General features: G+C 48.5%; 4 protein-coding genes across 5 annotated transcripts in view; all 4 read right to left on the minus strand.

Moving 5' to 3' along the window:
* Positions 1-1,107: 1,107 nt before the first annotated feature.
* LOC107195103 (steroid receptor seven-up, isoforms B/C) lies at positions 1,108-56,761 on the minus strand. Its single transcript, XM_015584879.1, has 4 exons — positions 56,512-56,761; positions 47,587-47,736; positions 33,596-34,147; positions 1,108-1,382 (listed from the first exon to the last, which is right to left on the minus strand). Exons 1-4 carry the CDS (start codon positions 56,741-56,743, stop codon positions 1,108-1,110), a joined length of 1,209 nt encoding a protein of 402 aa, XP_015440365.1. The 5' UTR covers positions 56,744-56,761.
* Positions 56,762-132,067: 75,306 nt separating this feature from the next.
* Positions 132,068-136,018, minus strand: LOC107195102 (sorbitol dehydrogenase-like). Of its 2 annotated transcripts, none has more exons than XM_015584877.1 (8): positions 135,820-136,018; positions 134,716-134,749; positions 134,344-134,504; positions 133,877-134,040; positions 133,547-133,731; positions 133,273-133,451; positions 133,064-133,185; positions 132,068-132,863 (listed from the first exon to the last, which is right to left on the minus strand). In XM_015584877.1, the coding sequence occupies exons 1-8, from the start codon at positions 135,871-135,873 to the stop codon at positions 132,710-132,712; spliced, it is 1,053 nt and encodes a 350-aa protein (XP_015440363.1). In that variant the 5' UTR covers positions 135,874-136,018; the 3' UTR covers positions 132,068-132,709. The 2 variants fall into 2 exon arrangements, with proteins under 2 accessions (XP_015440363.1, XP_015440364.1); XM_015584878.1 differs by lacking the exon at positions 135,820-136,018 and adding an exon at positions 135,001-135,136.
* A 1,111-nt stretch (positions 136,019-137,129) lies between these two features.
* On the minus strand, positions 137,130-139,518 carry LOC107195099 (serine/threonine-protein kinase RIO2). Its single transcript, XM_015584875.1, has 6 exons — positions 139,399-139,518; positions 138,948-139,089; positions 138,570-138,587; positions 138,300-138,537; positions 137,934-138,218; positions 137,130-137,873 (listed from the first exon to the last, which is right to left on the minus strand). The coding sequence occupies exons 1-6, from the start codon at positions 139,462-139,464 to the stop codon at positions 137,192-137,194; spliced, it is 1,431 nt and encodes a 476-aa protein (XP_015440361.1). The 5' UTR covers positions 139,465-139,518; the 3' UTR covers positions 137,130-137,191.
* A 3,274-nt stretch (positions 139,519-142,792) lies between these two features.
* LOC107195101 overlaps positions 142,793-144,179 on the minus strand; it is a 4,706-nt gene continuing 3,319 nt past the window's right edge. Inside the window, exon 3 of the mRNA XM_015584876.1 lies at positions 142,793-144,179. This exon is cut by the window's right edge and continues 547 nt beyond it. Coding sequence (XP_015440362.1) covers positions 142,795-144,179 — 1,385 coding nt within the window. The 3' untranslated portion in view covers positions 142,793-142,794.

Here is a 144,179-nt window from a genome sequence, read left to right on the forward strand (position 1 = left end):
AAGAGGCATCGAGAATAGTTTGCGCGATTCGAAGACTCTCGGCTCACGGAAAGGGAGTCGCGGGGAGGAGGAAAGAAATTCTTGGGAACGCGGGCACGTACGCGGCGGAGAACCAGACGTCGAAACGAATGACTAAGAGTTTCGGCATGACTCGACCAACGGCAATTACTCGATCCGGAGATCGATGCGAGATTACCGACGGAAGATCTACCAGATCCACCGCTGTCGATTACAAATGCTAATTTATGATTTCTTCGCGCCGGGCCTTCCAGTGCCACACCGCGTCCCCCCCTCTCTCTCTCTCCTCCTTTCTCCACTCGTCCTTTCTTTTGCTACCGCCTCGTCGTTCGATCGCGTATCACGCGAGAAAACGCGACGCGCTTAAAGCCCCGAGTACGCATAGATACCAGATACGTAGTGCGTATACGAAAGCATTCGCGGACCGAACTGTACAGACGGTCGTCGTTCCTTCGGGGGTGGTTGGTTCGCGGAACTATGGGACTGTCGGAACGAGGTCGGCGGGAGGCCACGAAATTTTGGACCTTCTGTTCGAAAAGCCGATCGTTGGCGCCTCGGTTAGAGGTATTTGGTCCGAGCGAGCAACGTCTTTATCGCGCATCTTTCGTTCACCCCGCCCTTCTTTTCTCTCGGGCCTGTTCCTCCGTCACGCGTAACGTCTCCTCCGCCCACTTTTCTCTCGGACCCCTTTATACACACTTTAGCTCGTCGTTAATGGCCGCGCTCGATTCCCATCGACCCCTGCCCTGGCCACGTTCAGGCACTCGCTTCGAAATCAGAAAATAGTTGCCGTGAGTTCTTGTCCCGGATTTGACGATTGATTCGCGGGATCGTCGATGATTACGATCATCGGCCGCGACGCATCGCGGAGCGATCTCGACCGGCGAATGATATTTCCGCGTGGTCGGGCGACCGATACCGATACCACCAAGTGGAAGAGTGCAACGTACTGCCGCTCGATTTCGGTTCCGAACGAACGCCTCGAACGTTTTCGCTCGACGATCGAAGCTATCCGTAACTCGGTTGGACCACGGAACGAGACGGGAAGCGACAGTATTACGCGGAAGCTAGCTGTCGCCAAATAGAATGTCACATCGTGGACATGTACGGCCAGTTGAAGCTGCTGCCGCTCAATAACATGTCCCTGATCAGCGTCTCGATCGGCGTTTTCCCGACCAATCGGACAAAGAACAGCTGCTCGATCACTTGCGACGACACCGTCCTCAGCGACGGTAACCGAAGAAGCAGCTTCCCGAACCTCGTCGGTTGATTCGGGTATTGTGTCCTGCAGTACTCCTCCAAAGCGCACTGCGACTTCTCCTGAAGGGACTCGATATGCGCCACGTCCGACAAGCCACACGCATCTGAAACAAAAATTGTAAAGTTTGTTACTCGGCTCGATAGTTCTCCCTTTAGCCGTACGGCCGAAAGGAACGTACGGATATTGGGACGAGAAAATAAACGCGATACTGAAACACGCCGATGTCTCTCCGAGTCGTTCCGGCAACCTGAAAGGTGTTGAAAAACGTTTCGTACACGTAACACGATTTATAGATCACCCATTTAGACGTCCCCGTGTTCCGGATGGACGGTTTTGATTCGTAATCAAGGTTCGCGAAAAGGTTCGCGAAAAGGCCGGATCATTTTAAGGGACGGACGGGGTGGTTGCTGCGAGAATCGCCCTCGGGCGGGCAGACACGCAGTCGAATGAAACTCGACTCGCCTCCACTCGCCTCCACTCTCCGCTCTCTTCTGCTCGGGGAGCCATTGGAATGCGTGCCAACTAGAGAGACGCTGCCCGTGCAAATGTCGGACTAATCACGCGGGATGTCCCTCGATTTCACCCTTCCGCGCGAAACCTTCCGCCTTCCTTCGTTTTGCTCCTCGTCATTGTTTTGCCATCCCCGTCGAGGATAATGCGCCATCACCCCGCTTCCTCGTCGGCAACGCGCCCGAGACGTTACCCGCTACGCGCGAAATAACCACCGAGATACTATCCCAGCATCTCCCTGCGAGAGACGTATCGTTCGTTCAATCTTCCTATCATTTTCTCGTGTAATTATCTTGTCAAAGGTTTCAAATTCGCGGCTATTCTGCTCCCGATTCCGTGGTTCGTTCATACTCGAAAAATAATAATGTCCTCTAGACGATCGACGAAACTTCCTCTCCAGACCCGTCCACCCCGCGTGGACAGCTCGACGTCCCTTCTAGGAATGCAAATCGCATTATTTCCACGCGTACGCGTAATGGCCCATTACGCGCACGTGGCGGCCGCAAAGGAATTCGACGATAGCTTCTATCGCGTCGGCTCCGACGCAACTAAATAGATAGATGCCGTCTGCGTCCTCGTCTCGATGGCTGTCGACGCGAGGATTTTTCATTGGCCGGTTCGATCGTTCGGAGAAGAGAGCATGCATTAGTTTCGTTTACCATCGACTCAGGGGTTCAATTAAAGCAAACCGCAAGGAATCCGCCAACGCGCGACCAATAAACAAACCGTCGGATTGGCTCTCCGATGTCGTCAGCGCCAATTCACCGCATCAATTCGAATAATGCCGTTGAGTGGCGTTTCTACTCCTCGACCCCCTTTCGTCTCTCCTCTTTCCCCTTCGCCACTCGATCGATCACGATTTCTCCTACCCTGTTCCGTCGTTACGTCCCGTTTCGTCCCGTTCCGCGCGCGTTAACCGGCTAAATACCCTGGCGCCTCGCTGACCAGCGTGTCATCGTAGAGTGACCGATTTTAAAATTCAAAGTCTCGGCGAAGCGGAAACGATTCCCGATCGCGCGATCCCTCATCGAACTCCTCGATCGAGGTCTCCCAGTTTTCGTATCCCATGGTGTGGTAACCAGTCGTAGGTAGATACTTACACACTTAGCATAATACTGATATTATGCGCTCACTTAATATCACTACCTTAGAACATAGAAGGATTGTCCTTGACCTAACCTATTTTCATAAAATACTCAACGGGCAAATATACTGTCCGAATATACTTGCGATTATTAACATCAATGCTCCGATGAGAACGATTAGACACCCTCCAACATTCACACCGTTACTATATACCTCTAGATTTGATCATACCGACGTTATCACCAGATTATCAAACTTGGCTAATAAATTCTCCAACACCATAAATTTCTTTGGCAACTCTACTTCATTTTTCAAATCAAATGTACAGAAAGCTCTCCGAGGCGGTTTAGACATTTAAGCAACTTGTAAGGTTAATTATATATACTGCGACATGTGACCTATGTAAACAACTTATAGAAACAATGGGGCCAACCCGTTTATAAATAAATAAATAAATAAATAAATAATACGTTCTAGGAAATCACGTTCGAAACGAGACCAGCTTGCGTATACTATCTCGAATAGTTGTGTACCTACAACTATATCTATATATCGCGATGTATTCGTGTATGAACAATTTCAACGTACAGTTCCCTAAACCTGCATTACTCGTTCTCGACCGAATACGAGAGTACGTCGTTCGATCCGATAAAAGTCACAACGCGACTGGGCCCATGCAGGGAGAAACGAACGTAAGATAGTCCGGCGATGCGAGACAAGAGAGACAAGAAAGGAATGGGGGTGATGCGGTATGGCCTGGCGTGAAGGAGCAGAGGAGCGAGAGAAAGAAAGAAAGAAAGAACGAACGAACGAACGAAGAGAGGAGAAAGACGGTGGCGGGGATTCTTTCATGCCCTTCGGAAACGTCATATAGCTGTCGGGTGCCGCGGAGGCAATATTTCACGCCGGTAGGTCTCTGCCCGTCCTCTTGCCCCTCCGGCCTCTTCCTCCTTCCTTCCTTCCAACACTTTTCAAGGAGTTTTTACGGAGTCTCTCGATCTTTAATCACAGCTCGACCTTCCATTGTCGGTGACGTCACCTCCGACTTCGAAAGGGTGTTCGGGGGATGCTTTGTGTCGAGCAGCGCCGATCCCTCTCCGCGTCGTTTGTCTCCTCCGGCCGCCTTCCACGAATGTACGTACGTATGTATGGATGTACGCGCGTGTAACCGAAACGCGACGCGACGGGTCGACGAATCGTCGTACAGTTTCACGAGTCGTCTCGTGCTCGGGGCCAGAATCGTTTTATCGATTCGCGAAACCCTCGGATTATCGCGAGAGGACGCAACCTAAGCCGCGCGTAATACGGAACGGTTGATCTCGTCTCGAGACAAGTTTTCGTCGTCGAAGCACACGAATCCGATATCCACGCTGCGACGAAAATTTTCGACGAGCCAGCAATAAGGGACAGACTCGCGATTCGAGGGCAAGGGTAAGTGTACGCGTTCGAGGAGTGACTGGCGTATCGAAGGAAATTCCAAACGAACGAACGAACGCGATACGTCCGATAGAGCGACGATAAAACTCGCGTTGTTCGATCGGAGTTTTCTTCCCGACACGGCGGGACGCTTAATTACCGAACTTGGATCGCTCGAGTATTCCTCGACGTTTCTCGAAATGGTAATTACGTGTTTGATGTACGCGTTGGCGCCTCCGACTTCCTCCTGAACGACGGACGAGACAACGATCCGGACAACGCCGAACAATCGTGTTTCCCGTAGATGCGTGATGTAAAAACGAGGATCGTTTCAACCCGATCGGTTAAAGAATTCTGTTTCTCGCGAGTTAAAGACCGAAAAGACCCGAGAGATAAGCGATTATGGAATACAAAGCGGAAAGCGAAGAACGGAAGCAGACGGTTTCTCGATGAATAATGGGGGCGAGAGACCATACGGCGATACGGCGATGAGGCGCCAGTATATACATACAGAGAGATGGGGCGCGAGCAAAGATTATCATAACAAGGCTCGTATTTGGAGACGCGACGCCACGTCCCTATCGCCGGTACGCATCGAGACAACGCGACACGCATTTAATCGACGTGCGTGCCCCCGTAGTTGCTACCTACAGCAACACCTATAAGCGGACCGTTTAGGATCTATATTGTCATGTTAACGACAACGATGCCAATCCCATTAGGGTATTCGGTTTAGGCGTCGAACCTTCGGACCCGACAACATCGACCCGGACAACCGGCCAACCATCGGGGCCCGAACCCTTTCTTTCACCTTTCCCTTTCTTTGTCTCGTTTGTTTTCCCCTCTGTGGGCGTTCGATCGCGCCTTCCAATCCCTTCTCTAGTTTTCTCACCTCGGTCGTCGTTTCCACGGAAACAAAGATTTATCATCGATTCGAGTACCGATCGATTTTCGGCCGAAAAACAACCCGAGACACGGACTATAGCCCGGAAAAACGTTCCGAGGACTCTCGACGAAAGCGCGCTCTACTCGTTCACCGGAAGAGAATCCTAGGGAAGAGAAGCCGCGAGAACCCTCTCGGACGGATTATGACACGCGGAAAGTTCACGACCTTTTGTCTGGCGTTACCCTCGATGGGCAGAGACCGGGGGTAATCCTCTAACCGGGCCGTTACGCCGTTGTTGACATTTAGCCCCCGCGGCTGCTCTGGAAACCGGTCCACGGTGTTACGCGCGGTGCGACCACCGGAGAGAAGGATCGACCGGATTCTCGAGAAGGAAAGAGACGACTCGAAACGAGTCGACCCACCATCGTCTCTACTATTCTTCCATATCGCGGGAACGGTCACGGACGGATAAAGAGATGGAACGGGAGGGGGGCATAGAAAGAGAGAGAGAGAGAGAGAGAGAGGAGCAGAGGAAGAGGAACTGGAATAGGAACAGGAAGAGGAGGAGGGGCGCCACGGGAGAAAAAAAAACTTGACCTTCGCGGTACCTGCCCAGATCTACCTGCGAACACGGCAGCGACCGAAACGCGAGAGGGGAGACCGGTCGGATAGGCGTTGATGTTCGAACGAGTCCGACGAAAGTAATAACGGAGACTGTCGAAGCGAACGAGGGAAGCATGATCAGACGCGGAATATCTTGCGAGCTAGTTTTCCAGAGACACAGTCTATCGATACGATACGGTGTGCGCGACGCGCAAACTTTTCTCAGTTTCATCTATCGTTCCTATGCTCTACGTACACCTGGCCTTTTCACCCTCGGAACTTTTTCTCGCTTCGACGCGTCGATGATCTCCCCTAAACTTTTGACCTTTCCTGGGTGTTCGTCCCTCCGATTCGTCGGTCGCGCGTGGACTCTCGTTGCCGCGGCACGTGGAAACCGCGTGTGATGAACGTACACCTGGTAATCCGTGCGCTTGCGGTATATGTATTCTTTGGTGCAGAATTACTCGATGTTTGGAGCGTTGCGTATGCTTTCTCGCTTGGACGCGAAACGAAAGCGCGGCGAAACGACGAACCAAGAGCTGAGGACGGTTGAGTTCCGACCCACGAGAGCTCGGCGCAGACTCTGCTCTCCGCACCGGATTAATGGCATTTCGTTGTCGACGTTCTCGTTGAACCGCTATCGACGCTTTCGATCGAAATGTCCGAAAACCTTCGTCGTTTACGAAAAACGTCGAGTCCTATCACCTTCCCGTCCGGACTATTCGCGAAAATATCGAAAAGACCGAACGAAACCGTCGAGGTGGCTTTAAAATTTTTAAAAACCAAGAAGGTCGAATTCGTTGCGGCACGCCGTTGCACCTGTTACCGCGAGACTATGAGGGAACGCAGACTGATTCAGTGAATTCGAGAAGTAATTCTGGCGCGCGCCACCGTGTCGCTTCGTTTCAACGGCGAATCCTCAATAAATTCTCTGATTACCGTAAACAATGCGACAACAATGCCCCGGCCATTAATCGATCGAGCGCGTGCGATTTTGCGCCGCAATTAATTGCTGTGATGCGCCACGGCAGGGCTTTACGAGTTTTCGATCGGTCCTTGGGTCCTTCGAGCTGGATCACGGTTGTGTTTCCGTCGTATCGTATCGTATCGTATCGAACAACGGTGCATGATCGTCCCGTTGAGGAGAGTCTTCTCTCGAAGCAGGATTTCGGAGAGCGGAGAAAGAGAGAGGGAGAGAGAATGCGCGAGAATGAGAGGAGAGGGGAAGGGAGGTAGACGATAGACGACACGGTGCGCGGTGGATCGCGTGGGCGCGTAATATATTCTTGGGATAGACAATGTGCCGAGCACGTGGGCTATAGAAGCCAAGTCGACCGGACCCGGGGCCCCATAATGAAGCGTTGACGCGAGCATAAAACGAGCGCCGCTCGAGACAATGGAGTGATTGAGCGCGGGTAACGCCAAAGGGTTGCCCGCCGTCAACCCCGGGGTGAAAATGTCAGTAACCAAATGTCAGGCCTCGCCTCCGGCGCGCTCTACAACCATTCTCGTTCCCGCGCGACCTCTTCCTCCCCCTCCTCTTTTGCTCGCCTCTTTTCTCGCTTCTCCGTCGTGCTACCCTCGTTTTCTTCCGGGTCTGTTCGTTTCGAGTCGCGTCGAATCACGTCGCCTCACCTCGCATCCTTTTTGTCCGTTTCATATCGTCTTTTCGTCTCTTTCCAATTCGGAGGATCGTTGTTCGAGCTTCGCGAATCTAATCGTTTCGAGAGTTCGCGTTTCTTTATCGCGAAACAAGACAACGCGGTCTTGATGATCTGGTCGTCCGGTGAAATCGAGTTTGTCGCCTCGCGGCGCAGACTCCAATTTTAAAGACTCCTTCGCCACTTCCGGTAGTCGTCAAAGCGAGAGGGAGGGTGTTCCAAGGGAGCTGGGGGATGGATGCAACGAAAACGTAAACGTCGCGGAGATACTTTGCCGCGACAAAGGGTTGTCCACCCTCACCCTCGGTTCCGGCCTCGTTCTCGAGAAAAGATGACTCGCGGGAAAATAAGGCGACACCGAAACGGCCGCGACGTCCTCCCGAAATACATACTTTATAGCCAGGAAGCATCTCTTCGTCGCGTCGCGAATCAGAAATTGCTTTCGTCGCGAGAGTAATGGCATTTTCGGCACAACGGATCGACGGAAACGAGAACATTCCCGAGCGGTTCTTTGACGCGTCGCGGAACGGGTTAAGTGGGTTTCGCTCGCGCGGCCCGGCGTGGTGTTTCGTGTCTGCTTCTTCGCTTCCTCCACACTCTCTTTCTCCTCTATCCATCAACGATAGTTCACGCGTTCCACGAACAACGATCCGTGCAGAATTTTCACGACTATACCGAGTGGACGAACGAATCGTATCCGAACTTTCCTTTCGCAGTATCGAAAAACCTTTTTCCAAGAACGGTTCTGGGTGTGTTAAATGTATCGTAGAGAGAACAAGTATCGTTAGTCCGTTCCACGTTACCGATCTACTCGTCTAGTCTTTACGAGCTGTTTTCCGGTTTGCCGCCGATCTATCGCGGTCTCGACAAAAAGAAAGGAAAATTAAAACGAATAGAAGGGCTAATTCGTTGCTTTCATTCCGTTTCCACGATCGTTCGAAAGAATTAATAGAACCCCGTGTAGGTACGTGTATCGGGAGTAATTCGCGATTCGTGTGTAGCCGAGCGTGCAAAGAGCTCGGCGCTCGCAACGAAACGCGACGGGTAGTCACGAGTAATGACTAGAAAACCAGTTCCGTCCCGGCGAGATGTTGCACGATTCTGTTCGGTCTGCCGTGTATAGGTAATACTCGACGCGGCGCGGCAGTGTGCGAGCGGTGAATCGTAACCTACCGTAACCCACCGCGGGACCACCACTCCCGATGCAATGCCGCGCGCCATGGCGGCGCGATCGCCCGATCGTTCTCGAATTAACCTAACCGGACTCGTTCGTAAAACGGTCGATTTCTTCGTCTCGGCCGACGAGGAGCATCGAATCCCCAAAACTTTTCTTCTCGCGAATTTGCGATCGACTCGTCCCACACTGTTGCTCGACGAACAAGAGACCAGTGGTAAATGTGCAATCGGTTGGGATTTGCGAGGTATCGATCGGAATTCTGGGACGGAGACTCGAGTCTGTGGCGATAATAGGCTTCCGGGGACGATTAGAGAACGATGACGAAATCAACGCGACGAGAACCTGTCGCGGAGACTCGAGTTACGATAAACTACCGGTGGGTATACAACGTATACGTATCTATAGGTAGCGTACGTCATGTACGGTCGTAGTAGTGTGGAATACCACACCAAAGAACCTCGAACACTCTGTGTGAGTCGGGTGGCAAATCGAACGGGAATGAGAAGAATCTTTACATATCTATGTAGGAGCGTTGGAAAAATGAGAGAGGGTCCAAAAGCGGGATTCGAACTCACGACCCCCGGCGCCGAAAGCAGAGATTCTACGCACTGCTCCACGGAACTCTCCTATTTTCGAAAAATGTTATTTGCTCCTTTGTTGGGTATGGAGTTCCCGATCCCAGATCTATCTACAAGTGAATCCCAGGAAATAATTTTCGATCGTTGCGAAAGAAAAGTTTCGTTTGCTTTTTTAACGGAGAAGGTTGTTCGGTAACCGATCTTGTAGACGCGATGATCCCAGTCGGTACTACCGCACGTCAAACTCGAAGAATGGACAAGCAACGGAAAAGACGGAAAGAAAGGGGCGCGACGAGTGTAGGTGACGCGCGAGTTTCGCCGGAAAAGATTAAAGGTGGAAGAATCTCTCCGTGTTTGCACCGCGATAAATCGAACCGGGCGTCGCTTCGAGAGACGGGTTTCCTTCCAACCTCTACGGTGTCTCTCCATGTCGGTTCCGCCCATCGGTGATTTATAGAGGCGAAAGATATATCGGCCGCGCGAGCACCCAGCACACGCACCACCTACTACCAAGGACATCCGAAACGCGTAAGGAGAGACAGAGGGGTTGGAAAGAGGGTCGATCGAGCGGAGATACCCAAGGTAAAATTCGCGCGACCCATTAACGCAACGCCTATCCTTCCTGCTACTCGACACTCCGCGCACATCGACCAAAGCAACGGAAAGAGAACGTTTCGAACGCGACAACGAGAACACGGCCGAGAGAAGATGCGCCTCGAATTCCATGGATAAAGCCTGGAAGCAGCTGGCTTTCGGTAGAAGCCTGAGTCCGTATTCGAGAAACGGTTCGCGCGACCCGTCGACCGTTTACCCAAAAGAATGAAAGACGTTCGTTTCTCCAGTTTGCTGGGATAAACTTTTGGGAAGACAGCGAACAAGGGATTGAGAGATCGAGGGACGATGGGAAGGGGCGGGCTCGTACAAGTTTCCATGGACGCCCGGTAACGCGATAGATTGGACGTAATTAGGGACTTAATAAAATTCGCTGGCAATCTAAGAGGAAGCACGCCGCCCCGGGGAGGATTCGTTCCGCGGAGAGCGGAGAGAACGGAGAGCAGCGGGCCTGGTTACTCGTAACAAACCGCAGACACCCTGACCGCCCTCGAGCGAAGCGTGTGCGCGCGTCATTCACGCAGACCGCGATATAACCTAATAGAATTATTTTCCAAGTACGAGGGGTCGTGGCTCCCCCAGGAAGCGACAGCAGCCGCAACAGCAGGGGTCGCAACCTAGCGGCATAAGGGATGTCGCTCCGTGCTCCGATATACCCTCTGCTCCCTCGCCACTTTGCTCGTTCCGTGGTTTTACGGGTTGGGATGATAACGACCACCGAGCGCATAAATAATGTCGAATCCAGGAGTTTTCCGCGAATTTTCGTTCGTTTTTCTCGCGAAGAACCGCTGGCGCGACGCGGCACTGACAGTCGACCACACTCGGCTCGGGTACGAAGAACGCTACGAGCTACGAGTACTCGATCGCGAGCGTTAACGGTCGTTACGACCATCGTAACGGCGCACCGCACCGCGCCGCGCCGCGATTTCCTCGGGGCGACTAGTTACCGCGAATGATCGTGCACCTTTTACTTCTCGGTCACCATCTGTTCCGCGTCACCTGCGATATCGCGTGGTTTTTTCGATGTGCGTCTTTTTTTTCGACGCGATAACGCGAACTGGTAGCTGCGATTCTCATGGAATTTCGTGCGAGACATATTTTAATAATGCAAACAAAACACTAGGTTCTTCTTTCCGTCACAGTAAGGGTTTCACAAGTCCTATTACTTTTGAAACACTTTATAATTCTCTAGTCTTATCATGTCTTGAATATGCAAGTATTAATTAGTTAATAAGTTAATAGAACGCGAACGTAGTACAAATTTCTTAGATTTGTATTTCGTTTACTTGGATACCTAATGCGATTACTTCCGAAGTGATATGAAGTTTACAGACCCCTTGGACCCGAATATGTAATTGTGTAAATATGCGCCAACAATATGTGTAATGTTAATTGCGATTAAGTCTAATTCTATTATAACATGTTCTTTCTATCATTTGAACGTATCATTGGACGAATGTGCGTCCACCTCAATAAACTATTGTTATTTTAACGATGTATCGTAATTTGCGTTGCTGGTTGATCCTAAACGCTCCGAAATTTGTCGTTCGATGCATCGGTCTCGCTCGTCTTCCTCCCCTGGCGCGGCACACCGTAAACGACAGATCGGAGCCGCGATGTCGTATAATCGTCGAGTTAAGCGTTTCACCTTCCAACGGGCAGCTTTTGCGGCCGGTGTTCAACGCCGCCGATTACGCGTGCTTCGTGGCTTTTTTTACGAGCGATTCATTTCGTCCCCGGACGAAACTGCGCCGATACCGAAATACCACGACTACTTCGCGAGAAGGCGTCGACTCTGCGATACCGCGGAGCCTATTAAGGTTTTTTCTCTTTCTGCCGGTGGTCTACGATCGGAACGAAACGGCCGAAACGCCGCTCTTCAACCAGGGAACGCACAAGATCGAGAAGGACGAGACACTCTCTCTCTCTCTCTCTCTCTCTCTCTCTGCGTCTGTCTCGCGTACGCAGGCTAGCTCGCATCGAAGACGAGGTGAATAAGTATCGCGAGAGGGAAATCGTTGGAGCGTTCTTCGCCGATCGGCTTAAGCAACGGCGAGGGTCATCGACGCGGTGCTATTCCGCGTTCTACACGGTAATGGTAACGGTATTGGCAATAGGCAGCGCTCCTTCTTTATGCCGTTCTTCCCCCACTTCCCCCTCGTTCTATCTCTCTCTTTCTCTCTTGTTCCTCATTGCGCGTCTTTTCCCGCTCGAGGAACTTCGAAAGTAATCTCGATTATCGCGCGGCGTACTTACACGTTTCGTGCGAGAGGCAAGGGGAGTTAATCTCGCCGGACACGGCGAGCCAGTGCGAAACGATACCGACTATCGGCAAGCTTTTTACACGAAAATCCGAGTGCACGGAAATCTTTTTACTCCGCCCATCGCTTCTTCGAGGCGTTACGACCGCGGCGAAATTTCGTGTTCACCAGCGCAAAATCTTCGGACGAACGCGTACGAGTTTCTGTCGCGAGCGATCCGCGTACGAACAGGGATGACTCGTTTGAAAGAGCAGGAAGAGCAAGAGCTGAAGCGAGAGCGTGCGCTTGCTCCTATCGAGCCGGCCCGGTCGTAATTACGCGTCAATTTTTCCGATGGCTCGCGCGCTCCTCGTATCTCGTTTTTCTTTCTACTCGTTCCAGCCACTCGTTCGCGTTTATCTCTGTTTCTATCCCGTTCCTCCGGTCTACTTATCCTTCTCTAACTATTATTAGCGGTAATGCATGCCATTAGCGTCAAGGTTCGTGCGCGAGAACGAGGAGTCTCTCTCTCGACATACTCGAGAGAATCCGTGGTTTTATAAGTTGCGCGTGCATCGGCCTGTCTACTCGACTGCTCGAACCCAGGTCGGCTTGCCGACCGTTCGGTCGATCTTTCACCGACGATCGTTTGTTCGAGCCGAGCCGAGGCTGCTCCACCTGGGCCCGCCCGCACACCCGCGAGAATTCTCTTCGTCGACCTCTGCTACTAACAGACGACGAGAGAAGAGAACGCAAACATTTTTTTCCTCGTCTTTCTTCTTCTCTTTCGTTCGCGCGAGGCTAGTGTACGCGTAGCGAACCCTGTCTGTGTTCCAGTCTGCAAATACCATCGAACGAACCCGCGTTACGATCGTACGCCTCGACTGTCAAATATCACCGTCATCGACCATTTACCGCGATTCAGAATCCTCGACCAAAGATCCCCTGTAACGGATATAAAGGTGCGCGTGGTAGCCTGCTCGAATTCTCGAGGGGCCGCGCGCATAAGGAAAAGAAGCATCTTTCCCTCGTGGCGGAAACACGTGGAACTCTCGCTGGTAATGATAGTTCGCTCGTCGAAGGAACCAACGCGCAAACCGGGGAATCACGATCGCGAATATTTATCGCGACGAGTTAACCCCATGGCCGGACGCGTGCTCGAAAAAAAGTCAGAAAGATGCCTCTGCGACGGGACGCGTCGCGAAGCAGCCGGCTGGAGCGGAAGGGAAACAGGGGAGACTAACTCTGAGCCATATTCCGTGGTCGCGTCGTTAAGCAGCAAAAAATAATAAATCACCAGGATTTTTAGTCTGGCCGGAGAAGATAAATTTAATGACTTAACTACCGTGGATCGTTCCACGGGAGGATGGAAACTGCGACGAACGGCGAGTTGGCCATTATTATTTCGGGGGTGGTTGCAGAAAAGAGTTACGAGAAAGCGAGAACGGCGAAAAAAGATATCACTTTTTTCGCGAGACGATGAATCGAGAGGGCAAGATGGTGGAGAAGCTAGAACGTTACGGTACACACGAACGCATATCACGCTACGCGAGAAGAGCATCTCAAGGTCGAAAACTAGCCGTTTCCTCGTATGTCCCGATTCCGAGGCGATCGGTCGAAAGTTCAGACACGCGAGTCCGCTGTAATACAACAGCCTCTTAGTCGTCCGGTTCGCGCATCATGCGCATTAGTTCGAGACGTATCGTGGTGCATTCGAAATACACGCGACAGACTAGTTAAAAAATCGAAGAAGAAGCCGGAAAAAATATCGAGTGCCATATCTCGTTCCCTGTTGGCCCAGCGAAAGGCTTGCTTTGCGAGGAGGTAAAGTGTTCGGCGGCGAACGATCCTACTCTTCTTCCTCTTCTTCCTCTTCTTACTTTTCCTCCTTTTCTGCCTCTTCTGGCTCTCCGGCTGAGATACGACCTCGATTCCATATGGCTCGTGAATCGCGCAGGAAAGAGGAACAGCCTGTTTGCCGCGTCTCCTTTCTCCTCGGTCGGGTGGCTGGAGGACGGGGGAGGGACACCTAAATCGACGGGTAAACGCGGCGGCCCTGTATTCGCGGCGATATTCACGACGGCATCGTGGTCGGGGCTACTTACCGGCCGTGAAATATGAAATTAAATTCATTAGACTTCTCGCGGTTATAATAAATCGAACGATTGTACGGGGATGGAAGACGTACCGGGATTATAACTCAGACGGTCTGAATGGAAAATGATGAGAAATGTCTCTCATTGAACGCTGGGGGGTCCAGGACCCAGTCCTCTTGCTCTCTCTCTCTCTCTCTCTCTCTCTCTCTCTACTTGCCTCATACTATCTTTTTCTTTCTCTTTCGCTACATCCCTTCATCTTTCCTTCTCGTACATTGCCTTTTGGTCGGCTCGCGAGAACCAGCTATCGCGCGCGTCCGAAACGATTCTCGGACAGACCGACTCCTCGTCGAACGACACCGAACGGGTAACGATCCAACGGGAATGGGAGAAGAATGAGAGAAGAAAAAGAAGGTGGAGCGATCGATTCTTGGACCCAAAAGCTCTCTCCGGTCGCTTCGAACTGTCGCGCTCTCTATCGCGATTCATTGTGTTTTCCAACGTTTTTTTCACAGTTTTCGAGCGCTGCAAGTGAGAAAGAGAAGACCGACGACAGAGGACGGAGGTGAAAAGATAGGGGTGGAAAGAGCTAGGGCCGAGTGGCGCGCGTCGAGATTTCCAGAATAACGCGACAACCGACACGATTCGCGCGAACACCGCGAGTCGTGCGCCTTCGTGCAGTCGGCAACGTCCTCTCTTCTCCCCTCTTACTAATTTATCCGACAGCCGCGTCACCGTGTAAATTGCTCGACGGAAAGGCCGAGTCGTCGGCTGATTTATGTATATCGGCGCATTTAAATGGGGAACAAAGTAACCGGTCTTCGAGAAAGAGACGAAACATGCTTCGACTCGATCGTGTCGTGGAACGTAATTTTCAGCTGTCCAGAACTCCTGGAAGACCCTATTCGATTGCTCGCACAGAGTATGTAATTCGAAATTGAAACAAATCTTGAATTAAGTTCGAGAACAAACCGGATCTCCTTGTAGATCGCGTCATTATTCCAGGATGTAAAACTACGATCGCGAATCGGTTCGATCGCCGAAAGATTTATCTTCATTCCGTCCGCGATAAATTATATCGATACATTGGTCATCGGAACGACAACCAGGAAGCGTTTATCGTTAGTTGCTGTTAGCACGGCGATTAAACCAACGAGTTTCCAGCTCAACGACCGTCCGAACCTACATTTCCATTCCGTTGCATTCCTCCTTACGTTAGTTAAACATTCTAAATTTCCTTCTGATTGCGTTCGTTTGTAACATCCCGAGCCATCCCGTAGTTTTCGTTCTACGCCACGACCCAGGCAAAATAATATAACGTATTATCCTTTACGCCTCTCCGTCAGCCGTGTTTCAGTTTAAATCGTATCGTATCGTTCGCATTATTGTACGAACCAATCTTCGATGCGCATCCATACAGTTTCATACGATTACGATCCGTACGAGTACCATTAAACGGAGTTTCATCGATCGCAGAGGGAAAAACGTAATTCAATTTCCATCGAGTCGAAATTAATTTCGCGTAGTTGCCACTCGCCGTGTTCATTATCTCCCCGATATACATAGATATGTACATACCTATCGTGCGAATGGAAATCGCTGCCCTGAGACGGATAGAACGCGCAGGACTTCAATTTTTTTTATTATTAATAACTTGGAAACGAAGCCTCCAGTATAATTTCGTAATTTTTGATTTTCATGTTATTTTAACACGTAGAATTACGCGTTAAACCTTAAATTATCTGACACCAGTGGATCGAATGGTCGACTCTGCGTTTTCCAACGACATGGATGTTCGTCGAGAAAGCGGCGACGATCGCGGTCGGTTCGAGGGGCGAACGAGAGAGGTATCCGCGTGAAAATTTATGGCCTAGTCCATGTCCGAGCGTCGTTAAACGAGCGCAGCTTTGAATGGAGTAAATGGGCTGTGATTTGTACATTGACAGGCACGTAATGCCACAACATCGGAGGCATCGGCATTTTTCGTTCGAGGAGAAGTCTTTGAGCGTGAGGCGAAGAATGCCTCGTGTTTTGGTCGAATCGTTCGCTTTCCGTCCGCACTCTGAAAGAGATAACGACCTCTCGAGTGTTCGGCCAAATATCCATTCTACGCTGTTTTCCTCTTTAAAGCGGAGTTCCCGTAGGCGTGTCGATTTCTGCCAGCTGCGGGCCACGTCCCGTTCCCGAAATCGTTCGAGCGAGCTGCCAGGTTTTTTCTTTATACTCGCTTCTTCTAAACTTCTAAACAGACAGAATTCCCGTAGCCGTAATGGAAATAGGCCAAACAGACGAAACAGATGATAAAAACGAAAATTTTCAACGACCCGCGTACCTACAATTAAATTAATAATTCTTGGTCTTTGCTATCCAATCGTCGACGACGAACTCGTCGAACGGCATTTCGTTGTTTTATTTCGTTGTCCCCCTTTCGTCGGTGTATCGAATATCGAATCGACATCGAAAACCACGAAGACTGTACATACCGAGAAGAGAATAGATATCAATGCAAACATCCGGTGAACGATATCGCGATAAACTATGGATCTAACCGGTGCAGTGGATCAAGAGACGCGCGACTGTTGTTTGTCTCGTGGGGGTGCAGGCATACGATTTTCCATCGACTTTTTCAGTTGACCAGAACGAGGGATCGAGAGGTCCTCGAAAGGTGACGTATCGAATCGACTGGATTTTAAACGATCTCGAATTTCCATCGAATTTCGTAGATCGAATAGCGCGATTCGCAACGGCGTATCTCTCGACTGGGACAGCTGGTCGTTCTTTTCTAGCCCAGACCGGCTGGATCGGAGTGTCTGGTCTCGTCTCGCGAAGCTTCTTACCCCGGATAAAGATCGTTCTCGAGTCGGTCGAGTCGATTCTGTTGCGTATGTCTAGCATACCGTGATCCGGTGAGGTCCGGTAAAGTCCGACAAGGTCCGGTGAGGTCCGACTCGGCAGGGGAATATATCTATACACGGTTTGTTGTCGATTGTGTGTACACTAGTCGGTTAATTGGGCACATTGTGGCCGATTCGGGCGTGCACTTAGCCGGGTGCGACTCGTGCCGTCGCGCCGGCCAAGGACGAGTTTTTCGCTCGGCTCCGTTTCCGATCCGTCGAAGAGCGAAGGACTGTCGGTGCTCACGGATCGCGACGGGGTAGGTACCGGCTGTCGAGATGGACGTCTACCCTCTTCTATTCCACGAGAAACCTATTCGGTCTCTCTTTCTTCCTCTAGCCTCCCCCTCACCCCAACATCCCTTCCCTTTCCTTTCTTTCCTTTGCCCTTTTCTTCTGAAAGCGACCCGAACGAACCTCGAAAAGTGCTCTCGCAGGCTCCATTGTCGCGCGAACGCGTCTTCGAGAGAAGAGCAAACACGCTTAACCCCCCGACCTATTGTCGCGACGGATTATCCGATTTGCCGTGCGCGCACGCCGGAATGCCCGTTACGAGCACAGGTTACTCCGCTCGCTTTTGCTTCGCGAACGTACCCCTCCGATAGATCGACGCGACGTTCCGTAATCCCACGTGTTTATCGGTGATCGCGCGTACGAGCAGCATATTCGTAACGACGGACAATATCGAGACACCGTCTCCTTTCGTTTACCTTAATACCTTGTTATTACGAAACGCCTCGTCGTACTCGTGGACAGGTCGAACTTTCCATAACCGGTTGTCGTTCACCGATATCGTAATTCGCCACGTCATTTCGAGCTGACGCGTTTTTCGCGGACACAATTTCCGTCGACTAAACCGTTTAAATTTCGAGCGGCTCTATTGGCTCTCGCATCCAAAGGCACGCAAAGTCTCGGGACCGTCGAACATTTCTCCAATAGAAGTGTCCAGTCATCCTGGGAATCGTAAACTTTTTCGACCGTTGCGCGTCGGTGAAAGCGAGGGAGGCTTTCCCGGGAGTTCTGATTCGGAAAAATGCAGAGCTGCGACGCGACGGAGCTACCGAACTGCCGTGGCGAGGGGAGGGCGATCGAGGGCTAGAAGTTATTGGATTACGCGTTCGCATTGTCCCCGGGACGGGCAGCTGTTCGTCCCGAAGGCAACGCAAGATGCACGCCGAATATGAAAATAATATTTCCTTTTGGCATCGGTATGATCGATATTTATTCAAGCGTCCGGCTAGCATTGTACCGTGGCCCCGAGATCTCGTTCGCATCGCATTGTACCCCGAAAGATGCTCTTCTCTCTCTCGAGATTTGCGAGCTCCGACAATACGCCGTGCCGCTCGAAATCGGTACGATCGATCGGAGTGCCCGTTCTTCTGTTCGGCTCTCCTTCCTGAACAGTCGCAAGCTTCTCGCGTGTACCCGACATCGAATAATGCTCCGTTTTATCGCGATCCCTCGACTTCCGAGTCGTTCCAGCGAGCCAAGCAGAAAAATCTTTCAAACGAAATTAAAATCGATGCAAAACATGTATACATATACGGGGTGTTTCGTGGAAACGATAACATCGTGTCGAGGATAATCGGTATCGCGACGCTTTCGTCGATGAACTTTGAACCGGCTGTGTTGTGTCGTGAAACGCGCGAATTGCGCAACCAGCGCTCCGACTTGAAACTATGTTGTACGTACGTACTATCAGACTTTCAGACTTTTGTTCGACGAGTCACTCGCGAACACCGATCCTCCGTTCCAACGAAGTCATATTCGAGTTTCGTTCGATTCTTCGACGGTCACGAAAACGTGGATGCGGATTCCCTTTCCCTATCCACTCACCCCTATCTTTCTCTATCTATTTCTCTCTCTCTCTCTCTCTCTCTCTCTCTGTCTCTCTACCTCAGTTATACATACAAACGAAACTTCAATCCCGCGGAATTTGATTCGAGACGCCGTGCCGGCCGCCACGCCGGTGAGTTTTAAACTTCGTTTCGAGTCGAACAAACGTCGGCCGAGCGCACCGGTGCGGCGGTTGCTCCATAACTTTGAGATTCTTTGGCTTCGAAAAGGGTTCCCCGGTGCTCGGCTAAGTGAGAAGTTTTACCGCGGTCTCCTTGTTTCCGTCTCCAGCATCCTCCCCGTCGTTCTCCCCGTCCCCGACCGAGCTCGAGGCAAACGAGAAACCATCGTCGCGTTATCCGCCGAAAAATTACGTTTCGCGTGAGTCGAGTGACACGGGTGGGGGGGAGGGGGGGAATAATCATTCTTCGTGGAAGAGTTCGAGTACCGTCATTTATTCGAGCAGGCTTCGATTCGAATTACCCGCGAATCGCCGTGCTGGGGATCGCTTTGAACTCGGGTTTCGACCGAATTATCGGTCGGTAGGATGTATATGTGTAGCGCAACGTTATCGTAATCATCTAAACTACGACTCACGTTAGTTTACGATAACCGGAAGATACGCGAGAGTCGTCGGCTTACCTGCAACAAACAAAAATCAATTAATTACTTTATACGTTTCTACGAATCGAAAATACCGAAATGACGTCACTGTTCGCTTCGTTTCGTTCTTTTGGTCATACGATCGTGGAAATATATATATATATATATATGTACCTACTTGAAGCGTCGCGTCGCGTAACATAAACGCCAAGTGAAATCCACGCGTATAAAAACACCGCGAAAAAAGGACGACTTCATTTTTGAAATATAATTTTTCGTTTCAATTTATTATCTAGGCGCATCTACGGTAATATTGTAGCGTCATTAACCGTGGAAGAAACTGGCTCGCACCGATCGAGCAACGAGTAAACGGACTCGCATCGCGAACGGGTACAAATGTCGCGGCCTGTGTACGGTAACCTTTAGCTTCTCGTACGATCGAGGAACTCGGATCACACCCAGTCAGGATGCCGCGAGCAGATAACGACGTCGTGCTCGATCCTTCTTCGATATCGACCGATTAATTTCCTCCTTCTCCCTAACGTTTTTTTCTCCGCTGCTATACGTTCGTTTTCCCGCGTCTTCTCTTCGCTGCCGAGTCGCTTTTGGTTCCGGCACGCACTCCAGGGTTACGTTTTTTTGTTTTTTTTCGGAGGTCGAGCAACACGGAAATGATAGGCTGTACGAGTAAATTAATATCTAAATGCCGGAGCGTTAATCGAAATTACAAATAGTTTGCGTGTATAGGCGGTCGACTCGCTCGTTTGCTCGTTATCGATTCGAGTCGACTCGATTCGCGAACTCCGTTCCTATCTGCTAGAGAAGGGCCGCTCGCGAGCAGAACAATCACGCGTATAAGGGTGTTTCATTTAACTGGAAACGGTGGAATATCTTACGAAGGATTAAAGTTATCAAAAAAGTGTTCGTACAAAAGTTGTTTGGTAATAAAGGGGACATTACGTGGTATGAATAATTTTTCTATAAGTGTAGTAGTGGGGGAGATATCAAAGTCAAGTTAATTTTTTTATATGGAACTGTGTATTTTTTTATTTATATTATGGTAGTGTTTGTTGGGACGAATACAATGAACTGCCACATGATATCATTCCCTGTAGCAGGAAGTTATAAATTAGTAAGATTTTAAGACGATTTACGAAACAGGATTATGGTCGCATGCGAAAGAATAACGGACAAGATGTTGAAAAGTGTCGAAAGAGAATTTTTAAACAGAATAGAAACGTGTATTTGTAACGATGGTGGGCCTGTTGAAGGATGAATGCCGTAAAAAATTATTAATTAATTCTTGATACAAGTTAGATAGTGGTAAGTGAAATTTAAAATCCATTATTTATGCTTAACTCCTCATATTTTCTACAATATTGGTGTTGTTTCCATACCAGTAATATTTTATTAAAAACGGAACAATCGGTCTGGTACGAGTAGATGGCACAGTCATCCGTGTTGATCTGACTACTTTGTATTTAATTCATGATATTTTACAACTCGGAATGATATCATGTGGCAGTTCGTTGTATTCGTCTTAACAAACACTATCATAATATGAATAAAAGAATACAGGGTCCCATTTAAAAAATTAACTTGACTTTGATATCTCCCCCACTACTACACTTACAGAAAAATTATTTATACCACGTAATGTCTCCCTTTGTACCAAACAACTTTTGTATGAACATTTTTTTGATAACTTTAATCGTTCAACGAAACACCCTGTATGTATACCTGCACGCTTGTTCGTCGTTCGTCTACGATACGACTGGTTCGACGTAGAGTTTCAGACGGGAGAACCGATCTCGACGTCTTTTTCTTTCGATCTATCTCTGTCCCCAGATCCCCTCTTCTATTTGGACCGTTCGATTACGCGGTTCGGTACGGTTCAGTTCTCTTCGCGCTTCCTCTAACCGTCTATCTTTCTCTCTCCTATCCGTCCCCCCCCTTTTCGCTCGTCTCGACGTTCAGTTCCGTCTCGTCCGTTCCAACGGCCGATAGATAATTGGCGTTGCGTGCTTCGAGATAAACGGCCGTGATTGGCGAAAATAACGATTAATAATTATCCACTCGCGGGTTCCGAGGCGGTCTGCCCTCTCATCTCGGATCTCCTGAGAGATCCGAACGAACGAACAGAGAGAGGAGGCGTGAGAAAGAGAGAGAGAAAGAGAGAGAAGTCGCTATATTCGATGGTAGGCCGGGCCGGGACCTCCTGTCCGTCTTCCGCGCTCTCTCTCCCTTGCTCTTGCCCTCTCACCCCTCTTCTCGTTGGCCGCAGCCAGCAAATTTTTTTTGCCAAAGCGGTGGTTTACTCTTACGGGTCCGCTGAAGCTTCCATCGCTCGCAAGATTTCGCCTAACTCCCGAACCGCTTCGCAATCGTTCGGAATAATGTTTTTTCGGGGACGTACATCTCGATCGCAAAAAAAGAAAATATCGTGTCACGTCGAACGTTGCAACCGCAGAGAATCGAGTGAACGGAAAGGAATATCGAAACGCACGCGCACTCGAGAGGAGAACGACGAGCAATCCTTGGCCCCCGGTTTGTCGGTATTGTAGAACTCGATGAACGAACAGCCGGCGAATGGCGACTGGCGAGTGGCGCGTGCCACGCGTTGCGATTAACTGTCATTCGCGCTTTGCCTTTGACTCTCGCGCTTCCATTCAGACCCACCCACGTACTCACGCATTCGTGCGCCTCTCTTTTTCTCCCACCCTTTTTTCTCCCTTCTTCGCAGTCGCTACGATTTCGCAAGCTCGATCGACGATTGCGATTACTATCGTCGCAGATTTCGATATCTTAATACAGCTGTTCCTTTCTGGAAAATCGCGAGCATCGAAAATGTTAATAATTCCATCGGAAACGTACGGTAACAGCACGCGTCCTTGGTGCGATTTAAATAATATGCTCTCAATACGCTTATCGTATCAAACCATGTAGTCGCGATCGCGATTCACGATTCGAGTAGTCGGTGGCATCGTTTCGTTATGTAAAAGAGGGGGAGAATCAGTGGATAGGAAAAAGCGCATCCCCGACCGATAAATTGAAGCATGCGGTGCGGCGCTGGTTGCGGCGGCTGTGGCGACTGCGGTTGCGATGGCAATGACGTCGGCTCCGTGACGCGATACGATTTGATAAGTTGTGTCAACTGCTCGTTAGTTAATTGTCGGTGCGCGACACTCTCTTCGGCTCTCGCTCGTATACGCAGTCGCAATGGACCTCCCCCTCAGCCAACTTTGTCACCCTTTTCGGCACCCTCCAGCACCGACTCGGACCTCGCCACCGCCAATGTACTGGCCACCGTCCAATGAATGCCCTTCATTTCCATACTTCGTTCGACGGTCAGTGAGACCAGCTAATCAGATTATTTAACCCTCGTTCGACCTGCCTCTTCTCTCCGATCTCCTACCGTCCTGTCGCGTTTTCCGCTCTCTGATCTCTATATCACCCTCTCCGTTTCTCTCCGTTTCTTTCCATTCCATATTTTCATGGCTGTTGAATACTATCATTTCTTTAACACGGTTAGACCGCCATACTAAACGTATTTCCCTTCTGTCGATTGTAAGTATTTATTGGCAGTCCTGGTTTTCAAGTAATCTCGTAATCGTGCCGAAATACCAAACGTGCCAGTCACAACGAACGCGGTGGTCCACGGTTTCGTTCTCGTTCTTGCAAATTAGTCGAAATTACCGTACATTAATTCCGAGACGCGGTAAAAACAGGCACCTACACGTCACTTTTCGCGCGGCGTATCACTTCAGCCGAGAAAAGCTCTCGTGTCTGGAAATTACCACGCGAGCGACCGTTCCTTAATTAACGGTACAGAGCGGTCGCTCGTTCTCGAGCTCGTGCTCGCGCACGCGCCGCCAGGAAGCGTATTTTCCGGTTGTTGAACGAAACCCGGCGTTACCCAGACATCCACGTGATGCTTCGTGAACGAACGAAATAAGATTTTCGTCGCGAAACAGAAAAGCGACTGCCATTCGCGTGCCACCAGCCACCACCGCAAAACAGACTTTTCGATAGGGAGACGACGAGAAACCTCGAAAGCCACGAACAAACGAGCTAGAAAGGGAGACAAGCCAGAGAAAGGGGGAATAAGGGATGGGAGGTGGTGGGTGGTAGAAGGGAATATGAGAAAGTGAAAAAGAAAGATCGAGCCTCTGGTGCAAAGAAGATAAAGAGAGACGGAGGGAGGAGACCGTGTCGACAAGGGGTTATAACGTAATTGTATTAGTCGGGTAGGGTCCGTGAAGAGCAACGGGGTCCTGCCGTAAAATTAATGCCTTTGGCTTATCAGTGGCCTGACACTTCAGCGCCAAAAGTCCCGCGTTCCATGGACCGACGCGGAACTCGGGGGACATCCCGAATGAACGCGATCACCGCGTGATTCCGAGACCGACAAACCACTAACCAGAAACCAACTGGAAACGCTACCGACTAATTGCCGACGCTCGTGACATGCAGTTCACGGTGCAGCCACGATCGGTTACCCCAGCCGTTGTTTCGTTTCGAACCGCGCGCCGTTACGTTTCCAATTATCGTACGATCCTGCTGCTGCTGGTGGTGTTGTGGTTCCTGCTGCTTCTGCCAATTACACGCGCTTTTCACATTCTAATTCTTCGACTCGTTATTTATTCGTAGGTTAAATCTCGTAAGGGACTCTCTCAGCAACGAACCGTCCTCTTTTCGGGCGAAACACGCGTGTAACTCTCGGTAGCGTCGACATTTTCGGTCGGCTATTTCTCTCCTAATGAATGCCCCATTAGGTAGTAACGGAAGGTATGCACCACTCGCGGGTTCTGTCACGGGTGTAGAGAGCCGCTTCTGCTCGATGTAAATCGGATTAATTAGAGAGGACGATCTAGAGAACGGGTGAGGGGTAGAGAGGAGTGTTTTTATTCGGTGAGAAAGAGGAAGAGGAGGAGGAAGAAGAAGAAGAAGAAGAATAAGAAGAAGAGACCGCGAACTATCGTTCGTCGTGAATTGTCGAAATAAAATTTAAACTTTCGATCGAGAAAACCGGAAAACGTGTCGCGTCGCGATGCGTCCATTCGATGAGAACGTGTAATTGGAGCTCGTCGATCTGTTATTTCTTAAACAGAGGTTAATCTGTGGGCAAAGCGGAACGGAAATCCAGTTCCATCGTAGATTCGACCTAAATCGAATAGGCCAGCGTATGGTCCGCGAACAATTACGAAAACTTGTCGAGTCGGAAAGGCGAAACGTTTGAGCGGAATAACCGGGTTCGGCTCGACAGACTCTGGGCGACGTAAAACTCGAGACGCGTCGAGCGTGACGAATCTCGTTGGCAAACCTAATACCGGAATCGAGATGTTCCTGATTGAGAAGTTGAACGCAAAAGAGGAACGAGGAGGAGATAAAGGAGCAGTAAATGGAGAAAGAGAAGGAGAAGGCGAAGGAAAAGGCGAACGCTAGTGCGCCTGTTCTGTGCCTGTCCTCTGTGTGCGTGCGCGCGTCGCGTTGGCGTATCGAAGCGTGGAGGAAAAAATTGGATCGGTCACGGACACGTGCTACTATACCGCAGGATCTCGTTCGGCCCCGATTCAAACCGAAAAAGAACCCCGATATGCTTCGCCTCGGGAATCTCCATCCCTCGGCTCTTTCGCTTTTCCTACGCTTCGTCACCGAAATCCCTCCCTACTTTTTTCCTTCTCCATCTCTACCCCGCCCGCCGCCGCTCGTACGCCACCGTCCTTCTCCGGTCGTTTTTCGTTCCCGGATAGTTTCGCGGTGTGTATATATATATATATCGCGAGGGTAGCCTCCCTCCCTCGTTCCTGCTTTCCCATCCTTTTCTCTCTCGCGTTCTCTTTCTCGCCGAGGTTTTCTTCGACGCCCCTTAGACACCCGCGATCGTACCCTAAGCCACAGAGAGCAGCAGTCGCGGTTAGGGGATGCTGAGTCATACGGACCAGACCGGTCGGCGTACCGCATAGCGGATACATGGCGTGTCACCCCGAATATTATTCGAGTGCCTGACAGCGCAATCTGTGAATGCGCGATATTGTCTGGTGGTGGCGGCGGTGCGTTCCGTCGTACGGCAGGCATGTGGGACTAGGAATGCCACGCGTGCAACACCCAAACCAACCCCCGCCCCCTCCAGCATCCCTACGCACGCCGCCATGCAGCCCTCTGTATATGTAACGTGTGCATGTATACGTTGCAACTCGGCAGATTCATCGATACTTTCACGGCCTCGCAATTATGTACTTATTAGACGCCTTCTTCTTCTCCTTGTTTTTTTCTTCGACTTTTGTTTTACTTACGAACGATGGGTTTCCGAGTTCGGTTCGCAGGAGCAGATACGAAGAGTGGCCGCGAGTCGCGACAAATTCAACGCGAACGATTTCGCGTACGCACCCCGGCACGCACCAACGTTTTTTTTCGTCTCGTTCTTCCTTTCTCGGATGGAATTTCTTCGCGACGCCAAAGGGGGAACAACAACTTCGGGGAATTCTAGAGTCTTACGGTTGCTTCGTCGATCGAGCAAATAAATAAGGATGTAAAGTGGCGCGAGCACGCGATAAATTCAGACCGCGTTCGTTCTTAATTTAGGATTCGAACGACAGTAACGACCGAGGTCTACGGTGACATCGAAGTCGTGACGAGGGGAGCTTTTCGTTTGCGAAAAGAGATACAAAGGACGCTACAACGAATACGCTGCTAAGAAATCATCGAAAATTTATACTGTTTCTCGTTTCTCGTGATAGAACCGATCTATGGATACGAAACCACATCCATCGAATGGAATCGGGAATGGTGACGTTATTGTCGCGAGGCAGCTTGAAAAGAACGCCAGAGTCAATTGTGTTCGCGTTCGTGAGCATAGAATCCTGCTGCCGCAGTTACAGACTCGCACGGGTTGACGCGTATTTAGCGGCGTACCCGCGTCGAATGCGGCCATAAAACACGCTTGCGCCTAAATAAAGCACCGTTCTTTTGACGGCTGCTCGACGTAAAGCTAGGCAACGCGGTCCGTCCGTCACGGGTATCCAATTTTTTTCGCTCCCCCGCGTCCTTATCCCCACTCGCCTTTTCACTATTTTGGAATTGCCGCCGCAACGAGCAACGATTCGGAATAGTTGGTGGTTGCCGTTTTTATCGGTGGACACGGACAAACGCATCCGTTCTAAATAATACGGTTTGAAGAACCATACTACACGACTTCAGGATTTAATAACCCGGAACGAATTAAGGCACTCGCCGAACACTGATTCGAGAAGAATACGAAAATATCGAAACGCGCACTGCTAGACGCCACTGAACGAAGTCATTGAATATCTATCGTTTGGTCTTCTTCTTTTCGCGCAAACTCACAACACTGAGACTAGACTTGTAAACCTAGTCGACGGAAGACGTAAATGTCCGCTATGAATTTATTCGACACTGATCGTACGCGAGCTTTTAATACGAATTAACGTAATAAGGATAGGTGTTTAATACGAATCACAATAACGGAAATAACGACAACAAAATAACAACTGACACAATGATTAAATATGGATAAGGCGATGAAGTACGCTACGTTCTACAGGCGACACGGTTACGTACTCCGGAGTCTTTGTAAATGCACACAGAGCACAAGTTGGTACTGACTACTTCGCTCTAGCTGGTAAACTGACTTTCGGACAAAATTAAGAAGTCATGAAAATATGCGTTTTGTGTGATTGGCTAGAGCTAAGGTGTAGCGAATTGATTGGTTGTTCCCTGAAGGAAGGGGAATCCGTTGGTTGTTCCAGGATGCTATTGTGGAGGAAACCTCTCCTTCAGGTAATAAAGCTGGTCTGGGTTTGTCTTATATAACCGCGCTGATTTCGTGACCGAACTCGAAGAGGACTATACAGGTTTATGACCTTTTTTTGTTTCGGGTTTCGGTATTACCGCGCGGACGACACCGGCTGTCGACCAAATGTTGGACTCTTTGGCCATTGTCTACAAGAGTATCGAGAAGATTGAAAAAGGAAATATATGGAATGCATACAGGTTGCTCGGTTTAAATGATACGAGCCGAGGACGAGGAACACCAATGGACATTGGATCGAGGGGCAAATGGAACGAGAAATATTTCGGCGTAGCGTCGCAACCTCGTTTTCGACGGTATTTCCGTGGAAAGGGTGAAAAGGATGGGGCTTTGTTTCGCGAACGGCGTCGGTGCCGCGATATCGCGGTCCACCGAATTTTCGGGACAGTGGACGAGCAGAAATGTGGACGAGAGAGCGGGCAGAGGGCAGCGGAAAACTCGTGGGTAATACGAACCCGGAGGTTAAGCGACGACGGACGATTTTGATACAGGCGGCTGGCCGCGAAGGAGTCGGGGGCTGGATCCACGATCCACCGAGGCGCTCTGCAAAGAGAGAGAAAGAGAAGGATAGTGAAAGAGGTAGATAGAGAGAGAGAGAGAGAGAGAGAGAGAGGCCGAGGGTTCGTTTCCGCCGAGGACGTCGATAAGCGTTTCGCATTGTCCGACGGTCACGTGGCCAACCCTAGCTGTCCTCGTCGGCCTCGAAACGACGCCGTAGACCCGAGTACCGTCGTTTATATTAAACTCCGAGGTTAATACCGCGGCTTACTCTAATACCGGGCCAACCCTTTGCCCTGCGATACGCCGATAAGGGTTACGGTCCCGCGCGTCCGCGAATACCGGAGAATCCTCCGGCAACTACGACACCGATTTACCCTCCGCCGGTTCCCCTCATTTCCGTCTTTACGTATCGCGAAAAACTTAACGGGTTCCCCTTCCCGTAGCTTCGATTTTTCGTCGCCGAGTCATTCATGTACGATGTCGCCTACGACCGGAAATCTGAACGTTCTTTTCTTACTTAACCGTCACCAAATTTACCGTGAATAGCAATAGCAAAATAATATACGTACCGCCACGCCGCACCGACCTATCGAGCTCGTTGACAAGCAAGCGTTCGAAGAAATGTTTTCCTCGAACGAAGTTGTTCGTAACGAGATAGCGGGGAATCATTGAGTAGGGAAACAGGATAGAAATGTGTACTGCGTTCGATTGAGAGTTTAACAGCTGTTTACGAGAATTAATATCTCGTAAACTCGCGTGACGTCGTTGGTGGTTCGGGGGGGGGGGGCGGAAAAAGGCGGGCAATTTTTGGTCACCCTCGTTTCGAGCGCCGATAGCGAAACACAGTGTCGGGCGTGCAACGTGTACGCGAACGGAAGAGGGCAGATAATAAAACGAAAATGGGTAACGCTCAAAGTCAAGGGTTGGGGGATGCGACCCCGACTCAACGCCAAGTAACAATGCGAGAGATAGAGAGCCGGTAGCGAGGATCGTGGTCCCGGTTTCGCAGATAACGTGTTCTCCCCTTCTCCGGAGAGCTTCATCCCTTCGTAACTCCCGCTCTCGTTCGTTCGTTCGTTCGTCCGTTCGTTGGTTTCGCTCACTCGTTCTGTTTTCCCTTTGTCTTGTGATACGTATGCACGCGTCACGCGTGTGGCCATTCGTTCGACATCCCCTCGATTCTGCATCACGGATAGATTGCCGTCTCGGTCCCGGTCTCGGTCACGGCCTCGGTCGGACGGGGGACAATTTCGTTTAGTCGTTCGAAGGCGTGCTGTTTTTCTCTTATTCTCCACTTGTTACCACTGTCCATGGACGTTACTACAAAAAGTGGTATTGATTAACGTTCGCGACGCCAGCGTCCGGTGGTACACCCCATTAACATTGTTTTCCTCGTTCTTTATTCTTAGCCGTCTAGACGTCCTCGAAGAATACCGTCTCGTTGCTATTCCTGGTAGATTTCGATGGTTGTGTCGTGGAATCGTCGAGGATTCTGGACGATGGTCTATAACGGGCGATAGACGTTATAATCGATTTAAACACCACGCAAATATCGCGCCCCTTCAATTATCCGTTATATCACCTTCTCGCTCGGTTGTCTCTACCGGTTCTCGTTTCTCTGCCCATCTCCGGTCGACGTTTCGAGAGCACGAACGTTTCGCAGTGTCGATAAATTATCCGAGGTTAACAGGTGAGCGCGAACGACAGACGGCGATAATAACGACAACGATAAACGCGTCAATAATACGCCACTCGGATCGGGGACACGACTACGTGTAGGCAATATTAACGATCGGTGTGATTTGGTCGACCGTTCTCGCGTTATTCTCGCTTTCGTGCAGGTTACCAATCGAATCGGGCATTTTTTCCGGTTCGAGATCCGAGTAATCGTGAAATTTAATGCGTTGCATATGTACAGGTTGTCGTTGACCGGTCAAGAGACAGAAAGAATCTGTCCAAGAATCCACTTATGTCGCAGCTCCTGTTAATGCACCGATCGAAATTACATTAAAATTACACGCGCCGGTGTAATAATGAATCTGCATATACGAATTCCGTAGTCTATATTCAAAGCTGACATCACAATACGAAAATACAGTTTACGTAATAATCGCGACAGAGTATACACATGTGTAGCTGCGTAAGTGTTCTCTTTAATCCTGTCAGTTTGAATTTTCATGGGGTATAACCGCCGAGATCGTCGCTCAAAATTGTTCTCCTCGAACGATCATCCGTACCGTTTAGACCATCGAAACAGAAGTTGTCGGTATCGAAATCCGGTTGTCCGTACGAGAACGTATCGGTTCGTCTAGCTAGAACGAACAACGATCGCGGTTACTTTCTCCTCCCGTCTCCGCGATGCCCCCGTTTGCGCGTCCGTTTCAATGCGCTGTAGCCGTCTCGCGATTGGACACGATGCACGGAACCATCGCGTCGTTAGATGATTGCGCGGAAAAATCAGCGACGAGATATCCCCTCTCGGTATACCGGGCTCGTATCGGCCAAGCACGTCGCTTCAACGAGAACGCCAGCTCCTGTGCCGGGAGTAGACGAGAGGAACGTTTAGATATCGCTGTAATCCTTTCCTTTTTCCTTTTCTCTTTCATCATCATCATTATCACCATCTTCTTCTTCATCTTCCTCTTCGTCTTCTTCTTCTTTTTCGATTTCAACGTAATTTTTCCGCGGTATCGACCAGGAAAATTCCAACGTCGCCCGTCTCGGTAGTGATCAACGGCGCGCGCCATTTACGATTCGAAGCTCGTTACCGATATCCCCGGGATTAAACGCGTTTCCACGCGTATACTGGTCCGACGACGAGGACCGTGAATTAATCCTTCGGAGGAACGTCGTTGAGGAGACCGGTATCCTATAAACGCGGCGGCGAGACATCGACGCGCGGACGTTCCACGAGCGGATTCCCCGTAATCAAGCGAAACGGTCTTCGTGTACGGGTTATATTCTTAATTACACCGTTAATACGGAGAAGGCTATGCAGAGACCGCTAAGAAACGGAAAGCGCATGGTAGCGAATACGTGGGTCGATGGTTGCTCGCCGGTTAGCCAAGGTAAAGGGAATTGCATCGCATGCCACATAATCGTGGGAGTGTTTCCCATCAAGATACACGTAGGTACCGCACTCGCCGTAATACCCCTCTCGCATAAATATATCTGCGTCGTGGTTTCGCATGCATCTACGGGGTGGGCTCGAACGAGGAAACCACGGAAACTTTGAAAATTCTCGTTGAAACGCGTCGTTTTTGTTTTTACGATTCCCACGATTCCATCGAGTATCGAATTCGTAGTCGCGTGCCTACACTTTCGGTCGACGACTCTCAATTTCGAATCCGGCGTGTATCCCACGCGGGATATTTATCCGTCGCTCGGTATAGATCTCGTGCTCGCAGGAGAAAGCCGATCCGCAGCGCCGGAGCGGTCGGTCCTGCTGGCTAAACGTGCTTTATGCACCGTGCCCTCGTTCCACCGTTTTATCCAAACAATTAGACGCGCGATCCGCGTTTACGAGACGTTTGAAGAAACGTCATTAGTCCTTCGTGACGGAAATCAAAATCCGTGGTTCTATTGAAAATTGCAAAAATAATTTTTCATTCGTGGAGATTCTCCGAGGAGGAAGTGTGTATTACCTACGTCAGTTGGACAAAATAAATGAATTCGGAAAGCGGCTGGTCGAAGAATCGTTTCGTTTGAAATTGACCCGTCTCCCGTAAACGCTCGTGTATGGACAAAAACGTCGAGAGGGATATGATCGAGCTTACGAAACTTGGGCGCTCGACGCGAAATCGTCGAAAGCAACGACACAACGAGGCGAGGCGGAGTAAGAAAGAGGTAAGGGCGAGGCGAAACAGCCAAGGGCCGGGGTATCGCGTAGCGCGAGGGGATCCACGCAGTTCGTCCGAGCGAAACGTGAACAAAAAAGAACGTAGGAAAAACAAAACGACGAGGAAGGAGGTGAAGCGGGTCCTTCGTGGCGAAGGAAAGGAAGAAAAAGAGGGTAGCCGAGCGCAGGGCTGAAGGGAGAAAGCCCGAGAATCGGGACATTAGCATAAGCTAAGCCAAGCTAAGCGCGCCCATATAGCACGAAAATAAATAGCCGCTTGTCTCGTATCTACACCGAGATGGTTTACCATGGGCCAACCTCGTAGTCGTCCTGCTTGTGGTCCCCCTTGAAACGAACCGAACCGAACCGAACCGAACCGAACCGAACCGAATCGAACCGAGCGCGCGTGCATTTGTTCGCGAACTGCCGTGTATCGTGGCTTGCCCACCCACCGAAAAGATACGACTAGCTCGACCAGATCGAAGATCATATTGGAATGAAAAGGGGCCTTAATGTTCCACGTGAATGCGATCGGTGTACGCGAGGGTGAAGACATCGCGACAAACAAGAACAGGTAGCGAGCAGGAACGAGCGACGACGATTTTCGACGGCATGGAACGGCGATGCTCTTGGACGATCGTATCCGCGATCATGCGGTGCGGTATTGGGAGGGATGGTCGGTGGCGATGGAGCTCGTGATTCCTCGAGGGACAGCAAAGGAACGGGAGTAGATGGGCCGGCAGATAATTACCGCGAGACTTCGTTGTCGTCGAATACGAACATACGAAACGAGAGAATTAAACGAGGACCGAACGAGGGACGGAGATGCGTACAGTGGAACGCTTAACGGTAACGTTCCTTTTAAAGCGTTTCAAATATTCTTCGTACGACAGCAAAAACGACGTGAAACGTGCTTGGGAATATTGTTCGCGACGCGCCAGACGTTTGTAAGTAAATAATATTCCATCAACGTTTTACGTATCCCGAAACACGTTATCGTAATTATCGCCGAACGATATGGCGCAAGCGCGCGAAGCACAAAACGGATGCATACGTACATAGGTATGTACGTCGGCGCGATGGCTAGCGAATGGCTCGAGGAGGACCTAAAACACGTAAACGGTGAGGAACGGTTTGAGGAAGGGAATGGAAGGGGAACGGGGAAATGGAAGGGCCGGCCGTTGCGATGGAGGGAGAACGAGAGAGATACACACGAAGGGCAGCAGAATCGCGCGCGAGTATTGTCCCCGCAACTCGATGACGATCGGCGGTGCAACATCGACGAGCGAACGTTCGTCGCATTGTTCCGCCGGTGAATCTCGGCTCAGGCACCAACGGGGATCGCGTTCCGGATGACAGTCACGGCGATGTCCGATAACATCTTCCGCGTCGATTAGACGAAGCTGGACGAAGGAACGCAGACAGTCGACCAGGCTGGCTGGCAGGCACGATCAACGGACGGGCCGCGAACGAGAGCCGCGCGTCAAGAGGCTTTGGCCGTCGCGATCGGAGTTCTTCCGGCGGAGCTGCCATCGCTCGCGGAACCCGCCTTCCGTGGGAACAATTGTCCCTTTCTAAGCTTCTCTAAGCTCGGCCAGGATCGACGAACCGCGTGACAACAACGACCGTCTTCGAGATAACATCGTTCCACGACGGTTACGGAAAGGACGGCTGCCTGCCACCATACGATCGCCGGTGAGATAATCTCGCCTCGTCGACTCGACCTATCCGCATGGACCGTCCGCTCGCGCGCGAAAATAGGTACATATGTATCTACTTGATATGTCTCACGAAAGAAATCGAGAAACAAATCCGTGTAATCGTTTACGCGAATTTCCTTCTTGGTTGGCGTGAAGCGACAATAAAGACAAAAGGATAAAAAAAAAAAAAAAAAAACGTGGAAACAAAGAATGAAGTAAAAAGTTAAAACGGCCACGCGAGCAATTACCTGTAGTGAAGAGGACGATGGCTTTGAGGCAACTGTATTCGGCGGAATCGACGTGCAGCGCCTTCAGCTTTTCCACCTGTTCCTGAAAGATTCTGATGTGGTCCATAAAGGCGACCACGCGATCCGCCGCCATGGGCGACGCGTGAAGACCGGCCGCGGCCAACAGTGGCGCCACGTGGAGAGGCATCGAGCATTGGCTCGCGTTCAGAACGAACAGTTCGCTCCAAACTAGCCTGAGCAGCGCGACCTGGTCCGTCACCTGCAGGTCCGGGAAGAACGGTATGTTTCTGGCCCACTCGACGGCCGAGAACAGCAATCTCGCCGCGAGCTCGCAGATGTTGTCGATTCCCATGATGTTGTTCGGTTGCATGCACTGACCGTATCTCGAGGTCGGATACGGCTCCGCCCTCAGGAGCAAACTTATATACGAGGAGAGGTAAGAGTGGCCGTTCAGGCTGGCGCACGCGACCGCGTCGCCGTTCGTTAGGGCGAACTGTCCGGGTAAACCTGGCAGAGACGGCTGCGAAGGTGGCACTCGACCTCTTTGCACGGCTGCAACAAACAAACGGACAAACCTAAAGTCGTTGCACTAATTTTTCCTTCGATGGTCGCGTCTTTGGCGGGAAGACCCGTTCGATCGTTTCGGCTTCGAATCAACCGTTAACTGCCTCGAGAAATTCCCGATTGTTCCTCGCGGACGTCGAGTAACCGAGGGCCAATTCGCGCGAGTTCACCGACATAGCTCCGTAGCGAACCTCGCGAGTCCCCCGTGGAAATTCCAGCGAACCTGCTTCGCGATCACCCATCGCGCCCCGATTGCCTCGATCGCCCCGATCCCCGGCACGGTCGCGCATCGTCGGTTTCACGCGCGCGTTGGCATTTCCTTCCCTCCGCCCCCTTGCCCAGAAGTGTCCCTCTGCCTATCGAATACCGATGGGTCTCGGTCGTATAGCCGAGGGTAATACCGCGATAAATATCGCGGGCAACGTCAACCGTTCGTTAGTTCACTTAGCTGACCTTACCCGTGGAATTTGACCATCGGAACTCGAACTTCCACGAATTTACACGGTTTTTCCAAGCGACTCGACGATTTTCAGGCTCGATCGATCGGAGGACGACGGCGAAGCAACTGTTCAAGACCCAGTGTTTCTCTTTGCAAGAGTGTCGTTGAACGCGTACGACGTCTGAGAATGAAACACGCGAATTCGATTTACGAAAGCTAGCCTAAAGTTAGCCAAAAATTCTGAATAAATGGTGTTTGCCAAGACTGATCCGTCTCGTGAAAAAATCACGGTGGAACCGTGCGTTTTCCTTTAATCGCGACACCGTTGATCTTCGATAATAATCGAACGCCCTCGCGACTGCATGTAATACAGAGTTAACTGTACTTCGTGTAAGAGAAGCGCGGTTTAGCAAGCGGTCGCTTAGTCTGACCGTCGAACGAACCGCGACCGCCGGGGAAAGGTTGAAGGAGAAGCGCAGAGGTAAAGAAAGTCAGGGGCAGGAAGAGAATCTACCGAGTATGTATAGCAGTGTATGTATGTACGATACATATATGTATACGAGAGCCATCTCTTCGTTGCTCTTTCTTTCTCTATCCGTCGTGTCGGCCGCGTCTTCCTTTTTCTCCCGGGTCTCGAGGAGAAACGGTAGGCACCCTGCTGCGTACCGCTTGAATTCCAACCTCCGCCCCGCTGCTAACGAACACCGTCTCTTCTATCTTTCCATCCACCCCTCGCTCCTCCACCCAGCCCGTCCGAACCCCCAATCGTTTCTTCTCGTTTTTCTTTACCATACACGTTCGTTCTCGTAAAATGCCGACTAGCCCCAGACACACCGTTCACGTCGTAGATACACATGTACATATGTACGTTCATTTCGGTCACGGTACACCGATTGGTCGCGATCCCTGTTCAAAGTTACGTCTCGTTTGTTTCGCTCAAAGACAATTGTTCGAGCACGGTATCGATGCTCGCGTTCGGTCGAATCTCTGGAAGACGAGAAAAGACACGAGTAGAAAATCAGATGTTTCTATGGAATTTTTAAAACGCTTCATCCCTCTCAATGTCGACCGTATCGTCACACTGCAGGCGCAGACGCAACACGGCGTGAAGGAACGATCTCTGGCGTACCGAACGTTACGATGGGATGCAAGATACAAGGTTTGCCCGATGCTGTGTAGCGTATGTATTCATGTTCAGTAGGTACCGTTAGCGGACGGCCCAAACGCGGATACTCGTTCGCGCGGCTCGCTCGAGCGGAAAAGAATCCGTGGAGAATCGAAATGCAACGTCGCATCCGCGAAATCGCGATCGGAATAAGAGAAACGACGCAACTGCAAGCCGGAGGCGCTGCGGATTGGTCCCCCGACGACTACGCAGTTGCGGCTGCTTCTTCTTACGAATAGGACGTTCGTGGCAAGATTACGCGTTATCTGACGCGTACCACGGTTTTTTCCTGGCGCTAGATACCGAAGGGAACGGAGCGGAACGATACGTCGCGCCTAAAATCTTCGATACGCGACGTCGACTAATAATTTCTCGCGTCGGGTCAGGGATCGTGCGATTACCTCCGGGAAACGCGATCGACCGTTTCGTTTTATCGACCCCGAGCATTTTTTCTTCCAAAACGGAGGAAGAAACGCGCACACGACTCTCCGTATCGTCGAACGAGTTACACGTATATATATATATATATATATCTTATACTCGTTCGGGCGATGTCAGATTATCGAGAACGATAGATGCTTGCTCCAGCCCGGAGAATATGTTACTTCGGCCAGTCGTCGAGGATGCTTCTCCGTTCCAACGCGCGACTGAAAGAGTACCAACGTACCGATAAACTTATCGGATTCGATTCGTAGCAAAGTCCGTTTTGTTAGCTCGCCGCGCTTCCTCTACCACAGTAACGATTTCGAAATACTCGTCGTCGTCGTTGTAATTCTTGCCGTCGATTTGCGAGCTCTTCGAGCCGAGGATTCGACGTATACCTATAATCGTACGGGCGTCTCGAAGCGGCACGGATCCGAGAACCCGGTGTATGCACGGCCACGGAGAAATGCTCGGACGTGGATTGATGATGATGCTGACGCGCGATCCGGGAGACGAAGAGAGACGGCAACAGTTGGTCGAGAAAGCAAAACGGGAAGAAAGAGAGAGAGAGGGAAACAGGGATACAGAGAAAGAGGGAGAGAGAATCCATCGGTTTCCTCGTTCGTTGCGCGAACGTGCCGAGCAGAGTATTCGTCTCCGCGCGATGCACAATGAGCGCCAGGCATCGTTCAAAATAATTATAAACATCGAGAAACGACGATCAATCTTCCGTTCCTCTTCGATAATAAACGAATTACGGAGTTGACGTCGACGGGGAAGTAAAAGGCGGAGAAGGATGGACGCGAGAAGCCGCATGGAGGGGAGAGGCGCTAGTAGGCGCTAGTAGGCGCGAGTAGACGCGAGTAGAGACGAATGGCGACGGTCACGGTGTGGCGGGGTACGACGTAACGGGCGGTGGGAAGGGAGCTCGAAGCTCGGAGTGGTAGGAGCATCCGCGGAGCGCGTGATTTAAAATGCTAATTCTTTTTCGTTCGCAACGACAGCGCGTTGATTAAGACGATCGCGGTGGATGCCGCGTGGAAAGGAATTTCATTAGCGAGCGTGACGTACGGTTTCGAAATTTCACGCGTCCGAGCGATATCGAACGCGGGATTCGTAGAGTCCGCCCGGCGAGAGCATCGGCGATCGACGACGGAAATGGAAGCGGGTCGTGAAAGTCGTTCCACGGTAAGGTCGTACGCGTATTTTGCGCTCGCGATGTAACGGATTATCCACGAACCGGACGTCACCGGGCGAAGATATTCGAGTGTACTCGCCGAACGTCTCTCCGCGCCGCGCCGTCCGCTTTCGAACGAGACCCCGTAAACGTCGTTCGGAAGGTGTCGACGAGAAAATATGGCCTCGTCGCAGAACGCGCGATTGTAAAAGTCGGGCCAGAGTGGCGTTCGCAGGTTGGCCGGCATTGGCTGAAGTTTCGCGTCTATGGCCATACACGGGACGACGAACCGGGACTTCTTTCCTTTTTCTCGCCTTACCGATGGGTTCGCGAACGTTGCGACGCGAAAACTCGTTGCTGGATTTGACAAAGAATTTGGACTCGACGCGCTGCGTTTCGAATAAATTGGAAAGACGTGCACGCGCGCGCGCGCGAGGAATAGATGGCGCGAGAACTAACATAAGAAACGAGAGGAAGAGAAATATCTCGTAAACCCGAATGTCCGCAGTTTCTCCGGTGACAGTAACGACCTACATGAGCAGTGGTACGAGGTCATTGGGTCGATTAGGTTAGACGTCCTGAAACGCCGTAGCAAATTAAGTTCGAAGTCTCGAGAAGAAAAAGTTATGTACGCGCTCGCGTTTCCCTCGAGCCGAAATCCGTTTTGCAGGTAGATATACATATAAGTCGTGTACAGGTGTGGTAGGTACTACTTATATTTAAACAGACTGTACGATAGCTTGGCAAAGCCCGCAGAGAAGACGAATGTCGCGTATCGTTCACGCGGAAGGTTCATTAGAATTCGCACGACAATTGTCTCAAATAGAGATTATACATTTATAGGCGTGCATCCGCCGGTACTAATACTCCGCGTGCGGCCTTCGACGATAAATAAACACCTACGTAAGACCTTGAGGCGGTTCCGCAACAAAATAGCCTAATGATGAGAAAAGTGTTTCTCGACCTCTACCTGTATATCCTTCCTTATCCCTTTACTTTTATACGAGCAACGTTACGATCCTTGTGTCCGAACACCGTTCGACGCACGTGTTCTCCGATCATCCGAATATTATGGTATGTGGATGAATGTCTTATGGATTGGTCGTGGGTACGTTTGTAGCTGAAAGATTTCCAGGATCGGAGTGAGAATGAGATTTGTTTAGTTTCGCGCAGAAGAGTTTCGTGTGACTGTTTAAGCTGGGTATTGGATGATTGGACTTTCTAGGAATGGTTGCGCAGTTCAAGAGCGAGGGATGTAAGACTTGAGTGTGCGTTGTAGGTGTGGATACTTAAGAGAGAGCAGAGTGCATGGTTTCGGGTCAGTCTGTTGGATGAAAGTAGAGTTGCCAGTCGTTGTCGTGTGTTGTAATTTAGTCGTGTTGTTGTTCGATCCGAACGGAAACGAGATCGAGAAAAAGCAAGAATCGCAACGAGAAGGACGAAAATCGAAGAGAAGGAGACGCGTATCGCGTGGCCGATGCAACACGGAATCATTTTTACGCGGTTAATAAGCGGGTTGCTCGTCCCCTCGAGCGGCAGTTCCGGCTCGAAGGTGGCAAGCCAAAGAGTAGGCGGCCGTTGCCCGTCGACCGCCGAGTAGCACGGATGAGTCCATGCTATTAAGATTTCCGTATCGTCGTCCCGTTACCGCGACGAGCCACCTTCGAGCCGAGAGATCGCGCTCCATTCTCGCGTTCCGATTCCTCCCTCCACGTTCCACGCTCGCCGTGCCGTTTCACCTTCCTCGATTCCTTCTCTATTCTTCTCTCTCTTACTCCCTCCACACACCGACACCGCACTGGTAGACAATCCTCCGTTGAATCGTTCGAATCATCGGGAAAAGCGGAAAATTCACGGAATGCGATTACATAAAACGCGAACGCGATCGGCCGGGAAGAGGAAGATAATTCTTAAACGACAGAAAAATTGTCCTAGGCAAGCGTACGTACGGGCATACATTTTTTCGTATACATATTCGAACCGATGCAATCGAAACACGATTAGAAACACCCGTTGTTATCACCCGCTCGATCACGATCTCCTGCGAACGCTTCGTTCTCGCCAACATCTATTCCCCGAGCACGTAAACGCGACCTATCGAACCACGAGTCTATACCTTTCGTAAGAGGATACGAACGTGTCGCGAGCCGTTAGGATTGAGAGGGAATGGAACGCTGCCGAATGAAAAGGGAAGCGCAGGAGAAACGGAGTATGGCAGCCGAACGAGCAACCAAGCAAGCAAACAGGCAAGCACACGGGATAGAAGAAACGAAGAAAGAAAGGAAGCAACGAAGGAACGAAGGTACGAACGACGAAACAAGAAGAGGAAGAGAAACGGAGATAAGAGCGAGGAAAATGTGGAGAGAAATAAAGATACAGAGACAGAGAGAAAGGGAGAGAGAGATGCGGAGAGAGAGAGAGAGAGAGAGAGAGAGAGAGAGAGAGAGAGAGAGAGAGAGAGAGAGAGAATCCAAAATACACCTGCGGATCGAGACGGGCAGAGAACCAGTCGACGCGGAATAACTGGTATTAATACGTCACGTAATTACCGTGCGAGGGGCATGTATACCCCACGTAGATGTGTGCGTATGGCGTGTATATGGCCTGACGTTGCTTCGGCAAGGTAACCAAGGTGGATTCGAGGGAGCACACGTAAACCCACCGGTCGAGTTAAGTCGAGTCGACTCTCTTATGTTAGACTCGCGGAAGATGGCGAGAGAATATGCATCGTGCCAGGCAGTTTCCAGGCGAGCGAAGGTCGCTCCGGGCCATGCTTCTGTTCCAAGCCCATTATGATAATTTCGCCGGAAAGAAGGTTACCGACTCGGCCCGTCGACGACTACCCTCGGCGTGCTCGGTTAGAGAGGATCGAGGGGAGTGGGGGATCGCGGCACGATCGCGGGCGCGGGCGCGAGCGCGAGTACACGTCCGCAACGAGGAATGGACGCGGAGCGGTGGCGGCAGCAGCGTGCCATTATCCCGCAGCCGTTGATTCGACGCTATCGGACTTCACCGCGCGGGTCTACCTGTCCGACATCCGTGAACCATTCTCGCGATTTACGTTCACCTCGACGCTTCCTCGTCCGTTCCGATCGAACGTATTATACGACTATGATTCTTGACGATACCCTGCCGGTCTGGGTTAGGCGATCGGTTTCCGTTCTCATTCGAACGGTGATCGTTTGTTCAATGACGCGATTAGACGGCTCGTCGGGATATCGTACTCGCGGTTCTGTGCAGTTTGTTTCTCGTTTACGGATCATCAAAACTTTCCGGACAAACTCGAGGAGAAAAGAAAGAGGCAGAAGTGGCATACAGGACGCCTTAGATCGACACGTAGTTAGAATACCTAGAGAAAGAGAGAAGAAAGAAAGGGACGAACGCGGGGATTCGAAGGGATCGGACGGGGTTACGAGGGGTTACGCGGGTTCCAAGGAGAAGAAAAAGGAAGAGAAAAGAAAGAGCGAAAAGAGAGTAGAAGACGAGAGGCGAAGAGTGGGAAGGTAGAAAGGAGGAGAAGAGAAGAAAAGAGAAAAGAGGCGAGGGCAGCGCGCGCGGTCAGTGGGCCCGCCTAACATTCCCACGGTGTCTGCTCGCGGCGAGGTCTGCGCTCGCATGCTACTCGACGGCACGGTCTTACGTTATGCGAACAACATTAAGATCGAGGAAGTTACGACGAACGAACCGCGAAGACGAGACAAGACGAAACTAAACGAAACGAGGGCGAGATCGGAAACGGGACTGAGAACGAAAACGAGATCGAAATGGGAAGTGAGTCTGCGAGTCGGCGAGTCAGGCGTGTCTCGGAAAAGAAAAGAGACAAGAACAGTGAAGAAGAGGGGCAAACCGGAGAGAGGGTAGGACCGCGCGAGAATCGCGTACAAGCCGCGTCATTAATATCCGCTTTCTTTCGTTCACCTCCGCGCTCGCCGACTCGATTCTCATCGAGACCTGGTAATTATTGTTGTTTACGGTCAGCTACGCGGGTAATGCACCGTGCACGGTAGCACGCCGTATGCGTAAAATACTCATCGAACGTGGGAGTTGCTCGCCGACCCACCCCTCGAACAATAAGATGCATCCGCGAATCGCTCGATCAGCGCAGAATCACTCGATTCCCTCTTAGCCCGACCTTCCATCCAGTCGCGTTGCTTCCGTTGCTGCTTTCGATTTTACTTGTTGTTCTCGTCTTCGTCCTCATTCGTCGATCTATCGAATTTCCCAAAACAGGCTGGTATACAACGCGTACCTATATCGTTTCGAATCACTTCACCGCGTCGCAACACCGGTACGCAAGGCGACGCGACGTCCCGTTCAACCCTCCCATTACGCGTAATCGCGTGAATCGTCCAAGACGATTGCGTGGGAGCCTCCCGGCGAAGGAATTTCTCCCAGCGATGTCCTTCCTTCGTTCCGGTTCGTGGCCGAGAGAACGCTCTTTTGACCTACTGTCTTTCAAAGCGCCCCTTTCCCCGCTCGACCCAAGCTCGACGAGGCTACTTTCGGAGCGTGATTCACTCGAACGTTCAGTTCTCCGTCCTTTGCTCCCTTCGGGACCCTCGAAGAATCCTGGACGCCTTCGAATTTCGACCATGGTTAATGCTTCTCGTGAGAGAATAATTCGCACCGGAAAAAAAAACTATGTACCTACATGTATCTACTTACGTTGTCCGACAATAAAGTTTGCAATCTATATCTAGTACTATGTTCATGGTTATAACACTAATTTCAAACGTATGTATACCTATAATATGTATATCGTCGAAGACGCTAAAAATACGATAGTAAAATGTACGATACTTTGTACAACGTTTTGGAGGGTCCCAACGAATCGAATTTAAATGACGGACGAGATCGAAAGACCGTATTCTTACTGCACGATTCATCGGGTATTCAAAACTGTAGGAACGTTCACGCTGCCTTTGGTGATGGCGATGAAACGCGTGGATGGGTTAGACGCGTTTCTACCCACGTCCGCGTCCGCGTCAGCGTCAGCGTCTATCGGGGGACTGGTTCGCGACTCGCGACGCGAGACAGGTGAGTTCTACGAGCTAACGGCTGTCGATACTCGTACAGTGCTCTTTTTCAACTATAATTGCCCCCTCCTTCTCTCGTTTCTTCCCTCTTTCGCTGTTCTCTCGGTGCATCTCGCTTGTATCGCTACCGCGATTTGCAATTCGAGCGAGTGATCGTCACTCTTTCCCTGACTTTGTTCTTTCGTCTTCTGCAGTTTCGATCCACACGAAGATCAACCGTGAATGACTTGCTTCGTGCCAACGCGACGTCTCGCGTTTATCTTAAAGCGCGAGACTCGAAGGTGTCCGGGTGCCAAAGGATGCGTTGTCTCCCGACGATACTTTGGCAAAACAGGTGAAGGAAATGTTATTACGGCGTATCGATATTTTTGTGTACATACACCCTAGGCACAACAAGAAGAACGAAGAAGATACATATAGGTGTACCTACCCACGCGAACAGTAGAGAATAACTGTGTAGAGATAGGTTGCTCCGCGTCGACCAACGTCGCGTTGACCGCCTTTTCCGAGTGAACTTTCACATTCTGATCGCGCGAGAGCTCGAACAGCCGCGAAGGTCACCTCTGGTTGCTCCGAATCGAATGCGAGTGGGTTACATACACGTATGTTTGTATGCGTCTATGCATAATATGTTCGTCCTTACGCGAAAAAGAAAGACGAATTGCTACCTACGCTTTGGGATCCGAGTCGAATTCAAATGTCGTCTACAGCTCCCTCCGAGATTCTGCCAGTCGATGCTTCCTCGTGTCGCTTCTCTCGACCCGTCCCGATACGTCTCGATTCGAGGACCTTCGAAGAAAACGATAATTCTCGAATGGTCCGCGATAATTAATCGTGAACCGACGCGACGCAACGCGCCTATCGGAAAGCTCGCGGCCCGACGAAGAGACTGCATTAGCGTGTCGAAAACTCGTCGGCATAGATAGGGGAATGCGAGCATGAAACGCGAGTCGAAAGGAAAGTTTACCTAGATGTCGAGCAGGGGGACCGAACAAAGGGTAATACGGGCAACGGTGGACCTTGCACCGCTCTGAATATGCATAACGAGCCCGAGTTCCGATCGCAATCCCCCACGAACGGTGTCAGGTACTCTTGACCCGACGACAGTTTTGTCATGGTAATGCGTCTACTTTGTATTTTAATGGTCGGAAAGAGATTATGCGAATAAACACGACCAAGCAACCGCTACGCTACGCTTCGCGTTCACGATTCCAAGGCGGCCGCAAACCTTTGCCGATGGATTTTTTATTTTCAAACGCATGGAATCGAACGCGACAAACTTTTCACACCACCGCTAACACGGGCACATCGAGAATTCTAGAATCAATGGACGGGAAAAACGTGGCGACGACACGTCGCGCAACACTCCGTCGTTATCAATCTTAATCCGCGTCGCCTTGGAATCCCGTCAAAGTCATCCGTTCACGTTCATACGAAATGGTTTTACATCGGAGTCGCAGCCGCGGGGTATCACGCGGACCGATTTCTCGATAAACTTGCTTAAACGAACAATGTTCATCGTAATTTGCGTTCTCTCTACGGACCAACCATAATTTTCGGATGAAAAAACGAAGAAAAACCAGAGCGAAACCGAACGTTGGAGCTTGCTTCATAAAACCCATTCTTTTTTAATCGTCTAGGTGTGGCGTTCGAAGTCTATACTACTAATCGTAAGTCGATTTGTCCTTTCTCGTTCGCACGGCAGATGCTCGAACGCGAAAACTCATGCCCAAAACTATCCCCTTCCGCCGTTTCGGATTCCCCATGGGAATTCGATCTATCGCCGACATTGTGGTTCCGTTTCGAGACTATGCGAAGTCGTACGCAAGAGATATATCATAGGGTGTACAGAAGGTGGTTTCGTCTCGTACGAAGAATCGAGGCTCGACCGCCAGCCGGATTACTAATCATTTCCCAGGTCTGAGAAACCTCGCTAATTGATTAGAGTCACGATCCTGACCCTGCCGTAATATCGGCAATCTCTTCTTGGCGCACGTTGGGGAGAAAGCTAGTCATCGGGGACAGAGAAAAACGAATGAGCGAGAAAGAGAGAAAAAGGGAGAGAGAGAAAGACGGAATGAAACACAAGATAAAGGAGGAAAAAGACAAAAGGGTAGATACTATACTATCTTTTTCTCCCGCTCCCTCTCCCTCCACCTCCAGCTTTACCTCTACCTCTACCTCTACCTCTACCTCTACCTCAGTCTCCTCGTATGTTGGCCTCGCGTAATTTTTACCATCTTGCTCCGTCTCCGCTCCTCTCTTCCCTTTTTATATTCTCCTCCTGTCCTCTTGGTCGTTTTGGTTTGGTTCGGTTGCCCCGGACGTTCGTTCGAGCAGGCCGACTATCCGCCTTCGTCGTCCTCCCATTGTTGCATCGTTCCAACCCCGCAAGGGAAACAATGTCTAATTTCAGTTAATGCGGCCATAATGGGCATCGTCGTTGCTGCGTCGTATGCTTCGACTCCGAGAGATAACTGAAATCCACATTGGCGTTCCCCGATGTCTATCCTACGAGCTACGTCGACAACACCTCTTCCTATGCGCGTCGCCTCACATGCCTCTTACGATAATTTCTCGTGAACTCTCGGTTCTGTTTTAACGTGGAGCCGGTCGAGAAACAGCCGCCACACGAGGGCAACAAATCTAATTTGTTCTTCACTGGGAAAACCATCGGTAAGAAATACGTGATCGAAGAAAATTCGACGCAGAACATAACGACACGTCGACGAGATTCGACGACTATACGATTCGGCTTGTTGGTCAAGAGTTGCTCGAGAGGTAAAGCGGTTTCGAGGGACACGAAGTCGCGGTCGTTTTCCAAGACGCTACGAAGAGGTAGAGAAACGAACGAGAGAAATTCAGAAAACCTGTCGTCGTCGTCGTCGACGTAGACGTCAACTTCATCGTCATCGTCCGTCGTTGAGCACCCGCAATTAAGGGTTAATTAAATTGAGCGGCTTCCTAGATTTCTGTAATCATCGCGGACAGTATCTACGGGGTAATCTTGAGCGCATCCTGTCTGCCTCGGGGGCCCCACGGAAGGAAGGGGCCCCCGAGGTAAGGTCATGCACCCCGCTGACCTCGGACCACCGACTCGTCTTCTCTTTCCCCCTCGTGACCCCTTCCCCTGCTGTTCTCTTCTAGCCCCCTACCAACACGATTCACCTCGCTCCGCTCCCCATCCCTCACCGCGGTTCGCGTTCCTCAACCGAGCGTCCTTCTTGCCTTTAACGTTCCTCCTTCTTGCTCTCTCTTCTTTTCCTTTCTTCTCTCGCCCTTCCTCCTCGTCCTCGTTCTCATCTTCGGCTTTGACTTGAACATTGGTTACGGCTACGGCTACGGCTACGTCTTCGTCTTCGTCTTCGTCTTAGTCTTGGTCTTCGTCTTCGTCTTCGTCTTCGTCGTCCAGTATTACACCACCGATACCGATGCCGATGCTATTCAACGACGCAGCTGTTAATCCTTCTCGCGAACTCGCTTTCTCCTTTGGCTGGATCATCTCTTTCCGTTCAACTTCTTATATTCCTAACCACCTTTTTCTTTGCCTGTCCTTCTCCTTTGCTTCCCTTCGTGTTCTTTCGCGCCCCTTCTTGCACGCGTTTAACCTCTTCTTCTCCGTTACATCGTATTTCTCATTCGCTGGCGAAGGTTCGCGAGGCAAACGTATCGAGCCAGCGAGGACGGAATCGCGTGCCTTGTGCGAGCGAACGTTACGAATTAATAAGCGGACGTCGCCAGGGCAAGGCTGAAAACGCGAGCCGTCTTCTCGTGGGAAAACACAACGTCGAGGTTGTAACGCGTATATAATAAATTCTTGAGGGTGATTACTTGAAATTATGCCTCGCAATGTGGACACGTTCGGTCAAATTTTACGCTTACCCCGCGATATCCTGCATGGTATGTCCGCGAAGTATCTCTCGACCGCGCTCCTTGACCGTTCGTGTCGATGACCGTCTCGCTAGCGTTCGCCTCGAACAAGGTCAGATGCTATCTAGCTACGAGATAGGGTGGGACGGTGGGTGATGTGGAGGGGATGGGGAAGAAGAGAGAGAGAGAGAGAGAGAGAGAGAGAGAGAGAGAGAGAGAGAGAAAGAGAGACGTAATGTTGTGCGTGTGTGTGTATGTGTGTGTATGGAAGACAAAGATCGGAATAACGTGAGTGCAGGTAAAAGGTCGAGCGAACGGGAAAATGGAAGAAAATCGGCTGTTTTAGGTGACACGGATGCGGAAGCGGAAGATCGTAGTAACGTCGAGGAATCACGATCATCGCGACAGCTGCGACGAGAGAGAGAGAGAGAGAGAGAGAGGGGGAGCCGGTTGGCGAGACTCGAGGAATCGCGAGGGTCTGGCAGCGGGTTGGAATGAACGAGAGGCAAAACCTCGGACGGAAATAAGTACACCTGGGTCGACCGCGTCGGTGACCAACTCGTGCGTGCTCCAACAAGGTCAGATGTTATCGTGCCGCGAACAGCCAAGTTCAACAGGCGAAAAAGGAGTAAATCTCGGAAGGGGAGCGGCGTGGGAATCTTTCCGGAGTTTTTCGTGGGCTGCGCCCCGCCCTGGCCCAGGTGCGGCAGCTTTCTCGCGGACTGCTCTGAACCGCGAAACAAACTCTCGCCTAGCCTCGTGATTTGCTCGTCTAAATCAAAGGGATAGGCGGAAGGAGGAGACGCGTGGCACTTTCTTTGCGTCTCGACGATGAACCGACCAATGTCTCGTCTCTACTCGCGTCGCATCGCATACGCGTGGAACGAAGATCGAGAGTATCGATACCGGCTCGCTGGTCAAGAGAGAAGACGTCGAGGAACTCGAGCGAGACCGAAAGGAGAACGCGTTTAGATATAAATACGCGGTCTTGTCTCGCGTTAGCGCAACGGGTTCCAAAGACGTTCGGCACTCGCGCGCGACGTTTAGCAAAACCATTGCGAACAAATCGAAACGTTTCCGCCTCGGTGAACTTTAGCCTTACGAACTTCGGCACGCGATTCGCGGCCGATTCTCTATTTTAAAGCCGCGTTCCTTTCGGCAGGATCGACCGTCGGAAACGCGTCGGATCGTCTCCGAACGATTCGATGGAATGCGGTGGTATGCGGTGGTATGCGGTGGTATGCGGTGGTATGCAGTGGCTACGCGATACGCGATACGCGATACGATCTATTGCGTGCGATGTGTTTCGGTACGTACCTTCCCGTCGCATGCCCATCTTCAGGCACTTTTTCAACCGACAAAACTGGCACTGATTCCTATGGTGTTGGTCGATGGGACAGTTCCTATTCCCCCGACACGAGTACGTTAGGTTTCTCCTGACGCTTCTCTTGAAGAAGCTTTTGCATCCTAAAAAGAGGCAAAGTTACAAGTTATAATGTCGTATTTTTTTTTCTTTTTTTTTTTTTTTTTTTTTTTTGCTACATCCTTTCTTTTCCCGTAAGAATCTAGTCGCGGTTCGCGATTGCATCGATCGAAGCTGAAAACGTCGCGACGATCGACGAGAACCACATGGACAAGAATATGGGACTACATACATGGATTTTCGGAACTATAAGAGCGAATTGATTGGACGAAACGCGAACACATAGTCTGTGTGGTCGAAACGATAGTCTTGCCCAGGTCGAATCTCCCACAATACATATTGGCAGGCTACCGTGAACGCGACGTTTTCATCGTAATGTGTCCTACATCATAGGCTGGTAATCCACCAATCGATGACAAACGTTTGCAAACTTTCCGAATGACCGTTTTCCAGTTACAAAGATTTCTCAGTGGTTTAGAACGAGCACGATCACGGTGAATCGTTTTGGACTACGAGGAATAGACTAATCGACCAACTTCAGTGATATACGATAAATACGTTGCTTCTATCTATCTGTTCCACGTTCGTTACGCAATTGCCGGTTTCATCGTACCATCGACCGAAAACTTGTTTGAAAATCTTCGATTACCCGAGAAAAATGCTATTATTGTAGGCACCCTATGCATACATATACTCGTCGGAAAAAGAATCGTTATCCTCGAGGTTCGTCTCGCGTCACTCTACCTCTGTTCCGCTTTCGTAGCGTTTATCGTTGTGCCCTTGAAAGATAGCCTCTTCGAGGAAAGTATGTATTTCGATTCCAAGTGGTCAGCGACGATCCGGCAGGGGACAAGAAGAGCCGATACGCTAGAGGCTAACGCATCCAGAATCGAGAGATCTCCGACGATGAACGGGATGACGCGAATCGAGTAATTGGAAGAAATTAAGAGTCAATTCATATCGCGACAACAAAGCCTCCTCTGTGTAGAAACCCTCGAATTCAGATAAACGAGATGCCCTCGATGATCGAGCGGCGATCGTGTATTCTCGACTTTGGCTAATGGCGATTGCTTCGTCCACACGGCGAACAATCATCGCGTATCGTTCAAAAATTCAAACGCCGGTTCATCGAGTTCCGATATTTCCAGGCTCGATTTGGTCGAGAACAAAATCTTCTCTAGATAAAATTCGGCAAGAAACTGTTTGCACAAGAACTGTGTGGGGTCACGAGAATGGTACCGTAACTACGATTGCATCTACAAATAGGTACTATTCGAAGGGTAATGATTCGAGATTCGAACAACATTCTTGAAATAGTGGACGATATAGATGAAATGAAAAAAGAAGAAAAACGGATCGCTCGTTTGCTCGTCTCCTTGGGCGCAAAGTCTGTCGCGCGAGCGCCAAGCTGCAAAGAATCGAGCGCAAAGGTTAAAGCACTGCTGCGAATGCGGGTCCGTTCAAAAAATCCGCTTGGTCGAGTTCGACCGAATCACGCCAGACACGCACGAGCAACGAGCTCGCGCGGCTATCGCACCGGACGCTTTTCTACTCGGTACTTTTCGTTGCCACCACTGTCGTCGTCGTCGTCGTTGTCTTTGCCGCTCGCATCCTCGTCGTGGTCGTAATCGTTGTCGCCGTCCATGTTACGAAAGAGTCTCTGGGGTCGCCATAACTACAAATTGCATCGTTACACGCAAATTACGCGATTATAGTACGCGAGTCAACCATCGAGAAACGCTGCATACGTGCGCCGTAGTGGCGCGAGAGAAAACAGAGAAATGGATCCGAGGAAAAGGGAGAAACGGAGGAAGCCCTCCCGCGGAGAAAGAGAGAGGAGAACGCCAAGAGAGAGGACGAGATGAACGGAGGAAAAGAGAGAGAATGAGCAAGAGAGATTCGAAACAACTACTGTTTATACTTTCAGATTGCAGCTTGCACGGCCCTCGAGAGCTCAAATTGCTCGCGTCATTGAATTTTCATTGCTCTGCCTGCCTCGTTCGCAGCCATTCCACTCCGAGCAGTAAAGTCGAAACAACGTTTCTTCGTTCCGTTCGGAAGTACATATTCCGCGTACGAGTTTAGAAATCATCGATCCATACTTCGATCAACACCTATATCGATCTAGGTGTTCCTTAACGAGCTATCCGAGCGAGCGACATCCCAGGTCTCTTTTCAACGATGCTCTTTCTACATCTCTTCCCGCTTGCCGTTACTAAGATACCAGCTCCGATGTTTCTGGTTGCAGTCCAAGAGACGCGAGACAGACGAAGAGGAAGGGATGCACTGACGCGACGGATAGCGATAAACGGATGTGAATTACGACTCGAGAGTAAACGGGGAAACGGAAGAACGGAATAAAGGAAGGGAATAGGTAAATAGGAACAGAGTGGCGGGACGATTCGGTCGGTAACGTTTCGAGTCGGCCGCGTAAAATTAACGACATTGTTATAATTAATTAGCAGACCGGCGGTGTGTTGTTCGGTCAGAGTGGTACGTAGATAGCGGGGGCTTCGTTAGCGAGATAATTGGTCACAGAGGATGCGTTCGGGATGCGTCGCGCTTCGTAATTCTATGATCGATGCATGCACCGCCACCGCCTCCACTGCCGCCGCAAAGGTACACACCAACCAGCCACCGTCCGACCAAAAGACCGGCCGGCCGGCATGGCATCTACCTGAGCGCATACGATGCGAATCGCGTGTGCAGTCGCGTAACGCGCTTTTGCTTCAAAGATCTTGTTGCCGTTAGTTGACGGCTCGCCTCTCGTAGTAAGCGAAACTAACGAGAACAACGCGAGCCCACCGCGTTCCTCTTCTTCTTCTTCTTCTTCTTCTTCTTTTTCTTCATCTTTTTCTTTCGATCGTCGGACGATACACTCGCGATGCAATCTCACCTTCCCCTCGTGATCGCGTGTCTAAGGAATTTTTACCGGTGCAGATCTCCGATGATCATTCACACCAAAACCAAAACTTCCCTATCTTTTTCGTCTTGTTATATTTATTAGGTACTGCTAATCGCGTATCACTGTAATCCTACGTACGCGAAAATGGTGGTACTACTCCTGATAATCCCCCTGTGTCGACTACGCTTTACGATAGTGACACATTTCGATTTCATTTTTTCCCATACCGCAATTTTCAAATTGATCGACACGCGATAAATGGTGGTCGATCAAACGATACGACGAGTTGTCAAACAACGATCGTTTCAAAGCGGACGAATCGTTTACGAGGCACGCAAGAGTATTCGCGGTTGTTTCGGGAAACAATGCGACCGCGGAGAATAGCTACGCACGCGCCTCGAGGAGAAATGAGATTAATAAAGATTAGCAAAGTTGGAATAATATAATATGATCTCATTAGAGCGATTAGCTCGCGGAGCAGGCTGCAGAATGTCTGGCTTCTTCCAGCGCGCGGTGGGGTACGCCGAGTATAAGTCGGTAAGTCCGTAAGTAACTGTAAGACTCGGAGGGAGAACCAGAGACCCCGAACAGGAAGCCCTTTGCGGCGCGGGTGTACCACAGACCGCGAGACCGGAATTAAATTTCCTTTTCTTCTTTTATCCGCGAGACGCGAGACGCGTGCACACGTGCACACGTGGTCGTCTCGGACGACATTCTATTTTCATTGATGCGACAAAGATATCGATCGGTATTCTCATCGATCAACCGTACCAGCTCTCCCCATGATCGTTAACTAGCTACCACCCCGTGATTTCGTTCGATCCTCTAATTCTAGCTTTATCGTTCGTCTCTTTTCGGTTCTCCTGTTCGAGAGAATTTCGACGCATCTCGGACGGACCAAGGACGAACGTTTTCCGTAAAGTAATCCAATGCTGTGTCGTTAGAACTGCAGGTACCATCTGGGGAAAACTGCTACAGCAACGACCATGTACGAGATACATATTCTAAGAATGTACGAACCATTTCAGGAACCTTAATACGAGAATCGATTTGATATGTTCAGAAAAATGACCTAAAGTATGTAGTAAGTCGGTATTTGCATAGGAAGATTCGAGGACGAGTATGTTCGTTAAAATGGTTCGGTTACGTAAAGGAAGTGACTCGATCGAAACGAGCTCAAAGTCTACGCGAGGAATTAATGTTATCATCGTGACATGTGGAAAACATACGTATCCGTATATATGTACACGCGTACATACATATTTGCGCGTACGCGTGTAAGTCGGCGGCACAAAGAAATCAATTTACTCTTCCCAAACGACGGTTTTGAGTCTCACGCTTTCGATTCGACAAAAGTACAAGAATTGAACGCAACGCACAACCAAATACATACATATGTAGAACGTATACATACCTATGTATATCTAAGCAACAGTGTTACATCGCGAGAAGCTGTTAAAGTTCGCGTCAATGAACTTGTATCGAACTTACATATTTTCTTATACGCTTTCTCCGAGAGCATTTGCAATTGAATAATTTGTAAAAAATTGTTACGTCTCACCTCATTGTTACGTGTGACGGAACGTTTTAATCGTATAAAAATTATATTAAATTAAATTAAATCCAAAAACCCTCGCGTCCTAGTCTTTCCATGTGCACGTACATAGGTACGTAGGTGGGCACATAGATATATGTATGTATAGGTAGCAACAGTTTCGGTTGTTGACAGTCGATTTACTCGACTAGAAGCAAAACAACTTTTAAACAACTCTCGACCGATCGTTTAACGTTTAACGCAACGAACCGTCCCGACGCGTCCACGTTGTTTCCTCTATCCCATTCGGTCTCTCGTCGAGTGAAATTCATTTGCGTTAAACAAGGAAATTCCAGCGACGAGAATCGCCGGGATGTCGGAAGAAAGAGCGAAAAGAGAACGGCAATCACGAGGGTAGTCGAGGTCGAACCGCGAACGACTATTGCGCAATAACCAAAGACGAAGAACCTTGCTCCAGACGCGGTACCGCGAATGGGAGGTTCCCGAGCCGCTGTAATCGGCAGATTAATGTTCGTTTCTCGAACCCAATCTAACCTAGTCCGGGCAAGTCCACCCGGACGGATTCGTTCGGAACAGCGTCCCGCGCGATGCAAGATCGTCGGTTTCTTCGGTGATCGCCAAGCATCGCCACCGAATTCATCGTTTACCAGGGGAACGATTTACGAGCTGGCAAGTAAAGACTGCACGCACGGGTTCTCTCTGCGGTTCCCAGCAACCCCCAGCAGCCCCCGTTATTCCTCCATTTGGGCAACTTCAACGAACCGGATACATAGCCAAGCTTAAAATTACGCGACGACAACGTGGACGTTAATATCGTTGACTATTAATTTGTTTCTCTACGAAACATTTTCGAAGACTCTCGCTTTCTAGTCAGCAATTCTTTCCCCGATAATACCGATACGAACCGCCTGCTCCTTCTCTGACTTGGATCAACGATGCGCTTTCTAGCTCGCGATCGCGACAATCGAACGCATCGAAAGCCAGTCCTGACAAATTGACGATAATTCGCGACCGTTTGACATCGGTTGACATCAAAATCAATTCGTCGTAATAAAGCGATCGCCGACAATCACCCTGATTACGCCAATGAACGTCCAATGTGGAAGGCGTATGCGCTGTGGCGTATCGGCCCATCCATGTTTCTATGATTCTCAATAAAGCGCTTCGACGTTCGCGTCTAGTCGTTGACGTCGACGCTGTCGTTGTTCGGCTGCTTCGATTCCTGTACTTACAATTCAACCGCCGTCTTACGTAAGAAATTAGCCACTGGATTCGAACACGAAATACGAAACGATGCGACGTTACGCGTCGCTCCGAAATTCAGTCTAGGTATAAGTATATAACAACATTTTCGCGAGAACTCGACGAACAACAGCCGCGTTCCTGATTTAGGAATACATATTTCAAGAAATCCCCAAGAAGAACCAGAGGAAAAAGTAAAAAAGGTAAGAAGTCACTGGGTTCATCTATCCGTCGCGTCGTCACGAAACCGCCGGGGGAAAATCAAGGGGTAGCGAGCAATTAAGATTACCACGAATAGAAATTATCGTCGGATTAAGCGCGTTATCGCGGTACCGCTAACAGCGCCAGACCGAGAGAGTGGCACGGCTTAACAATGGTAAATATCGTTAGCGCGACTGTAATTGGAACACCAGGGAGAGGAGTCGCCACTGTAACTCGACCGTTCAATTAAGAGGCAGACTCTTAACCCGCTCGAATCGTACGTTTCCACGCGTCGAATCTTCGTGCAGTCCGAGCCGGCACAAATTGTTGGAAATTAACGAACATCGAGGGAGAGGGACTCCCAGATGCCATCGCTTGTTCGCCGCGTATTATATTTAGCGGCGTTTTAAACGCTAACGTCATCGGTCCCTCGCCACCTAGAAACGATGCGTCAAGATCGCGTATACTATTGTACCCACATACGTGTCCTATGTATGTGTACTTAAAACAGCGTCGACGACAAATACGTACCTATACAGATAGTATCAGTACTATCAGATATAGTAGTACAACGCCACTGCGATTCGAGTTTTCTGTTTCGACTAAAAACGAATCGGCCATCTGCCTACACTAGATTCAAAGTTGTGGATCCAGAGGACGCGGTCCTGAAACTCAAAACGAGTCGCGCACGTCTTTGAAATCGAAACGCGAATAATTCCGGGGGATCGAAGAATCGTCTCTTTGTTCGGCTAATCACCGTCCTATCGACATCAACGCGAGTGGACATCTCGTACAACGAATAACGAATCGTCGGAAACAGAGGCGAATTCGAGACACGCGACACATTTTCGCGAGAGTATCCATGGATCTCCATTGTTACGGTGCGGCGATACGATTGGCTCGATGACTGCGACGGACGTTCCAGCGTTATCGTGGAAACGGTATGCTTTCGCGACGGACGAACGTTGCTGCAGAATTTCCTCGTAAATATTCGCCCGTGACTAGACTGAACGGCAATCGACGACGTAAATGCGTTCGACGGTGTATGTAGGTATACGTTATTCGGAAGTCAACGCGACCGTGCTCGGATTCGTACATACGGTACACGAAAGCGCGGACTAGTGTAGCTTTCGAGCGAAGGAAGGGGGGGAGGGGGAGGCTCAGGAACGAAGAAAGGGTGGGGAAGTAAGGGAGAGAGACAGCAAGTGCTCATGAATTTTAATGAGAGTTCGGTAGTCGGACGAGCAAGGCGACCCATTGGCGTGCAAAAATATCCAGAGTTGTTACATGCACCAGAAGAGATGGCAGAATGCACCGTCTAGATAGGTACTTGCTAGCTCCACGAAAAGAAAAAATAAATCAAAATGGTTGCGTGGCGCATAGTAAACTAGGGGCAGTCATCCGTTTCACGGTATTCGGAATGTAAACTTTAGCGCTTTTCGGAGATCAAACCTCGCGTCCCGTCGTCGCGACGCATTCGAGGTAAACGAAAAAAAACAAAATTGCGACGCGTGTTCTCCTTTCGGAAAGAATGCAGGGTAGACCGTTTCGACGCGTGACGGATTGAATAAAGAGATAGGACGCGATGAGGGGGGAAAGATGAACGAACGAGGAACGTAACCTTTGGAGGTGGTCGCCCTAAAATTTAAAGGGGTACGCGGGCATTCGTGTGTCGTATGCCGTTTATCGCGTACAGTTTCTGATTTAATCGCGACCAGGTGTCGAGCACTTGTTTCGGAATCGATAGCGTCTTAACAAAAAACAACAAATTTGATGATTGTTGCACTTGTGTTCCAGAACGTTTTAATCGTACATTGTAAAAAAAGGGTTTCAGCCGTAAAATTGAATTAAATTAAATCAAAGTAAAGAACATACGACGATGATCGTAAATGCAGTAGTTTTTGTGTCAGAGAAGTCCAGCTCGGGGAGAATTCAGTTCGTCGTTGTATCTCGGAGTACGCAGAAATCGCAGCGAAACGAACGAGCCGTCGTTAATCGGGACGATCGGACGCGCTAAATCACTCGCGAGATATAAATTACGAACAGCGATCCGGTATCAATAAGACGTAATTCGGGATAATAGGGGGTGAACGGCAACAAGAAGGGGAGATGCACCGGAAAGAACGAGCAAAGGCTGGGTCCGTAGGAGGATATACCTATAACTTCTGATTTCGGAGATAGCCCTATAGATTTCGATTAACCGATGTCGATCCACTCGCTCGGACCAACCACATCGAATGCGACATTTTTCTTCGTTACGACGCTCCCGGCCATCGACTTTTCGTGTTGCGGTTACCTGACAAGGTGAAGTAACGGATAAAGCGTTAGGTATACAAACAAAGTAACCGCCGGGACCGAAAACCTACCTCAAAGGATTCGAGATCGGATTTCGAGGGAAAAATCAAACTATGAAAAATTCCTAACAAATAAAGAGATAAACCGTCCCGTTTCCATACTCATTCGCTCTCCCCCTTCAAGTTTGTCCCTGTTTCGTCCACCGCAATTTCTCGGTCCCATTACATCGTTATTAGGCTTGTAACAGACGCGTAAACGTTCCAGGGAACACCCCACCGAGTTATTAATGGCGACTCTTTGTTTTTTCGTAGGCTCCCCTGGAGCAGCCGGACTCGGGACACGCCGCTCGATGCATGCTCCCCCTCGCTTCCACGTGCATGCCCCCTCTCTCAATCTCTCTCTCTCTCACTCTGTCCCCCTCCCCTTAACCCTGGAGGTGCAACAATTACCGTCGTCGACTAATTTACGTGGTTGCGAACGTCGCGATATCTGACCCATGTCCGAGATGTTTTCCATCTGGGCGACGAACAATCGTCGACAACGCGGTTCGGACACGCGTTGATAGAAAATGAAAACCGCAACACACGAACAATTCCAGAAGGGAAAAGGAAAAAGACTTACCCTCGCAGGTGAACTGCCCGTAGTGTTTACCGCTGCTCTTGTCTCCGCACACGACGCATTCGATGTTGGGCGATTTATCGGTTTGCGAGCTGCCCGACTGCGAGCTGTTCGCCTGGCTTCCGGGGGTAGTGCTCGGCGGCAAGGGGTCCCTGGGCGTGAGAACCGCTCCGGCGGGCACGAGACAGGTGATGTCCTCCGGCGTGGCGGAGGGCGTGAGGTGCGTCGGGGGCATCGGGGGCGGCGGAGCGATCTGTATGGGGCCCGGACCGGCGGCAGCGGCGCCAGCTGCGGCTGCGGCGGCCGCGGCGGCGGCGCCGGTCGCGGCCAAGCTGGCCCCAGGGTCCCGCGAGGGCCACGAGGGCGGCGCGGCTACCAACGCCATGGAGGCGGTGGTGCCGCGCGCCGGGAACCCCACCTCCAACGTGGTGGTGAACTCGGGGTGGTGGTGTCCCGTCGACACCCGGCCAGGAAACAACGTCGCTGTCGCGGCCGGGTAAACCACCCCGGCAGTCGCCAGGGCGTCAGCGCCTCCTGTCCCGCCTCGAACCACCCTGCCGGCTTCCTCTTCCCGGTCGCGACCACCGACCACCCCGAAACGATTGCCGAATCGTCTCGACGAGACTTTTCTCTTCTTCCCTGTGACACGACTAAATCACTCGTGTTTTCTTCTATTCCGCGGCTTCCACCCTGTTTACCCACGGCCTTATTTTATTTTTTTCTTCGTTTCCGCTGCAAGCGATACCCGTCGTCCTTTCTTCTATCCTTTCCTTTCCTTTCGCACCAACCGGATCGTGGCTTCACCAAAACTGTCGTAACACTTTCCTTCACTCACTCGCACACTGTACAAAGTCCGGGCGCCGTTAGGATTCGCGTTTCCAATGACATCCTTATTTCCGCGTGTACGATCAACGACATCCAACGCAACAACACCGGCCCAGTCTGTTGTTTCGCGAGAGACCGCGGGCGCGCGGTGCTTCGGGTGCCGTGAGACACGATCTCGACTGGCTCGTCCACTTGCCGCGCTACGAGGTCGATCGACGCTCGAGCGTTCTTCGATCGACCAGCGACACACTCGCGACGCGACGCGATACGATATCGTTTACGATCACTGCGATCCGTTCAACGGCCAGCCGAACAAAAATTTCCGCCAGCCACGTCGACGTTTCGTTTTCCCGCACTTTACACTCACGAGGTTGATATTCCGCAATGAAACACGGAAACGCAGCTTCTACGGGTCACCACTGAACACTTTGCTCGAACCGATACGTTGGACTAGGACGCGCTGTTTCGAAATCGAGGTCGCGATCGATATCGACATCGATATCGATATCGAGATCGAGATGTAGATGAAGATCGAGATCGAGATCGAAATTCAGATCGGAATCGGGTACGCGGTCGCGAACGCGCACACGCGGTAGATCAGCCGCGTATCCTCTTGTCGGTGTATTCGAGGTATCGTGGCATATCGACGCTGGGTAGATGCGCGGTGGCGCGAGCCACCGTGACACAAGGCAGAGAGGGTGTGTGCGGTACGCACACTGGAGGGTAGATGGTTGGATGAGTGGGTGGTGGGGAAGAGGGTCGATTGGGGATAGGGAGAAGAGAAGCGATACGAGAGGGGAGAAGGGTGTGAGATATATATGTATATAGAGTGAGAGAGAGAGGGAATGAAAGACAGATAGAGAGAGATTGGGTGAGCGAGAGGGGGAGGGAGAGGGAATGAGAAACAGCGAGCGAATGGGTACGTTACTGGTGGAAAGAGAAACGAAGAGGAGCAGAGACAGCGACAGAGAAGAACGGAGAAGGAGAGAAAGAAGGAGCGCGCGCGCGCGCGCGACCCAGTCGATAAGCTGCGCGTGTGCCTCCGTGCCTCTGTGTTCCCGACGCGCTCGTGCCGCGACACAAGTAGGAGGAGGAGAAGAGAGGTGATACTCGACTACCGCCTCGATACGACTATTCTTGGGGCCGACCAGAGACCGACTGCCGACTAAGACGACCCCTGACACCGACCTGCCCCCCACCAGACCGAACTCTCTCGCGGGTTTCTCGCGGGTTTTCGCCAGTTGCCATGACTACCGAAGGTGGGGTCGAGTCCCGGGCGCGCCCCGATGCGCCTCTCATTGGCTGCGAACCTGCCCTACCCTCGCGCCCTCCGACCGCTCTCCTTCCCGCTTCGTTCTAGCGGAGTCGCCGAGCGTCCTTCCGTGTCCACTTTGCCGCCGAGGAGCATACGCTCTCTCCTTCCCTTCCTAGTCTTCTTTTTGCTTTTTCCCTTTCGTTGCTTCGCTCTTTCGTTCGTTCGTTCGTTCGTTGGTTCGTCGTTCGTTCATCCGTTCGTTCGTTTTAACTCTCCTTCTCGCTCCAGCCGTCGCATTTCCTTCTTTTCTATCCTTCTCGTCTAACAATTGCACCTTCCCTGTTCTTTCCGTGGTCAATCGGGGGGTCCTTTGCATCTCTTTTTACGTTCTTTTTCCACGTAACGGATTACCGAGCGTACCGATCTTTTTTATACACCCGTCGAAATCGAACCAGTTTTACAGGCGCAACGTATCGTTCGTATCTTTGTGGTCCCTTCCTTGTCTCGTAAAAGCTCTTTATCGCAGACGCTCCAAGGGATCCGTTACTTTTTTGCACCCATCGTGTGTCCCGTTAACGAACGAAATGCCCCGACAAGCACGATGTCCCGCTATTCGGCTATTTCCTATACGTATGCGCCGTCATGTCACATATACCGAAAAATTGTCATCGTCGATCGTTTAGCGTGGATCGGAACATGAAGAAACTACATTACCTTGTCCGTTAAACGTAAGCACGAATGAATTACATAAACTTGGAATTTCTTGGGCGACAGCACCCAAATATGCTGTACATATGTACAAATTCGGTTACCGATCGCTGTTGCCTTTTTCCCGAAACGGAACTGTCTGTGTCGCTTCGATCGTTAAAATCGTTAAAAGTTACCCTTATTCGGTACTATGACAGACGTACAATTTACGTTCGTTAGTTAAACAACCGCAGAAATTGGACTGAGGGAAACGCAACGAGGAAACAAAATATTCCTCGGATGGTCAGGAAAGGAAAAATTTCCTCGAAAAAATACGGGACTCGTCAAGGTCGGAGGACTAACTCATACATAGGTATATACCATCCAACGTCACGGTAGCATATAACGTTACGACGAGAAGAGAGTGTCGTTGCCCGTCTTTCGCGGATTTTCTTAGGTTTCCTTGGATACTTTTACGGACGGGTATTCTAGGTGGATCGAGATGCCATCCGGAAAACGGAGGAGGAAGAGAGGTCACGGGGCGAGAGGGCGGCGACCAATCGGGACGAGGAGTCAAGTGGGGCGCGAAAAATGGGCCGGGCCGCTTCCATCCACCCCCGGGGGCTGACGGTGAGGGTAAGGGTGGCCGCGAGCGTGGAGTAGGGTAAGCCGACAGCCTCGAAGACGACCGGGCCGTCGTCGTAGGGTCAGTCGGGTCGCAGGCCTGCACCTTTGCGTTTCTGCGTCTTTGCGCTTTCGTGCTCTCGTGCTCTTTCACTTTTGCCCTCCACTCCCTCGACCTTTCCCTGCTATCTCGTACGTTCTATCCTGGAGCGGTTTGCCTGACACGAATTAAATTTACACGAGTGTTAAATCTAACTCCGTGATTACTGCTGCTAATCATAGTACCAATCAATTAAATCGGTTCACTTTATCGAGGTTGTTCCGGCTATTTCTATCACAAATCCGGTAAAAAAAATATATCTTATATGTATGTAACCGACGCTGATGCGAAAACGGTTTCGTTAACATTCGTATAAATGCTAAACGAATTTAGTTCACCGTTATGCTCCTTTGCAAATTAAAGTGGCGCGATAGGCTAAAATGATGTGTATAAATAATGTGTATACATTCTTCGAAAGTAGGTATTTCTAACACTATAAATACCTACATAGGTATTTATATCCTGCATACGTTTGAAGATGTCCATGCTGATCAAGGAAAGCGACGTTTGTCCAGTTATACGTGGGCATCGTTTCCGTCAGGACGATTTACTTAAGCAAACGGTTGTTTTTACCCTATTGTTATAAGAAAATTTGATCCATTCCATTGATACGAAGGCGTATCTATAATAGTGCTGGAAAGACCCTACGAACAAACACATGTCTTTTATAGTTTCGCAAAATATTAACAGTTAGACTCCTCGATCTCGTCAAGTTTTTACACGAATGAACTTTTCACGTGTATAAACTTTCGTTGTTATAAGTTTCTGACAACGTTTTCCCAAGCTTTACGTAAAATTTCACATTGCAACGCTGCTCCCGCAAATCACTCGTCACGAAATCGGCAAACAAGTGGTAAAAGCCATTGATGACGTCGAGGGTCAAATTTAGTCTGCTTTCACTCGCGGTCTAACGCTTCGCGCGACTTTGCTCACCGTACGACCGAGTAGCCGCGATTTTGTCGTTCTTGCGTTTGACTCTTGGCGCCATTTTTAGCTCTCTTGTCTAGCGCCTCTCTAGGCGAGCAACGAAATATCTGTTTGCTACTGAAACCACGAAAGGCGCTTCACCGTGTACGAAGTTTTCGTTCGACAATGAAAATTTAATTACAAATTTCCTAACTGCTAACTCTTGACACACGATAGAGAATACATTCGATGTAAAGTTTATGCTTTGCTTTCATACAATTTCGACTTGTGTTGCAACACTAACGATTCTGTACTTTCGTGTACAATGATAATTTCTTATTTATTAAGCCCTGACACTTCAAGACGTACCTATACATGCTGCTTGGCATCGTACTATGTCTATTCTTTTCCTTCTTTTTTTACCTATGCTCCTTATTTTTTACCTGTAACCGACAATCAGTGGTGTTTGCATCGATACGATATATTTGTATCGGTAATATATTTTTCAATCATCTGAACGATCGTAGGTATCTATACAATTGTTTGGATAGCATTAACGAAGTTCAGATTTGCGGTCGAAGAACGACGAGGAACCGAGTAATCCGTGGCACGTGCCGCATTGCCGCAAAAACCGCGCGAATCGAAGCGATCGAGGAAGAAAGATATATCAACTGCAAGGCTACAGGGGCAATAGCTGAGAAGACACCGCTCGCGGTTCGCCGTGTAATAGAGAAGGCCTCGGGTAACCGCAATTTGATCGGTGGTAGAACAAGGACAGCAATGAACGAGAACGAGGGCGAGAGCGAGAGCAAGAGCGCCTAATGGTCGTGTCGAGTGTAGACCATCCTGTAGGGATGGTCGGCGAGTCGGCGAGTCTGTGGCGTGCATAACGCGAGGAGGAGTCGAGGGTGGTAGGTCTGGTATCGTGGACGAGGCGCATAGGGGGTTGGGGGTTAGAACAGGGAACGGGGGGACAAGTACGAGATTGGAAGGAGGGGAGCAAGGGGGGTTGGCGCCGCGTACAAGTGCATATCGGTGAAGGGGTGGCCGAACAATGCGCTCATTCAATGCGCTCTAGATATGATTACCGGAAACCATCCCATAATTACTTTTTGTACGTCGAAAACGTACCGAGCCCCCTCGTGTTTCTCCTCTACTCTCTTACCCCCCCCCCGTTCTTTCCACCGTTAAAACCACCGGCCTGCCGTCCTCGTTGTTCCTTCTGTTTGCCCCCTGCCGGTTCTATCCCTCTCCCGGGCCGCCCTTAAAACACTCGCGTCGCGGCGAGGAGAGGCAGGGCCTTCTTCGCGTTTCAACCTGACACGCGTGATGCTTTTAAAGTGCCAACCAACGTTAACACCGTTCTCGAGACGATTTATCGAAGTCGGTGCGTTTGCCGCTTCACGGTCAGACCACCACCACCTCCACTCTCCACCACCATCTACCGATTAAACATTCTGCATCGTATATAGACGCAACGACAAATCCAACGATGTCGATGTCGACCAACCATTCGAAAATTTCTGCTTTCTAAATGTCTTGCATCTTCGACGGGTCTCGAGTCTCGAGTTAGTATCGAGTCTGCGCTGCTTCGTCTCCCTGTATCGAGAGTAGCGTCGCGTTTTTCTCTTTCGCGTGGTTCTCATCCGGAATTTCTATCTCGGCACAAAAATACTCCTACTACGATTATTCGCGAATATTCCGATGAGTCGCCGTAGCAACACGTGGCACCAGCGATGATTTGGGTAGTATTTCTTCGCGAAATGCTTGAAACATACTCGTACAGGTGACGAGGCCGATTATAAATTTCTGTGTAGTAAGTACGGTGTGTAAGTATGTATCCCGATGCGATATCCGAACAATGTCAGTGTTGATATTGGTAGTACAAAAAGTTGGTCGTGGCCAATATCGAAGGCTTAGAAATCAGATTGGTAACACGAGACCAAAAACACGAACGTTGACGGTAACAGGGATGAGGACGGGGGCGGGGTCGGGAGCGGTGGCGAAGACCGCAGTGGGAACCCGAGCAGGAACTAAAGCAAAAGTGCGGCAAAGGGGAGAATCACTGTTCGCTCGAAGCGGTGGTTACAGCCGCGGTCGCGGTGGCGGAGGCAGCTACATTATGAGTGTGTTCATATTTCCTGCGTAGCCTCCTTCCTTCCCTTATCTGTCTTCTCTACCCTCGGAGCCCTTTTGTTCGCACTCTTTCGACTGTTAATGCCGCGAAATTAACTCCGGCAGGAGCGAGTTTAAGAACCGCTACAAGGTATATACATACTCTCATTCTAGTCCAAAGAGCTACCCGAAGGCGATCTTCATTGTGCCGTCGGTGTATTATTTTAACATTATCTGTTACTTGACTGCCGCTTAATTAATTTATTTATGAACCGTCGCAAGCGGACGTCGGACGGGTAATATAGAGGGAAAGAAAGAATCCGTGGGATAAGGATAGAGAGAGAGAGAGAGAGAGAGAGAGAGAGAGGGAATGTATAAGAAAAAGGGATGCGGGGTGAAATGAAATTGGTTGGGGTGGCGCCGAGGTCGAGAGTAAAGGAAAATGGAGAGGAAAGAAAAGGAAACGGGAGAAAGAATGGAATCGTCCCGGTTGGGAGATTTGTCTCCAGAGGTTCAACGGTTCAACCCCTTGTCGCGGTAGTCGTCGCGTCGGGTCCGCTGAGCTTCTTCGAACGAAGGACGTAGCCCTAATAACGCTGCCTCCTTTATTGCCTCTTCGCTTTATCGTCTCCCAAAGAAATTATCCCCCGAAGAGTGTGACCACCGGATCAAGGAATAAACTGCAACGAGTCTCGCGCCCTCTTTCGATCTATATTATTAAACAGCAAGTAAAATGTGTAAAAGATTGTCATCGTAACAAGAAACATAAAAACAAAATGGCTACGAGATTATCGGTCCGAGGAGCGTGATGGCAACCACATATATGTGTTAATCAATTTCCACGGTGATTCCTATCAGCTTTTCCCATCGTACAGGTTTTTACCGAAAGATTCCAGACACGAAGAACGAAAACGAGAAGGTTGAAAGGCAAGAAAGAATGCAATGTTTTCTGAAAATGTTCGGATAATTAATGTTCCGTAATCGGTCGCAACTTGGACATTGAGATCCAGCAATATATCAAACGATTCGGCCCAAGGGGTGTAACGTGTAACCCCTCCGAAAAAGGAACGGGGGGCATTTGCATAGGGGACAGGACCAGGCTTCTTCTCGAAAGTTGGCCGGTCGAGCAGGATGGTCAGTCGGTCGGTTTCGGATCACCTGTCCCACGATTATCCGGGGTCAAGATTGCGAGAGGGACTCCCGGGAATGGGCCCCTCGCATCAACGTCTCTTGGACGTCCCAGTTTACGATAAATTAATGGTTTTTCGAGGGTCAACCTTCTCCGTAGCCGGTCTCACGCGAAAATTCAAATCGCCAACTGTCCTCTAATTATTTATGGTCGCTCGTATTGTGTCGGCTTCCTTTACGTACAACACTCGCTGGACAACCATCCCCCGGAATGCTGTACGTACGTAAACTAAATCGTTACTTTACTCGATACCTATACTTTTTTGTTTCAAATAGACACCGGCACGGGCATAGACGTACATATTTCTCGAATGGTAATTCGCGCGATATGTAAAAAAACGCGGAGAACTGAATCATTCGTTGCGTCCTGACGCCTGTAAACAACCGAATTGTAAACAGAATAGTTCGCTCCTTCGATCTCGAACGTTCACATTCGAAACGTTGACTCGTTGAATCTCTGTTGAACAAACATAACGCCTAAAAAAGAGTAGCTCGTTTCACGGAAACGTGTCGGGAACGATTTCTCAGACTGGCCGAACAGCGATTTAGAGAGGTTCACATTTGAAAACGGAAATGTTGACTTCGTTTCATTCCATTACGTGCCGTTTCATTCATGACCGTCGACCGACCCGAGACGAACAATGCGCATAGGATCATTAACGATACTGAACCCGGGTAGAGTTTCGTAATGCCATCGGAAGAAAGAAGGAAGGAAGAAAGAAAGAAAGAAGGAAGGAAAAGCAGTACGCGTCGAGAAACGCAGCGCAGGTGGGACGCTAATGGTTCCGCGTCCAACATCGACCCGAGCAACCGTTTAAAGGCTAGTCCAGCTTTTCTGTCGTTTCATTAATCTCCCGTGAAATTTTCCCGTGTGTAAACAGCTTTATTGACAGCTCGCTCGATTCTCTCACCCTACGAACTTACCAAATTGCAAAATTTTACGGAGAACCCGCTTTTGCGTATCGATCGAAGACCGTGTCAGTTCCAGATGCCGAGTCACCCGCCTGTTTTCACCTCAACGTTCCGCTTATACGATTTCCGATTTCCTCGCAGATGTTTAAACTTAAACACGATCTCTTCCAGAAAATAACGTTCCAGTTTCATGACACGAGCTTCTCTTCGGTTCTCATCGATTCCTTCTATTTTTCGATTCTATTGTATTATCAGGCAATTATATTTTTACTTCTTCGTTCGGCTAATCGAACACGGTAAAATATCAGCCATGTTGTCGACAGAAGGAAATTTGAAAACGACAAAAAAAAATTGAACGAAACGACGGGAACAATTGGTTGAAACGATCAGTATGATGTTTGCGAAGATCATAGGCTCGAGAGGAGAATGCGTTGCCGCGCAATTGCATCGCATCGTATCGTATCGAACAACACAACACGGAGACGAGAAGTGCATCCCCCTCGACGACGCTTGTATGTAATATACGCGTCAACGTTGCCGCCCGCCCGTCCGCTTCGTGTATGGCCGACACCAATTGCCGACGCGACGACCGTGACGGTTCGAATCTCGTCCAGTGATGTTTCTATCGCAACTATATACGTTTCTGCATCGGTGGCAACGATACCCGTGATTCCCAATAATCTTTGGTCGACGTGCGACTCTATGCGACTAATCTTGACGCGCGTCTAGCCGATTACTGCAGTTTGTACCGGTTAAAGGGAACGGGTTCGATCGATCGCCGACGATCAATGGAAAACATAAAATATTCGATCTCTCTCTGAATCGACGCTATAGGTAAATTCGAATCTGGCGAATCAGAGTACATACATCACCTATATTATGTATAGGTAGGTACCTACATAGGTATATGTATGTAACAAAGAGAAATTATTACCCGTAGGTATAAGACATGTATATATCTATTCGCGAATAGCTACAGAAGAACGATAGGACAAATTAATTGCGTGGAAAGGAAATACACAAATACAAATGACGTGGGATGTACTCGAAGTTGAAAACGTATTGCGGGGGAAGGGCGATCGAAAGCACCTACTCACAGGGAAGGCAAAGAAAGATACGACGAGGGTGGCGGGAGTCCCCTGGGGGGACCCATTGTCCGGAATACCCTGATTAAAAACCCATTCCCTGGTTACGCGCTTTAGAAAGTCGTTCGAACCTGAAATTTGAGAGTACTACGCGATATCGTGCGTACACCGATCCGTTTACGTCGAATGTGAAAAGAGCAGAGGGAACGGATTTCTGATATTTCGGTGTTCCGTACAGATAGGTACATATTTTCTTTGCGATTCGACCGAATTATAATATGTACTTTACTGTTATTCCAATGTAGCCACACATGTGTTCACATGTAACGGATATAGATATTATTTTACGACCCTTTTTGGTCGCCAGTTTTTCGGGAAATGAAGGGAACGACACGGAACAAGGATTTCTACAGGTACCGTTTTAACGTCGAACGACCAAAGACGTTCGTTCGATCCAAGAAGAGGATTTTGGTGATTACTCGGCGAGGCTAAAAGCCACTTGGCGACGTAATTAGCAGCAGCGACGATAACGGTGCCACGACACCCTTCTTTCACCCTTGTTCTCAGAGCAAGAGGGCGAACGACTGTTTTTCTGGTCCATGAATCTTTTAACCTGGTACGGTTGGTTCGTCGAGGGAAGCCCCTCGCGTGAAAAACGGTAAGCGGATACAGTTGTTTGTCATCTACCTGTTCACCTGTACGTTTTCTCGAGCACGCGAGTCAACGCGGACAAAGGGGATGCCGTCGAGAGCAACCAGCAAACCGTCCGTCGACTATCGCGTCCTCCATCGGCACCCCAATACACGTTCAAACGATTCAACGACCGCACGGGTTGAATCGAAAGAGTTTTCATCCGAGCATACCGGTGTGCAAACTGCATATCGGAGAGTCGTCGTGTCCAGGGTTTCATTCGCGACATTGTTGTAGCACGAAAATCTAGGCTAAGTTTTACTGTATATACTTGATTAGAATATTTACTGTACATGTATGTGTTCTGGTGTAACTACGTACATAGATCCATGGGTTTGAATCAAGCCTACGGTCCTTCCAATAAATATATCCAGAGAGATATTATTTCATTCCAAAGAGAATCATTCGCACGACTTTTTTATTTTATACAATATATTGTGTGCGCGTGTCTGTATGTGTAAATATATATATATTATTCGAATATATAGATATACATATATATGTATGTAAATGCACGTTGGTGCATCGAGTCGGACTCGATAATCATCGGGGAGGCTGACGGTCAGCGGTTCGAGGGCCTATTCACGTGGCATTACGCAGCCTTTCACGAATATCAGGTTGCCCATTAGCGACTAGAGAGGCTGTCCAGTAATTACGGCTTAATTAATCCTCCGAGGCTCCTCTCCGACTTGACTGATTAACGCGCGCTACTCTCAAAGGAAGAGCCGGCAATACGATGACCTTCCACGCCGAAAAACCGCTACCGTGACCCGTGCCCGCTCCCTCGCGTCCCGTAACCACCCCGTCCATGTCCGGACTAGTGCTCTATTCCAAGAGTTCGCTACGAAAATTCTAACGTCTTTCACAAATGCAATTTTTTTTTACCTTAAATGATGCAGGCAGTATTGACAATCACAAAACCGCCAGTCTGTCTGGTCGGAAATCTTGCCTAAAAGTGTCAATTCCAAGAGGCAAAAATATCATATTCAAATGGATGAACCTTTGTTTCCTCGTTGTATACAATATTAGTAATGTACATATTCCATGACAGATAAAAATTTCGTTGTTACTAGATGTTTTATGCCGCTTAAAGTTGGACACCTTTAGGCGCAAGTTCCCACCAAACGCAAGATTTCCTACCAGCCAGACATGTAGGTTTTATGATTGGCAAAACTGCCTGCATCGTTTAACACTAAACCTACCGAACCCTTCAGAAAGGTGGGAATTGGAACGGTAAAACCGGTCATTTGACCGGTCGCGATAGGTTTCGCGTTAAGGTAAAAAATTTGCATTTGGAAATGACGTTAGAATTTTCGTAACCAGCTCTGTCTATTCGGTCTTACTTTCACTTTTACGTCCAACCGCTAGGTGGACCGTACTCGTTCCATCGAATCTTGTAAATTCGATCGGTCCATTCTTCGACCATCTACAATTCTTATCAAAAGGGTCGATGTGATCGTGTTTATACAGGGTGTATCAAAATTGCTATTCTACGTAGTTTCCTTCGATGCATGCCGATTTGCTTGTTCCTAGTACAAGCGCAACGCGTACCCAACGCTAACGCGGGAAGTCAGCCGGCAGACTCGTTCTCCGATTGGTCGGGGTTTTTCGTTAATATCTCGTTGACAAAGTCTCGGAAAACTTTTCCGCTGAGGAAAAAGTTGTTTCAAATCACCCCGGGAATCACCCCTTTCAACGACTTACACCTATTTTGGGACACCCTGTATACCTATATACATGCGAGCACAGTGACGATGGCAACGACGACGTCGAACAAACCGAGATTTTGAAAGGTAATTACTTCGTGTTAGGTGCAGACAATAGGTCGCGCACCCTTTGTTCCGCGTGAGAAACAAAAAGTGCCCGTTGGTTCGTAAGCCGGCCTATCCTTCGTATACCTGTCCCCGGTAACGGATCCCCCAGGGGCTCCTCGGACCACGGAGATTATGCGTTTAACGTCTTACCCAATGAATTACATAAGCATTAATCAACCGCATCGCCCAAGGGCTGGTCAAAGTGATTCGCGACGGTGACGACATCGAGGAAGAAACGCGTTCGGCGTACAGCGTTCGACGGTCGACTGTCGGTAGGCTGTAAATTTCTCAATCTCTGCAACGAACTCGATACGCGCGGGAAACATCTCGCGACGAGCGAAGACGCTGGTTCTCGCGGTTCCTTCGTCGAGTAAGCGCGTTTAAATATTCACGGACCATCGGCAGTTTCCCATCCCGCGAGGATTTTCTCCCCGGTGAATGGGAACGATGAAAACGGTTGCATACTAACCACCCACACGTTAATCGTCAATCCTGTTAGCGGCGCCGACAGGGCGCCCTCCCGCGGTAAAGGATCATCCCTTAATCTGTTCATTCGCATCCCTGCCGCTCTCTCGGTCCACCCGCGCGAACAGAGACGACGTGCTACAACCGAGTGATTTCGAAACTCGCACCCCGTGCCAAAACTCCCCCACCTGCTACAACACCACCTCGCAATTCCCCTCCTCTCATCCGATCCACCCCTCTACCCCTTGCCCCCTCCCCGCCGGCCCCCCTGGCCCCTACGGTTTCCGTTGTGGAACCCTTAATGCGCTCTCGAGAGCTCCTGCTCAGTCCCCATCCCCGTTAACCACCCCCCCAACCCCTTTCGTCGTTTCTTTTTGTCTCGCAACCGCGCGTGGCATCTCCTCTTTCTCCACTAGCCCCTGTCACCGCTCGATACGCGGAATCGCACACGCGTAAAACCTTGTACCGCGACATCCTCGATACGTGTTATTTACGCTATCCCGCGGGACTATCACCGAACTATCTACAAACTCCTAACCTAGACCCGTAAAGAAGGGTCCGATATTGTTTCCGTGTTATTCCGCTGCTCTCTATCTCTTTCTCTTTCTCTTTCTCTCCCTCCCTCCCTACAGTTGGCCGCACACGAGTCATTTCGTCTTGCAGTATCACTCGGTTCCCAATCTCCGAACCGCCACGGGTGAATCGCAACGACAATAAAGGAAGAAAGGCGACACCTTAATAAACACGTTTTACAACGTCAAAGAACTCCGCAAGGCACACGAGCCGCGCAGGCATCCAACCGGGTCGACCTAACCCAGACCATTCATCGAAGAATAGCTATGGACACGGATGCAGGAAGAAAAACAGGTAGATTTCTTCTCCGGAGTCCCTATGCCTGTCTCTCTATCTTTCTCTTACTTTCTACCTTTCTCTCTCTCTCTCTCTCTCTCTCTCTCTCTCTCTGTCGAGTCTTCCCTCCGTCGCTACTTACCGTTCTCGCGCGGCGGGTAACGCGACGCACAATGGATAAATGAGATTTTTTGCGAGCGATTGAGATCCGAGAGCAAGCAGGGGTGAGGCGACGAGGCGCGGTGAGTCGAACGAAGAAGCGAGGTTGAGAGCGCCGCGCCGAGGGAGTGGAGGTACCGGGGCATCGTTGTCTCCCCGGGGAACGACGAACGGTGTACCGATGATAGGGTGCATCCCCCGAGACCGAGGGCTCGAAGAAAGGGTTGACAGAGAGGAGGCTTTTAATACTTGCGGTATCGTGCCGCTATCGTCGATAAAACGCATCGACTGGATCACCGTAACTACTCCGGGGTCCATGCGACGGGACTCGGAATTCTCTCGACCACCCTAGTTTCTCTTTCTACCTTGAAAACAATTGGATTTATCGCGATTCGATACGACGTGGTTCAACGATAGCCCGTTACCAGCGTCGAAAAATCGTTTGGTTAGTCCGAACGTGGCTCGTTAACACGAATGCGCGACGACTTTTCATTTTCCAGGTGTAACGGTTGAGGTTGCGAATTTACGTCTCGAAGATGTTTCGTGACCGGGACAGGTCTGAAACTTTACCGTTATAAATGCGAGCCGTGCCCGCCGCGCCGTGTGGTGTCGCGTTAGCAAATTGCCGGTTGTTCGCAGTACCGTCGCGAGATCCGTCGACGAGTACGAAAACGGTGCAAGGTTTCGACACTGGAGCGCCGCGAGTTCTAGCGGACACGGCTAATTAGGGGAAGCCAAGCCCCCGCGTCAAATCGGGATAATTAATTGAAACGCAGATTAATGCCGGAGGATTAATCTCTCGGTCTCGCTCCAGCCTGTTACGCCCTTCTCTTACAGGCCATCCCAGCTTCGTTCCAGATCAGTCACGACGACGTTTCATTTGCCCGTCGAAGCCCACGGATCCTAAGGATTTTAACGATCCGAGAAAAACGTAGAACCGATCGATTTTCCTGATTGGGCCGATCGGATCATTGTTTACCGACACGTACGATCAAAGGGAAATTCAGTGCCGGAAAAGCAAGTCATTTCACATCGAGATCGAAGTAGACACGAAGAACGAAGAGTTAGAGTGTACCTTGTGTACTTGGAATATCGGTTCGCAAGCAACTGCAACGATCGTTTCTCTCGAACACGGTGCTGGTACGGTAACGAGAGCCCACGAATGCGATCCTTGACATCGTACCGACGTACATATGTATATACCTAACCGCGCGGGCCGCGTCGCACCGCGCCGGTGCTATCAATGATGCTTAGCAACGCGGAAGCCATTAGCCATATGGCATACGCTGTGGTACGCTGCACTGCGCGCGTCCTGCACTCCTGTCCGTCCGTCCATCCATCTATCCATTCGTTCGTTCGTTCGTGAGTTCGTTCATCGGTGGTTGTCGGATAACGCTGCCCGGTAACAATTTCAGACCCGACCGAATAGACGGATACTTACTCGGCTTGCCACGGAACAGACGCGTAATCTATTCTTTCGCTTTGCATCGGGCACGTCATCTTTCGTCGTATTGCATCGGTGATTATCGCGAAAATCAAGTTATTGGCTCGGAAACAACGATGCTTCCACGGTGCTTTGAACACAGAGGAGCCGTGTTTTGTACCTGTCGCTGTTAAATGTCCCGAAGAAATAAAAAATGAAGAGGGAAAAGTGAATTTCGTTAACTTCAATTAAATTTCTATGAGAAAAATCCTCCACGATGAATACCGTTTCGTATGGAATTGTACACTTGTTGGGATTCGAGGATGAAAAGGAAAACAAATGCGTCGCTCATACATAGGTGAATCGACTTCAACAACAACGCTATGCCCGTGGTGAAAATTGAACGGTAAAACATTCATCGTATCGGCTCGTACGCGTTCGAATAGATCTCGTAGGCTAAACGCTAGGCGACCCAATACGCGTATACACGCGCGCATACGTTAATCCTCCACAATAGGATCCTCTACAATGGCCTTTGTCCGTCATGCCGGCGGAAAGAAATGAAAAACGAAGCTCTCTTATTTCCCTAACCCCCGGCCCCTTGCCCCCTGCACCCTGCCCCTTACCCCCGACCCCTTGTCCATTGCCTCTTACCACTTGCCGTCGTCGTCGTCGTCTTTCGTCCTCAGCACACTCGTGTCTATCTCCGTGGTTTCACCGTTTCATGTTCACTTTTCACTTTCCGTTCCAAGTTGTCGCGAATGCCGCGAAAAATACATACGTCCACGATGCATGTTACGGGGACGAAGGATTTTTGCGAACGTCTTTTAGCAAATCGAAATAACGAAGACTTTACGGATGATAGAACCATCCAGTGGAAAATTGGTCGAGATCAAGCGGCTCGACTTTGCTCCTCTCGGGCATGACAAAAACCGTCGTGGATCTCGTTTAGGTTCCGCAGTGTCACGGTCGGAGAAACTCGTTGGAAAAAGTTGGCTTCCCCCGGAGCTTCTTGCCCCGCGGAAGAACGCCGGGCACCGAGTGTTCGGGGCGAGGGGTTTCCTCGATCCATCCCGTTGCTACACGAAGACCCTCTGCCCGATAGTATACCGGCTCTACCCGAACTTTCGATGTACGACGAGCTTCTCGACCAATCCGAACAGAGGAATTATTATACATAGCTTGGCCTCGAGCGAAACATCGCGCACCAATTTCTCTCGTCGGCCAAGAACGCAAAAACTAACAACGTATACCTACTTAAGTAATTACTTGCTTACCTACATACGTACTTATTACAGAACGGATGGATCGAATACCGCGCGATGGCGTTGTCCGTTGATTTCTTTTGTCGAGATTTAAGCGTCGTACCGAACGAGGTTGCCTCCGCGAAGCAACGGCCGCACGGCTCGACGATCGTATTAGCCGGTAACGGTGCCTAATTCGCCGCAAAGCCGCTAATCCGGCAGAATTAATCCGGCTCGGTCGGTTGCTTTCCATCAATGTGTCGTCGTTCATGAAACGCCGGGAGAGCGGTGAAACGCGTACAGGTTCGGCCCTTGATTCTCCGCGGTCCCTGATTCCCTACCAACCCCTCTAACCTCCCTCCATCCTCCAGCCATCACCCTCGATTCTCCGTCCTCCTCCGTCCACGATCCTGTCTAGCTCTCCCCCTCGCTTCGACGCAACGCGACGCGATCACGGCTCTGACCCCTCTCGTCCCCCGACGCGGCGCTGCGTTGAACGTGGAACCCAGTGTCTGTATATGTACACCACCGGTGTATCTCGGTTTCCCTGTGGAAGCCACCTCTTCGGCTCGTTTACAGTGGGGCGTCAAGTTCGAAGCGAGTTTGCCGCAGCTCGGTCGGTCGCCTCTCGACAAGGATGCGAGCCACTCGAAACGTAGCGTATTCTGCGCGCGGGATCCCGTGCCGCGGGATCTGACATAATGCCCGCCACTCCCACTCCACCTCGCGAAACCCTCTCCGCGAAGAGTATATACTGCACAGCTACACGGTACGGTGATACAGCTACGGTTGCTACGGCGATGACGATGGCGATGGCGATGGCAATGGCGATGGGAGAACCAACGACGAAAACCATTCGGTTCCATTCTCGAGCGATCGGCTCTCGCTCGAAATCTCCCAGCGCGCGGTAAAGTGCATTATTAAGAGTCGAACGAGTACTTTGTAACGAGTAACCCTCCCCAACGTCGAATCGGCTTCGCGAACGTTCCTTCCGTACGAAACTTCCCAACCGCGACGATTGGAAGCCTGTTCCGCTGTGCGAAATTTCATGGTACACGTGTCATTGTAAATTACCACCACCACGCAACGTTCAAATGTATCGAACGATAAAAAAAAGGAAAAAATTACGCGACCAATGGCGAACCGTACGCCGTTCGCTGCGATCGCGACTCGCCTGGGATTCGTTCCGATTATTATCGGTCCCACTCTGCTATCCTGTACCGTCCTGACAGTAACTGGCCCTCGTCGGTAGATCATAATCGAAGTGACAAGACGCCTTCTCGCCTCGCGTAAAGCTTAGATAAGAAACGAGAGGGTATGGGTAAGAATGACGTACCAGTTGTCCGTACCCAACGTAACAACCACTAATAGGAGAAGGCACGAACAAAGATGTTAACTACGAGCAAAACGAACGGCCAACTTTGAGACACCGAAAAGCAAGAGATCGTAATTCGATTGTTCGGTTCGCCTGAATAGTCTAGTGATTGCCATCGAGGACGAAATAAAATTTGCTCGAGCCACAGAATCCATAAGATTTCTAGCGATTCACCCGCATTGATATTCTCGACGCTCGTTCCGTTGAATCGGCTCGATAATGGACCACTGTTTTAGTAATTTTATCCAGAGGACAGACGTTCACGACTATTCTACGAAATACGCGATCTCGTTCCGACACTCGAGAAAATTTCCTCTTCCGTCCATCTACTCGCCTGCCGAGCTTTCGAGTCGTCCTCTCTGAAACCAATTGTTTCCTTCACTGGCTATCGCTCACCAATTGGCAAACTGACTAAGAACACGGAATTTCGATAGGGGTATAAATATTACGTGCATGTATTATTATTACGTGCACATAACCTACCGGATAGAGTAAAAGGTAAGGAGTAGACCGATTGCTACTAAATCTAATCTAAATACCTAATCAAGAACGTGATCAAACGGTATCTGTATATGTAATTGAAAACTAAGGGGCATTCCCCGGCGCCTCTATTACGCTGAAAAATGGTTGCAGAAAATTAATCGTATCCGAGAATAAGATTAGGGTCAACGAGTCTATGCCGTTCGATACCTACAAAGTTTTATTCGCGTTCAGTTTCGTGTCGTCTCGCATCGATGAACGTCCATATAAAGTGCATTCGAAAGAATATAGGGTCGACGAGCGGCAGTGGGAGCGGGCGCGGTCACTGCGTCCGGAATTAAAATCGACAACTACCCCCCAGCCGTTGCCTGTGACTGTAACTGTAACGCACACGAGTCACGCCGAACCGCAGGTTGTCTCTGTTCGTTCGCAACCGCAAGCCCCCTTCCTCTTCCTCTTCCCGTTCCTTTTCCCTTTCCTCTCCCTTTCCCTGCTCGGTCCTTTCCACGGTTCCCTCTTTCTTCGAATTTAAATTTTCCCGAATTTCGTTTAAAACGTTTATGATCCGTGTCCGAGGGTCGTCGGCTCGATCCCACGAGAGGTGTAGGTACTGGCCCTAAGTTTGCGCAGCCGGACAACAAGATCCGGTGCGAGATCGGAGTAGAAACTCGACTCGTGAAAGAACCCACCGATCTTCCCATATCCGACCACATACCTAATAAATTTCTTCTCGATGGAAATAAAATTCTGTCCCTCCCTATGTTTCTCGTGAACAGGCAGGGAAGGTCGATGGCGTGCGTGCTGGTCGCCGTCTTGCTCGCATGCCCACCCCTAACCATTACTTCCTTCCTTTCCCCTTCCTCTTTACGAAGAAAACCGACGACTTTTCATTTCAACGAAATCACGATACGGATAACCTACGTTTAGGTATAGGTATAAGATTCGTCCGATTGCAATGAATGCGTTACTGTAGGTATTCGTTAAGTGTAAGTACGGTAGACGGAGAATCATTTTTATATCGGTAAAAAAGTAAAGAGGCTGTTGATAGTTGATCGTACCAATGGCGCTACGAAGCAAACCGATCTTTGTTCTCGCGGCATCGTCGACACGGTCAACGACAAAAGGTGAGAGGCAGGTCCAAGAGGTCTCGTTCAGCGGGGGATGCTCAGGTAATGGTACATATAATAGCAGTTAGCACCCTACTGCGGCCTGTAGTGGGTGTGTTGTGACACGGAGACCGGAACAAACAAACATCGTGTCCACTTTGGGAGGGTCCAGGACAAAGTGGCGGCGGTGACCGGTGCCTGAGAGAACCGCAACTTTGTGGGTAGCGCGAACCTCTTCGTAACGTCCCCTCGTTCTCTGCTACTCCCACGTGCTGCTGCTATGGAACTCGATCGACTCGGACCGCCGTGTCCCGTCGATAGAGAACACCAAGGGTGTTCCTCCACCCTCGAAAACTCGACCGCGACGTTAAATACGAGAACGATACACTCCCACGATCTACTCGATTCCACTTTTCTCTCCCTTAACCGCGCTATACTCGTTTCTCTTCCGCGACATTAGCTCCGACTCGGCCGTTACGCCAACTCCTAACCGAGCGAACAGAAGCGTAAATTCAAAGTCATCCGAGCCTTTGACGGTGCGGTGCGGGCGGATCGAGGCGTTGCGTTGCGTTATCCCGTTATATCGTCTCGGTTCTTGTGTGGACCAAACATTTCCAGGCCTCGAATGAATCAACTTCGAGATGATTTTCGAAACCGCGTTAACGGTCGAACACATGCACGCTCGATATTTACGGTTTCACTTTCCGTGCAGTAGGTATGATTATGACGTTCGATTCGAAACAACGAGTAGTGCGAACCGGTCGATCTCGGCGGAGCAACTCGAAGACCGGAATTCTTTTCGGGGTAACCGGAACCCTGAGGTTCGTAGTAGCGTCGTTTTACGAGTCAGGTCGGCGTGGAAAACCACTTCGAGGAACCGGACCGTTCGAGCCCTCGTCTCGAGAAACATGCTGGCCAGCCCGGTCACTCGTTCTCGGGATTTCCCATCCTGGAACTAAATCTAGTTGGGAATACGGGTTTTCGCGATGATCCGTTCGCGATCCCACGAAATGCAATCGCTCGGTCCCGTCCTTTCCCGTCCCATCCCGTCCCGGTCAGGAATCGTCGGCGAAAACTCGTGTACGGAAGTTGACCGGCCGATCCTGTCTACCCGTTTCGGTCAGTGCCGTATACATACAACCGTAGGCCGGAACCAAGGAGAAATCGGAACCGTGATTGGGTCGGTGTTGATGGAGAGGTGAACGCGGGAGAAGAGCAACGTAATAGAACACCTTGCGGTGGCCGTGACGCGTGGGTGGACAAGTGGCGAGGCGTTCGTGGTTAAAAGCGAACGGAACCGGCTGCACTCGACCGGCGTAAGTACACCGAGAACCGAAACCCGGACGGTTGCCCGGTGTCGATGGGCCCGAGTACGGAGTAGATACCACTTTACGAAGCAGCACGCGTTTCCGTCTCGAATTTCAGATGCTCCACTCGTCTTTTCCATGGAAAAAGGACCCTCCTGTTTTCAAAATCGAATCGGTGAAACATCGAAAGATCCGCGCATGTTGCCCGTTGCTACGCGTTTGTGGCACCTTTCGATCATATGTACCTCCAGTAAAGACCAGAATAAACGAACGAGACGCGAAAACTGGGAACATTAGTCCACCACCACGCATAGAACGCTATATAACGTAGTATTGAAATTTTGTACTTTTGTTCGAGTTCGATTCTCAAATCGATCGACGGAACTAACACCAGCCAACGAGTGAACGTTTTTCGAGACTCGGAAGATGCGGTCTCACGGCTATTTAGATTTCCCCCTCTTCCCAAACCGTCTCGGATTCGTAGACGCGGGACTATAAATCACTGTATTACCATGGACACGTCCAACGGAGACAACGTTCACGAAACAAATAACCGAGTGTCGCTCGAATTTCCGGCGAGGCGAGTGCAATCTAATTGCACTCGTGGATTGTACACGGAAAATTTTGTATTCGATCTCGATAAACATGTACCTACATATTCTGGCCACGAAATAGTTAATAAATTGTAGTTCGTACCATTCTCGAATATTCCTATGAAGATTCACTTTCCTATACGTGCATACGAGTAAATTAGTAAATGCGTAAACGCAAACAGAAAATACAGGCACAGCGCGATGTAAGGTCGGACAGTCGCCCCCGTGAAAGCCTCCCTCGGTTCGACGGGACGGAGGTGCCTGTGGTCACGCAGCTGTCCCGCGTCCAGATGTCCGGTTTTCGGCCACGGGACGACGACTCACTGTGAGAAAACCAATCCTTAGGGTCCCTTCTTTCGGTACCTTTCTTCTTTGTCTTCCTTCACCCTCTTTCTTCGTTTCGCGTTCCCTCATTCTCGTTCCGCTTCCTCGACGGATCCCCAACGCACATTAATTACCCCGCTCCAGGACGATCCTTCTGGATTATCCGAAATTTAATACACGACCCTGTTGTACACCCCGTTGCGTTGGTTCGCATACTATTATACGTATGTATCTAAACAAAGGTGCCCGTTCGATTTCGAGTCTGCTCGATGAGAAACCGATCCCTCGTCGATTCCACGTCGTTTTCGCACTCTCGGTATTCCACGAATTAACATTTTTTAATTCGATAATCTTTTCCCTAACGGTCAGGAACCCGACCAATCGGTTTTCTTGCGCGGTAAAAACGCGCGCATTACCGAATTTCTTTCTGCTTATCGGTATGCGATTTCCACAAGCTGCTTTTAGTTCGCGTTTGCTAATCGATTCGATGAACGAAGAGGATCAACGATAAAGGGAATAATCGTAGGAAATGCGCGCGAGCCGATGCTAATATTAATCGAGCAGGTGCAATCAAAGAGAATTCGTAGCGAATAATGTACCCATTATTTTCCACGGACCTTTCGAATCCTTTTACTTATTTCGTGTCGACTTCGATCGCAGACATCGACTTCGACACGTTCGAACCGAAGAGACGACATACCCATATATTATAGATGTTAGATTGTCAATAGTGTTCGCGGCGCTTCGGAAGCCAGTCTACCTCTACGCGTGTAGAGGGAATACCGGTCATCGTAGTTTTGAAGCAGGGCTAGCCGACGTACGTATCTCGTATTCCTCCGAACGACCGGCCGCGTTATCGTTCAAACTGTGAAATCGAATCCCTTCCCGAAGTGCTTCGTTCGTTCAAGCTTTAAACAACGCAACACGTCGCATACGGCTAGCTTTTTTTCGTCCTCGTAATAAACGACGCTCGATAGAGTAACTCTAAAATTAATTGACCACGCGCGTCCCCTTTACTGCACCCATCTCTCTGTTAATTATCTAAAACGATCACCGTAATCGTCGAAATAACGAAGTTGGACTACCAGGCTACGAGTATAGGAGATATCGATGCTATCGACCTCGTAATTCATTCCGTTATCTGGTTGCAGTCGTTCCACGACAACCGCGACTAAACACGGGATAGGCCGATAGTGTTCTAGGCTGCAAGATACAAGGAGGTTGCGAGCACGTAAGAGCATAGGAACCGATCGACGCGACAGCTTCTGGGGTTCTGCGGAATCCATAACGAATTCTACGACATTATCGTGGTACTTTCTGTAATATCGAAACGCAGACACGATTGAACGGTTCCGCCGTGGTGTTCGGTCGTATATGATCGAAAACGATAGATTCGATTGCAATTATACATACACGGAAAAGGAAAGAAAGTAAAACCAAGCTATTTGTCGGCGTTTTGTTTACGGCCGTAGTTCACAGGCCTTGGAAAACAAGACGTTCCGTCGAAACCTTGAGTCGGCCGGCTATTAATTACGATCGTGATACGCCATAATTAGGCGACGCGGCGCGTAATCAGATCGACGAACGGAATTGATGTGCCTCTAGTTGCGTCTAACGTTCCCCTAGCCGACGACAATTCATTAAGACGTCACGGAGCATCTCGTATCTTCGCCCGTTTCCTTCCGCGTTCTAGTAACGTCTGTAGCTACCTTCTCGTTTCACCCTTCATGCTTTTCCGATCGAGCCAACCAAACGTGCTGTCAACGTCGATTTTTTTTCTCGCGCGAATAATGCTCACGAGTCCCACGATTCCGAGGTGTCAGTCGTACGAACGGAAACCTAGAAAGCATCGAGATAAGGAAGAGGAAAATTCGAAGCTCGATTTCGAGTGCAGCGAACGTTCTATGGTTCGCGTGGAAGCGTGAATTGGCAATCCGAAGGGCACTTACCGCCCGGGCCAATTCTCGCGCTGATTAGTAATATTGTGGCCTGACGAACCGAGGGCTCGGCTCGAGTCGTCGGTCGAGTAGGAGATGAGTCTGTAACCTCGTTACCAACCCGCGGGCGATGCGACTACCCCAACTATAACGCGAAGAGGATATGCTCTTCTCGTCTTCTCGTCTTCCCGCTTTCTCGCCAGGAGTCGAATACCACGTCCACAAGGAGAACAGGACCGACCAACGCAACGGAAAGGGGCTGAGTTGCTAGAGTAGCTGCTCGGACGAACGACTGAATGGTTAAATAGATGGACGAACGTTGATACGTGGATGATTCCGCAGATGGTTGAAAAAATAAAAAGTAGCAAACGAACGAACGAACGATCCTTTAATTTCAAATTCCGATAATCGCTGGGAAATTTGAACAGTAGCAATAATCGGAGCTAATCGAATCTGTTTGCTATCGTGGATCGATCCAGTTGCTACCCGATTCCTGGCTCTCCGAAAATGTACGTATCTACTTCCCGCAACACAGCCGCGTAGGATTTTTAGAAAGACCGTAGTGTGTATGTTCGTATAACGCGCGTTGAACGACACGACACAGTTCGAGTTACGACGAAAGTCGTGGCGGTCGATGGATCGGAAAATAATGACCGGTGTCGCAGCGAATTCAACCAACGAAGAGAGGAACGAAAGCGAGCCGGATATATACAAGGGTTGCCATTGCGGTTTACGGCAGCGCAGTGCCGTACCACCGGTTACGAAGAGGTAGAAAATGACGGGAGTAGCCGTGGGGTGAGCCGCGACAATGCTCTAATCAAATGTCACGAATCAGCGCCATTATGCGCATCTGCGGCATGAATTCGTAAATACGCCTGGAGGCGTTCGCCTTTGCTCCCCGGTGAATATCCATCGAGAGATTTCCCGCCGAGCACGGCCGGCTCCCGTCCGACTCCCGCTCGACTGCACGCTCTTCGTTATTAGAGATTACAAAAATATCGAAGCGTACACGTCGCGTCGAGTCGATGCGAATACGATTGTCGGTTTCGTCATCGACTGCCTTTTACGCTTTTACCGTCGACCACAGCATTCCTCCGCTTCTACAACTTACGAAATAATTATATCCCGAACGACAATGATAAGAAACCCGTTCACGCGGCAAACACGAATACGCAATACTCGCCGGCAAAATATTTGTTTACGTTATCGTTGATAGTCGAAATAAACTGACTTCGGACTCCGGAGAAACAAACACCGCGATACCTCCTTGTTCGTTTTTTTTTATCATTTTGTTTTCGTTCGCGTAAAAAAAAAATCGAATAACGTTCACACCGCTCGCTTGCTTGTTCTCGATCGGTTACCAAAATTTTACTAACGCGATTCGAAATTCACTCGAAGAAATGAATTCGAGTCGTCTGTGCGAAGCAGTGCGGGACGAGAAATGGTCGGATGCGCCGTTTACGAAGGCAATATGTAATAACGAATGAAAATCTCGATGTCGGCGCCGCGAGTTTACCGACGTCCGACGACGAGAACAGGTAAATCCCGACAAAAGCGGAAAAGCGTTCCGCGGTAGGAAAAAAAAAAATTTCAAACGCCACGTACATAGGAACCGTCCGTTTTCGCAGAGACGTTGCGAGTAAAAATAATGTTTCATCCTAATCCCGAAACTGGGAATCCTGTTCGTATCGCGAAACAGAGTTTCAGGTAGTTCGCGCTCGCCTTCGCAGTTTTTTTGTGGAACGGAAACTTTTGTAAAAAAAAAAAAATTCATGCGGTACTTTCTGGTAGTCGATGCGCGTGCCAGGAACGAATGTACCTATGTATATATGTGCATATGTATATGTATACGTGGACCATGCCGTTAATTAAAGGAGCTTCGAATGCTTTATCGTAACAGACGGGAAAACTATTGAAAAACGCGCGGGCCGAACGGCGCATCGAGTGCTACATAAATATACATACATTTAACACCCGTGGAATAAAAGTGTTGTAACCGATTTTTCGTTCCAGTCTTCGAGAAACGTATCGAGAGACCTTTTGACCTCTTTCGATAACCCAACAGTCAAGGGTACTCGTTCGCGGCAAAGTCCCGACGCTTCGATAATCTTCTCTACAGGCAAAGATGTGAAGGGAGCGGAAGACAGACAGAGAGAGAGAGGGGGGCAGATAGAAAGAACGAGAACCAACGAAGTTGAAACTGGAAACGACACAACGAAGGCAGACTAGCCGTTCGAAACGGTTTTAAACTGATGTCAAGTGGAAGCAAAAGTATCATACGTATACGAAACTTGCAAGTACCTACATAGATAATAATATAGTAGGTATAGTGAGCTTATAAAATACATATGTTATTCGGTATGAGTGATACGTACCTATTTGAAATTTATGGTATCGGTTTAAAAGGTGCGCAAATTCGAGCGACGTTTTTTTCAGTTTTATATTTTTTTTACTTTGTAAGGGTGATGTCGCGAGCAAGGGGGGCGGATGGGAAGGAAGGGAGGGGTGACGTAACGAAGGGAGGCGAGGCGCTGTTCGGCAAACGCGTGCGACGTTTAAACGGGAACGCGCCTCTTCGAAAACGAACCACACGTTGCATTACCCGCTTTGTGGTCGCATGCTCTTTTGATCTACCCCATAATTAATCCGCAGAGGTAACCGGAGACGCGTATGGGCGCACCGGGACCCACAGGGCCGACGGTTCATTCACCGACGAAACTCTGGACCGAGTTATTGAAAGGGTATCGGATAAGAGAGGGGAACCGACCGAGAGACAGCGAAACGGAGAAACTGAGGGGAAAGAGAGAGAGAGAGAGAGAGAGAGAGAGAGAGAGAGAGAGAGAGGGGAGGAAAAAGAGAGAACAGGGACCCTCTGATTAACATTTTAATCAGACCGAGTCACGTGCCACGCGTTTTGTATCCGGAGCCGTAACGATTGCCGCGATGATGCGGCGACTCGAACGGGAGCAAACATCTAATCGTGGCAAAGAAACGTCCACGGAAATGTTCGAATCGAAAAATTCATTTCGTCGACCATTCCTCGCGTTCCTCTGTATTTGCGTTTCTACGGTAAACTGTCTACGACACGGCTCGCCTCTTCTGGCTCCTCTGAGGTTCCTTGGGTACGCGAGAATAAAAAATCTACCAAAACGTAGCGTCTTAGAGCATGGAGCGAACGAGCGGTTGCCTAGAAACGCTCGTCGATTGAGATTCGCTCGGCTCGTTAAGGCGCACCTGCGAACGCACCCTGTACCCTGGCGATCTCGTTCTCTTCGTGCGATCCGTTGCATCGCATTTATTCCGATTCCCGTGTAGAAACTTTTAAAAGGAAGGATATACCTAACCACACCATCTGCCGGGACGCGCGCATCCATACGAGCTTCGGATGGCCCTCCTCTCCTCTTCTATCCGCTCGTTTCACATTCGCGTTATCGCTTCGAGCTCGAAACGCGGCCGTCTCGCGTTTCTGTCGGTATCGTTCCACGAATCGCGTCAAACTCGTCCGCGTTGGAGACATTTGCGTCGGTTGCAGCTGCAGCGGGCCGGTAAATCGAAGATTTTTACGAGCGGGGTCAAAGTGCAGCGGCGAACTTTACCGCTCGCTGCCGGACAAGCCTGCCATTCCGCTTCTCGTCTTGTCCCCGAAAGGTTCGTTGAGACGCCGGTTCCCCTTCTATCTTCAAGCTTTCTTGCTCATGCGCAAAACGGCCCGATCCGATCGCTTCGAAGTTCGTTATTTAACCGTTTCAGCAAATAATGAACGTTCGACACGGACGTTTCACGTTTCGGCGTAGCTGCCGTCTGCCGGTTCCGTAACGACGGAAAAATCGAGCGATCGGTTGCGCAACTGAACAACTCTGAAAAAGAGTCGTGTATTCGATAGGACGCGATGGAACGCGACGCGATATTAATGCGAAAATATATATACATACATACGCGTTGTGGCTTTTCTCGATCGCGTTCGCGACTTCTTAACGCGTTATCTGCTCGATCCCCCCGTTCCCTACTCACTACGATTCCGATTTCACATTTCGTCGGCATCCAATTTCAATTTCGTGGTTTTCTCTGTTCTGTATTTATCGTTCCTTACTTGTGTTTGCGGTAAAGATCGAACACGCAACAGAATCGAAAGCGTCACGATAAAGGGAATCTGGTGCAATTACCACGGTGTGTTATTCGTTGAATGGTGCGTATCTATCGCGTCGTTTCGACGGAATACACGTTGCTCCAACTCTAACGCATTCTCGGACCTTACGAAACGTAAGACGCTGGAACGGTTCGACGAAAAAAGATCTCCGGTTTCTAGTTTAGGGAATACTAGTTCGAGTCCTGGACGCACGTGTTTCGAACGTTATCATCGGTTAGTAAATCGTACCCAACAGCTTAGAATTTCGTTGGCCCGCGCGATGGAATGGGACGGGATGAAAAACATCTGTTCCCGTCTTGTGGAACGAGGGGTCCATGTATACCAGTTTGACTCGGTGCAATAGTTGTCCCGTATAGACGCATATACCTGGTCACTGTTTTGAATCACGCGAATATACGAAATAGTTCATGAAAAATGGAGTCTGATTCGAGAGATCGAATCGAGAATCTGGGAGGAAGATCCGAGGCGTGAACAGAAACGAACCGGCATGGCCGAGTAGACTGGAAGAATACGAACGAAGCGGAAAAACGGATAAACGGCCAGAGCGGAGGGAACGGAGAAGCGAAAGGGAAAGAATAAATTGTCCACTATCTTCGCTGGGTTAAACACATTAAAGCGTCTTGAGATAAGGCCGGTTGGCGGCCCGTTTGTTCACGGGGTTCCTGCCGACCGGCATGAAGGACTGCAACGTGTTATCCGCGCCAGGAAAAGAGAGGAAGACAGAACGACTCGGCTCCGCTCGACGACTCTTCGCAAAGGGGACCAGACTGTGGGGCAGGGCCCCATCGAGTCGACCCGGACTGGATTGCTGTTTCGAAAAACCGAGATATTAGACGGCATTCTGTTTTTCGCGAACGCGACTCGTGATCTGTGTTGTTTTACGTGGAGTGGGATACATACTAAGAATTAGAAGCTAATCCGTCGATAGCCAGAAAATAAAAATTCCATTACGTTCGATCGATTTGATTTTCGTCGCGAAACTTTATACCGTTGCCAGTGTTCCACGGGTTAACTCGAAGGTGTCGAGAATAATAGAGGCGGCAGACGGCGTCAGTTTAAGAGAGCTTCGTCGAGAAGAAGGAGCTCGGTTCCCTTCCGAATTTGCAATTACTCTGCAATTAAGAAACGATTATTTTGCATAGACGACAACGTTCTCGAGGCTGGAAGCGTGAATCGCGCCGCGTGTCACCAAGAACTTACGCCCGACTAATATTTTAACGAGCCTCGTAAACCGATTCCAAGACCGAGACGAGATCCCCTCTCTCCGGGTTTCTTCCTTCCCTCCTTTTCCCTCCAACGACACCCTCGAACTCGCCATCGAGTAAGCTGTTCGAGGAAAAACGTACTTTGCATATTCACCCCGTCGCGGTCGCCTAATATCTTCGAGGCGATTAAGGCTGAAACCTAGGCCGTGATACGGATTATTCGCGATAACGCGCCGGATCATCGAACGATTTCGTACGACGCGGCGTTTTTAACGCAATCTGAAACCAAGTACGGATCCTGTCGCCGTTTCGAACCTTTTAATGTTCGATTCTGGACGTAATCGAAGAGTTTACGCCGCTTCGGTACCTTTTCTTCGATCCGAAGCGTATCTTTTGTCGTTCGTGAAATTCCTCGTCCGAGCTTCGCGACCTTCCAACCCGAACACAGGGACGATTCCCCCACCGAGATATTACAACCAGACTTTTCACTGCTTCCGCGAACAACGAACGCGCGACGGAACGAGTCTCGTTGCGAAAATACAGTCGAGTCTGCGAAACCACGATGTCAAAGCCCGTCGTAACGTCGCTTCTTGGGACTTTAAAGAAACGTTCAACGATTCTGGGTAGCGATTCGAGACTACGTTTGCAAACGATCTTTCTCCTCTATCCTTCCTTCCTTTCTTTCATCCTTTTTTGTATTACCATTTTTGCGTCGCCGATATAACATCTTCCAATGAAATGACTTTCTGCCGTTGGCTAATCGAGGAAATCGAATCGTCGCTATTCTCGAAGCTCTCGCCACGATCCGAGGTTGAAGCAAAGCGAATCGGTTACGGGAGGAGCACGTATGATCGTTACCACTGACCGTAAACGTGACTCGTGAAGCGTTTGCGATAGATATGGAGGAAACAGCTATGGCACTTGAACGTGAATCCTGTGTGATCCGACTTGACAATGCATGCGTTAGTTTATTCATCGCCACCAGCCGTAATATGTTACACAAACAATGGATTTGACTCACGACTTTGCAGTACTTTGAGCGTTCTTTTCCTACTTTTCACGCTGTCGATAGACTTCTAAGATGTACAGTCTCGTTTCGGTTACCACACTTTTATCCGTAAATAGTTTCGTTTGATAATATCAACTCGACAGATTGAAACAATATACACGGAACATCTATGCGATGGCTATCTATCGCATTTAGAAAATGTTCAGCGTTCCTAACCTACACACCGAACAAAGATAGGTATCGCGATTCAAGCTTCGTTCCGTTCGCGAGTGACTCTGGTCTCGAGCTCGTGTTTGCAAAACTTCAGGTTCGTAATATCCGACATTAAATTGTTTAATAATTTACGTTCGGTTTACTCGACGCGCGTGCGTTCACACGGAAGCGAAAAAAAGTTTAGCGTAGCGGAGCAAGATCGATGCTCGCCACGGTATCGAGGGGAAAAAAGAAAGATTGCAAAGTGGAAGAAGGAGGTGGGGGAGGAGGAGATAAAAAGGTAGGAACGAAGTACTCGACGGTTCGACGGTCGGAACGCACTCCGCTCCGGTACCGGGAGAAAGAGTCGGCCGGGGGGTTACCGCTAAAGAGGCAATTACGAGACTCCTCGGTAGAAGGTGCTCGTAAAAGTTAGAGCGAACGAACGACCAAAGAGAAGACTGTCGAAGGATGAGACGAGGGAAGAGAGAACAGACACGAGGAGGTGGAGGAGATGGAGGTGGGGAAGGTGGAGAAGGAGGGGAGAAGATGGAAAAGAGTAGAAAGAATACGGTACGGCGAGGGCGGAGAATAGAAGAAAGCCGAGAGGGGAAAGGCGAAAGTAAAAGGTAAAAGGGACGGGCGCGGTAAAGGCTTCGCCCGATCGAACCTTTCGGAGATTCGTGCCCGAGGCGGCGTGTCATCGGTTCGCTCATCTCGTCCTCCCTCGAGCGAACCGTGGCGAATTCGTGGACACGATCGAGCGTGGCAAACCGATGCGGCGGCTTTGAATTTTTACGACGCGCGACCGATTCGCCGACGAACGAGCTCCGACGAGACTAGGAGTATAGCTGAACAAGACGAAAAACATCGAGGATCGGGTAGAAATTTTTCAACCGGCCGCGGCTGTTTCGATCAAAACGCACCAGCCGAATTCTCGTGGGTAATCGATAATAATCGAGCGGTGGCTGGACTTTCCGTGGCAAACCTTTGGTCGAGGGGAAAGACGGTAACCTCGACCACCTCGACCACCTCGACCAAGGGGTGGACAACGAAGGGTGGATTGATCCATGGTCATCGTACTACTCCGTCTCAGTCTCCTTCTCATTGCTTCTCTCTTTCTCTCGTGCTCGGGACATCTCCCTTTCCTCGTTCTCCGTCGCTACCCTTCGGCTTCGCGACCCTCCCGTTCGAGCGGTTCGTCTCTGGGTTCCTCCGACTCCTGGTCCAACATCTCCGAGAGCTCGTATGTATAGGTATTTCGCTCGGCACCACTCAGGGTTCGTGTTACACCAGCCCGTCACCGGTCCACCCACTTCATTACAGCCACCCGACGAGAACGACAATGACAGCGAGGATGCTACGACTACGTCTACGACCACTATTCCCTCGAAACTTTCCCTTCGACTGCGCCCTTAAGTGAAATCCTGGCATCAATCTTGCTAACGACCTAGGATTAACGCTAATTTGTCGACCGCGCGATATTGCCGAATCACCGGGATATCTCTACCGACTATTCCTAGGTCCCTCCGCTCCCTTTCTACCCGTGTCTCTATTCCGCGTTCCATCCCCTCGACTTCTCCCATTCCTTTTTCCATTCGGCAGTGGCTCAATGTTGCGATCCACCGACTCTATTCGTTACAGAATAGCCGACATGATGTATCTGGTTCAATTAGATACAATCAATTTCGAATACAAGATACATACTTACGTACGTATAGATATGAGTCTAAACCGCTTTTCCGTGTTTTCGTTACGTCGACTTTACGCATTCTCTCGCGTATTAGGGGACGGGGGACGTTTTTCTTCCGTTACACGAAAAAATACCGTTCAATCGATCGCTCGACACGAGAGTGTCGCCCGCATGTTCGATATCTTTCAAGATCGTTCAGGCCTCTACGGTGACACGTAGCTTCGACGAGAGCACCACTCGAACTTGCTGATGACGCGGATTACGTGAACGAGCTTGCGATGCTCACCTGGCTTTTTCAACGAGAGCACCGCACCTCTTTCGTCACACTGACTCCTCGATCGCCCCTCCGATTCTTCTTGAACGCCCGAACGAAGACACCTCTTTTGATTCTTTAAAAAAAAAAAAACAAACAATATCTAGTTCACGGTACTTTTAATCATTTTTCTTCGATCGAGTACTGCCAATTTTTTCCGAATATTTGGCCGCCGACATTTTCAATTCAAATGTTTTCAAACGTTTCAGCATTTGCGAATGAATCATCAGTCCCGACGCGACGTCTACGTAGAGTCGCAGGTCTTCACTGTCCGAGAAGTTTCTCGATGCGTTTTCGCGAGAGAAATCATAAACGATACGTACCGATACCGTCGCGTATGTAAGAGCAGTATACATATAATCAAGACCCGTTACGCGTTCCTATGAGAAAGATATCATTGATCGCATATCGGTTTGACGCACAATACAGATAGTGGCCAGTAATATTATTCCGAGCGTGTCATCGTTTCTCCGCCACCGGCACCGATTCCGATTCCGTCTGGTTCGATTCGATACGAGTATCTTCTTTCCTATTCACCGACAGTGTACGATCGACGGCCGTCCACGGTTGTTTTCAGTTCAACAAACACGTTGCACGCGTGAACAGTGAACCCATCCCGACCCTTTGTTCTCCGTTTGTTCCTCTTCATCAAATTCTTTAATTCCTAGACACTGTAAACTACGCGGCGTTGACCAATTTTTCTTACTACGGGTATGCGTGTGTGTATTTTGCACGAAGGTACAGAAAAGCGGCAAACCGCAGGGACAAAGTGTGAGGGAGTAGCAAAGGAGTGGAAGCGCGTTACAGACCGTTCGCCATTGCAATTCCGCCGCTTCGATCGTATTACGGCACATAAGTTACGGCAACGATCTCTCGGTGTCGGTGTCCGAGACAGATGGAAAGAAAGAAGCGAGCGAACGAGCGAGCGAGCCAGTGAGCAAAGGCCGTATCGTGGAGGGAGAACAGGGAGGATACGGTGCGGCGACGGCTATTTCTGAATCTTTAGTCGGTTTACAAGTAGCGGGGTCACGGGCCGGCCCATAAAGAAGCATGACTTACATTGCCGCTATGTGGGCGCGCACCGCGAAACTCTCCCATCTATCTCCACGGTCTGGCCAACCCCGCCAGTCTCCACGTATATCCGCGCGACTCCGTGCCTCTGGCCACCAGACAACAAGAACAAACGGAACGATCGGACCGGGTAAAGAGGCAGAATAGCCAGAAGAGCGAGAAGATCCGACGAGTACGGGAGAAAGAACGGGGAGAAAACGAAAAGGGTAGAGAGAAGAATCGGACATCGCACCCGAACCCTGAACATCGAATCACGAAACACCAAACACGAATCACAAATCGGGACACTGCGACGATCATTTTCCATTGCCCAGGATAACGGTTAACATCTTGCGCGATGATCGAGTTTCCCTCCACTTCTAGAGCAATCGCTCGCACGAGCACACGTAGCCGAGTATATCCGTCTGTCGTCAATATCAGCTTTCGAATTATCCATTTTGCGTATACAACTCTCGGGGCTCTTGGTCTTTCTAGTCGTACGAACACTTTCAACCCTACCCGCCGTTTGTTTCGTTGGTAAGCAAGTTGAAACTACGCCCTTCACGGTACATACCGCGATGAACAAATGATTCGACGATACGCGTTCAATGCGATATAACATACATATGTACATACATACATGTAGGTAGAACGAATGAAGGAGAGTGCGCGGCCAGTCGACAAACACAGGAGCCACGGAAAGCGGTGCTTCTATCTCGTGTTTCGCAGTCACGCTGTCTAGCGAGCAAGACGAGAGATGCGCAGGGAGTAAGGGGGGATCGAATATCGTCCGGTTACGTGTACTCGTACAAGTATAAGGAAGAACCTCTTAATCGGGAACCTGGACCTCTACAGGGCAGCAAGGTCTTACCCCCGTGGCTCTCGGAAGTCGCCGGTGTATCTTGAGAAAATTGACCTCGACACCCCACCCATATGTATGTATGTACATACGTTTCACGATCGACTATCGGCAGTCGCGAAACGTCACGGAACGTCGCGTGTTTCGTCGCGTCTTCGTCTAATTGATCGACGATGACCTTCGTATAAATCCGTCGGTTTCGATTCTTCTTTACTCTTAGTTTCTTCGCGATTGTCAATCTATATTTGTCCATTTACCGCGATGTTCCAAAAAGGAAGAGACGTTCGATCGTTCGTTTCGAAATCCACGCATCCGTGAAATCCATCCAAGCGGCACAACTCTAAATAGCTTTGAAAAAGTTTACGTCTGGCGACAGCGACGCGACCGGTGGGACTCGTCGCTTGGTTGGTTGGGCGGGCAGTGAAAAGTGAGTCGCGAATGGTGAATGGCGAATGGCGAGTACCGAGTAGCGAGTGGCGAGTGGCGAGTGGACGACGGACGCGGGGTTGAGTAGGTTGAGGTGGATGGAGGTGGACGGAGGTTGCCGGGTAGCCGTAGGTATCTCGATAAGCCGGTAAGGGGGTGCGCGCTGCGCGCGCGGTAGTCCGGGCCACCAGGGGCCGGGACCACAATTACACAGAGTGCGGTGCCGCAAAGCCCTTTCAGCCTCTCTTCCTAGATGATGGATTCGCGTTGTCTTTCCAACCTCCCCGACACATTGTGCGCTCACCGGCCCGTGTCGTCCTCTGTTTACCGTCGCGTCTACGTGTACGCTTTTCGAGAATTGCTCGTTTCAATGAAAAGGAACGCGCGCGCTCTCGCGTTCGCCTGCTAGATCAAGAAGGAGAAAACCGAAAAGAGAGAGACAGAAAGGGAGAGACAAATATAGCTACTACTGAGAGTTAAACGAATCGATGGACGCAGCACGAAAGAAAGAAAAGCAGAGTCCGGATCTCTTTTCGTCGAGCTTCTCTGAATCAACTGATTCGTCAACCTTAAATGCAATTAATCGTCGGATCAAGAACACTAAAGTTGAACTTTCTGGCCGGAGGCGTGCATGTTTTCCGCGAACGAAACACCGAGAACAGCCTGATGTTCGAGCGACTTTTTTGCACGCAAGATATGTACTACCACCTCGAGGCCGCAACGCTTCGTTCGATACGAACAGACTGCGACGAATCGGAAAGCAGCCGCTAGGGCTCTTTACAAAGTTTTTCGAACGCTCCGATAAACTGAGCTTATTTTTCTGTTGCTCGACAGACTGTAAAGGATCATGAAAGAAAAAAACGTCGAGAGGTATAAAGACATTTAAATCTGAACCGTGTCGTGTCGCGATGCATTGCTTATGCTCCAGGAGCACGCAGCAACCCATTGCCATCCACGTCGATTGTTTCTTCAGCAATCTTTCCCTCTTCGTTCCTCGATCAACGATAGATATATGCGTAAATACACTCAGCGTACCAAAATTCAAAATATTTTGAAGCGCTTCATCGGCACGTGTCTCCTCGTGAATTCATCAACGCTCCATACTCGTATTCATAATCGCTCTCAACGGATGCTACTTTTACGCACAAATATGACACCCAAATACTCTTGAATGTATAATTCGTGGAACGTGGAATTTCACGCTCAATCGATTCCTCCATGCATTGGGCCGCCTTTCTGTTTCGACGACATCGTTGCGTATTCCGGAGCCGAGCGGGGCGGATCGTCGCGTCGCAACGAAAAAGCCAGAGGAAGATTGTACGCGTAACGAAACGACGGAGGAACAGCAAGAGACGGAGAAGCCGCGAGTGCGCTCGCGCGCGTGCGCGCGTGCCAGGGCTCGTTTTCGAGCTCTCTCTTTCAGGATGAACAAACGCGAATGCAAAAGAAGTCTCTGAATGAGCGATGCCTACGGACGGTATAGAGGCTTCTCCGTTATTAGCATCTACTCGGTTTCCTTGTGTCTCTATCCATGTGCCGCACACTCCGTCGGAAAGGGAACACAGCGGTCATTATGGAGATTGAAACACCGTTCGGTAACACGTTCGCCCATTCTTCGTTTCGCTTCGTTCTGTTTGGTATCGTTTCGACTAGTTTCTCTTCGTTTCCGTCAGTCTCGTCTGGTTTGCCTGCTCATTCGTGCCCGCGTAATCATCTCCTGAATAAAGAGTTACGTTACGCGACATTCTGGGAAGCATGCACCGGCACTACCTGACAGCGACATAAATCTTCGTTCATTTACGTTCCGTTTTAAAGAAGATCGTTGCGGCTACCCCGTCCGACGCTCTCCTCTATGGACGCGTTAATCGGCGGGGAACGTCTATCGAACGAACAATTAGGTACCATGCGTCGTGAAAGACGATAATCGCGATAGGTATGTAAAGTCTGCGACGTTTGAAATCGTTTATCTTGAACCTCGCTGCCCTCGGCTGAGATACTAGTGAAAAGGGAGGACCGCGTACATACCGAAGAACAACGATCTTCTTTCGTTTCAAACGATGTTCGTAAAGTTTTGGCATTTTTGGTGCTGTAATTTTTACGAATTTCTTCGGACCGAACCAGCAAGAAGAAGCGCAATTTTACCGAAATGGTGGGAAAAAGTAAAATTCCAATGTACTAAAAAGAAGCGAATGCTGCTACCAAAGCTGTAGACTCGAGCACGACAATGCCGATCGGTTTGTGTTACGGGTTGTAGGTTATGGGTTACGGGTTATACATGTAGTGACCGGCAGAGAAAGCCGAAGTGCACGGCATCCAATATGCAATAAACATACCGAGCTTTGACGTATTTAATAGTAACCTGGTCGTATAACGTTTGACACGCATGGAAGCTTTTATGGAGGATGAGTGGTGGTGGTGGTGGTACCCTCGGTCCCATCGGGCCACCACCGCGACTCTCCTTCTTCGCGGCAGCTTCGATCGGTCGTCTACCGACCACCGATCGACCAGGATCGAACGGTTCACGCTGAGAATCGCTGACCTCTCTCGGCTGCCCCCAATTCGTGCTGTCTCTTACATTCTCCTTGCTCTTATTCTTATTCCCATCCTCTTTCTTCTCTGCCGTCGTTTTCCCCTCGTAGGCATACAACCCGCGGTTAATCGGAAATCCGTGCAACGATGGACACGCGTTCGAATTGGCAGTAAATTCGAAAATATCGGCAATCGTCGTTTACCCATCAGAGTATCCGCATACTACATACGCATCGATACAGCTGCTTTTTTTTTTATAGTTTTTCGACAATAACTTTGACATGGGAAAACGCAGTGGACATAGCACGCAATGCATCCGTCTATTTCGAACGATTCTCGTATGCAAAGAAACAGTCGCGAATCTGAAACCATTCGAATGCGTTCGAATTCTGGAGGACGCGTGGTATATTTATCGTAGAGAATGTAATCGTAGCGTGATCTCGCGCCGATCAAGATATCCGGCTTCGATAGCGGATCCCGATGAAATTGACACATCCATCCATCATTCGACATATGTATGGTATGCATGGGAAAGGACGAGGACACCGGCGTGACGTAGCCCTGACCATGCATAATTCAGGATATCTCCGGCGACCAGCCCGAAATCACGAATAATAGCCGACCCGGCTGGGTCTCTCTTTCCTTCGTAACTTTTCCAGTTCGATCTATCGAGGGACCACCGCATTCGTTCGTTTTTCAGACGGCATTCCCTCGCTCCTTTTCCCTCGTCGATGCGTTTCGTTGTTAAATGCGACATGGATATCTACACGGTTATAAAGAGAGAATCTTTAGGTATCTATAGATAATTCGTGAACCGATACAATATGTTCAAGCTTCGATCTTGTCTACGCATGGCTAATGGCTATGCATATTTATGCCGGAAATAGACGCGATATGCCGGTCTTCCTTTTCACGCGTACAACTCGAAACTCTCGTAAAATCGAGTCTTTATCGTTCGCTGGAAACCTACCGGTCGGCGGACACATCCCTTTTATCGAATCTTAGATGAAGATCTTCGTTACCTGCTGGTCTACCCATCCTTCGAGCATTGTCCGAGCCCGCAAAACTAATACATACCGTCCAACGATTCGAATCGAAACGAATCGATTGTAGCACAGCTATCCGTAAATATAAATCCTATGTATATATATATGTACATACATACATACATGTAACGCGAGCATTTAGCGTGTGTAAGAATAGGTAGCTGATAGGTTTCGTTACGAAAAACCATTTTAACTTTAAGGGTTCTACACACACATTATATTTCGAGTAGTCGATTTTTATATTACCTTCGGATCATTTGCGAACATGCACATTCTAATCGAATAAAATCGAATCGAGTCGGCTCGACTCGACTTTTCTTTTACTGGAACATCTTTCCCTCGACCGACCGAGAATTAGGTTCGGAAGGTCTTTCCTCGACCCCTGCCCTAATTTCTTTCGGCCCATCGAATATTCCGCACGATGAACACTTTGTGTCCGAGAGTGGCCTGCACCGGTCGAGCGACCGGACTGACCCGACCTCCTCACGATGTCCCAGGCATCTCGATGTTTTATTTTGGGCGTGACACACGCTCGTCGAACAACGCATGGCCACAGAGGATAGAACGAAGATCCCGTGGCTTGACCGTTGGCTGTTTCGTTCGCAGGAACGTTAATTCAATGCGAACGCGTTCCTTTCGTAAACTTCCAGGGTCCGCGATATCTACGACCGTTCGACCTAGAGGCCGCCCAAGTCCATCATTTTTTTTTTTTTTTCATTGTTTCGCACGCGGAAGGAACGGACAAATTGTCTAACTCTCGGGTAGGCGTTACTGGAATGCCCGTTACATACACGTTTACGGTCAACCAACCACTAGTCAGTCGAAAACGCATCGGGTCGTACGGATATTGTGTCGCCAGTAGGCCGTGGGGTAGAATTCAGCCGCACTTGCATACGTAATAATAGCATAAACCTGAAGGGTGGTCCTTTAGGTAGGATCTCCCCTTGTGCGGGAAATTTAGTATAAAGCTGACAGAATCGCAGGCAGGCGGCAAGTTTCCCCTGTCGCGGACGCACCCCTCCCTTCCACGACCGGGAGAAAATCCAAATGGTCATCGTAAATAGAAAATCCGTTTTTTTTCCTACGGTACCCGTGTGAAAGCGTGCGATCGTTGGAGTTTATGCGATCGGCTTTTCCGGGGACCTGCAAAACCCACATGGCCTACCGCAGGGGTGCCGCGAATAACTTACCGCCACATAGGTATCATTTCTATTCCAGTTTTCGCCTGCCGAATACGTTCCTACTCGGAAATGTTTCGCAACACAGATCAAGAATCTAATTAAAAGTTCCTATCTAAATTTCGGGGCTCGTCTTCGCGATCCTGCTACTTATCGTATGTACGTACTAAGTTAACCTTTAACGACTACATGCTCTCCGTAGATATACGTGTGTATTATACATATTAAGTATGCATGTACGTAGGGAGACGTCAGGCGAACCTCGGATTAATGTTCATGGTTCGTCGGGTTGGAATTCCGATGAATAACGATGAAACAAGGGCACGGAAAGTCACCACCGCCGGGACTGGTCGGTATGCCGACACGACGCGACGCTAACTTTCAGCTTACAATTAGTCCCGTTTACGCATGTAAATCTCGACTCGTTCGAGCAACATCTGTTTTCACGCGCAAGCCACGATTTGCGAAATGAACGACTCTCTCCTCTCCCATTCTCAAATCGTAGTGGGTATGTACCTACGGACATTTCGATCGGTCATACCTTGCACTGTACACGGAAACACGCGTTGTCCTACCTGTGATTCGATACACGTATCTAGTCGAAGCGATCTCCGATTCACAACAACGAAGCAACTTGTTTCGTTAACGGAAACGATTTAGCCAACGACAACGTTCCATCGGACAGCCATTCTGGGTTTAAGTCGCGACCGAGTCACGGGAATCGGCCGCGACATCGTTACTCTCTACGATTCGAGACCGGTCGCTCCGCGTCTTAAGTTCACGGGTTCAGACAGATGCGAGCGGAGCGTTAACGAGAACAATTAGGAGTTCCACTTTGCGCGAGCTCGGCTCCCTCTAAAAATAAACACGACCACTTAATGGCTCGGTCTGTCATAACTCGCGCAGATGCGAGCCCTTTTTAAATTATTCCCACGAACGACTGTTCGTTTCTTGGAATGCGCCGCGCCGACCGCGTCGACCGCACCACCGAAACTTGCTTCGAACTGCTTCGTTCCGCTCCGCGCCTGTATGTATACTATACATATGCATACCCTCGCCCCCCGAATACATTTCTGCGTCGCGCTCCTGTCCGTTCCGTTCTCCTTCCTTTACCTGTCCTCGACCTCGCTGGCATTTACATCCTCTAGTATCGAGTGTAAATTGCTCGTTAAAAACATTTATACAAGAACAAGAGTGCTCCAGATGCATCCCAAGCGTTGCGCATGGGTACTGCAGCAGCTGAAGTTCGATGCGTTCGAATATGGTCGCAAGACGATTATTACTGCTGATGCTACGGCAATGAATCTCTATCTCTATCCATGCTTATTCGCGGGGATAATAGAACCGACGCGGCGCGTTGGCGGGGTGCGTTTCGAAGACTCGTTTCATCCCGCACTATATTCTCGTGGTCGTTTTTCTTTAAATCGGATAAGTAACGAAGGAAAGAAGAGAAAGAAGGACTGTGCGGTTCGACGAATGCGATTGCAATATAATTATATCGAATCGGGGCAAAGGAGCTGGGGGCCAACGCGACGGGCGCTCGTGCCTTCGCGAAGGCTTCGCTATGCACGGAATGCGTACTTAACTGTCCATTTAATTGAGGCTAATGGGACGATATTAAGCGTACGCGCACGGGTGTTACGCACAGCCCGGAGTGTCGGGTATCCACGATGCGTTCCCAACATCGGCACGAGTTCGGTCCCACTTATCTCTGCGTTCCCCGCGAGTCTCGTGTCGCGCCGTACAGCGCCAGGAACCTTCCATATCCCCCACGATCGCGGATTCATCGACGATTCTCCGACAAGCCGTCGAGATATCACCAGCTGTGCCAGTTTCACAAAACCAGGACCACAGGTGCAATATTACACATCGTCGCAGAGAGACTTGGCCGAGAAATGTTTGGAATTTTGTGATAATCAAAACGAAAGAAAGGAAGTGGCGGTGAGCACACAAGGCAGACGAAATCAAAGCTGCCTATGAAAGAAACAGGAATAAAAAAAAATGCCCGAAGACGCGATGGGAGTTGTGGAACGTCGCCGATGTCGAGTACCGCGATCGTTTCCGGACCACGAGAAACTAAAACGGAGAAAAATAAGGTAGACATATACGAGAGAACGTACGCTTCGAAACGAATGTAACTTTATTGCGAACTTGTCGCTGTCAGAAAGCAAACAATGGAACGATCTTCGCACCATCTGCCCTTGCAATCTTTACCTTCTTCTCCTCCCCAATTCTTTTTACTTTCCTCCCGTTGGCTTCCGCGCGTTCATCGGATTTTGCGCAGTTTCTCTTGCGCGCTGTAACCCCATACCCCATACCCTCGTACCCCATACCACGTGCATACCTGGTACCCCGTGCTACGTACTTCGTCGTCCTGTTTCCCCGCCCCCACGTTCTCTTTGCCTCTCCGGCACAAGAGTCAGAGTACGAGGATGCGGGTGCGATAGGTGGCGGCCAGGGTGGTTGGCGCCGCGATATCACGGTATCGCATCTATCGCGATCGTACAGTTCACCGATATGTAAAAGAGGGGCTGCCGCGAACCTCTCGACGGTCCATCGTCGACAGGTATCCGACCAGCTACGCGCATTCTTTCGATTCTTTGTTCCGCGCTGGGATATATATTTTTTCCTTCGTTCGTCGTGCTAACGATTCTTTCCGATCCCGATTCCCTGTAATGCTCTTCGAGGGTATTATTTTTAATTTAATCTCATTTCATTCTTACGGCTATGAACTCCTTTTGCAATATATTAGAATAAACTGTAAGCATTCTTAAGCATTAGAACTTCGTCTTGGGAGTTCATGGATAGACTGTGCGTGACGAATCGACCGAACGCATCGAAGGCGCGTCCACTTAGGAGTGCACCCTCACTGTCTTTCCTAAAAGACATTTTCCTGGTTGTTCTGTTGCCTGAGCAGTTCTGTTGGAAATATACACTCGTTATCTGTTAAATTCGTATCCGTTCATTTTGTGTCCAAACCTTATCCGTATTCGAACGCCCGCCATCCCACAGAATAATGGAAGTGTTCTTATCTATCTAGCATAGTGAACCCACAACACCCTCCCCGGAACTATGCGAACAAGACTTCGAGGACGGAGACCGGTCACAGATCTGTCCCGGTTTTGACGCCGTTTCACCTTGTAAAAAAGTGAAAAGACGTCCCGCGTATTTCCCTTTTGGTCGCCTTTTACGACGCGCAGGGATTACGGCTGGTGTATTCTGGTCCCGACCAGCAGGGAGGACGTTCACCCTATACCTGCTATCGCTGTACCACATTTTCCTAGCTAATTCGTTATCCTTGAATGATGACGGGACTCGAACGGTTCCTCGGACCACGTCAACGCGGCAACATCTCTCTCGTAAACGTTAGATCGAGATTGTGACGAAGAAAACGCGCGTTGTTACCAGCTATTCGTCGCTCGGTCGTCTAATTAAGCGCCGAGGTTACAGAAGAAGGGTCGAGACGTCACGAGTCGCGTTCGGTGTTTCGTTGTCGCCCCGCGTCTTCGGTTGATTTACGCGGAGGCAACGCGTCGACCCACGACAAAGACTTTCCCAACCGATGAGCCGACCGAGATACGCGACTCCCTTCCAGTACCGTGCTCGCCTTTCCGAGGACGAGGCCGCGAGGATCGTGAGAGAATTTCTACATATTTTGAGCGATACGACATACGACATGGTTCTCGAGACCGGGACCCTTGTCGCGTTAAAAATCCCCCCGAAATCACGCGACAATATGTACGTACCTACCTACCGCTTATTGTTGGTAGATAGGCTATGAACTACCCCCAGCAAGATCGACGTTTCTATTCGTTTCTCATTAGCAGCGTGATGATCGTTTGTACGATTTCCTTCGGAGCGAATCAACTCTGATGTACAGCCTTATAATTTTTAAGCGCAGTGGAAAGAAATCTAGAGTACGATTGTCGAATTCTTAATAAGCGAACACGTCGTAAACCACCGTAATACCCATACCGTGTAATCCGTTCTTTTCCGTCAACGATATGGAAAACTATGTTCGTGTATATGAACACATCTGAAGGATGTAAGTACTAGTCGGCTCGGTTTTCTTACCATGTTTATTACGCGGGTCGCAAAGTTGCAAGGAAAACGAAAGAAGCAAACGAAGATGCACAAAACGATTGGGTGGGAGGGCGGGAGGGTTAGGGGGAAAACGCAGGGCGAGCTCTCCCGTCGAGTTCAGCCGGTTGCTCGTGCGTGAGTACGTGCGTACGTTCGTTTGTTCGTTTGTTCCTTCGTTACGTATGCGCGTTACGTAGAGACTCGGCTCGAGAGATGCGGTGTGATATAATTTTCTAGCGGCTGCCTCTTCTTCCGTGTATACGTACGTCCAAGCACCGGTGCAGCCCGACGACCAATTTTAGCGTTTTACGGTTCAAACACGTTCGGGTAAAGAGAAACGACGAAGGTCCGTGTCCCTTGACCGAAGGATAAGTTCGAGAGATACTGTATAGGTACACTTTGGTGGTGTAAAACGTTCGAGAGTCGGGGCGTGTCCGTCTGCGGAAAATAAAGTAGCGTGTACGTAACGATGCAACCGCAAAGTAACCAACATGCGCTGCTTGTGGTTTTTTTTCTGGGTGTACAATCGCGAAAGAGAGACGACAATCGTGTCGCGTACTGTCCGAGCAGCGAGTTAATTATCGCGACAGTTACCCAACCTTTCGACCGTTTCCCAACTGTCACCTGTTCAGAACTCGTGAAACGCACTTCGTAAATCTAGCTTTCTGCTGCCTTTTTAGTTGGTTCGAAGTGACCAACGCTATCCCCGAATATCGACAACAACGAAGAAGAGGATTTAAAGGGAAATTAAGTAGGGGTATACCGGGAAGACATGAACATTGTTAAATAGGATAGAAATACCGAAAATATTCTGCATTTTTGTGTGTTCTCATTATTGGGACCATTCATTTTTCCATCGAAGAAAGTGCGGATCGAGTGAACGCGACGGACGCCTTGAATGTTCGATCGGTGAAGGACAGTTCGCTTTAACCTCTACGCAACGTTCATCTTCCAGGCAGCTTGCAACTGCACCACGAAATGCGCTATTACGGCAAAACGTTATCGCAAACATCGGGCCCTTTGCGCGCTAAAGTCATCACGGATAATGCGTCCCGTGAAATAACCTCGTTCAAGATGCGAACCCTTTCCTTTCGAGTTCCCCCTTTCTCTCTGTTATTCTCTCCCTCTCCCACTTTCTCTCTCTGTCTCTCCCTTTGGCGTGCGCGCGCGCTAACTCTGTTGCCAATTCTCCCTTCCTCCGCGCCGGTCAAATTAGCCGCAAAGTTCCAAGGATGTTTTCTCATGCGCGGTAATTAGTCTACCCTTCGAAACGAGACCGGTAAGTTAACTTTACGCCACCTGCGTTCCGAAAGCTGGATTTAATTTGTCACGCGCCACGTTCGGTAAATCGGTCTCTGGATACATTGACGTTTCGATGGGATGTCTATCTCGTATAGCGGCATCCAATTTCCAAGATTCTCGAGCTATCGAAAAAAAGTCGTTCCATCGTTCCCAAAGCGAAATGCGTAATCGGACGGTTTTTTCTCGGCGGAAAATGAACGGGAAACGTGGCTACCGAGATCACCGGTTTTTCGAGGACGCGTCGCACGATCATGTCGCGATCGCGAGCAGGACGGTCATCGTACTCGAAAAAATGTGAACCGAGCTCTTCTCCTGCTCGTTTTCGTCCACCGAACCATCTCCAGATCTTTATAGCGTCATTAAACCTTGCCCGGTGGTTTCAAGATGACCCGTCCACCTCCTGGTTACTCTTCGTCGAGACACTCGCGTCGAGCCACCTATTCGTTACGGGTCCGGGTCTCGCGTGAGAACTAGATCGCGTTTTCGTCGTAATCGAGAAAGTATCCTAGACGGGTCCGTCTTACCGTTACCACGTGTAGTCCTTATCAAAATAAAATTGGAGACAACAATTTATCTTACCGTTTCAGGTAGTAGAATTCGGATAGCGTCCAAGAAATGACGATCGATTAAAAACATGTCGGGGTATAGCGGAATAGCGTGAAAGGTGGCGCAACGTACCGTCATTCATCGAAGACAGTAGAAACGAAGAAAGAAAGGAAGGAAGAAAGCAGCTCCCCGTTCGCGAGCACGGGTAAAAGGGACGAGGTATATCGGTGGTAGGTTGGCGATCGTTCGGTACTTCGGTGCCACGGCGCATCGTGTTCGTCGTCCCTCGAGTCCGAGTTCGGTGGTAGGAGACGGTGAATCGAGCGGCTCGGTGGTACCGGCGGGGCCAAGCCGGAGCACAGACCGGACAAAGGTCATCGGGGTCGTTGCACCCGTAGCCGGGGCATATCTCTCGACGATGCCCTAGCTCGGTTCGCTTCGAGTGCCGTTGCTGTTGCCGTTGCCGTACCCACCTTCGTACCCTTAACTCGTACCCGTACCATCACCCGTTGCCGTACCCAGACCGAGACCCAGACACGGATCTCGACTCGAACTCGTACACCTTTCGAACCCGTATTCGCACCGCGTTCCATTCTGTCGTCCCGTTTCGTTTCGTCTCGTTCCATTTCTAGCCAACTTCGTATACGTATACGGTTCGCGATTCCACGCCTGACCCTGCAGAATCTTCGTTTGCCTCGCATCGAGTTAGCCTCCTCTTCCGAGACTCGCGTACGTTCCTTTCAATCGTTCGTTCATTTCGAAAAAAATTCGATTACACGCGACTACGTGTACCGTTGAAGCGAAAAGAAAGGCGTCGATTTTACGCGGGTACTCGATCTGGAAGTTTGTTCGCAGATACCTACCTCGGCATAGAAAAGCGTTGCGCCGGCCGCGACGAGCAGTGCCGACATGTGCCGAGATGTGGCTCGCCACAGGAGGTGCACGATTCGACGGAAGGAATCTAGCATGGTACAGAAGAAAAGAAGTACATATGTATGTACCTACCCGAAGGAGAAACGAAGGGACCGAAAGCCTCGAACGTAAAGGAAAAGAGGAGGACAAAGGACACTGAAAAAAGAAAGATCGTAGGTAAAAAGCCAGCCACGGTGGTGGTTCTTGGGTTCCGAAGACACGAGTCGTGGCAACAAAGGGCAATCTTATCTCGCGCACGCATCGAAACCGGAACACGAGCCGACATAGCGAGCATATTCAACATACCGCGTGCCACATAGCGCGCACATACGCCTCGAGCTGCGAGTCCTTTTCCTCTCCCTTAAGATGTTCCAATACGATCAGACTGTAACCTTATTGTACTCACGAATCTCCGATGCACGCTCACATTATAAATACATATAATACATACATATACACACTGCCTATTCCTTTCTCCTACCACCTTGTAAATACCCCTGACTCTATTTCGTATCTACGAGCATCGAGCGTTACCAACTGATTCGTAACGAACGGATAGATGGTGTCAAAACTATTCCAGCGGCAGATAAAGTATCGAAAAGTGAGCGAACGAAACAGGTGAACAACATACAGACGCAACGGTTACGAATGCGAACGAGTTCGATGCAAATAACGTTTCTAATAACTAACAACGTAACGTCGATTATGATTTATGCACGACGTACTATGGTTCCGTAACACGAAGCGTTCATTTTTTTCGGTAGGGCAGCGTTGGAAAATGCCACGGACTATGGGAGTTACGGCAAATTAGCGGAAAGCACTGGGTCACAGCTGGCCGAGCGCGCCCCAATCTACCTCCCGTGATTTAGTGGCGTGCGCGCGCGCGCGGGCACGGGCGCGGGCCCGCTTTCACTCGCCCCTACCAAGCGCAGACTTCATTACTAAATTACACACTGGCCGAGCCGTCGGCGAATCAATTTCTTCGTGTCCTCGCCGAAGCTCCGTTCGATTACCACGATTCCCGGTTAATCGATGGTACACGTGCCCGAAAAGTTATGACTACTTTCAGAGTTTATGTACCTGTACATTAATACCGAATTGTCTGTTACATCTGTCAGATATAATATACATATGTAATATTGTAACTGACGAAAGCATTGTCCAGGAAATGAAATATTTATTCGTAAATATGAGTGTGTTATTTGATTCTCACGTGTCACAAGATCAAGAAAATAAAGGATAAGGTTGGCCAGTTAAAGAAGAAAACGAAAGAGGAAAAAGATGATTGGAATTCTGTTGACAAGTATAGATACTCGCGGAAGAGACAGTTGATGTCGATACTCGTGTTTGGCAGAGTTCGAGCTTCGAGGTCCGATGTCGAGTATGGAAAACGGATAGGTGGGGGTACGGCACAAGGTTGAGAGTTGAGAGGTAGCGAGCGCTTCGGGGTGTACGGGGTTGGAGCAGAGGGAGCCACACGGGTATTAGCATATTAATTTCGCAGAGACTGCGACGCGCAGATAAAGCATCTTAGGTAGGCGAACTTCAGTGATGAATCAAGCTCGTACCGACGGTAATTATTCAGAAAGTTCATCGCCAACGGGCGAACCGCACAGGACGAAACGAAGCAAAAATATTTTTCTTTCTAGGACCTCGGGAACGTTGCTCCTCGCGATCCGTCTTTTCCCCCGGCTTCGAGACTTTCTTCTTCTCTCGTGGTAAATATTTCCGCAACAGAAAATAATTACCGCGTTCGATAAGGTATACAATTTCCCTCTTTTGCGGACAAACAGGACCGTCCATGTGGTTCCGATTACTCGGAAAGGAATATTACGACGCCCCGAGATACCAAAATTCCGTAATCTTTTATCAAACCATTTTAAACGTGTATCTGACGCGAACCGACAATTTACACCGTACCGTAGAAGCGACGTTAATATATTTATCGGTTGACGGTCCCTTCTTTTCCCTGCGCCGAAAACTCCAATTTCAACCGTCTTTATCAAGCTCGTATTTCATCAGGGGCGTCCGATTATGAGGGAACAAGAAATTAACTTTTTCGCTAATTAACTCCCTCGAGTCGCTAACGAACCACGACCGAGTCGAGTATTGCCTTTTCTTCGTTCTTTTTAGCCATCACGAGTCAACAGGAAATAGTAGTACATACCCCTGTAGGTACTCTTTACCATCAACGAAAGAGGAAAAGAGTAAAATAAAATTTCAGGAGAAGAAAACCGTCTTCTTGCCACTGTCCTTTCGATGAAAAGTTTCGCTCGCGCAAGATCTCATCTACTGACCTTGCTGTGATAAGCGTACCTATGCGGTTGTCATTCGTTAAATATACGAGTTCCCTTCGTGACAAAGTTCGTCCTCATAAATATAAATCGACTTTTTTCTAATTACTCGCGGAACGGGAACCGCGAAACGTAAAAATAAGAATCGGTCCCGGTATGCGTATTATCATCTTGATGCGACTGGCGCGAAACAAACTAAGATTCGTCGCTGTCGATTTGGGTATGAGAATTTTTTCGTTGGACCTAGGTAAACCATTACCGGTAATTCCAAATACTTATCGTCACGCGATGGAAACGCATACGCGTGTGTATCAGAGAGACGCGATTCCTTTTGAAATCTTCGTCGACGAGCTCGTACGATCTCGTCGGTCGTCTTTTCATCGCTACTAGCGGGATACCGGTGTGTACGAATGGCCACGAGGATCTTAATGGCGGAGCCGTGCAAGAGTCGGAAGGCAATCGATACGGAGCGGCCACATTGACAGCGCGTCTTCCCTACTTTCATGCATATGCTGATGTCCCCATACATTTTAGCAGGGACGCGAACGATAGTGGCTACCATGCTCGTCCATCGGCCGGCGCTCCCATCCCACGTCCTACATCCCACGTCTCTACGATCCGTTGAATTTCGCTCGGGACGATATATTTGATCTCTCGCCACTTTGATCCACTTTGACACACATTTGATTCCGTTGATCCACTTGGAAAGTAACAGCAGCCCCCGTTCCCGTATAAAACATCACGGATTTTGGATGTCCGGTCGAACTATGCTCGTCCGTCGTCGATGCCAATACTGTCACACCGCCGACTGTACCTATGTATATATATATACCTACCCCGAATCGGATGGTAGGACGAAAACGGTGTGGTAAAACGGTACCGCAAACTTTTTGCAATTCCGAAGACAATCGAGCCGCACGGAACGAATCGGTGAATTGAACGCGTGCACTCGGCCTCCCTCGCTGTCCGAACGTCAACGAGTTCTTCTTTCTCGCACGTTGCGACGTTGCTACCGACACCGCGCCACGAATCGAAACGATAAACACCGACACCGACACCAACTCGAACGTTGACTGGAACGGTAGTAAAAAAGACAAAGATGTCACGGCATGGAACAATAGACCGCGAGAAGCGAAACATTATTGTGGTTGACTTCCAGAAAGTCCGTCGCGAAGGAAAAGCTCACCGCGAGGACGGCTGGAACGTATGAATGCAGCTTTTAATTACGTTCTGAATAGACCAGTCTCGCGTACACCGTCTCTATACGAGTCACGACGAGGGAGAGTTTTCGATACAAGTGTGCTCGTAATAATACAGCCTCGCGGGTGAACGTAAAAATTCAGCGCCCCAAAGCGAAACAATTCGATGGTCACTGTTCTTCTTTAATATCGAACGCAAAAATATCGAACTTCGCGAGTAATCTTATCGTATACTCCTCCTCGTACAACTCTGTACGATCGTTTCGTTCCGTTTGGCTTTTTTGCTCGGATGTTGCTTTTTCTGTCGTTCGCACGCAAACGCTTACGACACCGTTCAAGCATATTATGCCAAACGGTTCAGCGAATCGAACGAGGACGACAACGACCAGTGTTCTTTGTATGTCAAACAAGATCTTCTCCCCTCCAAGACAGGAATCGCACAGTCTTACGGGCGGTGCTCGAATAAACTACAGTTCAAAAATTAGAATTATGAAGCTAATGGTAAGGAAATTGATTCTTGTGCAGCTCTGGTAGCTTTAGCAACTTTCATCGACCGTTGAAACTTTCGTTTCTCTCGCTCGGTAATTCCTCGCGTAAAAAGTATCGCATATAGATAGATAACGCAACTCTTGCCACTTTTTATCGACGATTAAAAGAACAAACACGCGAACATAAATACTCGCGTTGACCTCGAGCCGTGGACAAGACGGCTGCTGACGCGACGGTTATGGACCAGAGTGGAAAAACCAGGGGGGCGAGGCCAATGTTTCTTCCACGTGGTCCGACGTCGATTACGGATTGCATCGCAGACCAACTATAATATAATGTACTAGAAAGGCGATTGAACGTTTCTCGTTACCGTTTCACGACGTAGATATAGGTACTACATAGCTTGTCGCGTCTCCACTTCGTAAACGCGCGAATCGATTCGGTTCGAATTCGAAGGAACGAATAAACGGGAGAAAACAAGTGGATTATCATTTCGCGCGTGAAATAAGCAAGTAACACATTAACGTGGAAAACGACGCTGCGTGGCGCAACGTTGCGTCGAGTTTCAAGTCGATGCGAGCTAATGTTTCATTAAGTCGAGCAGCTGCGTCGTCGTCGACGTCGCTTAACTTATTAAACGACACGCTCGTCTCCGAGGAACGACTTTGAAAAGCGTCGCGTCGTCCGACGATGCTCGTAACTTGTCGCGCTATTATATCCGCGCAAATGATCACTATGAAAAAAAAAGAAACATAGTTTTCCGACACGTGAATCATTGTGGATGGCAAATCAACCGAAATCGGTAAGACATATACGAGTGTATGCAACGCGGAAATGTGACAATCTTTAGAAATGAGCGTGTGACGACTCGATTGCTCGCAAGATCGCGAGAAATGAGTCGGAACGTGGTATAGATATATGTACGTACCTATGTGTCTATGTGTACAATACAAACACTGTCTCAACAAACACTGTCATAACGTAAATAAAAAAATACAGGGTTCTATTTAAAAAAATTAACTTGACTTTGATATCTCCCCCACTACTACACTTACAGAAAAATTATTTATACCACGTAATGTCCCCCTATGCACCAAACAACTTTTGTACGAACATTGTTTTGATAACTTTACTCCTTCGTGAGATATTCCACCGTTTCCAGTTAAATGAAACACCCTGTATATCGATCGCGACATCTCTGGATGGTACTTACGCGTTTACGACAGATCGATATACGGGATCGACGTCGAACCGCAAAACACTTCCAAGACATGGTAATTTTGGAGTTTTTGGTAAAAGTAAAACATTGTCACGGTCGCACACCGTTACACGAATATGGATGTACTTCGGACAGCTTGGTAAAGCGGTAACTTGGTAACGCGGTAACGCTGGCTCACCTGACTTTCGTAAGCGGATCACGCTCCCCGCTGAGTGCTTTACGGCATCGCTTTTTTCCTGCGCCCACTCCTACTCCTCTTTCTGCTCCGACCGCTTCGACGTTCCCTCGACCTTATCCTCCGGGACCCTTCAACTACGAGGACACCGTTACCGTCCAATCTACCTACTACGCATATTGTACATTGTATGTCGGTGGAAAATTCGCGTTCATCCAACATCTTTCAACGTCAATTCATGACATTCGTTTCTTTCCACGTACCCGTACCAACGCGACAACCACTCAACTGGTCAGCGTTTCATCCGTAGGTACATATATATGTACAGATTCCTCTCGATTATTGTCCCGAACGCGGATCTGCGTCAGGACAATAATCTTATAGGGAGAAATGCTTCGCACCTTCGTAAATTAAAAATAAAACAAAAACGGTGGGGCAATAACAAAGTACGCGCTTGACAGGTTCCAGGCCTCCCTCCCCAGTGGTGGGGATATCGCGTGGACAATAATCGTGTAGAACAAGCCAGACGATAATCGAAAGGAGTCTGTACATCTAATTGGAAACACGCGAGTACTCGATAACTGTACCGGCCACTGTACCGCGTCGAAACTCGATCCGGAATAGTGAAACGAAATGGAATCGAGCGTTCAAGCTCGCGTTGTTCGAACCGTTCGATAGAAAAGAAGGAAAAGAAACGGGTTTGCTCGAGAAAGAAGCGTCGGATGCTGAGAATAGTTGTCGGTAGCGCGTGCCTGCGCGAGTTGCGCCACTTGCTTATGCGGAGTGTGTCGCGCGGAATCGTCCCCTGCTAGCGAAACTACCGATATCCACCACCTACCCTCTTCTATCCAGTGATCCGCCGCGAGCTGCCGTCTAACAACTCGATTCCATATTCCCGTGGTGCTTGTCGCCCGTGAAGAATTGAATGAAATAAAATAAAGCTCCGGATTCTCCGCGTGCTTTATGGTTAGGTTCGTTCCTTCTCTCAATTTCGCCGGCATGTCGCGTGCACGCGAGCGAACTTGCACACACGCAACCATCTGCTAAAAATCTCGTATGAGTACGGATCTTTCGTTGTTCCTAGCGAAATGTTAACAATAGCTCGCGACGCGACCTTCCGTATTTTCTGGTTCGGTTCAAAACGCAATATAACGGAGTGTTCGGTCACTGATGCCGGATACTCTGAGGGATAATTACACAGGTCGAAATATAATAAAATCAAAATCAAGAATGACAAAATTGTGTTGGAGGTTTCGTTTTCAAGTTATTAACGGTTAAAAACCCTGTGTGAACAGCAATAAACGTGAAACCACGGGTATGGAACCGTTGGTAACGTTCTTGCAATGATTTAGACTTTACGGTTGGTAAATTTGCTGGCTCGATAGAAAACTGGAGGAACGAAGGCGTGACATCCGGAAAACGAAATCGTTTCCGATCGTCGCGTTTGTCTCGCGTGCGCATTGTTCCGTTGAAAAGGACGATTAAGCGGTTCGTTGGTAACAGGGCGTAACTCTGGCAAAGTGAGACGTTTGGAATCGTTTGAAACGCGGGTCCAAGTCGGCACGAGCGCGTTTCATTCGATACGATAGTTTCGTGGTTCGTTGGTCTCGGTTCTTTCCACGGATCGGCACTCGGTGCGTTCGCTCCATTGTCGTCGATAGCTGGACTGAGGTCGGCTTGCATTGTCCAGCTATATTTGGAACTAGTTTGACCCTCGTTACGCGATACACGGCGACTTTGACCCACCGGGTACACGCCCACGAGCCGTTCACTTTGAACACGTCGACAGGCTTTGGATCCGATGCCGCTGCAAATCACCCAGCTGCCGATTCTTCTTTCTCCGGCCCTTTCTTGCCCCAAAGTCGTTTTGCCCTGTTATACGTCTATCTATACGTACAAATTCTCTCGTAATCTCGTCGAAGATGCTCGCGATTTATTTTAGAAGTAAAATGGAAGCCAACTTCGAATGTTCGATCAAGGATGAATTCGGAGAATCGTTGAAACGAACAGACACCGAGGAAACGATTCCTAAGTCAGCAGCGAGAACAGGGGAAAACGTAAATGCGTTTGCGAGAAGGAAAGGGAAGAAGAAAACATCGGAATCACGACAGACCTGCTTCAGCGACGACGCCAATATCGTATCTGTCCGATCGCATCTGTGTACAATTTAGACAACGTTACATATGTATAACGCGCTACACGTGAGTAAGAAAATATAGGTATAGGTAAGTACATTATGCTCGTAAACTTGTCATCTAGATCCGCAATCCTTTCCATTACTTTTTCTTGTTCTCTGTTCTCCTCTTTAGTCTTCCTGCTTTTCAACTTTGCCAAACGTTATTTCCTTCGATTCGACGCGAATCGATTCCTGGGGTCTAGAGTTAGAGAAACTAGAAACACAAATTGCCAGATTGTAACCTCTATAACGCGCCGAGTTCCTGCTGTCGTCGTGTCAGGATGAATCAAGATCCCGTATCGAATCGAAAAATAAAACTGGCCGCGGAACGACGTTACTCGATGATCGTGTCGAAGAAAAAATGAAATGTTCGAACCGAGTATCTCGAGAGACATCGAGAGAAGAAGAAACGGAGATGTTGACGCGCCATCGATTAGCTGTCGGTTTATTTGGGAAAAGTAAAAGAAGAACGGACTCTTGGGAGCTTCGAAAGTTGACTCGGATTCGAGCTGGCAGGTTACACGAAAATACTCCTAAAGCCATCCTCGATTTCCAAGCTTGGTACGCTCGAATCGTTTCCTCTCGTTCCCGTTGCTTCGAGGTACATACTACATAAGTAAGTAGTCCCTCGAAAGATTGCGGAAGAACGTTTTCTATTTCGCAGCGGGACGTCGCGAAAATGGAAAAAATATACAGAGCTCGAAACGTGAATCGAGACCAGCAATTGTCACGATGCTTGTTGCACGATGTTCGACCTTTCGCGATCGAACCATCGATTCGAGTCTAAAGCGAATGATCGTAGCGGCACGATAGAGGCAGCGCTGGATTGCGTTCTTCGCCACGAAAATCCAATAATTTTTAAGACTATCCCGCATGAACAGATAGTCTCCGTCAATTAAACGGGGCGGTCGACGTAAAGGTTCACCGACCAGTTCATCGTGAGAAGACTACGATCAAAGTGAACTGTTTAGAAGACCCCTATGACGTTCCGGCGGCGATCATTTCCTCCGATTCATTTCTTACCAGCATACCGTATACGACACGGTCGTGGACGTTTCTTTTCAAGCCATTCCGCTTGAAAAGTCTAATGATCGATGCAATCTATCGAGCTTCTACACGCTTCTTCGAAACATACGTAGGTCGACAAAATTTCGAAATAGAATCGAACCGAAACACTCGCCACGATTGATAAAACCGAAATACGAATCGTCTCGATATGTAACGAGAGATGTAACAACAGTTTGGGTGGTCCTCTCGATTGGATGGGACCGCTTGCGTGTTAGCAAGCAGTCGACTTAAGTTCTTTGTCCGTCAATTTGCTCTTGAATTGAGTCAACCATTTAATAACGCGAGGGTTTACGTCCGATGCGTAGCCCATTACCGTTCGCCGAAAAACAATCCGACCAGTGGTCGACTCGTCGTTGCGTCCCGTCGCATCGCTTCGAAACAAGCGTTCGTCTAAAATAGTTGTAATCCATACTTGGACTGAATTTTTAATGGAAAAAGGCAGTTTCCTGTACGAATGCACAAGCTAAGGAAACCGATCTGTACCACGGCGCGCCAGGACGCGGCAGAACAGAACGCGTTGGCATTTAAGTAGGTGCGGTGGCAGCCGACTGCTCGTCTAACAAGATAATTAAGAGTACCGTAGGAGCTCCGAGACTCTGTTTTTTTGTTGGTCGCGTGCTCGTGTCAACTCGTATCGAGCGTGCTAGCTGCTGCTGTTCTCTATCGTTTCTATCGACAAAGAACATCTCGCGTGGGAAAATGATTCGAACATTCCTCACACCCCTTCTTCCTTCTTTTCTCTCAAACGTTCGTAATTTTGCGACGAAATATTACCCTCTGTTCGCGCGACCGAATAATTGTTAAATCGCGAGTGAGAACGAGAACTATTTTAGTCACTGGAATTTTATCACTTTAAACTCCCAGATTGAATCTTCGAAAGTCACAATCAGAGTCGCAACTAATCAATTTCTACGATCCTATTCTTGGTAGCGATCGGTAATTTCTCATTTCCATTTTTCACAATTTTCATTTCGATCAAGACGTTTACTTCCGTTCGCTGGTGTCGGCGTGTTAATATTTGAGAATGGACGGGAAAAGCAGCGGGTGCGAAGGAGATGAAACGATAGGGGAACAGCATCTTTAGACGGTCTCCTTCCGCACTTCGCTTTCCGATCTCTCGCGATCCTCTTTGCCGCTAGGTCCTCGGTGCTTTGTCTCGAAACACGCGGAAAACTTTGACTCGAGAAAGAGCTCGGTTTCTTGCGCCGCCTATGTCTCCTGGACAATGCACGAACTTCTGTAATTAAAGTTATGTTCCCGCGTCGAGACTAAGTTACAAGGAAAGTTCTATGTACTTCGCCACGGTGCCTCTTTGAGAAGTGACGCGGTCCGTGGTACGTGGTCCGCTTGTCTCTTCTGAACTGTCAGGCTCGTTTCAAATCTTATCTGTATCTGTGAAAAGTGTTTAGCGGAGAAACTGTGGTTCCTTTCTTCGCGACAGTCACCGTGGTCCAACACAAAGCAACGGTAACGTCGTAGTTTCTCCCCTAGCATTTCGATTTCAACAAATGACTAGCTTACATATATGTGTCTGTGTATATCTGTTACTATACATGTACACCTCCCCCCCACATACACACATATATATAGATATATGTATGTATAATGAAAAAGAGTGCTGAAATTGAATCGTGTCGACACGAAATCGAAAAACCAGCAGCTCGCCTGATTGCCGGTTAAAGGAGGCGAAAAGCAAGGCGCGAATAAGGAAGTGGGATACAGAGGTGGACCGAGTATTTGAGAGATACGTCGTAGAACGAGATAAGGGTACTTGTCAAAGTCTCGTAGGAGTACGTCTTTTACCCTCTTGCGAACGGCTGCCCGAAACGAGCGAAACCGTCAACCAGGGACTACGGTTTCTGTACTGTACACAAAATGGCAAACGCTTTGTCGTCGCTTACGCGAGCGACCGCGCGCGCGCATACACACCTACGAGGGCTACAAACGATCTCTGCATTTCTCTCGTTCACTAACCCCCGGCAGACCATTTAATACAGGTTTACGCGTAGCTACTATCTCCTCCCATGGTTCGTCGCTCGTTTCGGCCTGCTGCCGCAATTCTCCCTTTTTTGTCCATGTTCAAATTTTCAAACTTTTTTTTTTCCTGCTGCCGTCGCGTCGTCCCAAAACGTACGCATACGCCAGTAATTCGACAAACGCAATCCCGGTTCTCCTCGAAACGTGCATTTGGTCTTTGGCCAGAATGTAGATCGGCGATGGTAACAGGGGACGAAGGTATTCCGTGGTAGAATTTCGGCCGGGCGACTGGCAAAAAAATTACGACGGCTTTCGATCGGGCGTGACTTCCGTTTATCGGCGACTTAAACGCAGAGGAAACCAGGCGTGGAAAAAAAACCGAGAAACCGCGATCGAAGGGGAGAGAGAGGTGCGAATAGAAAGCAAGAGAACGACAGAGGGTGTCGGGGGCGACTATGTAGAGTTTGGGGTGGTTAAGGAGAGAAGAAAGGGTGAAAGAAAGGAAAGGAAAGGAATGGAAAAGAAAAGAAAAGGTTGGCTGGCACGGCAAGGCGGAGCGTGGCGTAGGCGGGGCAAACAAAGTTTCAGAGGCGTGATGTATCGACGGAATTTCAAAGTCCGAAGTTGTATGTGTACCGAGACCTAGAGGTTCTCTCGATCGTATGAAATCGACTGGATACTCGCGGTTCGATTCTCTCTTAATTCTCGTCATCGAGCTATTTCGAAGCTCGAATTCGAGCGAATTCGAGCGAGACAGAAGAATACGCAGGATGTTTGTCCGCGTGAAATAATTTCCATGTATAGATACGTACGATGTGTTTTTCATATACCTACCGATAAACAATCGCGATTCGTCGATTCAGCGACTTTATCGTACAGGAGATAAAAAGGTTTCGCGGCGAAAAGATATCGCAGGTAGGCCAAAGATAAGAATACGATACGTAATCCATCGTACGGGATGAGAAATCGAAGACTAAGAACGTGGGGTCTGAATGGCTGAAACGATCCGGCAGTCGGGGGAGAGGAAAAGGCGGTGGAACCAGGGCGGAGAAAACGGGAGAAACGAGAAGAACGGGAGAACGTGAACCGCGATCCATCAAGAAGACGCGAGGGTCTGGGGTGATGTATCCGAGGATAGGTTGACCTCTGCGCCGGACACTATAAAATCACCCTTAAACATTCCGTCCTAAAACGATCGAGCTTTTAACGGAGGAGTGATTTCTTTTGGACTCGAGCGCGCTACGGATTCTCTCGTCGAGACAAAAGCTCGAAAACGTTCCTCGATCGTTTTCGGTCTGTTCGCCGCAAAAAGAACCGTTTGGGTGTTTGCATTCCGTTCGCGTCGCTACGAATTCCGTGTCGACTGAAACCAACTCTTCGTAGAAGGTCCGACGGCAACGACGACGACGACGACGACGACGACAACGAGGAGGAGATCCACATCCCTAACAGACGAAAAAACTGAATCTCCGAATGTATGCGGCATACGCGTCGAAATATCCGATGGCATTTCAGTGTATCGTTCGCGTTCCATTGAAAACCACCACCCACCCTCATAGAGGAATGTCACGGAACGTCGGAAATTGGAAAGCTTATTCATATTTTTTCGATAGACGATAATGCGCGCGACGTTGGAGGCGGCGGATCGGGCACTTTCATTCCGCATACGTAATGCGAGTAGCGAGCGAACGAGGGATGAGAAAGCCGACGTTGGGCGACGGATACGAATTTCGCGATGCGCAACCACAACCCCAACCTCGATCTGAACCCCAACCTCGACCGCAGCCCCCAGCCACGACTCTTATTCGCAGCTCACGGCCTACACCCCCACCCATGGCTCCGCTTCACGGTGTATCGCCGTTAGTCTTTTAATTTCCTACGAACGAGAATCAAAGCGACGATAAAGTTCGTTATCATTCTGCGTACTCGTGGCGACATGCGAAAATTCGAAAGATTTCCCGACCTCCTCGGAACACGACTTTCGACTCTTACGTGAACCCGACCTTTTGTGCGCGACGGAGAAAAAGGAGGTAAAAATACACCTAACCGAGACCGTTTCGATCGAGCGCCGAGGACTCGCACGGGAACTCGAAAAGAGAAGGAGAAAATGAAAGATCGATCGAGCAACACGCGAGTGCACATGCCGCGAACGAGTGGCATTGGAAATTAGACACGCGTTTCATTTCCTGCAGCGACTGCAACTTCCGCCGAGGCTTCGAATATTGGAAATATGGTGCCGTTCAATTTACCGCGAGATTCGCGTTTCGATCCGATTTTATAAACCTGGAAAAACCAGTTGGACGCGTGACGGTTGTGCGAAACGCCAACAATCTGCCCATGGACATTGAACGAACACGATCCCGTCGTATTCTTCCTGTTGTCTTTGTAGTTTCCCGAAGAAAAATGAGAAAATACCTATCCGACGATTTATAAGCTGCGTCATCTTTCGTTGGTCGAAAATATGCCACCCAAGACGGACATCTGACCGCTGGCGTATCGGGACGCGACGAGCATCGTCCGAACGTAGACGCGTTCAGGGAAGTCGCATCAAAGGCGCCTCGTTCCGTTGGCGATACCGGTGCCACTCGTGTCAAGCCGCGCGCAATATGATTCCAACGGTTTCGGACGAGATTGTGGTCGGTGGTAGGTGGTCAGTGGTCGGTGGTTGGTGGGAAGAGGGTGGAAAGGGCAGGGGTAAGACGTCAAATTCAGGCGAGAATCTAAGGGGAGAGGCCATGGCTACGAGAAGGGTCGCGGTGCGAAGGGTGGAGGAATCGACGGTGCACTTTATCGGTGCCATAAAGACCAATATAATCCGGAGAAGGAAAAAGAACGGACCGAAACCGAAGCGCGATAGATCGAGTGGCGGGTGTCGACGCGCATACGAGTGCGAGGGAGCGCGCAGGGACGCGACGTACCAGGCTGTTTTTTAGACGAAGTGGCTTTTTGCGGACGACAGGGCATTTAAGGGAATTGCTCCCTAGCGCCTTGGCTCGGTCGTGCCGTGCCGCGGTGCGTCGCTCCACGCTCCACGCTCCTCCTCGTCATCGTCATCGTCGTACCCTGGTTCGATCGATGTCGGAACGGACGTTTATTCGATTCGCGAAATAAACGTGTAGTCCATGAAATGCGGTACTCACCGAACAACTGGTTCGCGCGAATAAACGAAGGAAAGACTGGAAAGGAAGAAGAAACCGTCTCTCTTTCTTTCTTGTTTTCTCGCTTTCTCTACTCGACTATCGACGTCCTGGAGCAGTGCGACAACCGGTGAAAACTAGTCCCGCGTCGTTCACCACGAAATTACCATCTCCGAGGTGAACTCGCGCGCGAATCCCGAATCGTCTGGCTCGCTCTGAAAGGCATTAAGCTTTGATTGTAACGTCGCTATTCAGTTCCGCCCCGCTATCGTTCCCGTTACCTCGGTTCTTTGCCGCACCCGTCCCAGAGCGCTTCACCTCGTCTCACCTCGTCTCATCCAGCGTCTTCTCCGTTACCGACTCCTTTCGGTCTTCGTCTTGCGCCTCTGGTTCCGCAAGCGCGAGCGGGACGAAGCTCGACTTTCCTCTTTGTTCGATCTGTTGCAATCTCGAGCCTCCCTTCGGGCTGCCTGTCTCTCCCTCTCGAGTATTGTCGGCTTCTCGGACGAAAAGGAGTGGTCTCGCGCGAGACGCGCTAGCCCCGCGAACGAGCCCTTATCGCAAATGACTGGTTCCGCCGAGCGCGGAGCCATTTAGGGAGTCTAACGGCGTTGTGCTTCACGCGTCGATCCCAACCCGACAGCCTAATCCCGAAGATAATGGCCATTCTACCACCAGGAAACTGGTGAACAACGATGCCACATCGGCCGACTCTGTTATGGTTAATTATAATGTAAAACTCTCGTGTATTGTTCGTGCGATACAATTCCCTCGATCTTATAGAACGCAATCACTTTTCTTCTCCTGGTTTGATTCTCAAATCGCAATCGTCTAACCGTGAAAGCGGTATCGCTCTGTGGTCTATCCGAATAAGAATTACAGGCATTTTGATCGAGAAATTTAACGATGACACACGCGATCCGAAGAGAGTCGACGGATAACGAGGATTCGCGAAGTATCGTGGAGCGACAGTCCAATAGGTGTATTGTCGCGTGGAGCACGGTTTTAATTGAAACAGATAGAGCGATCAGCGAGTAGCGGTTAAACGCCGGGTGGCAGGCGTAGCGTGCACGGACCCTCGCACCCGTGGGGACGGGTGTCCACAGGCGTCGAGGTCGAGGGGGTGTCTCCAGTGCGGTATACCCTTTCGTGGGATTATTCGGTGGGTAATGTATGGCAAACATAAATCACGGAATACGGGACGGACGGTCGAACCTACGCGAAACTCTCTGTCGACGATGATCCGGACGGCGAGCTAACTGTTCGGCTAGACTAATTGCCGCTCGACAAGCCCACCGCGCGCGTTTCCGATCCGCATCGTCTCACACCACCATTTTCCCATCGCTCAGCCCGGTCCAAACCGGCTGCGCCAAGTATCTCCCGTTTTTCTCTCTTCTTCCTCTTTTCCTTTCCTTTCTTTATCTTGCCGTTTCTTTCCTTTCATTCTCTTCTCCAACTTTTATTCATCATCGCCAGAAAATCGACGAATTGATCTCAACCGCCTTCGGAGGGTTCAACTGAGAAATTCTTCCATGTATACACCTATTGTGGAAATAATCGCGCAACCGTGGAATACAAGATGTCGCGAAAAACTTACCGATAGAGGAGTATGTGACGCTGATGGTGTCGGTGTTCGATCGCGTAATTCTAATTGCCACGAGAATCCTGTACAAATCGCTCGCGCGCCCTTTTCACCTAGCCCCGTGACTTTTCTCCTGCCCTTCGTAGACCATTTACATACGAATTAAACTATTACATCCCACACAGTAACCAACGGGATGCGACACGGCTTCCAACTCACCCTCCCGCCATTGCCAGCCTCTTTCTCCAGCTCCGTTGCCCACTACCCGCTACACGCGAACCACAAAGCTGCGTCACTGCGTTTTTTTCTCCCATTTTTTTCGCGTATCCTCGAAACGATCGACCAACATCCCGACTCGCCGCGCCGTTCGCAGGGCTAAGCCGCGAGCATTCTGCAAAGGTAATTACCCCTTTATTTTGCATCCGAACCGTGACTCGTCGAACCACCCCTTTGACTTTATCCTCGATAAGTATAAACCGGTCCGTTAATGGAAAGCGCTTGAATATTTAATCTCCTTCTCCCGTGGCGACTCGAGCCCCGATACGACCCAACCGATCCTGTACAGTACGCGGGCATCGTTGCTTAAACTCCCTTTCTGAACCAGACAAGTGTTTGCATCGCGTCGCCTCGTCGCGTTCTCGATTAAACCGATTCGGAAACGGAATCGGTTACTCTAGTGTTCTGTTCCATTAGTGTGAACATAGAAATTGAAGACGATGATCATTTCCGAGCATTTCGATCTCGATAACCAACCCTTCTTTTCGATCGAAGCAATCCACGCCGACACTCCGCTATACTTTCGTCGAGATTATTTGCCCCGTGGTTAGAGGGAACGGACAAACGAAGAAACGAAGAAAGAAAAACGCGGTCGTTGGACGAAAAAGTTGTACATACAGTACATCGAGACGTCCGACGCGTCCGAGACGGTGACCTCGTCCAGCCGGTGGGTCGAAATCGATATCCAGCATGGCCGAACCCAAGTTCGGTGCAAAACACTCGTGTTCTGCTTAATATTGCAGTACGCGAGCTAATGCGCGGTACTCTCGTTAAAGCCAGCCCTCGTCCTTGTCGCCCGTCGCGCCGTACAGATTCTGTCTCGCCTCTGCATCCCTCCGAGCCACGCGCACACGCACATCTTCGCGTCCTTTCTTTTAGGCGGTCGTTTTCACAACACCAACTGCCGACTTTTTATCGTTTCCCCGCTCCGAATACGCGTTTTCATACTGTCGAAAAATCACGTTTCTCGCATAACTCGGAAAACGCATCTCGAAACAATTATTCAACCTCTCGAATCACGGCGACATTATATGTACATACTTAGGTGACCATGTCGTACCGTTAACAAGAAAACGAAAAAAATCAAACATATTCCGAGAATGCTCGAATGTTTTGGAACGATCGAAACGAGCCGTTGCCGTTGCCATCGACGTTGGTGTCTGGGTAGAGGAACCCTTCGGACGCTACGTCGTTGGGACGCAAACGCTAACCACTCCATGCAGTATCGCACTAATTGCAGCCACGGATGCCAGTTACTGCTTCTCGGGGTTAATTCACAACGGCGTAACAGCAAGAAACGTCGTGGATTCTGCGATACAGGTGGTACTTTTCAGCAATTGCTACGCCTTTGCGGTCAAAGCGTTGCGGCAAGCTCGACCAAGACGACGCTTACGAACCAGCCGTTTGTGGCATTACAAGTTGCCCGGTAATTAACCGTGATTAATAACACCAATTAAAGAAACGCGGTGGAAACTTTTGTACCGAGTGTCGCCGCAAGTGTTGCCTTCTCGTTCGTTCGTTCGTGACTCGCAGTTCCTCCGCTCTTCACACGTCGAACGCATAAGCGAAAATGTAAACGCGCGATTACGTTTCACCGTTAACCCATAATATCCCGAAACAGACGGAGACAGAACGTGATTCGGATTCAAGCGGAGGGAAGGAAAACACTTGTTGGACGATTCGCCGCAACAACGGAAACATAATGGGATATTTTCTAGAGCAATCTCCGCTCGCTCCCTGAAAAAATCCTTCCGTCGATTCGAAGCACCGCTCCGACCTCGAGAATTTATGCGCGTTTTCAAGGGGACCGTAGACATCGAAGGGAAGGGGATCCCACGCGAGACGGCCCATCGTTTACCCGTTATTTATTTCTCGAAATTTGAAAATTATACCGCATTTAATACACATCGGCCCACTGCTTCTTCTCCCCTCTTCCCCTTTTCATCCTCGTCGACTACCTCCGTGTTTTATTCATGTCGCAATAAATAAAGAACAAAAGAGTAGTTTGTGAAAAAGCCTGACGCGACCGTGCAACTCCGTATAACCCAAGTTACGAGTATATCGTCGGCAATGCGGCAATCTCCTGGTCAGTTCTTTCTCTCTGTTTCTCTGGTGAGCGCGCCCGCGAACGAGTTCATCTTTGCCGTGCTTCCCTCTTTTTTTAAACGATATCCCTTCGGGCTGGGGTCTGAGGAAATGTTACAACTTAAATAATACGTACTTTTTGGCGCTTTGAACGAGCTGCGGTTGATATATTAGAAAATACGAGTTACCAAAAGAAAGCGTTTGTTTTTCGATCGAATTGAAAACAAGTTCGTAGATGAGACGTGAGTTTGTCGAAAGAAACCGAATGGAATGGAAAAAAGATTGAGAGCTAGATGGAAGAGGGCCAACGCGGAAAAATTGTGCTGTCCAAGCCAAGGTGCCAACCGAGGTGTACAGAAACGGTACGGAACGAGAGTGCGTCGCGCCCTCCGCTTATTAATTTTTCGAGAACGGCTTTAGGTGGTTAAAATCGAGGGTGGCGTACGAGGATGTAGCGGCAAAATAGAAGGTAGGAGAACGGTAGGAGATAGAAGGAGCGAACCTTGGCAGATGGCACCCGAGGGGATATCCTTGTCCAGGATATCAAGGGTTACCCATCACCGCGGGGACGGCAAACGCGCGCAAGTAAAGGGTAACTGATTCTAATCGCGCGCCCTCCGTGCCGTAACCTACTACGTTACCATGATGAATGGGCAAAGTGCCTCGTGACTACCAAATGCCCAGCCAATGTGGGCCGAGATATTAAAATCCGCACGATCGATTTCCGTCGAGCTCTTTCACGCGACAGAAGCGGACGATACGTACGCGTACTCGACACGTTCGCCCCTTTCCACGAAGTTTTTTTCCTTTTTGCTTCGGGAGTATCATCGCCAAGCGTAATCGCGATTAACGAATCGAAACGGAATGAAACGCGTTCTCAGTGGATTCTGATGGATGCGAACGTGAATTTGATCACGGGCGTGAAAAATTCGGTTGCCGATGTCAACGGGCATCAATGTTATCTTTCGCGAAAACGGGAAATCGTCGACTTGTTCCCATGAAAAAATCAACTCGCCGACAAAAAAAAAAAAAAAAACGAGCCGCTTATACAGTCTACCTACGGGCTGGATGATCAGATACGGAATCGCGAACGATTTTAATGCGGCGCCCCGTAATTCATGCGACAGTCGAACCGCGTATTTTTATTGGAACGCGCCGATCGAGATCGCAATCTAAATTGAATCGGATACGAGAGTCGCGGCCGCCACGCCGCCCCGCATCGCGTTGCTTTCATAAACATGATGCGCACGCGGTAACGCGCATCGCGAACCGATCGCTGCGGCCACCGCTCAAGAGACCACGACAAATACCATGTGTGAAAATCAGGGAAAACGTTTCACAGCTTGTTCCCCTCCGGTTGCTTTTTGGTTCCCTGCTCAAGCCGGGGAAATCGTCGTCCCGTCGATATGTTTCCTCGACCGTCGACCGACTATCTCCGAACCTGGTATCGGGAGATCGTTAAAACGAAAAACGAGAGATAGCGACTGGTAACGACGCGCGGACGACGAATCGTTTGGATTTCCGAAAGAGGAAACGAGCAGCGAAAACCTGCGTTCCCCTTTCTTCTTTAAACGCGACAGACAATTCCGCATCGGATAAAATCGGTCGAAATCCTCCGAGGGCCACCATCGACGCGGCCAAAACGAAGGGATGGGGTGGGATGGGAGACGAAAGGAAGGGAAGGAAAGGAGACGAAAGGGAAGGGGAGATGATTCAGAGATATCGGCCGACATAAAACCCTTAAGGTTCAAATTTGCATGTTACAACCTGCGTACCCCACCTACCGGATTTTCCCCCGCGGTAGACTTTCGACTTCTTCTGCTCGCGCACCCCCGATCCCTGCCTGCCATCGTCGCAACGTCTCGTCTCAACCACTGCCCGCCTTCCTCGCCTCGCATCCCAAAGCTTAGCCTTATCCCTGCTCTTTTGAATGTAAGATACACGCGCGAGTTTGCACGCTTCCTACCTTCCTCTCTCTCTCTCTCTCTCTCGCTATGTGTGTGTGTGTGTGCTGTTGTATGTCTCTTCCTCTCTGCTTACTTTTCTCTTTTCCTGGGTCCTGTACTTTCTTCTTTGATGCACCATCAACGTTCTGTTTAAGACCGAATCCTTCGGTCATACAGAGGACGGACCGTGCTTAAGCTTTCTCGTTTATGGAGAGATTTTTCAAGTTCCATCGGTTGCGTTTTTCTTTCATTTTTTACAGGCCACATATTTAGTAACAAGCGTCCGAGTCAAATGGGATTTAAACTTGTTTTCACACGGTTCCCTAGTCGAAACCGAAAGAGAAAGATCGAATTTATTGAGCTTCCGTCGAACCGTTATCGATCGAGAAGATCTATTCTTGAGGCCCGTCTTGACAAACAAGTTGCGTCCAAGTCCTCGAAGATTGTACGTGCGTACACCTATACATACAAGAACGTGCAAAGATGCTCAAACGTACGCATCGGTGTAGGTACATCAAACAACGTACCAAACAATAACTATTTACCGAAGAGCACCCCTTCTGTTTGTTCGAACAAGCTGGAAACACGATTCGCTCCAAGACGACGCTGGTGGATCGACCATGTTAACGCATCCGTCCCGAACGAAAGCATTGCCCGCACGCGAACCGTTTCTCCTCGCCTTTTCATCTTCTCTCTCTCCCTCTCTTCTCAATCTGTCTCTTTCTCTCTAACCGCTTCGCCGCATCGTGTCGCACACCAATGTCGAAGTAGGACCGTAAATTAAAGGACGTCGCGTAGTTACCTTTACCCGAGCAAACTTCGCGGATCTCCCTTGTTTACTTACACCTCGTCAAATTGAACGCGTTGCTTCTCTCTTTGCGTCTACATTCGTGTCTCTATCTCGTAAGTACATGTTCATAGCGAAACGTCTTTCGTTCCATCGCTTTCCTTCGCTTTTCCTTCCTATCGATTTCACTGGCTGCCCTCCTACGCGACCGCTTTACCGATTCTTCCCGATCCTCTCATTCCACCCGTTCCACCCTTTTCTCGACTCGAAACTCGAGATGTTGCTTACCTCATTACCAGCTCGTATACTCGTAGCTGTAACGATCGAACGTGTATCGTTGACGTAGCTGCGTTTTTGTATTTTGCTCGTTCCCCTCCTTTCCACCTTTCCACCTTTCCAGATTTCCACGCTCGTTTGCCAAGCTACTCTCCGTTGGTAATCGTAACCACAAATAGCGATCAACCGTGGAAATCCGTGTTTCCTTTTGCGGCTTATCGATTTCGCGAGAAAACGACTCCCAGAAATGACGAACGATCGTGCGGCGCATTGGCGAACAACAGTTTCGTATTCTCGCGATATCGGCCGTTATCCCGAGCGTTATTTATTTCGGGAACGTATTATTGTTGTTTATTATCTCGGGTTCGGTACATTTAACCCGGACCCGTTCGTACGCCGCGCCGGGACAATACGAAACAGACGAACACCAAGGAAGAGATTGTTCGCCCGTCGAAACTTCTCGGATGGGATAAAATGGGGTTCCAGCGCCTCCCTCGCTGCCTGCGAGCCTATACGCTACGCATTTCCCCGCGAACGATGCACACGAACTCGACGCGAAAAAATAATTTCAACTGGTAACGACCTCGGTTACCCGAAACGAAACCGATTTTCGATCATCGCGTAACACTTGCATCGTTTCTATTACAAGAGCACCCCACGAATCCGTGCTTTTTTTTCGCAGATCCTCGCTTCCCGTTCAACCGGAAGGACATAACGATCAATTTCCACGTACACGGAAAGATGTTTCGACAGGAAACCCGATAAGCTTCGTGGGTTATTCGTCGCTCGATACAAAGGACGAGACAAAAGCGGGGGTCGCGATCACGAGGACCGCGAACGAACGAACCGTGCGATCGTAACGGTCGCAGGCCGATCTCTACCCGGTCGTAAAGTCGCGATAATCATCGAGACAGATGTTCGGTGAAAAATCAAAATATAGTCACGCGCGTTAATTACGAACAGAGACACGTACGCGCCGGCAACAAACGATTTCGTGTCGATTTCCGTGATCGAGCCACCTGTTTGCGCGCTCGATATCGCGAAGCCGTTCGATCGCGAAGAAATTCCAATCAGCAACCGGTTGAATGGTGACCGCCGACGCAGCGGTCGTGTACGTTATCGCAGACATTTCCGAAAAAATGAAGATCGAATTGGTAATCGGACACGTCTGACCCGAGCGTTCTGGCGAACCGATACCCCTCGTGGTTCGATTCACGTATGCGTATGTGGTATTTACACGCGTGCATCTACGCATACATGCAACTATCCGTGCATTGTATACACGTACATATGTGCATGTACATTGTACCGCGTGGCGCGACGTAGCGCGGTGTAGACCGACCACGCAAATGGAAGGGGGCGAGCAGAGAGATTTACCCCAGAGCCCCGGGCAACCGCAACCCCCGAAGCGATTTCGATTATCGATAGCACTCGTTTTAAAACACCCTGTGTCGATTCGTCGGTCTCTCTGCTGGCCCTCGCCTCCACCCACTGAGGCAAACCCTCCCGGTTCTTTTTATTCCCTTCTCGTTGACGGACGCGACGCGATTGTCACGCTGGGCTGGGGATTCGCAGCCCCCGCAGATGCCATTCTAGATTCGTACGGTCAGCTTTCCGATCCAACGCGGTTTCTCTTCTTGCGTAGTCGCACTGCAACACGTTTGCTTCTAGTTCGCCACGAAGGCGGTCTCGACGCCTCGTATGTCACCTGCACGGTCATCGTCCCTCCTCGGATAAGACTTTTCTCCTCCATCGAAGCATCTGTTCTCCCGATACGAGACGGGGATAAGAGGGATCGTAACCGTACACTTGCGAAAATATCTTTTGATTCTTCTCGAGATTCGGATGATATCGCTCCATTAGCACGGTCGGTGGACCCGTGGAGAGATAAGACGAGCGACGAGTTTGGATGGGGTGTCTTGTCTCGTCTCGTCTCGTGGGAACGATCGCTCATCTCGAAATAGCGTTTGTTCACGGTGCGCCCGATGCGGTTGGCAACCAACCACTCAACCAACACCTCCCTTCCCCACCCTCGTAATCTTTGCTATTCCGTGTCAACTATCTTACATCGATCATCCGACCGGTTCTATTAAATTTTTCGCCGCTTTAGAAGCTTCGTTCGGTTAGGCCAGAGCTGCATGACTTCTACTCCCGGAATCAGTCTCCCACTCTCGGGATATCCCCTCTACGCGGCTCGGGATGCCTTGCTCGCTACGCGTACGGAAAGTCGCGTGCTATGGGAAGAGGGTTCCCACCACACCGCCAATGATAGTTTCTTGTTGTTGCCTGTTGCGAAGAATTCTCGCCGTAGCATGCGACTCTCCGTACCTCGAGAGTGGGAGACTAACTTCGGGAGTAGAAGTTCTGTATCTTCGGGCTAGGCGATTCGCTCGTACTTTGTACTCTTTGGTGTAATTCCTCGGTACCGAATAGATGTTCTTCGTCGAACATCTGTACCGATTCCATTGATAGCGATACCATGTTGTATCGTTGATCGAGGTGTGTATGTACCTACGTATATACAATACGAGACGTAATGGACGAATCTAGAATTCCGGCGAACGAGAGTCTTTTATAAAAGTGACATTGAAAAGAAAAGGCGGAATGAAATAAAAAGTAATGTATGCGGATGGTTGAGGGTGGGGAATGGTGGCGAAGGACTGACGGTGGATGGAACGTTGACTCGATTTACATAGTCCAGGCGGAGCGGGGCGGTGCGAGCCACGGCGATCCACCTTGAGACGAACAACAGGGAAGAGACCGCTTCTAAGAATATATCGACGCAGTTATGTAGAGTACATAAAATTGCTTTTACCTCCTATTAACAATTCATATTTCTTACGCAAAAGTCGTCAGTGATAAAAAGTTATCTGCAAGGAGATTTTCCTTCTGAGTTAACTTACGGTACTTGGCACCGGTGAGGGAAACAGGGATAGAGAGAGAGAGAGAGAGAGAGAGAGAGAGAGAAAGAAAGGGAGAGAATTCTTCCCTCACGACGCAACGAACCCGTAAACTGCAAACTTCGAATACACGCCCACAATTGTCCGTATCATTTACCCTGTCTTACCAAAGTCAATATGTGCCTCGAAAAGAATCTTCGTATCGTAACGAATAATTTCAGTAACTCAACGTTGTTGTGTCCGTCAACGCAACGAATTGCACGGAAATGTAGTGCTGTCGGTTCTGTTCGGTGAAATAACGTTTCGAGAAGCAGGTATCGTTCCTCCCTCGCCGGTGTTTTGCGGTCTACCCCTGATCGTGTGTCAACACGAGGTGCTCTCTCTTTCAGCCCTCTCCCCCACCCCCTCGCCCCTCTCTCTTCTACCGCCCCCACCCTAACCCCCTAGGACGCGCGTTATCCGTTGAAGAGTCCACGTTTCCGGAGAGGGAAGTTTGAATACGAAGCTAATTACTTCCGGGCAGTCGTTCGCGCGGCGTTCTATGCACGCATATCCGGGATATTACGAATCGCGGGTCCAGGCCGCGACAGGACGTTTTATCGCTCCCGGCAGCTGTTTGTTCCAACGTTCTGTTATTTCCACCCCTTCCTTCGTTCGTCTTATTCAAGTTTCGCGCGGATGCCGGTGATTTTCATCGATCCATCGATCGAGCGATGACAACGTAATTGAAGGAAATTCGGAACGAACTATAACGTCGAAATAACGTTTCGCGACACAACGAAACACTTGTAGATATCGGAACGAGAAGAAGAGAAACACAGGATTAAAAGGGTACAGTATTCGCCGCTGCTTCGTCACGGTTTTTCTTGCAATATTTCGAATGTGCTCCGTGAAAAGTGACTGAATTATAAATTACAATAGCAGAAGGAATTTTTGCTGCTATCGATGTTGGTGAACCCAACGTTAGGGGGCAGTTCGTTCATTCGTAGAATCGATTCGCGACAGGATGATCACCGGTGAAAATGTTTACGCGGTCGACTAGACCGTGATTAAACGGGAGGAAGTTGTATTTCCATGAGAGACACTTCGACGCCCGTCACTTTTCGAGATTACGGTAAAGATCAAGGTAGTCGTTTTAATTTCTGGATTCTCCTGATTTCTAAACGCAGTCGTCTGAAAAAAGCACACATAGTTCGCCTTCTCCGTCTTATATGTATACTCGATCGAAGTCGAGACAGAGTGAATGGGTTCTCCGGATGCTTTGATCTTACGAAACGTCGCGTCGCATCGCATCGCTCTGGATCCACTGAATTACACGGATTAGCGCGCGCACGAACACGTACAACTGTACCTGCATCCTTTCTCGACGATTCAATTCTACACGCGAAACAATTTTAATCTCCGATGATGGGTTATGGGAGCATCACGATGCGGAAAACGTAGTCCCATGTTAACAGTAATACGCGCGATACGACGAAACATTGTTTCATGTTGCGTTCCGATTCAAACGTGTACAGAAATAAAGCTGCATTGAAAAGGAAATATGGATTAGTGCGCATATTGTTTTAAACGAATCATCCTTTCCAAGAGAGAGGCGTGCGGCGGAACACGCGCACTGAATTCATTCCTCTATGCTTTTTTATGTACACAAGCGAACGACTCTTCTACGTTCGAGACGCGAGCGAAACGGCCATTTTTCACTGATATATAAATGCAGGTTATTAATACGTTCGTATTACGAGGCTCGCGGAGAAGGTAATTAGCCGGCGGTTCATCAGTCACTCCGACGCAGAGCCGGTATAGTATATTCTCGACGCATCTTTGCTGTTTCAGAGACAGGAAAAAAACGTAGCGATCCTCTTGGAGCGCAACAACGACCTACAGGATACCAGACACATTAGAGGACTAATGAAACGTCGGATCGTACAAGAGGACCGCTTGAGAATACCTTCGAGGGCTGATTAGGTTGCAATGAGGAACAAATACCGGTAAAAGAATTCTCGTATCTATCAGGTTCGAAAAAGTATCCATTCTTTTGTTTAACACTTCTTGGCATTGTATCTTCCTCGGCAGACAAAGTTACTGTGAAATCGTCGTACATTGGACGATTCAAATCGAAATTGAAACCAAATGGAAACGAGAGAAATTTCATTCTTTGTAGATCAACATTCGAACGCAACAGCTATTTCGAGAGATCGATTGTTACCTGAGAAGCGGCAATGATAATTTTAACAGTTTAACATGTTCCTCTAGCATATACTTACAGATATATACGTTGAAATTCTGATCGCTAACCATACCTCGTAGAATCGTTGTCAGATTTTTGTTAAACGAGTTTTGCGTGATGTCGTCCCTTGGAAGGATCTCTTAAGCCAGCCTATAAACCGACTGCATTAATGGATAGCAAGAAAGAAATTTTAGTGGACCGAAAAACTACTAGACATTACCTATCACTATTGCAGGATATGAAAGAGTGTGACACTGTATATCATTTCCGTGTTATCGAACGAAGGCAGTTGAGAGTTGAAGTTGTTGCGTGATTGTGTTATTCATCTTGTTATCATTCCGAGTTTTCCTGTCGTGTCGTTATCATCAAATCATGTTTGTATCGTTGTATTTAAAAGCGTTGTGTATTATTAAACTATATTCATACCAAAACTCAATAACATCTCTCTTCATTAAATCCCATTTTCCATCTCGACCATAACACACTCGAACACGTAACACGTAAATATGTACTCGTTCCTACAGTCTGCATTCGAACATCGAATTCCTCTTTGTTTCGTTCTATTCGACTGAAATCTCGTTCGAGAGGATACGTGTGTGATCGGTTTGGCAACCCGTAATCTGTAATCGGAAACAAAATCATCGAGAAAGAATTAGTGATTCCAATCGAGTCTGCTCGTTTTGGAAAGAAAAGTCGATGAGCTTAGTACTCGGCATAGAGGCTGTGCGGGTGTGGAAAGGTGAGGTTTCACCTTTAGCGTTGTGGGGGTGGTTTCTCGGTGATAAAGTGCAAGGAGAATCGCGCACGGGGTCACCCCGACGGTATTCCTATTGGCAGCCCGGTTTCAAGCTACGATCGTGATTGGTCGAAGGTCGTGGGTCGGCTCACCTACCCCCTATCCAACGTGACCTCCCACGCGAACTCGCGAGATAACTACCACCCTTCCACCTTTTCCGGTTCCAGCGCACCGCGCCGCGCCGCTCCGCGCCGTTTGTCGTTTCTCCTTTCGCTCCTTCTTCCTTTGCCACGTTCCTTTCAAATATATCCTGATTTGTCGAATCCGCTGCCAACTCGTTCGCTTCTCGCATCAACATCCCCCGTTCTGCAAAATCGCTGAAAAATTCGATTCGTTCAATTTTCTTGGCTAAAGCATAAACGAAAGAATAAAAGGAAAAGAGCTTTTCCTGTGCGCGTATAGTAAACGCATATAAATATATTATTATATAGGATATATTTCCCACGAATACGAAGTGAACCCAGACAAGATATAAAATGAAGATTCGAGTATTTAACATTTGGTACAGAGTTAATCTTTACGAGTAGCTTCGATCTACTTGTCGTCCACGCTTTGGCTACGAGATACTTACCATTTGCCGTTGTTATTCGGGAAAGTGTTATCCGTACGGTTATAACGTAATTACTCTAACACAATTACACGCACCTCCCTACGACCTGCTTCTTGTCTGGAGAAAATGGATTACCGTGCCAACTGATTCCATTAACGCTATTTCGATATATGTACCTACAAGTACATAGATACAGATATGTACGTCGATCGAACCGATCGTTAGTAACTGAGTAAATGATAGATAAAATTCTGTTCAAACTTACACCTCACCGGCTAAAGATAAGGGTTGTCAGGTGACTGGTGACCGCAACACCGCAACGTAAAAACGAGAAGACGTTCCACGTCACGGAAGTGACATCCGTTCACCCTGACCGTCTTTTCGTTTCCTTCCGCTTTTGAAGCACAGGTATATTTCCGTGAAACGCCACGGTCTCGTGTTCTATCGTGCAAGAAAACCGCAAAGTGAAAGCGTATCTATGAATCTGCGGTCTACAGAATTACATATACCAAGAAGACTCCAACAGTAACATACATGAACAAGGTCCGTCGTGTATCGCGTTACCATTTTTACCATCGACTGCCAAAGCCGCTGCTGTCGCAACGATTTTTCTTGGATGTCGAGCAATCCAACTCCCTTTTCGATACACCAGTAATAACTAAAAATACGTCTGTAGTTAGCTGGAGTCAGGTATACGTACAGTACCTATTTACTGTTGCGCACACGAATACGTACCTATACATATGTATATGTATATATCAGGGGCACCTAAAGCTTTCTTTGTGAGTGCGCGGGCGCGTGTCCATCCCGTCGTCATTCACGACAGCGTCAATCTGAACACGTCAACGACGATTCTCTCGAGGGAAACGCACCGATGTCGGTTATGTTTGCTCCAAAGACCAAACCGAATATACCGAAATCTTCCAGTCGGCCGAACCGAATTCGCCCCAGCGCTCGCCTCGTCCGACCGAATTTCTGTTTACATTCCCGCTGCCACTCTAATTAATTATCCACCATCCCCGATAACGTACAACGTTCGCTTGCTCGCTCGTTCGTCGCCCGCTTTTCATCCCTGCCGCTACGCGCTATTCCGTTCCCATTGTCAGCTCCGCCTTCTCCTTCGCTTTCTTCTCTCATTGTCGGAAAATTGAAGAAACGAGACGCGTTTGCTTCATTGATCAGCCATCTATCCCCAAATCTGTGAATCGACAGTCTTATTTACACTTCCGATGTATACATCCGCTACATTTACACCCCTACGCTATCGTATCATGCGAATAAGTACCGCTAAGCACTGCCATGTATCGTTTTTTACTTCCCTGAAATGCATACGGTCGTTGGTAAGCAAAAATATTTCAATCGCTTTTTTCATTTTCAGAGATAGAGAAACAAGCATCTTACCTGCGCCTCGTCCAAAAACAGCCTATTTACTTTCGGGATATTTTACAATTTTATCGTAGACACCGAACTGTTTGATCTTGAAACGAAAATTCACATACTTCCAGAGGTATGTATTCGAATCGAATCTCGTAATTGTTCATACTCGCAAAGAGTTCAAAGCCCAAAGAAGAATCTAAAGAAGCGGAATATTCCATGTTAGACTTGAAGGAGGGAAAATTAACAACGTCCATTGTTATCCTTACCTGTCGAGAGATTCCTTGTGCATAAAATATACATCCATTTTTGTATTGTATTATACATACGATATTACATACGTACATATGATACACGCTGTGTGTACGCACACGACGGGTATCTATGCTGGAGAACAGCAAAGAACGGGACTCGAGTACAGACACGGCTCAGAAACAGACTGTGCGCTTCGAGTACCACCTCTCGAGTAACGTAGAAGGCTAATAGAAGAAGTCATGCGGTGTCATTGTTGTCGGACAATATCGCAGATGGTTAAGCCCGCGCCGGTGAATAGTTCTGATTCATGGAATCGTTGAAAAAAAAAGTAGCAGCACTCGACATATTTTTCGTATTGCACCTTCGTTGCGCCATTTCATTTTGACAAACATTGCAAATAAGTACCCCTGCCACCGCTCTGTATGTATAGGGAAGCGGTTTTCAATGCACAAGTACCGAAACGAAGACTTTCAAATACATATGTACATAGAAATTTTTTTCGTTACGCCCACGACTATGTGGATCAAGAAGACCCGTTGTTCCATTTGTACGGGTCACATCCGGCAAACCGATGTATGTATCCAGACGGAGGTAGAACGCTTGATGATCACGCAATGGAATGCAACGACGGTAAGTAACTATATATGTATGTATACATGTACAAGAGCGTATGAGTTTCTTATGACGCGTTACCGCGTACTATGTACTCGCACGAAATAAATTTACATATTACGTACTTAAGGAACAAGGTGCCGAATCGGCAGTCGCATCGGTATCGAGTAAACAGTCGACATCGTAATCGCTAATTGGGAGGGGTCGCAAATGTAACGAAGGTACTATCGATGAAAACATGCTGTTATTTATGTAAGGGAAATTTATAAACCCTCGGTTCGATGAAACGCAGAATCGCATCTTTGAGTCCGCATCTTGATCCTGCGAATCGTAAGTTGGATTTGGTGCGAATAAGGAGTGCCAAAATCTTGACTTAAAGGAAAAGGAAATTTTTTTGCGCGCACTATTTGCATCGCTTATGGAGCGTACGCGTATATGTATGTATACAAATACGATATTTACCTATATGTATACCCGCCGCGTACGACAGCATTGTTCGGCAATATCGTGATGCGTTCTAATATCGCAAGCACATGATAATATCATGGTAATATTACTAAAAAAATAAGTCTTTTAATTTTATTTTAATTACTATGATCTGTGTATATAATTTCAATAATTATATTCTTACGTGGAACACGACCAATGTTCCCTACTCGTCAGGGTGCGTTTTATTTGGCTCAAACATACTTTCGGCAGGTGCAAGGATTCACAGTCTCGAATGATTAGAAAAAGAGATTTCGTTCAGTTTTCGTCACAAGTGGACAGTTACCGAACTTTCTCATCGCATAAAAGGTGAGCAAGGCGGTCTATGTATACTGGTGTCTTTCTCGTTGAACGTCCGTTTTTTAATTGCAATGTATCATAACCTTGATGACATTCCCTTGTCCCGATTTCGAAGTCTCAAACGCTGCCAGAGTGTCCTCCAATTTATAATTGTGAGTTATAAGTGGCTTCACGTCTACCTTCCCTGTAGCCACAAGATCCAATGCATCGGCGTAACTACAAAAGGATAAAAACAAAGTATCGTTTAAGTTCGTTACTTCGTGATTTATTCCATCCGAATTTTTTCACGGTTCGCGGCCAAAAGAGGCTCCCGTCTGTTTCAAGAATTAATTTCGGGCGATAAACTCGCGTTAGCTCATGCTCCCGAAAAAATTTAGGAAACGTGATTCGAGTAAAAACCATTTACTTGCACGTACTCGTTAGCATATCGAAACACGCCTCTGATATCCACTTCCCTGATAAGCGCATTAATCAACGGGATTTGGACCTCTGGTGCTCCCATGCCTACCAAAACTGCCACACCGCCGGATTTCGTTGCCTGAAAATATTTACATACATTAAGTATATATATATATATATCTCAATTGAAGCGAGCCACCGCGAACGTAAACAGCAAAAAACTCACAAGAATAGCCAAGCGAATCGACGACTGAGCTCCAGACGCGTCGATCGTTCTGTCCGGTTCCTCTCCGACTAGCTCGTGAATTTTCTTCACGGTTTCAGCCTCCGTGCCCTCCCTGCGTATCAAAAGCGTTTCGTCGGCACCGAGTTTCTTCGCGATGTCCAATCTGTGCTGCACCAAATCTACACAGAAAATTTGAATTCGATTTCAGAACAGGGCTACATTTTTCATATTGTAATTTTTCAACAAACAATTTTCAATAGTCTTTCCGACGTACCGGTAATAACGATCTTGCTGGCGCCCATAGCTTTGGCTACCAGCAACGACACTAGCCCGATCGGTCCGGCACCTAAAATCAACACCTTCATGCCAATGCCGATATTCGCCCGTTTACAGGCGTGCACCCCCACCGATAAAGGTTCCAACATTGCACCTTCTTCCAACGTCACATGGTCAGGTAACCTACGCCACAAACAAGGTAGACTAGTTATAGTATAATACATTGTAATCCCGTGACGAGAATAAACGCTCGCGGTCATCTCCTCGTTGGAGGGTCCCGCGAAGCCGGGGGTCCGATCGCGATCAATTTGCAAACGTAGTTATATACTTGAAACAAAAGTCGGCCGCGTGTTTGTAGAAACGTCTGAGGCTTCCGTGCACCGGAGGGGTAGCGCAGAACACAATATCCTCGCACAGGTTGTAACGGCCTTCTTTACAGAATCGGCAGGTTCTACAAGGCACGCCGGGTTCGATAGCCACACGGTCACCAACCTGAATCAAACATTCGTTGAATCATACGTAAAAAATATAAACGAATTTGCTTATGATCGCGTCCTTCAACTCGATCGTTCACGTATATAGCAACATGGAAAACGTAAACGTTTGCCTAAACTAAGCGATGCGTAGTGTTATGTTTTCGTATGTAGGTAAATACCTACTCACTTATGTACATGTGAATCTAGATACAATATATGTATACACACACACATACATATATATTATAAGTGTGTACGTCTACTTTATGGTAGAAATGTTCGTTCGAATCTTAAATTCATTCGTGTCATGTTCACATACCTTGAAATTCTTCACATCCTTTCCCAGCTTGGCGACAACACCGGAAGATTCGTGGCCCATGATCATGGGTTCGCGCACTACAAAGTCACCGATTTTCCCATTCACGAGATAATGAACATCGGAACCGCAGATGCCGACGCAACTCATTTGTAAGAGTACCTCTATGTGTAAACGTGAAAGCAAATTAACACCTCGTTCGAACCGATCGAACGAATTCTGATAACATAAAGAAAAGCAACATCTTGTCTTCGCTCACTTTTTTCGTCTACGCCGAAGAAACAAATGTTCCGGATACAGTTAACGTTCTCTCCAGACGAACGTAATAAGTAAAAGCGTTCGAAGACAAAACACAGATCACCTTATGACACTTACCATTAGGGCCAGGCTCCTCGATAGCAGTTTGTTCCTGAAATTAAAAAAAGGATATGCGCATAAAGCAAGTCAGAAAGGTCATTTTAACAAGTTTGTCTGTCACATATCCTTTCTAACACTACTGTTGTCTGTTACTCGCCTTTTCCACTTCTTGTAAACGCAGACGACGCCGCAACGCGAGAGTTATACTCGTTATCTTTTAATTACCGCATTGTATGAAACTATCATGGAAAACAGATAATACTGTACCACCGACAGTGTGTATACAGGCATTAACATACTTACATGCTATCACCAGTAAAGAACAGCTGTTTCGTTTCAGTTTAGCTAAATATATGCTTGAATTTTATTTCGCTCGAACCAAAAAAAATTAACTATCGGACAGTTTGCAGAACATCGAATAGAATTCAGGAAATATGTATGTACAACAAGGCAACGGGACAACGTCGTTTGACTTGTTAAAGCGTTCTGTTTGCGTGACATAGTCCAACGTTAATACGGTAATAACGCGGAAGAGATTGAACATGCAGGTAGCCACAAGTAACGCACAAATAGTGACAGAAATAGAGAACCTTGTCCTCGTATCAACGCGGATAATATCCCGTCTCACTTCGTCGCATCTCGTCCGGTCTCGTCGCGCATCATATTTCGGACCGTCATTGATGCTAGTCGTTCGTTTAATCGCGCTAAGCGCAACGGACCAATTTCAATTAATCACGGGGCAACGGGATGAAAAAGTTGAGTAAGTTGAGTTGTGATTGCATACCGAAACAAAATAAACTAGCTCGCGCCATTTCACGTTTAATCGTTTCAAAAACGATGGAATCTCTTTCCGAGAAACTATTATAGATATTATAAACAAGAAGTAGTTAAATCTACATCTACTATGCAACCTCTCTGCTAACACACCATGAATACGAAGAACGTGTTCGGGAAATTCTTCTGCGTAGAAATACAACAGTTCGTATCAAGGAAAGTAAAGTAACAACAATCTCCGTACGCTTCAAAAATAAATAGAAGTAGATATCGGTAACTATCAGTCTCTTTGAAAGACGAGCGACTGTCGTAATCGTAATCGTAAGTACTTGGAGGACTTATACTAACCAGCCGTATGTCATTAATACCGTAGAGAATACCGGTGAGATTGTCCTGAGCCATGATCGAACACGATGTCTGCGAATATCGAACGATTCAAACGAAATGAAACTGAAGTTTTCACGACAGAATACTGAATCCAAACTCGAATCGGGAAAGAAGACCGCGGTCTTCATACACACGTACGTATATGTACTGACGGTTAGTTCCTCCTATCACCGCGACGGGCTGCCTTATCAGTAGAACACTTTGAAATTTCGCTCCTTTACCTACACCACCGCGATAAAAATGGACTACTCGTTTTTTTGTCTATGCTTACGTCATATTATTTTTGCGCGATTCACTTGGTTCTACCTCTGTATCACGGATCGATAAACATCGAAACACATTCAACGGTACTTTTCCAAACACTTAATCTCTCCCTCTCGTTTCGGTTGAGAGTTCAAGATCTTTGATGCGTTGCGAAATAATCCGTTTATGGAAACCGAAGAACACGATTGTCGATAAATGTAAGAAAATGTCGCAATAGGTCAACAACGCCTAATCTAGGTACATGGAAATTGATAAGACGACTAATGTGTCGTGAAATCTGTTACGTTCGTTATGTTAGATACGTTTATCGAAACTTCAACGCTACCTGATCTTACCAAAAGAGTATTTCACAACCAATAAACACATTTCTTCTTTCCGTTCCCTAAGATTACCGGAACAGGTTCCAGTGTCTTAGAAGAAAAACAAGAACTCTTTTAAGAACGCAATTCTAACAGCAGCTACTTTTCGCATACCGGCATGACTCTTTGTTCCTTTCTATTTTATCCGAGAATACCACATAAACCATATCATCCGCGCACAATATCTTCATTTTCTCCGATTAAACAACTTTCTATCTTTCCATGCAGTTTGAAAGAAACTGCGCGCGGCGGCACTATATTGTCTGCCTGGTCAACACGTTCCACCGTACCAAATGCATATATGTACCAACGATATTTCAGTTGTGTGCAATTGTTCATCAAGTATCGGTACTTTGTAACCGTGTCATCCACTTAGATGATCTTCTTTGGATGAATCTACGACACTGCAAAAGTGTAACGCGGTTACACATATCTGTCACATGTATTGTGAAACGTTGTAAACAAAACTATCCGTTTCAAGTTATTGAACACGGAAGATTAAATAAACCGTGTGTTCGCAAAAAAAAAAGACATATTTCTTTTTACCTTAACATTTCTAACGTTCGAAGACTTAACAAATTCTTGGGTGAACACGTAGGAAATAAAAAAATCCACGGTCTTAGCAAAGAAAACTTTATTATTGCTGGTGTTTCGGTTGCTCGATCCCATGGTATTAATCATCCACGATTGGTACCATTCATTACTGTATGTTATTCCCATCCCCATATTCCCGTCGATTGCTTCACAGTATCTCTGTTGTCTCTTCTAATTCTGGTTGTCGCGTTTGCTTCGCCTTTCACGAGAATTCTTCTGGATTGTTCTTTCTTGTTTCGTCTCTGTAATGCCGCCTTCACCTTTTTTTTAATCAATTCCGGAGCGATCGTGGTGGTTGTCGTAGTACTGTACATACTTCTTAAATCGTACTCTAATTTATCATTTTCCGAGTGTGCGTTTTCCGAATCGATTGCTTTCGCGGTAAAATCGAACGAATTGTCTGACTTTTTATCCAGATTTACATTCTGAACGCTCAACTGTTCGTTCTCAGCGTTGGTTAATGTACTATTTAGATCAATGTTTCTAACAGCTTTGTCCAAAAATTCACTTTCCAAACATGGACTAGTTACATCATCTATCCCATTCCTTGCCGATATCGAAGAAAACTTGACGTTACGTAATCCCGATAATTCGTTATTCACAGAATCCTCGACTTGGAGTTGCATACAACTAACTTCATCTTCATCTGTGGAACCAGTTACTTCGTCGGATTCGTTTCCTGCCTCTACAGCATCCTCGTCTTCATTTCCGGCTATTCCCATTTCCCTTAAAAGATCTTTCTCCATTTGTTTGGTCAGACCGCTGGCCTTAATTTCCGCGTCTATACAATCCTCTCTCCTAAACATAAACGTAACATCTATAAACTACACGAATCCCCACACGATTTGTTCTACTTACGAAATATCTTCAAACGTTGGAAACAATTCACTTTCGTAGGCGAAACGTCTTCTGAAGAAATCCCGCACACAATTCACATCTCTCTCGAAATGCATTTTACCGTCGATATGCTCTGTCGAAATCATCTGTGGAAAGTCGATGATAATCGGTTTTCCATCGTTTGTAATCATAACGTTAAATTCATTGAAATCGCCATGGATAACTCCGTGATTTCCAAGTTTAACGATAATATTCATTAATTCGTCATAAAGGGATTCAACATCGTTCACTTGATACACGCCGCATCTGAAATACAGCAAGTACGAGAAATGCTTAGACGCGCTGAGTGAAACGGCTCGAATGATTCATCGGACAAAATTTACTCACAAAGGTCCACCTTCAACCAGCTCCATGAGAACGCAGTGTCTGTTAAGATCGATCGGCTTAGGTACTGGAAATCCTCTGTCGTAAAGCGCTTTCATATAAGCAAACTCCCTTGTCGCAGATATCCTCGACAAATATAACCACGATACCGATTTTCTATGTTGATGATAATCTCTTTTGCCTTTGATATTTCTAAAACACGTTCTTCCTAATCTGTGCAGTTTCAAACAAACGGAATTTCCTTTTTCATCCGCGACACGTATCCAGCATTTGTCAATCTGTAACCATCGTCTAAAAGCACATAGAATCTATTTGGTTATTGCTGCCACTTGCTTTGTTGCTTTTTTCCTTCAACTTGCAACATACTAAGTTGTTTCCATGAAAGGAGGAAAGGATAATTTAGAAATTGGTCAATTTTGGATCTCGTTACCAATTGGGTGAGTCTTATTGACAAAAAAATTTGTGCATATTTTTTATAACTTTCTCCTGAGATCGCGCATAAATAATTATGCATTTCAGTCTCCTTAAAAACTATGGAAACATATCCGATAAAAATTGATCATTAGTAGCAAGGTCCAGAATTGCCTAATTACTACCATTCTTCTTTCTACAAAGTATCTAAAACATAGTTTTAATTTTATATCAACTAACAATGTTTGCCACGTTCGTAACTAAGAAGTCTGTGCTTGCACAACTCCCTCATTAACTTATGAACGCCTCCATATCGTAAATTGGCTATTTGGGCTGCCAGTGACGCAGGTACCAATTCATGATTCTTCATTCCCATTTCAATCTGCAATAGAATCATACAATGTTGACTTTAACCGTCAAAGTTATAGTTTCTAACACTCGTTTCAGAAAAAAAGATATTTTAAATAAAGATATTTAAAAAATTTATATAACAACGCTAGAAAAGCTTCTCTGAAATTAGAAGTCGAATATTAACGAAACATTTATAAAAATTTACTAACATGAACCGTAAGGTAATGTATACGCGAACATAACCTCAAAATATACTAAAACATAGTTGAGACAATTTAATTGCATGATATAATAAGGTGCTAAATTAATGTTACGTAATTAATAGAATAAGAATACTTGCCGCAGTTAAAACGCGGAAATCATCCCGCGTTAAGTACCGTAAAATTGTGACGTTCAATTTTCCCATATTTCACGATACCTACGCGTAAACGACAATCTTTCACAGAGTAAACACTGTCAAAATTACATTCAACTTAATTTCTCAAGTGAAATCAAATTACTATAATTCAAATATTCATAACAGAATTTACAAAATTGTTAAAACAATGTTTTGGTCTTAGACCATATATAACTGGATGTCGCACGTCGCATGTGTCACATCACACATGTCACATGCAGACTCCTTCGGGACCAACTCCGAATCGATCGAAGCGCCGATGTAAAGAAACGAGCGCCAGCGAAAATACATAATCGATAACTGAGACGGAAAAGATGGAACACTATAGAAATCTGCTTTCTTTTTGAATGCTTATATTTTGAAATGATATTTATCATTTATTGACATGACACAAAAAGAGTAGTAAAACATAAAAGACGCTCCTTGTCTGAATCTACAACTTTTGTCTGTTATGTTTTCTGATAAAATCGATAACTTAGAGGATAATCCAATAAAATAGACTTTTGTATGCGTTTAATAAGTAATTAATTAAACTTAAACGTTTAAAGGCCCAAGGCCTCCTTTCTCCCTTGACCCATCGAGCTCCAACTTCACACAGATTATTTTTTTTATTAATACAACTATTCGTGTGGTTAACTCCTAGTGGTTTAACTCAAATTTTAAAGACCGCAGTATGAAGAAATATTCTGGTTTACGGTAGTCAATTTATTACAAATGTTACAAATACTTATCAATTACACACTATATTCTATATAAATTTATTAGTACCCGAAACGTTAATTAATACGGTCTTCATGTAATGTCAATATTTAAAATATTAAAACGTTCTGTCGTAAAAGAAGCAGCTTCAAAGTAATACTCAGCTAACAGGGAACGAATGATATACATATATGTAAATTAAAACAATGTTACAATGGCAAACAAAAGCAGTCTCCTTTCTTCACAGAACTCTCCTATATACAATACAGGTAATACAGAAATTGGCGTTGTGTATTCTCACAATATGAAAAATACAACACATGCAATGAGCACGCATGATCGTACGAGCTCAATGGAATAAAAGGTAAAAGTAAAAAGTGCCGGTACTTCTTCAATTAATTTTTAAATAAAATGTATTTTACTCAACTCGTTTAACCTTCTACCAACTACTGACGCAACGTTCGACGATTACAAACACGTTATGAAACATATATAGCTATACTTCGTAATCAGTCGTCAATGGTTTATTAAAAGTCGTTAATGAATTCAGTCGTTCTGAGATCCGGAAGTTTGTATTTTCAGCAGGCGATATGGCTGGAGAAATTTATTGATCCGTTCTACCTACATAAACCCAAGAAACAGGCTTGGCCCTAAGAGGGTCACTGTATTTGTTCTAACAAGAATAATGAATATACTTAAAACATTTTAAAGTTTTAATTTATGGAACATTAATCTATTTCGTAACAGAACTACATTTTTCTTCCGTTAATATTCGATGACGAAAAAACTGTAATAACTTTGAGAATCTTCGAAAAAGATATAACGAAAGATAGAATTTTTTTCACGGTGCAGTACTTAAAAAAAGTAATTAGAAATCACCCACAGTGTCTCACACGAACTGAAACGACACACCAACCTTCTGCACACGCGACAGTTGGTCAATGTTAGGTAACAAGGGAAAAACTGGTTCATTTTTCTTCATTTGAGAAATTTCTGACATAATACTGCAGTTACACATAACGCATACGAAGGTCGGTCGGTTAAGGTATTTAATGCGAGATCGGTCTCGTTTCGAACCGCTTCACATCAGACGCGCTCTGAAAGAAAGACAGTGAGAAGGCAAAGCTAATATCGGAAGATAGCGTTTAACGCAAAACTCGACAAACATCGACAAACTCTATATTGTTTCAATGTACACGCTACATAGAAACGTAATGCACACGCATATTGCAACAAAGATTTTCATCTTTAAAGTTTACATTCTCGCCATTCCTAATTTTCTAACCGTGTGACCTTTTAATTATTACTTATTCGCATAGTGTTCCACATTCTATTCATTACATGGAAAAACTTATGTAGCATTAACCTAATTCGTAAAAAAATAATTGAAATGTTTAAAAGAAAATAAATGTTAATCCCGATATACCCTTATAAAAACAATCATTAAATTTCATATAAGTGTATTTCAATAAACAACACGGGTATCGATGGACCCAAGTAAACATATTTTCTTTTTTCTTTGTGTCGTCGACATTGCGTGACACTATCGTAACGTATGTGATGTCTCATGTTTCAATACCGTGCCACAAGATACCTCCCTATTCTTATCCCGCATCGATACGTCGAATAAATGCTTTAAAAATTGAAACAAACTTTACACAAGTACAATATGGAAACAATTAACAAAAATAAAACACAAGATTTATCCTACTTGTTTTCTGTTTCATTGTTTTTCGAATACAATATTCGCAAAGTGCATGCCGGGGACAAAGTAATCGCACAGAGAAAGTGTTTAAAACCTGAAACAATCGAAGTCACAAGAAATTCTAAAGAAATTCCATACTTTATGACTCTAGGTATCATACATTCGATAGATTTGTGAAACATTTTGTTATGTCACGAATAGATGCCTATTGATTGTGAATTCGAGCATAAGCTATGACGTAAGTAAAAAATCGTTCTACACACACATACATACATACATACGCGCGCATGCATATATAAACGACACGCGGAGTTAACTCGGCGGAGAAACTAATTTCATATGATGAAAAACACGTTACATATTATACGTATTTATAAACAAGTAGCTCGTTATGGTATAACAAAGGACCTAATTATAGGATCGCGAGAAACATTTCCTTAGTGTACGTAAAAAAACAGTCGATGTACGCATCGATACTTGTACTGTACGCAGACGAGTATAATACAGTAGAGTAGAGAACAGTAACTTTGTGTCGAGAAGAATTTTCGATAGTTTATAAACACAAATTGAGAGACACTGCATAGAAATAGAAAACGATGAAAGAATGGTGGGACAAATAATGTTTAAGTCTCAGGTAAAAAATACTTCGAATGCTGTTTTCAGCCATAGTTGTCCAGACCGTCACAGCTGCACGAAACTCACGATGCTGTTCCCACTTACGATTGGTGGAATACGTAAATGCTCTATGATCACATTTCCGGAATTGGAAGTCGAAACGCAAATGGCCGCGTTTCGTGTAATCGTGACGGGTGTAACAGATTATATCCGTCTCCATTCGAAATGTATCGAAACTTTATCGAAAATTACACTTACCACATCAATTGATTACTTTTTCCTAAACAGCGCATATCAGTTCGTATTGAAATAAGTATCTCTTATTCTTGAACAGATCGACGGCTGGTGTCAACTGATTCTTCTTCATCCCCGAATATAGATCCGTCGTCCGACAATTGGCTCGAATCGACCGTTAACTCGTGTTTCTTTTTATCCCGGACCTTTTTATGCGATCGTTTGATAGATGTTTCTCGTAAAAGTCTGATATAATTTTTCACTTTCAAACAATTCGGTGGCGTAACAATCTGTAATACACCCTCCGCGCTCGTGCTTGCCGCATTTTGATCAGCCACGTGAATACGACTCGATCCTTGTACGTCGCCATTGTCCTCGCTCGATGTATCGATGCCCAAATTCTTTCCATCGTACTCCGACAGATCGAATGTCTCATGCGTCTTGTTTCCAATCTCAGCCGATGAAGTCTGCCCGCATCTTTCCCCGAAACTGTCGTCCCCTACCAGGTTGAAACCTTTCCGCGAAATATTTCCGCGTTTAGTCTTTTTGTGGGATTTCTTAATCGAGTCTAGATTCAAATATAATTCCACCGTTGACATGTTTTTCGGAGTTGATCTACCAGTTCTATCGTTTGAATCACATTCCTGTATGTCAGACTCCTCGGTAGTTACGTTATTATAGGGTGTTACAATCGCCAAGTGATTCGCACTCGACTGCGCACAATGTTCCTCGAAATTTAGAATCGGCGTTAAACATCTCGACGTACTAATGTTTGCCGCGATGTCTTCCTTTGTATTCTCATCTTTTCCAGAAGGTAAATTATAAAAACGTAAACAATCTTTGGTGGTCGAAGAGATTAATGATCGCTTTCTTTTAAGGGGAGTGAAAATTTTGAATTCTTCCTGAGACGTATCGAGTTCTTGTAATTCAGACTCGCATGATACACTCGTATTGTATTCTCGAGACACGTCCAATGGGATTTTTCTTTTGCTGGGAGATAGTTTATCCGAAGACACGTTCGCCGAATAACTGGAATCGCTAAGGTTCACCGTCGCATCCAGATTCGAATAAGAGAGACCCTTCATACTCTCTGAGCGTTCAGATTTAGGTCCAACATCAACACAGGATTCTGAATTTTTATCGTGTCCCACCAAGTCCATGTCTTTGTTAAAGTATTCTTGCCGTTTCAGAAATCCAGATAATATTTTGTTATGCTTACCCTTTTTGTGAGACTTCTTCACGGAACTAAACTGCGATAGTAACAGCCTGCTCGAATTTATCTTCTCAGGAGTAGATGCTCGTTCCGAATTCAATTCATCAGGGTGAATCACTTTTACAAGTACCTCATTCTTTTCGACGTGTTCATTTTGCTCGAAACTTTCCTCATCCTTGTTGTTTCTCTCTTCAGCTGCTTCAATCTTACCTCGCAGAACTATTGGACTAAAAAATTTACACTTATTTACCTCTTTAT

The sequence above is a fragment of the Dufourea novaeangliae genome, unplaced genomic scaffold (genome assembly GCF_001272555.1).
Source record: "Dufourea novaeangliae isolate 0120121106 unplaced genomic scaffold, ASM127255v1 scaffold49, whole genome shotgun sequence".
Classification (NCBI taxonomy): Eukaryota; Metazoa; Arthropoda; class Insecta; order Hymenoptera; family Halictidae; genus Dufourea; species Dufourea novaeangliae.

Bases quoted from the DNA above. Each gene is read 5' to 3' on its own strand.
- LOC107195102 (XM_015584877.1), bottom strand. From the start codon at position 135,873: ATGGCTCAGGACAATCTCACCGGTATTCTCTACGGTATTAATGACATA. The intron at 133,732-133,876 runs GTATATAACTAC...TTTGTGGCGTAG, and splicing joins GCGGCCGACTTTTGTTTCAA to GTTACCTGACCATGTGACGT. The intron at 133,452-133,546 runs GTACGTCGGAAA...TTTTCTGTGTAG, and splicing joins CAGCAAGATCGTTATTACCG to ATTTGGTGCAGCACAGATTG.
- LOC107195099 (XM_015584875.1), bottom strand. From the start codon at position 139,464: ATGGGAAAATTGAACGTCACAATTTTACGGTACTTAACGCGGGATGAT. The intron at 138,219-138,299 runs GTGAGTAAATTT...GCTGTATTTCAG, and splicing joins CTGGTTGAAGGTGGACCTTT to ATGCGGCGTGTATCAAGTGA. The intron at 137,874-137,933 runs GTAAGTAGAACA...GTTTATGTTTAG, and splicing joins CCAACGTTTGAAGATATTTC to GAGAGAGGATTGTATAGACG.
- LOC107195103 (XM_015584879.1), bottom strand. From the start codon at position 56,743: ATGCCCCCGACGCACCTCACGCCCTCCGCCACGCCGGAGGACATCACC. The intron at 34,148-47,586 runs GTACGTACCGAA...TGTTTGTTGCAG, and splicing joins GATGGGCATGCGACGGGAAG to CCGTGCAAAGAGGTCGAGTG. The intron at 1,383-33,595 runs GTAATTGCTCGC...TTTTTGTTTCAG, and splicing joins CATCGTCCTCTTCACTACAG to ATGCGTGTGGCTTGTCGGAC.